Source organism: Grus americana, chromosome 3, assembly GCF_028858705.1.
Source record: "Grus americana isolate bGruAme1 chromosome 3, bGruAme1.mat, whole genome shotgun sequence".
Taxonomy (NCBI): domain Eukaryota; kingdom Metazoa; phylum Chordata; class Aves; order Gruiformes; family Gruidae; genus Grus; species Grus americana.
In genome coordinates this window covers 63,299,301-63,436,967 of record NC_072854.1, presented here as the reverse complement: position 1 = coordinate 63,436,967, position 137,667 = coordinate 63,299,301, and the positions used below count along the sequence as shown (strand labels likewise).

The following is a 137,667-nucleotide window of genomic DNA, read 5'->3' as shown; positions in this document are numbered from 1 at the left end:
TACAATATTCAACTACTGGCTGGGTGACCACTTCAGGTCAAAGATTCAGTCTGCTTTCTCCCTACAGTTTAACAGAACACAGGTTTGGGGCTCAGAAGAGCAGAATTCTTTTCCTCAGCCTGCCAAGTGACCTTCAACAAATCACCCCAGTGGGCCACAATTTCCCTACAAATTAAATAAAGCACAATACTTGTGATTCTTAGAAAAGTACATTCAAAGCAACTGATCAAAGTTCTAGAAATTGTTCAAGTGCCATTACATATGCATGTTAATTTGAATGTACCACCTGGCATGTTAATATTATTAAGCCCATTATTTTTGTGTAAATACATACATGCATTCACCCGATTTCTTAATTTAATGAATACATTAATGTAAGTTACCATGGTTGTCTTCCTGGTAACTTTTTTAAACTCGTGCATGACGCAGATTGGGACTGCTCTTCCCCATCGTTTTTCAAGCAATCTGTATTTCTCGATTTAATCTTCATTTAAGCTAGTTTTCCTCACACAGAGGGAAGGAGTCTAACAGAGAAATACTGGTACATCTAGAACAGGCCATTTAAGATGCTAACCCTTTCACCCATCCCTCTCACGTCCCCACTGGAAGCCTAACAGACTTGGTAAATTGAAACAGGCATGCATTTTTCAACTATTGCTGTGAACAATCCCCCACCTCAGAGCAAATTCCCCCTCCCTGTTGTTAAAGCCAAGGCTCTAGGCTAAATCTGAACATGTCTTCTTCTGTTAACTCTGCAACAAGAAGTTCAGGGAAAGCTAAGGCACAACATGTAAATACTCTGGTGTTCATCAGTGAGTTTACTGGCTCATTCTTTTTAAATTTATTGGATCACAGAACACTCATTATCACAGGATAACTCAGGCTGGAATGGAGCTCAGGAGATTTCTACTCCAACCTCCTGCTCAAAGCAGGATCAGCTGTGACGCCAGACAAGGTTTCTCATGGCTTTGTCTATTCAGGTTATGGAGAACACACAGCCCTACGGGGCAAATTGTTCCAGTGTTTGACTGTCCTCATGGCAAAAAAGTTTCTCCTTACATCCAGTCTGAACCTCTCTTGCTTTAGCTTATACCTGCTGTATTTTGTCCTTCACCACACAGCACTGTGAAAGAGTCTGGCTCCATTTTCTTGATAACTTCTTCATGGCCAGGGCAAGGCTGCTGTCAGGTGTCCCCAAAATGTTCTCTCTTGCAGGCTGAACGAGTCCAGTTCCTTCAGCCTCCCTTTGCAAGGCAAGTGCTCCAGGCTCCTGACCATTTTGGTTATCCTCTGCTGAACTCATTCCAGTTTATCAATGTCTTTCCTAAAAAGGAGGGGCTTGAAACTGGACACAGCCTTCCATGAGTAGAGATCTCATGAGTAATGAGCAAAGGGAGATAGCTCCTTCTTTTGATCCTGCCAGTATAGCCTAGAAAGCTGTTGGTTTTCTTTACTGCCGGGCCATGCTGATGGCTCATGCTCAAGTTCTGCCTCCCAAGACTCCCATGCCCTTTTTTTGCAGAGCCCTTTCAACATCTCTGTCTAGCAGTTCCTAACGTCCAAAGCGGATCTTATGCACATAAAAGCCAAATTCCTGCCAACAACATCAGCTGTGCAACCAGACATTGACCCGCAGAATCTGACTGCTCCTCCCCAAGTCTTTCCTCTGCACTGGCAGGACTCGAGGGAACACCACCTGGGCCTCCAAGCCTTTGACCCTCATTCTCAAAGCCATCCAGTCACTCTTGATATGCTCAAGGTCCATCCCCTGCCCCCAGACATATTAATGCTGCCAATGTGATTAAGCAGCAAGAGAAATAGTACAAGGGCCAGACAAGCCTTGGCAGCTTCTTTGCAACATGCTGGATCCAAGTTCCCAGCAAGCAAAAGACCTCCCTAGACAGCAAGTCACATCAGCAAATTGGGCCTTCTGTACCCCCTGAGGGGTGTCCCCCACTACTATCATTCACAACTTCCTCTTGGTGCTAATGCACAGCTCATCAGGTGGCTCTGTTGTTTCCCCATGGATGGCTTTCTCTCCCTTGCCTGCTACCAGCACATTGAATCAGTTCTGCAACTGCAGATCTGCCATCCTCCTCTTGCCAGGAGTCATGAGTTTCCTGCCTTTCCCAGCCTGGGACTTTCTGTTTGCCCCACAACAGACCATGGTCTCAGGCTGCCCTCCCTCTGTGCAGTTACAGGGTCAGGCTCTCGCCTCTGCAGGATCTCTATGAAGATGCTGTCAATGTCTTTTTTATGTTCCCTGACGCTGTGCAGTTTGCCCTCTTGCCCCCGCAGCTCCTTGTCTTGGCAAAACATCTCATCTAGTGCACACTTTCTGCAGACAAGGACACTCTTTTCTCCTGCACCAGCCTTTGAGAGAGGCACCAGGTACTCCTGCAGCCTGAGATCTGGAGAGCTTTATCCTCCCGCTGGAGCCGTGACTTGAGTAGAGGCCTCCGCTGTGCCAGGGATAGTTGCTCCATTCGGTGCTGGGAACTGTGCCCTGTAGTGCAACACTACTGTTGATGAGTCCCACATGGCCTTCAGCAGATTTCTGGCCCCCTTCCATGTGCCTTTCTGAGAAACTGCTGCTTCTGAGAGCTGTGCCCTGGGACCTATGCTCTGGGACTGCTAACACTAGCTGAATGGGTACCTGACCCTCCCTAATCAGGATCAGCCTTTCCCAGCGGTAGAGGCTGGGTCTGAGAATATCAGAAAAGAACTTCACAGAAGATATAGAAGTAAAGCCTAGAGCGGCACAGCAAGCAGTAAGCACTGGCAGCAAACAGGAGCCTGAGAAGCACCCCAGCTCCTCGGCACGTGCCCAGTCCCATGAATTGCCAGTCTGAGTGCCGAGTCCCTCTTCGCAGCTCCTAGTCACTGCATTCCCTAAGGGACACTGCTACTCCAGGATTAGGCCAGCTCCACTGCAGGGTCCCTTCTCATGAGGCTAGAAGCGCACTTCAGCGCTTCCTGACACCAGTTCAGTGGGCTTGTGAACTCAATCCCACTGCCTGCCCTGCCCTCACAGCAGCCAGGAGCCTGGCACAGGCAACAGCCACTCCAGGACGAGACTGTCCCCTCAACCCCACCAGTTGTGTCCCTTCTTGCACGACTACAAGCCTGCCAGAGAGCACTCGTCACTGGTGGAGGCCATCACCACTCACCCATGTCACCTCCACAGCAACTGGAAACCCACCACAGGCATCATCTGCACGTCACTAAGGTCCCTCCCCAAAAGTCTCTTCTCCCAAGACCACAAGACTGCCCAAATGCCCTCTGAGCAGGGCTCACTTAGCTCATGACCGCGGCTGCCGCCACACACTCCTGCCACTGGCTTTGCCCTCGTAACATCTGAAAGCCCATGAGATTCCTGGAGAAGTCATCTCTTGATTTCTAAGACAGATTAATATTTTCTACTTTCCAACAGCAGTTGGTTTTGAAGAGACTAACGTGGTTTTGCTAGCATCTCGGGCATTTCATACTTAAATCCCTCAGACCCCTTGGGCGGAGAGTATAAGGGTCTAGATATTGCTCATCTTTAATAATTATTTTATTCCAGTACTTAATTTTGGATGCTTCATTCACTGACAAATGCTTTATCTTACTTAAATGAAAAGCGGACAGAAGGTCCCTTAAAATGTCATTTTCCCTTTCTCTGGACTTAAAAAAATCTCAGCCACCCAAAGAAGAAACTATGTTATAAAAGCAGATAAGTTACACATATCAGGTCATGCCGTGTCCTTCAATATGCATGTACTCCTCCCACTGAAATGAAAAGGTTGCATGCACACTCAAGGGTAGGCTTTAGGTTAAAAGACTGATATCCTGTTTAGACTAACACAGGTATCGTCAGAAGTGATAGGGTAAAAATGTGACCAAATATTTTTCTTGTATCTTTTTACAGTGTCCACGTAATTCTCTGGGCAGAAGGGTCAAAACAAAATAAAATTCAACATTTCAAAGCTCTACATAGGCTAATAAAATAAAATAAATGCCAAAACTCATAAGTTGTAACAAACTACTATGAGATGGAGAAAATATTGGTAAGAAAAATATTTCTAATCCAGAATGCTGAATAGATTCTTATAGATGACAATAAGGAAAAAAGACTTCAAATACAAGAAGAATGTGCTTTAAAATAAAATAGAATAATAAACTGAAATTTAATAATAAAGCAAGTAAGGATTGATTAACTAAACTATACCATGTGAAAGGTTATGGAGACTGTGAAGGAGGAAGAGTCTTTGACAGGGGCATGTGCAGTTCTCACTGCTATTGATAGAATTTGTCCATATCTATCAGACACAGTGTGGTTCATTGTATATAGCAGGACTCATAAATAATGAGAAAAGCTCCACAAAAATGAGGAGCAATGATTTACCATTACCATCCCTTCAGCCCTCTGACTTTGCCGGTAGGCATTCCCTTATCCAGTTTACATGGGACTGAAGATCTGTGTGATGAGACTGAACTCATATTCTTCGCATACCGCCAGGAGGTCTGGAGACATGAATTTCCCACCACAGATAAAACTAGTGCCACCACCTCCTCTCAGGTTTCAGAATTAACTGAAGGATTTGCATAAAAAGTGCTTCCTTAAAATGGGATGGTTGTCCCAGACAACAGAAGCAATGAGTATCCACTACCTACTTCTTGCCATTAAAGGACTGAAAACATGAATTTAAATATCCAACAGTTTTGAATACACCATTCTGACATATTGTGTTCAAAACAAAGTATTTCAGGATTTTAGTGGGCTTTTAGTTCTTCACAGATGGGTACCTTCTTGACACTTTGTCCCAATGTGGGATGAAAAATATTTCCAAATCTTGAAAATTTTCACAAGACTGAAATTATGTTTGCCAGCTTGCACTACATAGCACAAAAGCCATTTCAAAGGAAAATGCAACTATTTTATGTAAGTACAGATATTTTAGAACACAAAGGGCTAAAGTAAACCTAAGCTGTTGTTTTTAACAACAAACAAATATTTCTGTAGTTGCAGGGAGTGAGCCCGAGAGGCCTGGACACTGTGTGCATGCACTGAGCTCAGAAGTGCACCAGGATGCAGTGCTTGGAATTGCTCCTGCCTGTGGGCTTGTTGCACAAAGGACAGAAGGAAGGAAGGAAGGAAGGAAGGAAGGAAGGAAGGAAGGAAGGAAGGAAGGAAGGAAGGAAGGAAGGAAGGAGGGAGGGAGGGAGGGAGGGAGGGAGGGAAGGAAGGGAGGGAGGGAGGGAGGGAGGGAGGGAGGAAGGAAGGAAGGAAGGAAGGAAGGAAGGAAGGAAGGAAGGAAGGAAGGAAGGAAGGAGCTCTGTGACGGCCCCTGATGTCTTACATCTCCAAAGTCGCTCTCATGCAAAGCTAAAACCTTTACCCCACAGCTTACAAGAGGTTTCTCAAAACCTGAGTGAATGGGTAAAAAATCTTGGTTTTCCATCGAAGCTGAGCTACTTGTTTAGTTTAGGGAGTTATAGTTGCTTATTAAGTCAATCTGAAAGAATTCACTGTAAAACTAGAAAATGGCAGCCTTGTAATGCATCACACTATTAACCTTTTAGGATGATTTTGTCAAGAAGCAAGTTACATGTGTAATAATACATTTGTGCTGATAAAGGTCACTATGTTAACAGAGACATGAAGTGAGTAATATAGTATCATGGAATTTCAGTGCAATCCACCAAGTTTTCCTAGTTTGTGACTTGTAAAGTTCCTTAGTAAGTCAGCATATTAGCATTAGTACTAGAAGAGGTCATTTGATACTGCTGCCATGTCTGGTTATTAAAGGCACATTACAAAATATTAATGACCAGCTTTTGCATTCATGTAGTGAAATTGCTTCTGCATTTAGCACTACATAGAAGATGACAATAACTTACTAAAAAAAGAGAAAGTAACCTTAGTAACTGGTTTTAAAGTGATTTGATCTATTCAGGATTCTGAAAGTGTAGCAGAACAGCTTATCTGCAGGCGACAAAATATGAGGCAAAATACTTTATGGTGTCATTTTCCCTTCCAAAATCATTGGAAATAAGAAGTACTAATAATTAAAAATTCAAATTCAAGTATCACTGTAACTGTTTTTTTTCAGTTCCTAAGTTACAATTGTATCATCACTATGGACAGAAAGTCATGACTAATCTTGTGGTTCTTGCAAGCATCAGTCGACACAAAAGATGACCTTCAATTGTTCTTCTGCACCAGTATTTTTCCTATTAGCAACTCAGAGTAAGCTACATAGCTTAGTCCTATGTGTACGTAGCTAAAATTTAGCACCTGGTTGTCAAATTTGAGAATGAAATTTTGCAGAAAAGCAACTTAGCAACTGATCATGACAATAAAATACGGAGCAAGTATTAACAGCATGCATCCTTTTCTGCTTCTGTTTACTTTAAATGGGCAATATTATAGCTCAGTTAACAAAAATGTACTCCAGCTAACCTATGGAGGTATGAAATAATTTTGCTTTATTGGCAGTATTTGAAATGAGACTTCTATTGTATTTTGGAAATGCTAAGAGTTACTCTAACTTTCCTCGCAGTTCCTTGAGAACAAGAAATCCCAAAAACTACATGAAATTTTCTCTGAAAGTCAGATTTAGGACATAGCCAAAGACATTTCTCGCAGTAAAACTCAGGGTTAAAAAGCCATTACTGCCAGATCCTGTAAGGCCTGCAAGGCTGGGCAGAAGGCTGGGCCTGGCAAGTGGGCTTTGGGTCACAGTTCATCTGGCATGGCGTATGGGTTGTTGGCCTGCAGCTAAGGCCAGGGTTCGGGTCTGATTGATTGTGTCAGGTTTTGAATTAAGGACAGTAGGGACTGAAGACCTATGTTTATCCTGAAAATTGCAAGGACTGTGGTGCTGACATAAGCAGCAGCAATGAAAGAGTCACGACAGATTATTGGGCATCTGGTGGTCACTGGGCTGTAGCTGGCTGAGCTGAGTGTTACACTTAGGATTTAAGGCAGGAGAGCTCTAAGAGCTTGCTTTGCTGCTGCACTGCGTCAGGTTAAGAGATGTAGTGTAAGAGCCAACAGTGGCAAGAGTCAGTGGGGCCAGCTTAGCGTTGCATCGGAGTCATTTGGCAACGATTATACCTGGTTTGAATTGCGTTTAAGGTTACGGCTTGGTAGAGCACAGGTTGGAAGTTGGTTTTAATGATGGATCCTTTACGGCCTAGGGTGAGAGCTGATGCTGGGAATGTTGGAAACACTGAGTTGTTTATGGAAGCTCCTAGGGGAATGTGGATCCCGCGGTTATGGTCGATTCTCATACTGGAGTTTAAGTTTAAACAGCATTGTGCACTGGGGGCTCATCCCTGGCTTGTTGGGAGATGGCATTTGCCTGCATTCGGGTTGGGAAGTATTGGTGGGTCTTACAGTATAAGCAGTGTTTAATTCTGCAAGCTCTACAGCAGCAGAAAATGGCTAATGCTGGGAGAAACAATGGCTTACGATAGGACAATTATGGACTGCTTAGCTATTATTACATCTAGGGAAAAAAATCTTAAATGATTTGCATAGGAGTCATGACTGACACAAATACTTGGACTGGCAGTGCCAATGTCTTACAAATCTTTTAACTTAAATTTGTTACAAAACACTCAGTAGCTTTGCCATCACTGTCATAATCATCTTCTTCCTACCATCATCCTAGAAAAAACGATTTGCTTCAGGAAATCAGTATTTAACATCTGTAAGAGAATAAGCAAGACCCAAGTTTTCTATGCTAGGGAACTTTGAGTGGCAAAATGGTATGATACATGTTACTTGTATGTAGATTAATTTCTCTACTCAGTGTGTCCAGACATTAACATCCACATCTCTTTAATAATGCCTTTGTTCTTCCAGTATCTAGCACCACCTTAAAAAAGGTGCTTAATGAAGCCAGACAACTGGCTTCTCCCCATTTTTGTAACTTCAGAACATCTGACTGTGCTCATTGCATGAGGGTATTTCAGAGGATAGATAATACTACCTCTGTCACTTGCATCTGTGCAAATGCTAAATATTTTTAGTGGTTTTTAAGTCTCTTTAGCAGTTTTCCCATTTTCTTTTAAGAAAAAAACCTGGAGAGTTGGTCTTTGTGTTTCAGTCAGTAGGACTACAAAGTTGTCCAAATTTGAAGACCATGGGAGCAAATACATCTCTAGTGCATCTTGGGAGACAGAAAACCTATTTATGAAGTTTTTGCAAAATCAAACAATAGATGAACTTGCACCTACTTGATTTACTATTCAGGATGTAAAGTGGAACGCAAAGATGTAAGCAGCTGAACAGTTTTACGATAGGTAATTAGACAGTAATATTAATGTCAACTAATAAGTACTATGCCCACAAGTGTCTCTGGCAAGGAAGTCTACTAAAATACTTAAAAAGAGGTGATTTCTTAACATTTAAACAGGTACATTATTTCATTATACAAGTGTGATAAAGTCCTTTGTGTTTCAATTTGTTGCCAAATGGTAACTCAGAAAGGATTTTTGCTAAAAGAAAAACACCAAAAAAACCCACCCCACCAAAACCCCCAGAAAATGAATTATTTTTTTGCCCTGTTTAAGTAACAAAGGCCTCAAATATGGAATATTATTTTCTCTTTAATGATTCACCACACATTTAACTTAAATATCTAGTTATATAGCAAGACTATTAATAATAAATTTATTAAAGTGTGCCAAGAGTCACAATGTAAATTGAGAATTTCAGCATGAAATTGCAACTTTCTTGAATAAAACTATACAAAGTACCCAACAGGGAATGCGAACTTCAAATATTGGTTGTATTATAGTCAACTACTTCAGTGTGAAATAATTAGATCTACAAAAAGTTAAAAATCCTCAGCAGTTTCTCATAAGTTATGACCTTGCACCTAACCTCCTAAAAAAAAAAAAAAAAAGTGCAAGGTGACAAAACCGATATAAATTTAACAAGTAATTGCAGCAGGCAGGATAGTATTGGATTGATTCATCACTGCTCATTAGTCTTCAGTATCAATTAAGACACGGTCCCATTTCATTTTCAAAGTGTGCAGAAACAAAGTCATTATGACTATTTTTAAGATGGAAATACTTGATCTGGGTGTTAAATGTGCAATGCTTTCCCCAAGTTGCTAGGTTTCCTTATGTTGCCCCAGAAAAAAGGAGGAAAAAACCCCCAAACAACCCAAAACCCAGAAAAAAACACAGAAAATCAGCCAGCTTTCATTACCTTGTAAAATCTCTGCTAGCTTCTCTCTACAGTATTTTCTCTATTTTCTCTCTTTCCCTACAGTACGGTGTAGAAGTCCATCATAAGACACTTTAAAAGAACAAAGTTTCTCTTAAACTCTTATTCAATTTTTCTATTTAGTGCATTTGGAAAGCAGTAAGTGGCAATTAATATGATAATCATGAGAAACAGGAAACATTTATTCAGGAACATACTAAACTTTTGTTCAGAAAAGAATAATGTAGCATTTTATGAGAAGGGCTGGCATTAAAAAAAAAGCTGGATACATATGAAGCAATGTTTTAAATTTATAAAACAGTGGTAATCCTTTTAGTTTGATTGCCACACATGAAAGTTGGAAATAATTATTTAATACAAAAAAGGCATTGTATTTTTGGTTATTTCTCATACAGAATTCTAGGTACACAAGAGAAGCAATGCTGTTTTCTTAACTTAGACTATTGCCTACTCCTTTGAAAAGTAGCACTTTTAAGATTTTTTAGCTTCCATTCAGAGTATAACACTCAGATAGGATCTGTTTGTTTTAAAAGAAAGATAGGTGTGGGGGTTTTTTTGTTTGTTTTTTTTTTTTTACCAGTGCCTCATGCATTTCAGTACTGGATAGAGCTGTACAAAGTTGTCATAAAGTCAAAATAAAACTCTTGGCCTCATTCCCTTGAGAAAAGGAACGTGTAGAAGATCCAAAGTATAGATGAGAACAAAGCTCTACAAACAGTAAATTTGAGCATATCTTATTCAGTTTCTGTCCAAAACTGCAGCAGTTTTAAACAAAAACCACATAAGAAATACTGGGTTTGCATTCTCCTCACCCAAGAGGAAACTTGGTATCTTTATGGTTTAATATTTTTGTGAATGTGTAGCTCAGTTTACATCCCCATGTTTGCATTACATGCCAAAGCTGAAAGCTGAGGCTCCTGCAAAGCAAGCAAAAGAGCTGAAGTTAAAAGCCTTTGTAGGATCCTCACGTGCGGAGGGACAGTGAACTACCCACAAAACGTTCAGGTGAAAACTCCCCTCATCTCCCCAATACCAGGTGGACATTGAAATTAGGACCAAACGAAAATTATTCTTCCTCCCGTTAGTCCGTTCTTGTATCTTTCCATTCCTCAGGGAGGTCCTGAAGTTCTCACAAACAATTTTCAGAGAGTAAAAACACCCACGTAGCTGATTTCTAGACCATTCCTAGCCTCAGAGAAACCTACATGAATACCCTGACTTTTGCTTTCGGAAAGCAATCACTCCTTCCCTGTTTGTGAAAGAAAGTTTCTGTTCTCCAGTCCCTAAAATGCCATCCTTCCCAAGGAAAAGTGAGCAGATTCTTTCCATCAAGCAAGCCATCTCAAGCTCTTTTGTATACGTTATCCAGATCCATAAATGGTCCTTAACTTGATGATTTCACCATAATCACTCTTTTCACCAAGAACATTTTTCAAAGCTTATGGACAGCAGAAGTGGTCCAATATTACAAGAGAAAAAAATTCTTTTTTTATAAAGAACATTTACTGTATTCTGATTTTGGGAGATCTGTCTTTTGTTGAAGGCGTTTGGGTTTTTTTCTCCTCAGTTCTCTTGTCCCTGAAGAATGTACGTAATAGCTCATTAACTTGCCAGCTTTGCCCAAAGTATGAACAGGACAGTCTAAGGCAATCCCTGGACATCAGACCCTCTCTCCCTAGAGACAGACTTTTACTTGTATTCATTAAAAAAGGCTTCTTTCCCCAAATCTGGCACCCAAGTTGCCAGCCAGAGCAGCCATTTCAGTTCACTTGAGATGTTCCCACCAGATTCTTCAGGACTTCCCAATCTCTATAATGGCACGACGCTCCAAAAGGAGTCCAGACCTGCTAATGATGTTCCCAGCCATGGGGGAAATGGAACATCTACTATTTGCCACCAGGAAATCAGATGTAGGACCAGAAAAGCTATAGGAGAAAAGTAAAAATAAGTTTATTTCAATACATTATGAAGACTATTTTACTACATTTAGAGAAAAATACAAAGAGAAATGACAAAAATACACCAAGCGTCCTTTGGCTGCTCTGTCTGGAATGTCTCCGCTCTGCCTAGTTGGCAAAACCAAGACGTGAAACAGGTGGAAAATTTTTGCAGTGGTTAAAAGTGTGACCCAGTTCTTGGAAGAACTGCACCCCCAGGCATGGCCTTCCTGAGTAAGAACTACTATTTGGAGTAGGGGTAAGGAAACCCCCCTGAGTGGAAATATACCCTTGCATATTTCCTGTAAATCTTTAATCTTGGTAGTTATTTTAATAGACATAACAAATTTCAACTTCTCTGCTAATGAAATACAGTTTGTTGCTTAAAAAACAGCCTGTTGCTGGATAGTTCTAGAGAGATTTAACACTTCATTTATCAACAAAGAAACGCACTCTTATACTGGCTTTTCTGTGTTAACTGAGCATGACAGGTAATTTTTTTAGGACTCGTGCACACAATCCCATTTCAGTATGCAATTTTTCTATAATACATACATTTGAGGACTTGTTATTGTATAATATTTGCATGATAATTAACATTGCACTTTTCTATTGGCTCTAGATGTGATTATGAATGAGAAAAATTATGGAGGTAAATGGTTTGCTTGTATTAGGAGCACCTGCATCACAGCTAGTCTTACTTGAAACATGACACTATAGCAAAGAAGAAAATTTCAGCTTCTGCTACAAGAGTTCATGATTCTGTGCATGTCACACCCCTGGGCCCCAAACCAAACTTGCCCCCAAATTCATTCTGATCTTCCCTGTCGCACCTCTGCTGTCTCTAACCTATCAACTTAGTGCATTTCCAACTCCTACACCAAGAGGAAAAAGAAAGATGAAGAAAATTATTCTATCAGTCACAGATTAAGAAAAAAAGCAGAACTCCCTCAAGCAGCTGGACTTTCTTCTTTCTTTCTGGCTTTGAGACCAATGCAGACTCCTGAAGTGGCAAGGAGAAAGCAAGGCTGCCACCATGGGGACGTGCAGGAGAAGCCTGGCTGGGGGCTAAGGGTGCTCTTTCAAGCAGCTTGGGAAGACAGTGGAACGGGAACCACAGTTTTAGCTGAAACCCACCGATTCATGAAATCATTGTGGCAGTCAGTGGTGCGGATAACGGCCAGTTAAACTGTGATCCCTCTCTGGCCTTGGACCAGCGGGAGGTTTGTATGCTCAAGCACAAAGCCTATGAAACACCTGACTAAATGTGAGAATATTGCCAGTGAAATTAGTCTGACACAAGGGCACAAGACATCAATGCCTCTGTCATCCAAGTTGCCTTACATCATAGCTGAGTAAAGCGGGGAAAAAAATGTGTAAGAAAAATAGAAATTCTTTAAAGTCTTTTAATTGGAAAGAGATTAATATGTAAAGATACAATCAAAGCAAAGTTTAAAAGAACAAGGTGTTTTTCAGTGAACAACCCCCCCCTTATTTCTAATATATGTTTACATCTGTTACTAAAATATAAGCAGTGCATTTATTCATAGAATCATAGAATGGTTAGGGTTGGAAGGGACCTTAAAGATCATCTAGTTCCAACCCCCCTGCTGCGGGCAGGGACACCCTCCACTAGACCACATTGCCCAAAGCCTCATCCAACCTGGTCTTAAACACTTCCAGGGAGGGGGCAGCCACAACCTCTCTGGGCAACCTGTTCCAGTGCCTCACCACCCTCACAGTGAAGAACTTCTTCCTAATAGCTAATCTAAATCGACCCTCCTTCAGCTTGAACCCATTACCCCTTGTCCTGTCACTACACTCCCTGATAAACAGTCCCTCACCATCTTTCCTGTAGGCCCCTTCAGGTACTGGTAAGCCGCAATTAGATCTCCCCGGAGCCTTCTCTTCTCCAGGCTGAACAATCCCAACTCTCTCAGCCTGTCCTCACAGGAGAGGTGCTCCAGCCCTCTGATCAGCTTCGTGGTCCTCCTCTGGACTCTCTCCAACAGCTCCATGTGTCTCTTGTACCGGGGCCCCCAGAGCTGGACGCAGTACTCCAGGTGGGGTCTCACAAGAGTAGAGTAGAGGGGCAGGATCACCTCCCTTGACCTGCTGGTCACACCTCTTTTGATGCAGCCCAGGACACGGTTGGCTTTCTGGGCTGCAAGCGCACACTGCTGGCTCATGTTGAGCTTCTCATCAATCAATACCCCCTAGCCCTTCTCCTCAGGGCTGCTTTCAATCCATTCCTCGCCCAGCCTGTAGCTGTGCTTGGGATTGCCCCGACCCACGTGCAGGACCTTGCACTTGGCCTTGTTGAACTTCATGTGGTTCGCACAGGCCCACCTCTGCAGCCTGTCAAGGTCCCTCTGGATGGCAAAAAGATGGATTCAAAAAGAAAAGTTCTGACTTTTTTTTTTTTAAATCAGAGAGAGAAACTTAAGTCGGAAGTAAGCAAATGCTGTCAGCTGCAAACCACTTGAGAGATGATTACGTTCCACAGCATGTGTGGGTCACTGGAACAATGGCACATACTGAGGGACAATTTAGTCCTCTATGGCTGAGAAACACAGTGATATTTTGAGTATGCACTGATCATTTTCCTTAAAGTGCAGAGAGGACTGTGAAATTGAAGTGCCTTATCTTTAGTTATTTAGGGTTGACAGCTAATTCACAAGGAAGATACAAAATTCAATACATTTTTCTATTTTTATGTAAGTGATGTGACAAATTTTCCTTTTCAAGATGCCTCTAAAGGAGATGAGGCCAACTCTCTTACTCTAAAAACAGGGCTTTGTGCAGTTGCAGCGCAGTGGTTACAAGAAGGCGAAGTATGCCTTTGGACTTCATTTTCCAGCAATTCTTACCAGACTGTCTATCACATAGTAAAAATGAGAACAATATTCAGCTACCTTGAAAATATCACAGCATTCAGACTTTTTTTGTGTGAAACACATATTTTCTGACTTTAATTTTACAATTAAGTCTATAATTGTGATTCAGCTATATGTAAAAATTGATGCTTTTTAAGAAGTGAACATGTAAAAGACTGATTTTGTAAAACAAGCAAGAAAGTCTCTCAGTTGACTCAAACCAGCAGAAATCGATCTAAATTATTATTTGCTTCTAACAGGGATCTTGTGTTGCTGAAGTGTATGAAAAAAATTTCCAAATCAGCAACCCACAAATATCATTTGCCAATGTGGCTTCCTATCAGAGGCTGCAATGAAGTGGTTGTTTTTATTCTGTGAAATATGGACTTCTCCCACCAAACAAAGAATTGCACATTAATATAAACCTGGGGTAAAATAATCAAAAGGAGCATACTTGTTAGTGTCAGAAAACAAAACAAAACAGAAAATACGAAGAATTTTTCTTTGATAGATTACTCTTAAATTTCATGATATTTAAGAGCTGAAAGGACCTTTAAATCATCTAATCAACCTATGGAGGTAAGAGGCCATTAGATTTTATCCAGGTACCTGTACATAAATCTTAAAGACTTCAGTAAAATGTTGCCATTCTCAGAAGATTAAGCTGTCTGTCCCAGGCAAAGAGTTTGGCTCTCAGTAGTGACAGATGCTGGCTAAGCCAAGATGAATGGTATAAGCAGGCAAACCATATCAGTAACTGCTGAAGGAATCAAAAGGTCTTGTCAACCTAAGCCAGAGGAAAAAACTCCTTCCCAGTTCCAAAGGTAAGGATTAGTATGAGCCTAGTAACCACCTCAGCCTTGAAAGTACCTCAGCACAGGCACTTATGTCACCTCAACTTTCTTTCTAATGAACACAATTAGTCCTACATCATAACTCTTCTGCAGTTCTGTTTTTATGATCCTTCTTTGGACCATCTCCAGGAACGTCCAAGGCTGGGCAAGGGCAAATATAAAAGGGTAGGGGAAAGATTAAAAGTATTTCTTGGAAATTATCTAACAATCAATTTAGCAGCAGTTCCTCTTAAAAAAAGAAAAAAATAAATAAATCATGGAATGAATAATCACCCCACTACATGACTGAATAACACTCATCATAGTTCTGTTGAAAATAAATTGTGTCAGATCATAGTTTCTTCCTGTGAGAGAGTAACAAGCTTTGTGCATAAGGAAGAGACAACAGATGCCATATATCCATCTTTTCTAGAGGTTTTTGACACAGTCACAGGTATCTCTATCTTGCTTATGCAAATGTTACCTACTCTAGAGGAAATAAGCACATAGATAGTACAAAACTGGAGAAAAACCTATTTAGAAATAGCTATCATTAATTTGCTATCAATAAGGAAGGCCGTATCAATGTGACATTTGCAGGAGTCTGCCCTGGGTCTGATACTATTTAATGCGCCAGTTATTGGACTGGGTTGTATAATAAAGAGGAAGGTTTTTAAACTGTCAGTTACATCAGTCTGTGAAGAACTGCAAGCGTTTTGGACAGGAGGGCCATAATTCAAAGTGATCTTGACAAACAGGAAATAAATCTGAAAAAGGAGACTGCAATTCAGTAAGGGCATGTGCAAGACTTACACATAGAGCGATAGCATGCATACAGGACGGGGAATGCTTAGCTGGCAGCTCTGCTGAACAGGATCTGAAACTATAGGGTTCACAAGCCGTATGTGAGTCAACCATGTCAATGGTCTTAGGGAAAAAGCATGCAGGACTACCATCCAGAAGACTGGTAAAGCTGTTATTTTACCTTTTTCAACACTGAGGCCCTACCTGCAATACTATGTTTAATTCAAGCACATTTTAAAAGAGATTTGGACCAGTTCCAGAGTCTAACAAAGAGCGACAGACATGGCTGAAGTTCTCTAATACACCATCTATGAGGAAAGACTGAAAGCACTGAGATTGTTCAGGCTGGAGAAAAGACTGAGGGGAACAAATAACTGCTCAAATTCTGAAGAATGTTTGACTGATGCAAAGAGGAAGGCAATAAGCTACTCTCTTTGCAGGGAACAGGAGTAATAGGCCTAAATGGCAGCAAAAGGGGCATTATTAGCGGAGATAGAGATGTGACTGTCCCACTCTACTCAGCGCTTGTCAGGTCACACCTGCAGTATTGTGTACAGTTCTGGTCCCCACAATTCAAGAAAGACACGGACAGCCTGGAGACGGTCCAAAGAAGGGCCACAAAGATGATCAAAGGGCAGAAGAACCTGCCCCATGAGGAAAGACTGAAGGAGTTAGGTCTGTTCTCCCTGGAGAAAAGAAGGCTTGGGGGGACCTCATCACAGTATTCCAGTACTTAAAGGGTGGCTACAAAGAGGACAGAGGCTCTCTCTTCACAAGGAGCCACATGGAGAAGACAAGGGGCAATAGGTACAGGTTGCACTGGGAGAGGTTTCATCTCAATATATGAAAGAAATTGTGAAAACAATCAATCACTGGAACAACCTCCCCAGGGATATGGTAGAGTCCCCATCACTGGAGGTTTTCCAGACAGGACTGGGCAGGGTGCTAGACAAACTTAACTAGGCTCCCTTTCAGCTGAAAAGTTGGACCAAATGATCTTTTGAGGTCTTTTCAAACATGGGTTGTTCTATGGTTCTATGACCTTTCTAAGAGCAAGGGTAACAACACATCAGGGCACAGTGGGTGAAGAGGCTGTGGAAACTCCAGCTCTGGAAGATTTTTAAGAAGTCTGCAATGATACGAGTATAGTTTACCTTGCCTTAAAAAGGACAAATACACTGCAAGTCACCTGAGAGTCCTGTATTCTATGATTCTAGGGCAAGTATGTAAAATAGACTTTTCTCTGCACAGCTCATTTGATTAGTATCAGTTGCTGTGACTACTAAAAGGGATAAGTAGAATTAATTCAATCAGCTAGCCCGAGATAGGCAGGTTCTATTGGGTCATAGAAGAATTTAAGTGCGTGCAGTGCAAAAAATTTTAATCCTGCAAGGATCTGTAGGACAGAATCAGAGAAATGATCAAGTGACCAGAGACATGTAAAAGTAGACTAATTGAACCAAGAGGTATAATGCTGAAGTGGAGAATGATGGAAAATTACTGTATCTGACAGGTAGAACCTGACTACATATGATCTTAGGAACAGACTGCTAAAATATAATGACCATAGGCAATAAAAAGTTTGCAAAATCATAAAAACACCTAGCAAGAAACCTTGCCCATCAAAATACCAAAGAGATGAGAGTAGTAAAAGTATCTAGTAAGTATTTCAGGAGTAAATCAGTAACATTGATACTGTTATTTTCCAATACTTTGGTATTAAGCAAAACAGGTTTTCCATTTGACTGATTTATGTACATGCATCTGGTATCTTTGTCCCTGATATGGTCAGGTTGCTATGTCCTTGTTTTACAAGGCTTTTTTGCAGTGACAGGAAACCAGTGGTAAAACACATGGGTATTAAGTTCTATGTCCTGAAGCAAAAGATTTAGCTCTATTCTCTTGCAGCAACAAGAAAGAGTAGCTGCCTTTAGATTACCTAGCTTAACAGACAGAAGATACAGAAAGACCCTAAAAAGAAGCTGTATCAGGCAAGAAAAAAATGATACAAACACAGAAAAAGAAGGCAATATCATATTAAGTACAAATTCTCACCGCATTCCAAGAGCAGACAGAGAAAGCCTGAGAGAAAACCAGAGTGTAGAAGGAAAAGAGAGAGGATCAAGGACAATTCCCAGATTTCTGGTCTCAGAAACAAAACTTAAGAACCAAGTTAACAACTGTATACTGAAATCAGAAACTGGGAAAAGCAAAACTGTTTGCCAGTAACTTCTTTCTAAATGAAGTCAAGTCTGTACTCAGGAGGTAACAGAATCAAGACAGGCATGTAAGTAGGAGTTAGAAAATTTAGAATTGATAAAATGTACATAGAAACAATGGTTAAAACAGATACTCATTATGCATTGTGACAGGGTAAAAATATATTAAAAAAACCTGCCAAGAAGGGATTCTTAAAGATCTCTAGAGATGTGGAGAGAAGGTAGTAGACCTAGCCAACACTGAAAATTGAACAGGTAGGAAAGTATCTTCAGTCAATTCCTGGTTTCTTGCTTGACAGAACAGGCAGAAATGGGAGAACAGAGACTTAGATCTTGTCTCTGTTGAGTATCTGAATGGCAGGGGTTTTTTTAAACTACAAGTATCTTTACAAGTAATTTGTGTTCTTGCTTTGCATATTACTGAAACATCAACTTACACTGACTTCTAAAGCATCTTTATAAACCTCGTATGTAACTTTGACAGAAGGTGCATTTAAGTAAGACAAATTAAAGCTGAAGTTTTTATTTTTGCTGGGCAGATACCAAAATCTGACTACACCACAGCACCAGCACCTCACCCTAATAAAGGCAGAATTGCCTAATAAGTCAATGCCCATCACTGTAAAAATAAACTGCATGTTAGGTTGAACGCAGAAGTTCAGTACAAAACTAAGCTGAGACTTCTCATGTTATTTGGTCCCAGATCGTTTCACCACAAAGGGAAACCCCGTCAAAACTTATCCCATCTTTCTTGGAGTTTGAGTAAATTTTAAAAGTCACTGCAAGATATCTCACTTTTGACTGCTATTTAGACATGCTGAAGCCCAAGCTGCTCTCTACAAAAACCAGCTCCTTCGCATGCATTGGCCAAGTGCAACACAGTCAACTGGATCACCTAGAGTCCAGCTAGAAAGGCAGACTCTTGCACTTCAGTACAAGTCCAAAGTTTTGTTATCCCTTTGCTAATCACAAAATGGTGAAAAAATTTAGTGGCTTTGATAGAAAGTGCAGAAAACAGAAATGCTTTTGATAAATATGGCTTGCAAAATTGCCATGAAGGCAAACAAATTCATATTGTTTTGTTTACCTCTCAGATACCTTCAGTGAAGCTCTAGCAAGGCTTCATAGATTGATTAGAAACAAATAATAAGGATGCACAACAGCATATTTGCAATGGAACTATTACAATATTTCCCAACTTAAAAAATTGCAATTTTTTTGCTGACAAGAAGAGTGATTCTTACTCAAGAAACCACTGGAAGCATGGAAAAAGATGAGCCTTAATAAAATACTGAAGGATAAAATATCCCAGTGAGGTAAACAATAATGATTAAAAAAAAAAGCTTGAAAGCTTTGAAAATAGAGTTATGAAAACCTGCCACAGGACAATGAACTAAAATCTGAGCTGACCTGCTAAAAAAATAAAATCCTTTAAAAGAAAGAAAAGATACTTAAAACATATTGTATAGCTAATAAACAGCAGAAAAGGAAAACAATTTAATAAAAATGAATCCAGAGATGTACTAACCGTACAAGGTAAACAATGGTATTCTGAAAAATTAAAAAACAATAAAGCTGCACTTAGTTGCAGGCAAATTCTAGCTCCAATATGCAATGTTTCCAGAATACTTCAGAAAAATTAGATTTAATAACATGTGCTGTTACACTGCCATCCTGTGGCAAGGTACCTGCAGCTTTCTGTGAACATAATACAGTTTTCCTGATAACTTGCTTTCAAAAAGACATGAGAGCATTCTTGTTCTGAAGACATGAAAACATCAGCAGGGTTTTAACTATACCTCAGGAAATGTTGCTGAAAAAAAAACCCCTATTGAAATCGCAATCAAAATTTTGCTTACAGGGCTCATGACCTCATTGTCTGGAAAGACAATTTGAACCTATGGCTTCTGAAACCTATTTTTCTGGCAGTTAAACAAAATGAGCTTATCTTTTTCTCATGTTATAAAAAATTATCACATTGTTATAAATAGATAATCTAGCATGTTGAACATATTGGTACATAATCAGAGAGATGAGGGAGTGTTGATGTGATCCGCCTATTAACGTCAGCCCATGTACAATGAAAAATATTCATTAAAAATTTAGGAATCCTACATTTCCTATTAATACTAGACCCTAGGATTGTGCTACTTCATAGATCTAACCTTGCTCAAGTCTGTGCATTAATACAACAACTAAGGCTTGAGTTTCTCAAAACATTTCAAAGTCCTATGCTAGAAACATCTTCAAATAGGAAAAAAGTATATTTCTTTAGATGTTTTGCTGAATTTTAATACAAGAATTTTTTGCTCTTGGCCTAAGAGTAAAAGCTGTAGTAAACTGTGAAATAAATCTTCTTAATTACAGAATTTTAGCTTTCAGAAAACCGTCACCCACAATAAGGTAAACAGAAGAAAAAAATTCCATGGCAATAATTGTTTCTCTACTCAAGAAAACACTTCAATTCAAGACAACAACTATGGCTCAACAAAGTCAATGAGGATCCAGAACATTCTTAAACACATGCAAAAGCTCTCTTCTGAGAACAGACTGAGTACATTACATGCATATGTGTCCCTCTGAACTAAAAGCACTAACTTTAGGAATAGGGGGTGAGTCACGGACTGAACTAACATGGAAATCTTTTAATCTCAAAGAGTTGAAGCTCTCTGAGAAAAGGCCACAAATGTACACTGCCAAATAAGCATTTACAGACATTTATACTGCCAATATCTGCACACATAGGGAACACCAGCTTTCCAAAATAGACCTTATTACTTGCTTCCAAAGCATTAGAAATTTGGCATGAGATATACAATAATCCCAGGATGCAGAGCATCTTGCACAATTGGTCTCTAAGTTTATTAAAGAAGTTGGTAATTGACTTTAAAGTCACTTTTGTGATGTCTCTTTTTCTTATCAATATAATTCTTCTATGAGTTCCCCATACATTACTCAAGCTTCACTTTATGTCAAACAGATCATTTGCGCAGAATATCCAGTGACAGAAACTGAATTATATTTGACTATCAAGAGAAAATAGCCCACTGATGAGTTAAACAATTAACTTCTGCTAGAGTATCACTGCATCTCTACAGCTGAGTTGCCCAACCCCAAATCCTGTTTCTATTTTGTACACTCAAGTGACACCTACAGGTTGTCCCCTGCACGTGATAGATTTTACCCTTCTGTTGAGTATTAGGCTCTGACATGAACCTTGATCCATTCTTCATCATTCTGGAATTCCTCCCAGATTTTCAGAATACATCTGATATCTACAACCTGTACGCTACAATATGTCATCATTGTGCATGTCCCTTTCTACTTCCCACCCATAGCAAATGTAAGATAAGTAATGGGAAGCCTTCTATGTACAGGCCCCTGCAACTGAAAAATCAGGTGTACACAGTGAGCACATGCTTTTCAATCCATTGAAAAACTCCATGCATGCATATAACTGTTCTTTTTCAAAAGTCTTGTTTTTCTCCTTCCAGCAGAACAGGATTTGCACACTTGTGTATGCTTTTGGGCAGGATGTGTTGTGTTTATAATACGCTTTCTTTTCTTTGGTCTGTTCCACGGGCCATCAAAGTACAAACAAAACTCATCTTATTATTTTTGGAGCTGTCAAAGTTCCCAGGCCAGATTTCTTAGATGCTGCTCCTGACTTCCATTGCCTTTGCAATAATATGCAAAGTATAAACATTAAAAAAAAAAATTCACTGCCAGGACATGGAACATTTGTGACATCGATGTTGGAATACATATTGCAACATTTTTAGCTGTAGTGAAAGAGTGATTAGTAACCTTAAGCACTGCTTAATATCAGCAGATCATGTTATGCACTATGCAAAGAACATAGGAAGAACTATAAGACATAGGAAGAAACATGGAGGGGCAAAAATCTTTAGATCAGCATGTCAAACTTTGGCTTACAGTAGCTTTGTATCTGGCATATTCTTAACTCCAGAATAGTGATTTTTAACTATGCCAGGCTGAAGGTACCAAATTTAAAATAGATTTATATTCTTGGTTTTATCACAGAATCTATTCTTTATGACTGAGAGCTGCAGTGTTTTCCTTCTGCCTCCTCCCTCAAAAAATCCAACTAAACCAGTGAGCTGAAGAGGTGAGATGGAATTCTCCTCCGACATGGAAAATGGGCCTGACCACTACTTGCTTATAGAACTCAGACTGCAAAAATACCTTGCGTCTTTCATGGGTGTAATGGCCACAGAACTCTTTAAGACGTTCTCATGAAACAAGTATTCCTAGAAACTTGACAGCAGTTTGTACTAGTAATAGGAAAACTTGTTGATGTCTAGTGCCAGGTTTATTTAGGCGGCCTTGGAGCCCATTACTGCTGCTGACATGTCAAATCTTAAGAGAATATCAAACCTGCTTTCTATGTCAATGATTAAAAAGGAATGGGTTTGAATTAACCATGACTGAGCCTCCCAGCTGCCATATGCCACTCACTCTGCCAGGTTCAGCTTTCATCCAAGCCCTGGGGGACTTACATGATCTTACCTTTGAACAGATTTGAAAAGTAAGATCTTTCTTCAGTGTTGCTGTCAGAAAAGCTATCTGACAATAGACCCAACACTTACCCTGCTAAGAATTACAACCCTATATACCCCGGGATTTTACACGGGGGGCACCAACTCCCATCTTAGTCCTGTGAGCCATGAAAGATTCTCATTTAACCCCAATCCTAATCCTCACAGGAAGCATAATTTCAAGACTGGCAGCACTCTTCAGAATGTACCATAAAAGATTAATCAGTTTTCATTTCAACCTGCCTCCCTTTCCACAAGCCTGTTGGTTTGCCGTATCCAGCAATATATTCTACAGTTCCTGCTGTCCCAACTATTGTAAGAACTTTAATCATAACCTAAAAGCTTCACTACAGTGAAGGGAACTCCATCTCCCATTTAAGTAGCTATGAGCCTGCCCCAGAAAGCTTTCTTCCTAAATTACTGGAGTGCAGGGTCCAGCAATACCATTAACTTTACAGTCCCTTCCATCTCAAACATACGCTAACCACAACACGAACGAAACCAAGCAACTCTCAGCTTCTAAAAATCCTGCCTCAAATTCCCCTTGCTTCAGTTGTTATCTGCACTAGCCTCTGAGGATACAGGATTACCTCTTCAGCCCTTACTCTTGAAAAGCCTGTCTAATCCTATTCCCTCACCTGTAAGCAAGTGATTCTATTGTATGGTAGATACACCACATTTACAAAGGAAGGTATTGAAGAGGTTGCATGCTAAACAACTTGCGGAGGTAACATAACACCAGTCAAACAGAGATAACATATCACAATAATCATTAACCAGTATTCTCTTGGGGAACCATTTTGTCATTTTCCCTACATTGAAAGTTGGGGCTCGGACTTGGATTAGAGTTACAGTGTACAAATAGATCTGGGGTTTTTTTCTGACTCCTGCTAGGCTACAGACATAGAGTGTGCTATAATCAGGAATAGTGTCCCTATTAATGATTAGATCAGAATCCATTATAGTTATCCTACCTATACTGAAAATTTGGATAAAGCTTCAACCCTTTGCTGCAACTTGCTGGGACCACACCACTAAAATAAAGGTGGCCTTTGATTAGCATGTTTACCTTATGACTAGCCCTGAGACCATTTTAAGTGTATTGGCCACTGCAAAAGCTAGCACTAGAACTGTCATATAATTATGTTAATTATAAACATAACAAATAATGTCATAATCATACAACTTAGTAAGGGACATGTGGATTTCCGGTTATCTGGTCCAATCACCTGTTCAATGCAAGGCCAACTTCGAAGTGACAACAGGTTGCTCTAGGTTATTATTTAATTGAGTTTTGGGTACTACCAACGCTGGATATATGCAAGAATGCAGATATATTAAGGATAGAAAGCAGCAAAAGAAATGCTGCAGAGCTATCTTTTTTTGTTTAATTGTGCTATGCCAAGGCAACACAGGATACCAGCCTTACAAAAAAAGAAATATCCCTGTCAGTTGAGTGCACGTAAGCATTTGAGAAAGCAGAGGACAGGTAAGTACCAGAAAGAGGTAATAGCATATGTCACGAATGCTTGAAAAACAAGGTTTCAGAACGTGTATTCTTCTGGCAGCCAGTGTAACTCTTGACAGAATTTGAGGGACACTATGCTTGGGAACGTGAATGGCATGATCACAGTATCGCAAGCACTAGCTCACCTGTAGGTTGTACAAACAGCACATGGTCAGCTGAAGGCTAATTTTACCCAACTTCGCTTCTGAAAAGATACGTCCACGTTCATCCAAAACCTGCATTGTCTTCATGTGTTTGAAAGAACTTTGGTATGTGTGATTTTTATTTATTAATTTTTACACAGAAGAAATGAATAGTTCTTCTATCACAGTAATGATGAGGAATTATTCCTAGAGAAAAAAAACACTGCTTAAATTAGCTACCAAATTAGAAAACATGAGTTTCTGCAGTATCTGCACAGCTTCTGGACATCCATTTGTGCTGCCATTTGCTGCTGCTGTTTGTTCCAAACATTTGATAAGACCCTCCTGACTCCAACCGAGGCCATTACCCAGAGACTTTATTCTTCTGCAAGCAACTTTGTTAGTCTGAACTCTAGACAGTTATTCTGTACTTTTGATTATTTTTTAAATGGATGATAAAGTATCCCTGAAGCGCTCCCATTTCTAAAGCTTTTCAGAGTCCCTCTTTTTTACTGAATTCCAATGTCATAAGTTTTTTGTAATCAGCTCATCATCCCTGAGAGAAAAGCAACACTATAAACAGACCTGGAACACAGCAGGAGGTATTGCTGAGCTACTGAGACTTTTCTGTTTCGTAAGACATGTTGCCTGGGTCTAACACCACCTTTGCAACACACATCACTTTCGATCAGTAGGCCTCTCCCGTTTCCCGCGTGCAGTCACTTAAGGGCAGCGGGAGAAGGCGGGCGCAACCCACCCAGCAAACCCCTTCTGCGGGGATGGTTTCTCCGGGGAGCTTTTTCTTGGATCACGTCCCCCCCGAGCTGCGCCAGACACCTGTGGCGGGCCTGGCGGCGGGCAGCACTGCTGCGCCTCTGGGCCCCCCTGACAGGCCGCCGCGAAAGAAGGGCGGCACGGCCAGGAAGCGGCGCCACCAGGCCGGCAGACGCGCGGCAAGAGCGCCCGCGCAGGCAACCCGGGACGCTCGCAGCCGGCTTCCCTCCTTTCACCGCCGGGCCCAGGCGCGGGCCCAGCCCCGCTCCCGCCGCCTCAGGGCGCCAAGGCTGCGCAGAGCCGCCACCTGTCCCGCCAGCCTGAGCCGAGCCAGGGCCGCGCATGCGCACAAGGACGACAGGCACCCGCCGCTCCCGCACGCATTCCTCGTCCCTACGAGACTGCCCCTATTGCGCAGGCGCGGTCCCTCACGCCGCTCGGTCGTATCACGCATGCGCATCACTGCCGCCGCGACTTTCCGGCGGGAAAATACACGAGGGCGCTCTGTCTAAAGCGTCCCGGCGTGAAACGCAGGCCTTGCGGGTTCTTCGTTCCTGCCTCGCCTCACCCCGCTCTCCTGCGCGCATGCGCCACGTACGCTGTTTCCTTGGCAGCCGTGATTGTTTTCGGCAAAACCACCTGCGCGGAGCTGGGGGGGGAAGGGGGAGCACGGGGAGACCACTGGCGGGGGGAGGCAGGGCAGCCATAGCAACCGGCTCGCCGCGGCGCTGCTACGGAAGCGGACGGAGCTAACGTGAGTGGTGCCCTCGCACTGCGGAGGCGCGGCGGGCGTGGGGGGGAGCGGGGCCGCGGGGCCGCGGTCGTTAGGCAGGGCCTGCGCCGCGGGCGGGGAGGCCGCGTGCGGCCGGGGTCTCGCCGGGCGCCGCCGCTCGTCCTAGTGCGCGGTTCCAGAGGCGGGTAGGCTGAGGCACGCCTCCCCGCCGCTGTTCCCTCCCCCGGCTCCCCTTCCCGCGTACCGGCCCTCCCCTCTCCCGCCGCCGGCCCCTTCCCTCCCGCCCGGGGCTGGGGGCTCAGCCGGGGGCTTGGCAGCCGTTACGGAGCGCGCTGTGGTGCGGCCGTTGGCGCGCGCGGCAGCGGCGGTGCCGCGCGCGGGCGGCATCAGGCGCCCGGGGATCGGCCGGTGGCGGGGCCGGGGGGCGGCTGGCAGCCTGCCCTGCCTTGCCGAGGGACCGGGGAGTGCGGGGATGCGCGGGCGGCCTCGCCGCGCTCCGGGAAACGGGAGGAGTTGGGCCTCGCCCCTCGCGTGGCTACTCAGGCTAACGCCGGGGGCTCCGGTACGGGCAAGCGGAACAGGCGGCCTAGGGAGGCCAGCGTGTCTGTCGTCTTCGGGGCTCGGTGCAGCGTGGCGGCATGAAGCGATGCTGCGTGAAGCCGTAATCCCTTGATTAGTTCCCCCCCCGCCTCGGTACGAGCTTTGTAGTTGAGATTACATGGTCAGTTTCTACCCCGCAGCACATGAAGTGTTTCTCTATACCTCACACGTTAAGCCCCAAAGCAGTGATGCCTACCTCGCACGAGGAATGTGCATCTGTACATTAAATGCAGTTAACCCCATCGGTTAGTCCAGTTGTGGCGTGTACTGGGAATGTGCCTTTGTTATTTACCGTTATTTCTCTATGCAGAGCAAAATGCCGCTTTGAAAATTAAAATATTTAGGGTGGTCTCTTGATGAGAACCCATTTTCATAATTATGATCTAAGATAAGGCAGAGACTTAAAATGTAGTAAACAATGAAAATCATCTGTATTTCCGTATAGAAAACTGAAGTTTAGCCATCAGGGCAGACAGACTGTTTTCAACCTCCTCCTGACCAACAAAAGGTGCCAAATCCACTAGGAAAAAACCAGCAATTACTCTATACGTTAGTATTAGAAAACTCTGATGGGTAGCACCAGCTTTTTTAAACATCCTTTAAATTAGCGTGACCAGAAAGTTTTCACAGGCTCATCTAATCTGGTAGAAAGCTACTGCACTTTTAGTAGTGTTTATCTGATATGCAAGTACATAGGTATTTACATGGTAATAATAAAGCTGTTTGTCAGTTTTCTGGACTTAAATGCTGAATTTTTATGAGTAAAACCAGATTGTTTTTTGATGTCACATTTATCATTAGTGGAGAGGAACTGATTCGACTCAGTGTTGTTTTGCTGTATAATTCTGAGTTAAAGCTTCTTCAGATCTTGAAGTAGCACCTACAGATAGCTGAATTAGAACCCTACTAGTAAAATCCAAGATTTCCCACTATGATAACTAATCTCACCTAAAAGATGAGCAGTAAACAAGGCCTGATGTTCTGCTTGTTTTCAGCCACTGAAGACTGCATTCACTTTTTGTGATAAAAGAAAAACAAGGGATTTAGTTCATGAAAATCCTGAAGTGTGCAATTGTATTTTGTCAACTCAGTTTCCTAAATGGTCCTAATTAGGTAGGAAATTTGTCACTTCCCGTTGTGTAGTACAGATTCTGTGTATTCTGCTCCATTATAGTACAGGTTTGATTTTTTTTTTTCCAGTGATCAGTAAAAGTGGGGTTTTGTGAATAGTGGGCTTTGTGGCATGTTTTGCATTGAGAATACCTATATTATGGATGCAGAATATAGCAGCTCAGTGAGTATTGTAAAATATTGTGAAAAGAGCAAAAATTTAATGTAGAATCACATTTATAAATACAGATGGGCTATTAGAGAAGAGCAAATTAGATGATTTTCGGGAAAATATATAGTAATTCTTGGAAGTTTGGGCTTTGTGATTTTGTTTTCCTGGTTATTCCTGATGGCTGGAAAATGCCACTGTTCCAAATATGTATTTTTGTCATTCCTGGATTGCCTTATACTAACTAACATGGAAGAGCTCAAATCTGATCGGGCAAAAATGCATTTTACAAGATTAATCTTAATGAAAACTGAGTTTATTCAGATTGGGACACTGGGGTTGCTGAACTTTGATATACGATTAAATCTTTCCTATTTTAAGGTGAGATTACACTGAGTAAACTCTTGTTGATTAATGATCTATATTTACAGAAGTCTAATAGTTGCTTTAATGCACCATGTTGAAGGTGATGTAATTCTAAATTAGAAATGTCTATAAAATAATAACACTATCATTAGAGGACTTTCCTCTTGTGGCAATAAAATTAAGAGATACAGACTTTTACTGAATAAATAGAGGTGATGCACTCACCAGTGAATTTGGCAAGACTATGCATTTTACAGAGAGTGCTGGCAGATATGAAGTGAGCGTAGCCTTTGGAAAGCTGTTTGTTCCATTATAAGCACAGTTAATTTACCTGTAGTTTTTTGTGGTGTGATTTATTTAACCTTTGACCTTAAATTTATTTCCATACTTGGAACAGGTATTTTGCTGTTGTGTTCTATATTGTCTCTCATATTTTTTGTTTTAAATTTAAGAGCATTTCAGCATTTCATTTGTTGTTTGTAATTAGTTTTTCCGAGGGATGGTTAGAATCACTCAACTAATCATAAGAGACTTTTACATGTTCCTGCAATCTTCAGTGAATGATTAAAGTGATAGAATCTGCTGTATTTTATAAGTATTTTCTAGCCAATTGTGAGTCAACTACTTGAAAAGCAGCACTTAATGACTGTAGTACTTTTAAAATGGTCTTTTGGTATAACTAAGTATACATTGCAAAAGCAGGTTTATTTTTCAATAATATTTTCTGTTTTCATTTTTTGTAAGAAGTGTTATTTTTAACTTATCGTTTTAGTTGTGACAGTAAAGCTTTGCTTTAGGAGTCAAAACATATTTTAGTTAATGAAAATATTGCTGCCTCGTCAGTGACGTGATGAAGCATATTACAGAACAAAGCGGTTTTTTCTTCATATGAACTCCCTTGTCATCATCCTTGCTCGTTTCAAACATCCTTAAATTGTTGGATACTTAGTATAATGCTTTGCTTACTACATGAAATAAACTAGTTACACCTGGCAACTGACTAATCAGCACTTCTATAATCCGAAACCAATGCTAACACTTTGCTTGTTTTTGGGATTTTTTGGGTTTTTGGTTTTTTTTCTTAAGTTTGGTTTGGTTTGGCTAGCCAGTAGACCAAACTACTCTAAGTAACAAATGTGACAGTATGTAGCCTGTGGGGGACAGGGAAGAGGTAAGTAACACTGTGAAAGAGAGATGAGAGGGATCTGAGGGTACAGTAGTGCAGATGCTTGGGGATGTTAAGTGTAGCCTCAGCTCTTGCCTATACTGATGAGATGTGTGTTCCCAGCAGTGATTTTTAGTCTTGAGGTGTGTTTGGCCCACTTTAATGTTATTAAACTCTGTTAGCCCCAAATCAGAGTGGCCACATATGCATACTGTCTATTAATAATAATCCATACTAACTCGTAAACTGTACCCAGGAATTGCTTGGGTGAGTGTTAGGTGGCTTGGACTAAAATGGTGCCAGGAACAATGCGACCATATAGTCTGGCAGTATTTAATGCTATGTCTTAATTTATTAGGATAGATGTAATCTGGGTGTCCAGTGACTGTGAGTTAGTGGTGTCTAACAGGAGGCATTACCTTGTGAGAACTTGGAGCTGTTGCCTGATGGGCGATTATGGAGATAGGTACGATAGTTCATTGCATGGAAGGCTAAGGGGAACATAACACATTCATAGAAAGCTAGGTTTCATTAGTTCCACTGTTTACAAAACAGCTTTTTGTATTCAAGTTTTTTGTAAAACATTCTGAATTTTCTTGATGAAAAGATAAAGCTGTGTAATATTTATATTTGCCCTCAAGCTTTGTTTGGATTATATTTGTAGGCTTTTATCTGCAACCAGGAAGGCCTAACATTTGTTGTTTAGAGAAATGAGTTTCATGTAATTGCTTGTCTGCTTTGCATAAAATACTAATGTTTTATGTAAACATAAATATTTAGAGATTTGTAATAATGTTAGATTTGCTGGCAGGTACTACTCTTTGCATTGAAAGCTATCAGCTGGCTACAACGTGACTTCCTGGATGATGCCATCAGGATAGGAACCTGATTAGAAAGGTTTCAATATAAATGTCTTCATGAGATATTATTATTTAAATAAACTGTAGGGTTTTTTAGAAGACTGGAGAGCTACAGTACTGCAGTATTTGGCTATTGCCCAGAAATATATTAAACTGCTGTAGTGTTGGTTTTCATTTACTCTCAAATAACAAATATCAGATGGATGCTGAGAATCCTGAGCTTGGATGGCAGAGAACTTCTTATAATTTAGACAGAGTCTAGAAATAAATATTTCCCTAGAAGACTTGTACTCATCCTTGATATTTACTAGCATGCATTCAATTGTTGCCTTCAAGTCTCTGGACCAGTTATGCTAATGAAAGTTGTTAATTACTTTAAATAGAATGGTGACTTCTGAGGAAGAAGCAGCTGGTGTGTTGGGCCACTTCTAACTGAGGACTGAAAATGCCAGCAGGTAAGAATACTTTGTGTTTGATTTCCAACAGATATTTTATAGTAAAATGATAACAGTTACTTCTGTCTATAAATTTTTAATGTTTATAACTGATTTTCAAAGTGTTGCTTTTTTTTTTTTAAGACCCCCTAAATTTAAAATTAAAAAAAAAATGTAGTGACAATGGTAAATATGCCATAATGGAGGATTCAGCAGCCTTTTTCAGTGGTGTGCCAGATCGCATTTTTACTTAGCTACAAATTAAGCATCACCTCAGGGGGGGCTAAACCACCTACTTCTTCAAGGGTTGAAATGCTGCTGGTAGCAGTATCATGATTCACAGAAAGGCAGGGATTCTCAGCTCCAGCTGATTTTGGATCCGTGCATGCTCCTGCCTCTTAGAGATCTGTCTCAAGGTGGTGCTCCTCTGGGTTCCAGACTCCTTAAGAACCCAGAGCTGCTGCTTCTCCTGGGGACAGCATGTCACCTCCGTTATTAGTGTGCTACTGTTCATAAACAGCAAGGGCAATAATCTGTCCTCCGCTTTGGCTAGCCCAGGTTTTGTGCTGATCCTGATGGTTGTGCTCTTCAAAATGTGCTTTCTTCAGAAAGCAGAGTAGATGGTGCTGAATTCAGCAACAGTGATAGTCTGGTGTGTTTTTACAGTGTTGCTGAGTTATCCTTGTGTGGTTTATGGTGTCAGTGGAAATAATTCTTGGTAAACTTTCCCTGATAAAATAATTCTTGTCCTTTGCAATTTTTAAAGCATGATTATGCATTTTTTTTTAGCAATGGTGATGATTGAGCTAGTGAATTGTACTAGATTTCTTTTTGCAGTTGAAAGTGAGGCAAAGGCAAAAACCAAAGTCCGCTTTGAGGAAATCTTCAGACGTCATGCTGACCTAACAGACACAAAGAAATCAAAAAAAAAGAAGTTTCACTCTCAGGAGAATATTGTGGTGAGTTTGAACACATGCAAGCTTTGTTTGGTTGCCCTTCTTAATGGAAAAAAACGTCAGGAAAATATATTGTAGAAAGGAGATGTAAGCATTTTAAAAAAATAAAGTATAAAGTATATTTCTGCATGTGTGTGGCTTTTATTTTTTGTTTGTGTACCAGCAATGCGTCCTTGTAATTTGGAGGTATGCCAAAATTATATAGAATATAATACTGGTAAAAAGGAAGTGGCACATGCAGGCGTGCATCCATTTAAAACCTGCCAGTCATGTTTTTCCATTAATATTTTTCAGAAAAGTTTTAAGATTTTCAAATTCAGTATTGACTTTAGTGGGAGTTTGAGTGTTTGACTAGTAGAATTATAGCTGTAAAAGTATTTAATTTTGAGAGTACTAATGTAATATAGGTACATCTGTATTATGTATCTGTGAATTGATAACTGATGAGCATTTATAAAAATATTAGAGATAATCATTAACTTTAGTCCATTTTCTAAAAATTACTAGTATAAGAATAAGAATTTACAAACAATATTAAGCAACATATGAAACTTTTTTTTTTTTCAATTTGATCTCAGTAATGAGCGTATTTCTGCATATGCTGTGCTCAGCTTTGTGTCTGAGTGGTCCTGTGTTTACATGTCTACTTAGGCAGTACGCACGTATAAAGATTTGTTTTAAAGATTTTGGCCTTAGCTTGTGACTTGCAGCTGAGGAATGAGTCTGTCACCCTGACCTTATGGTTAGATGACATTTTTGTTTGTGGCATATCTCATTAAGAGAGCCTCAGAGATTCCTCTAATTTACGGTTCATATTGTAGCTTTTTTCCTGAACAGAAGAATAAATGTTTAATATGAATCCTATATATACTGATTATTGACTTACAATGTTTGGAATTTCAAAAGAAAGCAATTTGCTTAAAAGACAAATGTTCTGGTTTTTTATTTTCCTTCTATTAGGTTTCATATTTTCAGTCTTTTTTCTTAGAATTCTATCCATACCAGATGCTGGAAGTGAATGTTCATTCTTTAATACTCGCTTAAGACAAAGGAGTGGTATCTTATATAATATCAGAATGTTACATGTATTTATTATATATAAGTATATTTGGAATAGTTGTATTAAACTTAGTTATGCTGAAACATAATTTTGTCTTTAGATTGACAATTTGAAGTTGATATTTGTGTGGATTTTTTTTTATTTTACATTCCTTGAAGTATATGGTATCTAGTCAATAATCTATACAAAGAATCAATGTGATATCTAAAATAGAGCATAGAAGAGTTAAAGGGTGGGTGTTTTCCTTTTTTTGCTGGCATATGTGTAAATACAATTCTTCCTTGGTTAAGTTTACTTTTTTGATGAAACATGAGTTTTTAAATCTGCACTTTATAAGTATTTTTAAGCACATGATTGTATGTTCATATGCAACTAGTCATAAATATTTTAAGCTTAATTTGGTTTTAAAATTTGTTTCCATTCCAGAAGTCTCTGATGTAAAACACTAGTGTTTTGGAGTTACCTAGAAACACTTAAAATCACAGTGAACTGAATCAAAAGTTAGTGGTATATACACAAATTGAAAAGTTTTTTTAGGATCCATGTGGAAGCCTAATGTAATGGTTTTGTTGAAGCCATAGATTTTTACCAATCAAAGCACTAAAAAACTAAGAACTTGAGGAGAATGTGCATTGAAACCTAATACGGACCATTTTAAATATTTCCTTAAAGCGTGGCAAAGTTGCAAGAGCTCAGGTTGGTATTTTCCGTGCTGGTTGCATTCAAGTAGAAATTTCTGTAAGAGCTTCAGCAAATAACCAGTCATTTCTTTGTAAGAAATAAACGTGTGTGGGAGGGAAAGAGGAGGTGGATGGAGGAGGTTGGATGGTTTTGTTCCAGTTTTCTTCAGTTTATGTAATTTAACTGTATAGAGTTTCACATAGCTTGAAATAATGTGAAATTTATCAGTGATGGCCATGTTTGTGTCACACGCTTGCCATAAATGGTCTCCCAGGTTTGATCAGAAACAGGTCATGGTTGAGAGCATATTTCCACTGGAAATGTTCCAGTCTGCTTCTTTTTTTTGTCTTTACTGAACCTAGGCTTTCTTAGGTGAATAAAACCTCTTCCATCATAGTCCATTGTTTCCTTGAAACCTGAGTTCTGGAGCTGCAGGAGGTTGCTGTGATGTTAAAAGACAGAAGTGAGGGTAAGGAGACTGCCTGCTTGCCTGCTCTGCTCTGTGTGTCCATTGCCTGGGGAGAAAGGAAGCAGCCTGACTGGAAGAGGAAGAGCTGATGTCGGTAGGGCAGGATGAGTTTGAAGTCACAACTGATAGGAATGAGGGGCTTGTGATGGAGATGGACTTCAGTTGTGGCCAGTGCAAGGTCAGCTTTGTTGTTTGGTAGCCACAGGGGCAATGGGTATGAGGCCAGAAGGCACAGCTGAAAAAGCAAGAAATTGGGACACAGTCAGAAAGTGAATTTGCTAGCACCCCTTCCAGGGCTAACAGTCACCATATTTATTACCAGTTGTGCCTCCTATTACAAGTTGTTAGAATGAGACAAGCTTCAGACCAGGCAATGCTTAGACTATTTTGCCCAGGTAGATTAATCTGTCTAAAGCCAGCATGAAAATTATTGAGTTTATTTGGTTCAATCTAAATTTCATGGTGGAAAGGAGGATGTTTAACTCAGAAAATGTCAGTGAAGTTTTCTTCCAGGTGAGAAGCAAGATCCCTTTATGGAAGCAAGAACTTCTTCCCTAGACTGTAGTCTGACCAGCTTGATATATTGGGATGGGCACGCATCGATAACTAAGGTTTTGTATTCAAGGCAGGACTGCAACAGATTTATCCATTTGAAGCTTTTTACTTCCTGCTTCACTGAGTCCTCTCCTTCCCTTTCTTCATAAAGCCTTGGATGACAGGTTGGAGTCTGGAGTTTCATGAGGGTACAGGTAATAGGAGTCTATCTCCAGGCTTGAAAATTCTTGTATTCTTTTGGGTAATACAGATGTTTTACAGCTTTCTTCTGAGTAATTCAGTACTTTAGGTTCTGTCTTAAATATAAAACACAGCCTGCAGAGCTCTGAGGTTGTAGAATTTTCCCAGGGTCTGTTTGATAGCCCATTTTTTTCCATAAGCTGACAGGCACTGAATAATTGTTGAGATTTCCACTGGGTTTTAGCCCTTTGTTTCTTATATTTAAAACAGGAGAACTGCTAATAGTTGACTCTGTATTTGACCTACGCATTTTCTCAATATTTTCTGTTAAAATTTGGTGAAACTTCTCCAAGCCCATCCTATCTGTAAATTAAAGTTGTTCTAGCTTTGAGCATCTACATTTTGTAGTCTTACATGAGCAATGGCAGTAAAATTGGTTCCCTAGTGCACTAAAATTTTCTTAAACATCCCACCCAACTAGCCAGCATCACAAGTACATTCGTTACCAATTCAGTTGTAAGTAAATGGTCTTTTACAACCACTACGTGTCAGCCCTTCAGTGGGCTGGCAATGTTCATTCCTAATTTTTCAAGATGTGTCTGGATTATGGGAAGAAGTTCAGGTGCTTCTGTAAGTCCGGTTATCTGAGTTTCCAGATACCTTGCCAAAATCACTTGATGAGTTTCCAGGTTCCACTCACGTGTATTTGAGCAGCCTTTTTAAAAAGGAGGATTATTAGGTGTTGTCCCTGCTGTCAGCTCTGGAACACAAACGGCAAGTGATGTGACCTGGGGTTGGCTCATTGTGGTATGAGCCTTGTGTGTTAGCCCCTTGGCTGGTGCCCATCTCTTGCTCCTATCAAGCCAGTAGTGCAAGTAGGTCTGCTCTTAGGGAAGAGTGCTTCCTCTGCCCCGGTGTCCTAAGGTGGCCATGGAGCTGTTTCGGGGAAAGAAAAAAAAAGAAAAAAAAATGCCTTCTCATTTGTTCCGTGCTTTAACTGAGGAGGTCAGGTTCAGGTCAGCAACCCTCTGGAGTTATTCCAGAGACAGGCCTATCCTCTGAGCTGCTTTTCCAGCCTAACTGCTTTTTCTGACTCAGTTCAAATGTGTTTATATATAGACGATTGCTCTTAGTTGATCTCTTTCAGTCCTGCATTTCAAATGGACAATCTATACCAGTATCCCTGCCTCTGCTTGAGACCTAATCTGATGATTTTTGTGGACCTCTTGGATTTTAATTTATCATTTTGTGACTCCCTCCCATCTTTCCTCTCTGGTTAATTACATCGTGTAATTACAACATGTGGGAAAAGTGGCCTGAGTTAAGATTGTAAAGGTTGTGTATCTGAGGAATTTGTTTGAACTGCTGAAGCAGTCTTGTGCTACCTGCAGTATCTCTTAATGTTCCTGGAATTTGCTGTAGTTTGAGATTATGTTTTATTTCATTATGAGGATATTCTGTGGTTTTTTTCCCTTATGAGTAAATTTGCTATAATTAAGTGACTCTGTGCTGCTCCTATTCATGACACATTTGTGGATGTGTGTTTTGGTTTGTAGACATAATAAATAACAAGTTCTAGTAAATATTTCAAGCAAGTTTTTGCAACAGCTAGATTTCTTTGTGGAAATGATTCTTGAATATCAGAGTTATTTTAGAAACTCTTGAGCAGGTCAAACACACAGGCTTTTTGTTTAGGAATTCTCAAAGAATTCTACTTCTTGGGCTTAATGGATTAATGTTCTATCAAAGGCAAAAATCAGCATGACCTTAGCTATTGGTCACTGTTGAGTCTTAACTGCCAGTGTGTTTTAAACTTCATTCCTAATACTCTGCAGTTAAAGCTGTCTGTAGAAAAGCAGATAAGGAAGTGGACAACCTATTAGAAAGCATTGTTTTGTTATTTTAGTTTATACAAAGCTTGCTTTATTTTGTTTTTTTAGTTTATACAAAACTTGTTGCATTTTTTTAATTTCCCTTACTCTATTCTGTATTTCAAATTAGTTATATGAAATCTTCCACATCCTCTTAAATCATTGATTTATGAATAAAGAGGATGTTGCTGGTCTATATAAGCAAGTAAAAGATGAAGGTACAAAGACAGTTTTTTTTCATGATTTGATATTAAGATAATTTAAACTATTTTTAGACATAGGATGCTAAAAATAAAGTTACCTACTGGAAAGATATATGAATGTCTTTAGGTTTTTCTGATGTATTGGATAAGCATACTTGCATGAAATTCTAGATGCTTTCTTTTTTTAACTCCTCCTTTATTAGGACAGTGTTGTTTAACGTGTAGCATTAGTAAGTCTGATTAGTGCATTTTGTAAACTTTGCCTAGTTTCAGACATCAGCTTTTAGTTCCATGTTAAACTTTGTCTTGGTGTATTTTTCTTGTCCCACTGCTTTTATTTGACAACTTTCTTGTACAAATAATAAACTTCCTTGATTTTTTTTTCCCCTCTTCTGTGCTTTTACTCATGTACTTCAAACTTTCCTTTCTTTTTCCTGCCTTTTCTTCAATACTTTCCTTGCTCTCCATGTTCTCTTTTCAAATGTCAGATGTGAATAAAACAAGATGGTGATGAAGGTTTCCAGGTTACATAATTGAGGGCATACAATATGGAGACAGATGACTGAACACTGAATGTTCTCTTCTTTCTAGTCATGCACTGTTAATTCTCGCAGGTGGGCATTAAGTCAGGATCCATCCCCAAAAGCATGATTGCCATTGCAACTTCATTCTCTGTGTTTTCTTCTTGTAATCTTGTACATTTTGGTGATCACTTATTACACGTATTGTCCCTTTTTAAAAATGTATGAGGCAAACATGATTCTGTAACTGGGAGAAGTATCCCAGCTAGAAGGGGAAGATGTCTGTGTTTATTGAGGGAGGAAGATGGTCTTGGCAAAGAAAAGATAGTATGCAGATACTTGGAGAAAAATATTTCTCCAACTTTTTTTTTAAATTTGCTTTCTTGTGTTTTAAAGTCCTTTCTAATGTTTCATGTGGACACTCCAGAGATTTTTATGTAAGACAACAGTAAATGAACCTCACTGACTTTACAGAAGTTCCATCAAGGAACAGAGATCTGTGTGTTGAGCTCCTTACAGAATTAGGCCTTAGTTACTTGCTGTGTTGTTTGCAGTTATCATAGAATAGTTTGGGTTGGAAGACACCTTTAAAGGTCATCTAGTCTAACCTCACTGCAATGAGCAGGGACATCTTCAACTATATGAGGTTGCTCAGAGTCCCATCCAGCCTGGCCTTGAATGTTTCCAGGGATGGAGCATTATAACTTTTAGTAACCAGGAATAGAAACCTGAAGGAGGTTTCTAAAAAACACCAAAAATTGGCAGAAGGAGTGCACAGACATGTGCATTAGCCGAAATTTATCTTAGCTGTTTTTGCTAGACTGGTCATAGATTAACTCTCTGTCATTTTGCTAAGAATAATATGGATTTTTTTTTCATCTTTACACTTTAAAAAAAAAAGTCTTAATGGAAATCTGTTTTTCAGTTTTAGCACTTTGTAATATAATTTCATCATCAAACTTTGGCAAGCAACTTTGAGTAAAAGAGACTGAAAACACCTGAGCCTACATAGTGAAACAAAATTGAGGATGAACTGCCCAAACACAAAATGTTTTTTTCACTGTGAATTTTCTTTTGCCTTTCAATCTGTCACTTGTAAATTTTAAACAAGAAAATAACTAGATCTTTGATTTCATTTTACTCTGTATAATGTTGCGAAAGAAACAACATAATGTACTATGTTTATCCTTAGAACATAATTTTTAGTACAAATATGTTTTATGTTCTTTTCATTTATAGCTTGACACCTTTAGAAGTAATATTGATCTAGCTAAGGAGAGTGTGAATGATGAAGCAATTATAAACAACACATATAATCCTGAAGAAGAGAGTCCCCGATTTTCAAAAAATAAACTGAGAGAGGCGGCCTCAATTGCAGAGAAAATAAACAATGATATTGTTAGCGGAGACGAGAGCAAGCAACCAAAGTCTAACAAGAAGAAAAAGAAATCACTGTTACAAGAACAATTTAATGAGGAGGAAAATTTATATGAAGCTAAATTGGAGAATTTTGAGAAAAAGACTAATGATTTTCCAAAGAAGAAAACAAAAAGTAAATCACAAACAGATGTACCTCATCAAGAAGGTGATAGAAAGATTAAAAATTCCTTGACTGAACCAAGAAATCTGACTGAATTAGAAGAGGAAGAAGAGCTAATTCGAGCCTATCAGCTGCATGTGGCTCAGGATGAGGCAAATGCAATTAAAAAGAAAATAAGAATGAAACTTAAAGAACAGATGCCTGAATTTACCTCCACTTTTCAAAGCCATGAAGTTGTATTGAACAGTGAAGTGGGCAAAAAGAAGAAAAAGAAGAAAGAAAAAGCAGTTTTAAGTGAAGCTGAAACAAGGTACCATGATAAACTGTATACCATGTATCTGTGAATCTTAGGCAAAATGTTTCATTTTGTTTTAATATAGGCAGAATCTTTCTGATAAATTGTACATATTTTTGAACTGATGAACTGGATGATTCTGTTATGAAAAAATATTACCAAATGGTTTTTCAAAATGCTGCCAGGATTAATATTTAACTCACAGATTCTGTTTAACTTTTAAAAAAATATTCCTCCATTACTATCTGATGTTTATTTTCTGTGGAACTCACTCTTAACTAACTTGAGATAATTTTGTGCATGGTTATTTAGTGATGAGTGACGGCCTTGATCCAGCAGAATAGCTCTGTTCACGTGAATGGTTCTGCAATTATTTGGAAATAAGGGGGCAATGAAGGAGGGAAAGAAAAGAAAAAGGCAAGACACTAATGTTGGGAGTGTGTGTTGCATTTTTGAGATACACAGATGATGAGTTCCAGAACTAAAGAGGAAATTTCAAGTGGATTAATAATGGTAATGAACAATTGTATCCATATTATGCAGTAGAATGCAATTGCTGACAGTAATCCATTACATTGCAGTGCAATGTCCCTTTCTGAGCTACAGCATCATCCAGCAGAGGATGGCAATGAAAATCAGGTATTGGAAAGGCTATTGACATCAGAAGGACAGAAGCTGGAGGAAAGCATGGAAAAACAGAAACCTAAAGCAAAGAAGGTTAAAAAGAAAATCGGAAAAGGTCTGCCAACAAAATGGGTGTGCTGCTTTGCTGCTTTATCCAAGTCTTTTTTCTTTTCTTTTCTTTCCTTTTTTTTTTGTGCTGCTGCAGAAATATTTGTCCATAGTAGTAACACAGAAGTGATTGAGGTGTTGAAATTACTTACATTTCTTCAGTTACTTAATTGCAGTTTTGTTCTTACAATTCTGGGGCTAATTTGTAAAGAAATTTATTTGATGTATCAATCTAAAATTTTGAGAATCATTTACTGTAAATAGTTGTGAAATTGATAAATTGTTAAAAATGTTTTTTAGGCTTAATATTATAATTAATATATCACTTTTACAGTGTTTACTTAGATGCATATTCTAATTGTCTTTTTATTATTTTATAATATTTTATCATTTTTATTTACTTTATGCTATAAATGGTGTATCACCACTGTTTTATCCTGATGCTCAATTCAAATACAAGGAATACTTTTTCATGCAATGCAGAGTCAGATTGGAGGGTTCGTTTCCTCAAACATTGTGGAGGCCAAAATAAGAAATTAGTTAAAGAATGGAGATTACAAAAATTGATGAGGAGTAGGTAGTTTGATATCTGTTAAGTATGGTGGTCTCACTGTAACTTGTAAATGAAGAAGTTCTGAAAACAGTGTTTGGTAAATTCAGGGAAAACGCACATGGAGAAAGCATCTGCTTACCTTTTTTTTATGTTTTTCTTAAAACAAACAAGCAAAAAACCCCTACTACAGGCTGTAGTCCAGAGCAAGATATTGAACTGTATGGATTCTAAGTCATTGTGGCACAGAAGAACCTACGTCAATCAAGAGGAAGATCTCTGATTTTAAATAAAAATGTTTATTAATAGGAATAAATTATATTCATTAATATATATTCATGTGTATGTTCATACATGTTTAAATGCTGCAAAACTTTATTACGTAAAGAACATGTTAAATATTATTACTTTACTATTGATTACTAAGTACAGAGCATTTTTACTCCTGTAAACTGTTAACTAGTGGAACTTTGTAACCTCTATTTACTTTGTTCCTATTTCTAGAAGAAAACACAGAAGTTGCTACAGAAAATGACAAGGACATGAAGAATTCCGAAATTTCAACTCAGTCTAAATTTGGTTTTGATGATAAACTTGTGTTGGGAGTTTATATCCATCGGTCCGATCGACTTAAAACTGATCTTCTGGTATCTCATCCTATGGTTAAAATCCATGTTGTTGATCAGAGAAGTGGCTTATACGTCAGGAAAGATCATAGGTGATTTCTAATAAACTGTTTCTATTATCAATGATTACTATAAATATGTAGATTCTTCCCTAGAAATTAAATATGATAATGAAAATAATGGTGAATTTTAAGCTTGTGAGGTCATTCATTAGTTTCTACATCTATGATAATACATATGTATACCTGCAGTAAATTAGGTTGGTATTTTTCTTTTCTTTTCATCACTTTTAAATGCTCTGCACTGCTGTATTGCTCTTGAGGTCCTTGTATTTACAGCACAGTTTATTCTGTATTCTTTTCAGAGAGAAAATTTCCTAAATCTCAAAAATGTGTAGATTGCAAATATATAATTAAATATGTATTGCAAATTGTCCTAAAATTTGAGTGGTTTTAGAAATTATTTTTCTAAAGTCAAACAAATGGTACCTTGTATGTTTCTTTGCTTTCAGCAATTGAAAATACTGTTTTGTTTGAGTTGGTTTCTTTTAAGGCACTATAACAATTGTAACTATTTGGAAATTTTCAAACAGCGAGAGGAAAGTTTCATCTTATTATGAACAAGAACAAATAGAGCATGTTCTTCCTATTATGACACAACCATATGACTTCAGACAGTCTAAATCAACAGTTCCAGAGTGGGAGGAGCAAGTCATATTTAATGAGCGTTTTAGTTATTTTATTCAAAACACTGAAGGAAGCCCTCGGGTAATCCTGTTTTTCGAGGTAAGTTTAAATATTTTTACATCCGTTTTATGCACATTATGATTTTCTGGTTTTCTTCAACCGTATGTATTTGATTCGGGTGTTTTATTTCAGTTATATTGGATTAATAGCATAGCCTTAAGATGCAGAATTAAGTGGAGATACCAAAAGTGGTATTGTTATTGCTAATACTAATAAACATTTTTTTTAATACTGAAAATCCCCTGTTTTGGTAGTAGTAGTGAGGACAAAGCTTTCTTAGTAGATCAACTGTCAGACTTCTGGAAAAGGCTGGTAAGATCGTTCCGGATCAGGAGAGGATGGCACCACGTGTAAAGGATCTCACTTTTCCCCTTTTCAAATTCTTGAAATCTGAAAAGAAGCTTAAGTACCAGAAACTCAAAGATGGAGTTTACCTGTTTGTAGAAACACCTTTTTTCCCTCATACCAATGAGCAAGCTATTGCATTGATTTCTGTTAACATTTTAGACATCTACTTCTCCTGTCCTTCACAAAGTAAATATTAATTCATCCTCCAATACAATTATGTTTAAAAGAAAAATTGTAAGTTGTATATTCCACATGATTTTGAGCTTAAGTATTGCAATATTTGTAAGGCGAGATTCTGTAGTATTAACCTGAAAATGGGAACCTAATACAATAAATATTTTTCCATTCCTTGTTTTTATATTTAAAATAGATTGTATATACAAAATCACCATATTTTTTTTTATGTTCTGTGATACTCATAAGTGAACACATTTATAGAATTAAGAGTCATTAGTTGCTTAACATAAAAGTAATTACCTTTGTATGTGAAGATTCTTCATGGAAATTGTGTTAAGTGTTGGGACCAAAAGTATGACTACACTGAAAGCATGCTGTTCAACTTCAGCATGATTTTTGAAATATCAATTTGAAGAAAGCATGATTCCAAGGGGTTTTTTTATATACCAGATAAATCTCCAGGAGTGGCTAAACATGAGAAGACTCTGGTCACTGACCAGAAAATTGAAGAATCTTGTGGACATAATTGAAAGTGTTCAAAATCAGGTTGGACAGGACTTCGAGCAACCTGATCTAGTGGAAGATGTTCCTGCCCATGGCAGAGGGGTTGGACTAGATGATTTTTGAAGGTCTCTTCCAACCCAAACCATTGTATGACATAAGTGATAAAGCTTGGAAAGGAAAATGTAACTTTTTGACTGCCATTTTCCAGCTAGATTAACATACAGCTGGTCTGGCCTGTCAGATTTGTGATCTGTAAGGTTCGTGAACTATATAGGATTTATGAAAATTACACATGAATGTTTTCCTCCTTTATTGAGACAGACAGGAAGCAAGACCAGACTTCTTTTTTTAAAGCAGGTCATAAATAGTCATCAGGTAAATGCATAAGGATCTGTTATTTCTAATTGCATACTTGTGTGGAAGAAGTACTGTTTTAGTAATTGCTTAAAATTGAAATCTGCTTAATTTAGTGAATTGCATCTAGCATGTTTTCAGCAGTATCTTTAATTATCATGAAGTATATATTCATTAGAAATACATTTATATTCCTACCAATACTTTCAGATCCTTGATTTTCTACGTATGGATGAAGTGAGAGCCAACTCTGATGTACAAATTCAGGAATGTGGTTTCCGAAAAATTTGTTGGGCATTTCTAAAGGTATTGTAAATATTTAAATGAAGAAACAAAATTTATAAATAATTTTACTCAATTATCTCAAAGATATTAACCATACTAAGTGGAATACATTATTAATATTTCCAGGCAGCAGAGCTGGAAAAACAAATCCTTGCTTACTTGGCTGTTCTCTCCTTTCCCTCTTCCTTCAGCCCATAAAATTGACAGTAACAAGCTTGACAGTAAAGAATATATATTTTTTCAAGAAAGCATAGAATGCGTAAGAAATTCTTTTGTTCATAAAACACGGAAGGGGGTTTTCCTTGAGGGTTTTCTGTGTGTTCATGAGACTTGTCTCTGCAAAGAAAATGACAAATCCACTAATTTCTGTACCTCAGCTATTCTGTATTGTAGTAGCATTTTCAGTTGGCCAGTCTTTGAAAATACTCCCTAGCCTAATTATAAAATGCCTGTCATTTTTAGTTGCAGACTTTGAAATGCTGCAGCAATGAGCTACAGGTAATTTAGCCAGCATGTCGTTGCCTTTTTACTCTTTTAGGAGAGACTTCAATGTGCCAATTTGGCCTTTGAGAGCCGACAAGTTTTAATTTGCCTGAGGATTGTTCATTTATACCTACCCCTGTGGATGGTAGATCTTGACAGCCATTGAGCAGTCCACAACATGAGAAATACAGAAGACAACTGACTGCAAGTTTAGAGGAAGGGAGAGGGACCTCCATAGCATTCCATACAGAGTGTCTTCTCAGCTCTGCCCAAGATGAATCTGTTGGAATCAGAGGTCTGGTATCTTGTGTCTGGGTGTATGGTTAGCTGGTGGGAACTGTACATCCAGACATTCAGTATACCCTACTCCTGAACAAAGGGAAGGATGAATTCCATCCCATAAATACAAATAAAATTGCGGCCTGTTCTTCATTCCTACTGCCTCTGTCTGCATTATCCTTTCATCTGTATCAAAGTAGAAATGTCCTGATAAACAGTGGTCAGTGTTAATGGCAGTAGTTACACTTGTTCTTTAGTTCAATAGAGAGAACTCTTGTCTCCTCTGAAGTTGGAAAGGTATACCGCTTTGTTGCGCTTATGCTCTGAGTCAAAGCCTTATGAATGTCCTTTGCTCTAGCGTGCAAAGGGAGCAGATTTGTAAGAGGCTCTTTGTGGATTGACAGTCCTTTGAGATTTGGGTGATTCCAGCAAGTAGTACTTTAAAAAGAAAAGAAAAAACCTCTAGGCTGCCATCTAAGCTTTAATCTTAGTGATTTGATCCTGGGGGTCTTAAATACATGCTTACTTTGTTACCACTTTTAGGGATGGTGTACTTCCCCAATGGGAAGTGGATTTCAGAGTATACTGTAGTTGTTTAAGATATTAGAAATGATCAATGACTTTTATTACTTCTATGTTAATATAACGTATTTTTTCCTCTTTTTAATCACCCTTCCAGCTTGTAGGTGCAAATGGAGTTCGAAACATTGATGGAAAACTCCGTCTGCAATTATATTACCCACCTCCAAGGACCAGGTCACATTCGAATGTTGTTGAGGTTTATGACTGGTGGGAGAAATGTCCTAGAAATCGTTACCCATCAACTTTATATGTAACTGTAAGAGGCATAAAATTACCAGATCATGTAAGTTAAATATATAAAATATAAATATATTTACAAATATGCAGACTTTTCTGTAGGAGCTGGTAACTAGCTAGAGTGTGTGTGTTTGTATGCATGTATATAAAAGCTGTACTTACATGCAGTATATAAAATAGCTAGTATATAACTAGCTATAATAAGAACTTTGCATCTTAAGATATGTATTCCAAACTCAGTCCTTCATAGCCATCTTTGAAAAACAGGTGTACTTTCCCATCTGCAGCTTTGCATATTTTGCTGTTGACAGTCAGAAAACTTTCAGGGTACCTTCCTGAAGATTGATGTTCCTTCTTATTAGGAGAAATACTATTTTACACTCATGCAGGTGTGTAAATTCTGTAAGTGAGAGAAGTAAGGCACTTAACTCTGATTCCCTGCACCCTCAAGCTATAGTGAGTCATATTTTTTTCTCAAATGAAAACTCCTTTAAAGACAGGCTTACATTGATATGTTTTGAGATGTGCATTCAAGATAAATACAGCATTTATTGTTTTACAATGCAGGCACAATACTGTTTATTACATAATTTTTCATACGTATTTACAGTTGTCCTGAGTCTTTCTTCTGCTCACTGTTCTTACTATTAAGGGTGATCTGTGGAAGCCTGGTGAGATGTGGTCCAAAACCAAGCTAATCTCTGGGATTAGTTCATGTGTTTTTTGGGACATTTTTCTGATCTGTGTACTGGAATGACATCTGCAGTTCTTTTGCTCAGTCAGCTGCTGAGACTGTTAGGAATTCTGTGCACTTTGCTTGAGCAGCTGTGCTTCATCTTTCTGGAAGTGTTCTGAGCCTGTCTTCTCCATGGTCTGAATGTTTTCCTGGTATGTTTAGGTGCTATCACTGGTTTACAGGTGTCCCTACTTTACAGTCCTCTGTGAAGCTCAAGCAATGTGATGAATTTGCATAGGCTTCCTGAGCTGTACTTGACTTAGATCCATTGGCTACTGATACAATTTAATTCTTGTTCTGTAAATGCCAGATTTGCCAAGGCTGGGATTGAGCTCCACATAAGAGCCATGGCATGATACAGTTTTCTATACATAGGTTTCTGCTTTCATTTAAGATGTGTTACAGGTCCTGCCTAGTCTTCCTTTTACTCAAAAGGGCCCAGATCCCTTTTTGTCTGGTATTCAGATGTGTGTCTGTAGAGACTTGTCTTAGTGAAATCTAAGCTTGGTGTAACTTGTAGGTAAAGTTCAGTAAGTGTACTTAGAGAAGTTTGGAAAGTATATGCACTTTACCTACAATTAAAATCACAAATGTGGTCAGTCCTCCTTTTTCCTTTGAAACACTTGAACATGGTTTGTTCAATAGACAATGCTTGTAATATCTTTTTGTATCATGAATGGATTTTGTTGCTGAAGGTGGTAGGTTAATGTCACTGGAACTATTTACATGCTGAAATGTTTGAGTTTTTTTTTATACACCACCTTCACTGTGTAGTAATTACTAATTTTCACCATCCTGTATAGTTACTAAAAATGGAAAAGTATCGATTATTTAAAAAATCTTTGATACCATCTGATTGACACAACTTTGGAAGCTCAGATTTACTTTCTGACTTGCTGGTTACTTTAAATGAAATTTTTGCTATGCAGTTTTCATGTACGAAGCTTTTTCCAATCTATTCTTCAGATATAAAAATGTGATGCATTTGAAAAGTACCTTTTAATCTTTTCAGATATTACACTGTTCATTTTTAAAATGTTTTTTCCTGATACTTAGTTTTGTTTGCCTTAAGGTTGCTCCTTCTTTCCGCTCTATGATAGCTGTTCAGCAGGAGCAAAGTAGTACAACACTCTGTGAGCTCCAGAGGGAGGGATCTAAAAAATCATGTGAACCTCTTCCAGAGGAGAAAAAGGAGCCATGTAAATGGACAAGATTGCCTGGACAGGTGAAGTGTTTGGGGTTTTTTTTTGCTTTTTGAAGAAAAATAATTTAAAGATTTACTATCTTTTTATAACTTTATTTTTATGATGTAAGTATTCTGAAGCAAGTCATTCATTAAAGCAAATTAAAAAAATACTAAACAAAATACAAAACATAAGGAACTCTCAGAAATAGTAGAGGATGCTTAGCTTCTTATCAAATAAATTGATTTAGCCATTTTTTCCCAGAACAGTCAGGTATTTCTATCTCCAGAATTCTTTAGGAATTTGAAAGAGTAGGGTAAGGCTATCAGGTAGTGGTAGTAAGACAGGAAACCAGTTCTCAAATTTCAGCTTGATTGGAAATACATTTTCTTGTTTTTTTGTTTTATTCCCTCTGTTAAAGTTATTTTTACAGTATAACAGAATTATGAAGGAACTTTCATTGAAGAACCTTATTAAGAAGGTTCTTGCTGACTTCATCCTAACTCTTAGATCACTGTGGCTAGTGGAAATTAGCAATTGTAAAAAGGAAGTATTTTTGCAACTATATGTAGAATGTCCATGCAATGATTTCATATTTTTCTGTAGAATAGCATTAGTGTGAGTTCATGGTTCTATAATAAAAGATTTGTTAACAAAGAATGTTGATTTTTATTTGATTCTGTACTGTAGTCTTTATACAGATCCTTTCAAAAAGAACACTTAAATACACACAGACTTAATTTTATTTCCCAGTAATGCTTGATAATAATAATAAAATAGTAAAGAATAGACAAGTCTGTTTTTACAATGGAAATTTTCTTACCAAAAATAGCAGGGTACATAAAAGGTGTAATTTCTGTTAACGTTCATTACTTTTCAGAAAGGTGCCATTCTGAAAATAAGCGTGTAATCAAAAAAACAAGAGAAATATGAACCTAAGAATATTTGCCTGCCATCATAGAAATAAAATTTGGCAGCTTATTTATTCTTAGACTAGTCCACGTCCGTATTGAAGAAGTTTAGTAGCAGCAATGATGTATTTTGTGATGTGCTGGCTTGTGAAAAAGTTTCAGTAAGGTTAGCATGATGTGGCATGTTTGTTTGCCAAAGAATGTTAAGGCAGATCTGCTTGTTTAAAAATGAATAATCACTCAAAATTACCATTTCCTTTTTATACATTTAAATTACTGTTTTACCTTTAAAACTAAATTATCTTTTTAAAGAACCACAATATATTTGTGTTTGTCTCCATAGATATAGATGGATGGATGATGTTATTTTTGCAAAATGTTCCACAGAATTATGAATTATTTGATATATGAATTAAATATGAAATGAATTTTATATGTGAATTGTAGCTATATTACCTGTAAATAAAAGAAGTTTGTTCTGAGCTGAATTATTGATTCAGCATTGTAATGTTTTATTTTAGAGAGGGGTTAAAAAGCATAAGAAGGCTTAATTGCATATATAGTTTCTAACAAGATGTGTTTACCTGTATTCTAAAGTGAATAGTGTATATTCAATTATTTCATTAGTAGATCTATTTGTATACTTTTAAATGTATAGGAATCTGTTCGTATTCATTTTTCATTCATAAAGGTAAATCATGTTTAGGTTAAATAATCACATAACTTCTTGGGATATTTTAATTACTCTTAAACTTTGAATTTAGTTCTGGAGAAAAAGCTCTTGGGTGAAAAAGCAGAAATATTTTGGGAGAGAGGAAGAGGTAGTGTAATACCTGTGCAATTTTTTTGCAATGTTTTATCTCCAGTTATGTTTAAAAAAAATCAGGAATGGAAATACAGATGAGGAATGCTAAAGGTGATTTGGTAGACCAAAGGTTTGAGTGCCTGTAGTTAGTCTTACGAGTTCACACTGCAATCATTAAGTTACTAAAAGCTGTGCTTAGATTCCTTAAACAAGCTTGACTTAGTCTAACTCTACAGCTTGTATTATTGATGATAGTCATCATTAAGCATTTCTTAATCTGAATTAAAAATTGAAATAGTTTCCTTTTCTTAGGTTTTTAAAACTTGTTAGTTGTCTGTAATAATGGGGCAGAAACGAATATACAAACTAGATGTGGCCTAAGTTATGCAGCAGAACTGTCTCTGTTTATAAGGTTGCATTTTTCTTTTAAATTCTCTTAAAATCTTAGCAGCTTTTTAAAACTTACACATGACAGGAATTAAGAATGTGTCTTAAGCGTTGTGTAGTTAATATTCATAACTGTAATCCCAGTTCTTACCTGAAAAGCTAGGTTTGCCGCATACCGAACAAGCATCTGTTTTCCCTGCGAGGTGGAGATATGGGCTGTTTCTGTATTCGTTTCTCTCATGATGGGAAAACGCTGGCAGCAGCATGTGCAGGAAGGAATGGCTATCCCATTGTTTGTAAGTTTAAAATGAGTTGGTTTGGTTTTTCTTTCTTATGTAGTTTGAAACTAAAGGGCAAAAGATGCACTTTTAATATTTTTTTTAGAGGTTTTGTTTTATAATTGTGTTTTGTAAATTATTCTATGCATTGAAGAGCATTGAGGAAAACACTCTATCAATAGGGCTGGAACTGGCTTTTCATACATGGTAATGTATAAACAGTTTAATGGTATGAAATAACACTATTTCTGCGCAGAGGTCTAATGGAAATGCTAAATCAATTTGCATAAGGACCATATTTTCTAATAATAAGGCTTTAAGTGAAAAAGCTTTTCTAGCTCCCACCACATGCTTTTTCTATAATTTTTTCCTCCTAACCTGTCATGAAAGTTAGATACCTGGAATGCTGTCATCTCCAGACAGACTGCTGGAGGCTGCTGTCTTCCATGGTCCAGTTCAGTTGGAACTACAAATATTCCTTATTCCTCAAACTTGGGGCTGCTGGTTCACAGTAGCCTCAACTACATAGTTCTTAAGCCCTGCATAAGAACTTTTGAGATTTAGAGAGATCAGTATTTTAAGCGTATACAAAGTAAATGTGTAAATGCAAGGAACAGTAAGTCTAGATTCCTTCATTACACAGCCCCAGAACATGATCTCTGTGTTAATCTATTTCAAAGATTGGTTGGGTAGCTGTCAAAATTGAAAAAAAAAAAAAAAATCCTAATCTGGTTCGAATAATTTAAAGTAGGCTGTTCTTCAGTGTTAAGACATTCATGACATCCCTGGACCACTAGATGGGGGTATATGCTTTCTGTCCATGCATATCTAGCAACTATTTGATCTTGTTTTCCAAAAAAGAGAAGATAAAGAAAATGAGTTGACTTATGCTAGCTAAAACTCAGCCCAAGATTAGACTAAACCTTGCACTAATAATTGCATATAATTATTGTAAATACTTACAAAATCTTTATTTTTCTATATAAACTTCACTAGTATATGAAATTCCTTCTGGAGAGTTCCTGAGAGAATTTTATGGTCATCTTAACATAGTGTATGATCTTTGTTGGTCAAAAGACAATCAATACCTTCTTACTGCATCCTCTGATGGCACTGTCAGGTCAGTATGATGAAGATGTTCTGGCATAAAATAAAGTGGTCCAGTTTCATTTCTTACTAAAAACTGTGTTATAATGTTTTAAATTAAGAATTTATTGCAGTATGACTTACTTTATAATATTATAAAAATCATGATGGATTTAATCACTCTGTATTTCCTATATTAATTTCTAATATATATCAGAGACCAAAGCTTTTCAAAAACTGTAGTGTCTAAATCTACAGTGCAGCAAAAAAACCAAAAGACTTTATATTTCCAGAAGTCACTGAGACAGTTGGAATATTCTGTCTTTGGAGAAATAGCCATATTATGAATGTAGTATTTGCAAATTTGAACACGAGGTAGGAAATTGAAAATTTAAGATTCAAGTTACATGTATAAATTGGCTACACTGTACATATATATGTAATATCTTATTTTCTAGGACACAAAGTTAAATCATTCAACTTAAATTGTTGTAAATGTAATTTGATAGTATTATTTCTGAGACTCTGTACATTTTCCTCTACAATTTAAAAGTGTAATTCAACGCTGTTAATATTAAAATACTAATCTGTTCAAGTTTTAAAAGCAAAACCCTCAAAACTGTAAAAACCCCATGAAAGTATGGCTGTGACACTGCATAATTTTATTATGAGCAACTTCATAGGTTTTCATAGGACATTTTTAGCTCTTCAGATCCGTATCTCTTGTTTCTGTTATGCAACTCAGTAATGCTACAGGCAATTGCATAATTAAAACGCCACAAGAATTGTTAAATGATATATTGTATGTGTGGAACTGTTCTGCTTTTTTTTTTTTTTTTTGCTGTTTATATGTAGGAATAAAAAGACTATTTTGACACCTTTGCCCAGGTTTTTATTTTTTATTTGGAAGTGGATTAAATAATAATTTATGTCGAAGTAAATATCAATTTCAGTCATTTATGTTACCTATAAGAAGGCCCAGCTGTTCCTCAATTCTTGAATTTGTGGCAGCAAGTTGAAACTGTAGTGGTCTGCCTCCTTTTCTGTGTACTGTGCATAGTCACAGTAAGAGTTGTTAGTTCCTGTATTTATTGTCTGTTGCCTTAAGCTCCTTAAAAACCCTCATTTGAGGCAAGGAGTTTCTTCTTTTTCCCTTTCATATTGGGAGCATTTTGCCATTGAAACGTGGTAGAATTGAAGGATGAGGACCAAACGGCACCATTGCTTTAAAGGTATTATCAGTTTATTATCCGGATCATCTCTCGAACTGAGTTCTAAGGCAACTTGAGGGGAAATTTGGGAACTTATGTGAATCCTTCTTTATATAGTGTTTTGTATGTTACCCTGAGCCTTCCCAAGCTGTAGTCCCACATTATTTGTGAGCAGTAAATGAACTTCTTAGAATGGTTTTGCTCTAACAACAAAAAGGTAGGTAGACTCCTTGTAACCTTTGCACATTAAGTTGCAAGTTAATTGCTATACTCTAAGGGATTGCAATTTTTTAATGAACTCACTTCAGAGTAAGCTTAGAATTCTTCAGTAGCCACCAGAAGTAGTTACCCCACCTGGAAGGGTTGCACTGAAATAATTAAATTCCATATTGTAACTAAGCATGCTCTGAAAAGTGCTGCCCACCCGTATTTCATGATCCAGTTACCATTCCATTCTTTATGGACCCATCTTTGGGGAGGGCTCAATAATCAAATGTATAGCATCAAGCAAAAACACTTCCTAAGAAAAATCTTACGGCTATGCGTAGTGAAGGATAGGAAATAGATGAATAGTAAGAACTGAATTTATGTGAAAAAACCATCCTTGAGATCATAATCACTGTGTGGTAGGTAATTGTCTTAATAAAACTTTCAGGGATTTTATTTATATTTAGTGGTCCTAACTGTTCCTTTGTGGGGTTTTTTTTTTTTGTTTGTTTGTTTTTTTTTTTAGAGCGATGCCTCAGAAGGTCTTAATTTGTTTGTAACTTCTGAACAAAAGAAACTTATTCCATTCTATGGCATTCTTTATGTATATTTTTAAATGTGCAAAATATCCATTAAATGAGTAAGTAGTGAGGAATTTACTTTGAAGACAGAGTACTATATAAAGTAGTAAATGCATCTTAATTCTTGTTAGAAAGTACCATATTAAAGGATTAAATATAGGTGGAACAAATTGGTGGGATAAACAGGTGGTGCTAAGTGTTTGCAAGCATTTGCTTCTAGAACCACTAGGACAAAATATGGCATTAGTTATACCTGTGTATGTGATTGCTTTATACAGTAGATATCCTAACATCCTTTGCTTTTAGAATGTGGAAAATAGAAATGCAGGCAGCATCTGCAGTGCGAGTTTTCCCTCATCCTTCATTTGTTTACACTGCAAAGTACCACCCAATTGCTGACTCCTTGGTCGTGACAGGATGTTACGACTCAGTGATTAGAATCTGGAATGCAAATGTGAAAGAAATCAATGGGCAACTGCTACAGGAGCTTGATGGTCACAAAAGTTTCATCAACACACTTTGTTTTGATGCAGAAGGTATGTACTTAGTATTACTTTTTCAAATAGTCATCTTTTCAGTTGAAGACCAACTTGAGTGTTACTAGTTAGCATTTCACATTGCCTCTATGAAATAAAGCAATAATAGAATAGAATAGTTTTAGCTGTGTTTGCTATTAATACATTAGTATGATGCCTTACTTGGATGAACACAAAGGGACACATAAGTCCCTGATATAAATTGAGAGTAATCAGAAAAGGTAAGTGTAGAAAGGACAGGCAAACAAATGTGTAGTGATCAGGCAATGATGACTGGGCAAATTTTTGTCATAGTTTGGTTTCATTGTCCCTATAACTAGGTGCTATTAGTTAGCTAATGTTTTGTACATACTGCAGCAAAAACTGGCAGAACATAAAGCACAGATGCTACTGTTCAGAGATGACAAATGCATCAGGATGCAGGTGGAAAGCCTAGCAGTTAGTGTAGAGAGGTAAGTTGGAAAAAAGGCAGGTTTGGCTAGAATTCTTCTAGGTGGAAGAATTATGTGCGAACTTGAAAGCAGAAGCAGGAAATCTGAAACCGGCTTCTAGAGAACTCTCAGAACTGAACTTCAGAACAGGAGAGTGCATGATCAGAACAGTAGCAAAGACAGGTCCACCATCTTCTCATTCAAAGTTATTGACTCAGTACAAAGATAAAGAAAATGAGGTAGCACTAGTTAGACTGTGAGAATTTTAATGCTAGACTGAAGAAGTGGGAAGGTGATGAACTTTTCAACGTTGAGAGACAACGTGAAAAACTGAGAAAAGGACAGAGATTTGACCATTGTGAATAATGTTAACTGGTAGATTAACAGCTGAAAGTGAGTCAGAGATATACTGACATGTACTAGTTGGAGGGTGTGAAGAGTTGTAGATGGGTGAGTGAATAAGATACTTAGAAGTGTTAGACTTTTTCTGCTATTAGTGATATCATTAGTAATTAGCTGGTTCATTTTTGGAGGTATTCACTGGAGATACTATGAAGAGGAAAGAGTTGCATTTTTATAAAGAATAAGTATTTGTGCTTAATTAAAGAACAACTGTTGGAAACCAGTATTTGTTCTTGTTCAAGATGCTCTCAGTGAATGTATAGGTAAGCATTCAGTTATCGTGTGATGCTCATTGAGCTGTAAATGCTCATTTTTTGCTGGTTCCAGAATATGAGTAAAAATGAAAAAAAGAATATTCAGCACCCCCATATCTAACTTATGAGCTGAATCCAAATTTATGGTATCAATTTATGTCATGCAGTATGAGCAAAATGTATTTGCAGTGAGCCTATGTCCTGGTTTCAGCTGAGAGGGTTAATTTTCTTCGTAGTAGCTAGTATGGGGCTATATTTTGGATTTGTGCTGGAAACAGTGTTGATAATAGAGATGTGTTTGTTAGATAGACCTGTTGTTTTTGAGCAGTGCTCACACAGAGTCAAAGCCTTTTCTGCCTCTCGCATTGCCCTGCCAGTGGGATGGCTGCAGGTGCACAAGAAGTTGGGAGGGGACACAGACAGGATAGCTGACCCAAACTGAAGAAGGGGATATTCCATACCATATGACATCATGCTCAGTTTATAAGGAGCTTGGGGAATAGGAATGCAAGGCGGGGGGGGGCGGCATTGGCGTTCAGAGTGATGGTGTTTGTCTTCCCAAGTAACTGTTATGCGTGACAGAGCCCTGCTTTCCTGGAGATGGCTGAACACCTGGCTGCCCATGGGGAGTGCTGAATGCATTCCTTATTTTGCTTTGCTTGTGTGCATGGCTTTTGCTTTTCCTATTAAACTGTCTCAACACAAGTTTTCTCACTTTTACTCTTCCAATTCTCTCCCCCACCCCGATAGGGGGAGTGAGTGAGCGGCTGTGTGGTCCTCAGCTGCCAGCTGGGGTAAAACCACAACAGCATATCATAGCAAAAGAGAAGGAAGAACCAGTGTTCACCTATTCACAAAAATAATAGAAAAAAGTTGTTTCTTGTTCATACATCCTTTTCTGTATTAGTTCTTTTGTGGAGTATTCTACTTATAAGACTTTATTTCACAGGGCTCCACATGTTCTCAGGAGATAGTTCAGGACTGATAATAGTTTGGGATACATCTGTCAAAGGAAGTTCTCAACACCTGTTTCAACACTGGAGCATTAATAAGGTATACAGGTTTCTTAAACTAGCATTGTAATTTTTATGTGAACTGTTCTAAATCTAGTAATTTTATTTGAATTCAAATTTTTTATGCGTTAACTTTTGTTTAACTGGAAGGTGTATTTTCTTTAAATAACGGTACAAAAGAGCTGATAGAACATGCTGTGATTCACTGACAAATTGTTTTGCAACTTCAATTTTTTGTATGTAAAACATGAAAATTCTTGAGGTTTAATAGCATTGTATCAACAGATAAATGCTAATACATGAGGTTTGTTCTCGAGAGGCAACAATAAATAGACCACAGGCTTTACAGGTCACCTTTGTTCATACCTTAGAGGCCTAATGTTCAGTCAGCATTTCTATCATCAACCATATTTCAGAAATTCAGAGTCACAATAGAATCTGCCTTGTGGTTGTGAAAAGTTGATTGCCTAGGATGTAGTGCCTTAATAGAGGAACAAACTTCTTCCCTAACCAGATAGAATGAAGGGGGCAGAAAAAGAGTAATGTGAGAGAAAAATTAATAATAACATGTAAAAACATGTTTTAAAACCCAAAGTTATATCTTTATTTTCTTTCTTTCTGTAGGAAATAAAAGAAAATGATATTAAAGGAACACCAATAAATCATTTGGAGGTGCATCCAAATGGAAGGCGTTTATTAATCCATGCCAAAGACAGTACCCTGAGAATCATGGATCTCAGAATGTAAGTAGCTTTTTGGTGACAAGTACGTATTTTCTTTTTATTTTAAAATTTATTTGGGGAAATAAATTGCCATAAACTATTAAATGTATAGTTGTGGAGAAGAAAGATGTCCTAATAATCAAGGATAGCAATATTAGGGTTAGGAAATGATTTCAAAACACTGCTGTATTACAGACCTTTCATGTGATGTTGGGTAAGTCTTTTAGAATAGAATATCCAAAAATTACTAGATTACTTGGGATCTTAAGGTGGCATGAAGGAGAAGACGCTAGTCTCATAAAGATTGAATTCACTTTTAAAAATGTAATCTGGGCATGAAAATAACTTTGAAATTATAACATTTATTCGTGTGTTAGTTTCTCATTGTTAAGTCTCTGGAAAGAGTATTTTGATGGTAAAATGGAGAGAAGATTATCATCATAAATGCTGAAAAATGCAGTGATGTACATATTATGGTATATTAAGTAGGCTGTGAGGTATTTTTACCTTAGTTTTTGATTATTTTCTTATTTTTAATAATTATGAATGATTCTTTAATAATAAACTACAATAAAAAACAAGGGAACCACAGAATCACTTGAGCTGTTGAGGCTGGAGAGTGACTAGTCCAATCCCAATAATCAAAGCATGAGAGCATCTTATTCAGGGCTTTGACCAGTTGGATTTTGACTATCTTGAAGGATGGAGAGTCTACAGCTTCTGCGAGCAACATGTTCTAGAGCTCCTTCACCCTCAACATTTTTTTTTTTCTTCTTAATTTTAAATGGAATTTCCTATATTTCAATTTGTATCCATTCCCTCTTGGCCTTTCACTGGGTGAAACTGAGAAGAGTCTCACTCCTATCAGTTACACACATTGATAAGATGCACCTGAACATTCTCATCTGGAAAGTCACGTTAAGATACAAATGCTCGAAGTGATTCATCCGTAACTTCATGGATTCTCTTCCTCCCCTCACCATGCAAAAAATGAAAGGTCCCTGGTGTTCTACATGAAATTACCTGGGAGAAATACCTTTATGCTCTTGTAGCACGAGAAACTACGTGCTTTTAGAACATACTTTTGTACTTACATATAGATAATCTCTCAGGAAATCTCACTCTTAAGTAATATATTGGGTTGAATGTTTGAACTAGCTGAAGACTTTCCAGTCTTATAGTGCATTCTTAATTTATAATTTACAGTAAAAAATTATAATGACCATGCTAGAAGGCTAAACTACCCACTCAGTTGAAGCATGACATTGGTGGATTAACAGAAGGAACCTGCAGTTTTTGAAGCAGATGGTGTTCTTCTATCACCACCATTCCTAAAAAGTTCAGAGTTTTAGTTTGAGAGAGAAAAATGGACATGTATATTAATCTCTAAGAAAGGGTTAATATGGTATGCAATTTCACAATTATTTTAAGCCAGTTTATCCATAGGACACACCGTCTTCTATCTCCCACACCTTTGGCCATGTATTCCTAGCATTTCCTTTTTATCAGCTGTAGAGATCTTTTGATGCAGGGTAAGTCAGATCAGTGAACTGATTCTACTAAAAATCAGCCTACAAATACAAATGATTAATTTTCAGTTTAATCAACTATCTGATCTAACTCATCTGATAGCTGCCCAAACACTAGAGAAGAAATGAAGAAGAGCCTGGGAAAATAAGGGTGGAGAAGACAGCAGCAGGACTGCTGCTTTGACCACAGCCCACAGTTACATTGGCTTCAGTCTATCAATAAACCACGGGGTCAGATACCCAGCAGTGATAATTTTACACGTCAGCATTAACTGTTCATTCCCTGCATGAGAAAAGAGGGGGTGGAGGTCACAGATGAACACAATTCACTTTGATTGACAGCTAGTTGTTCTTAACTTTCCTCTTTCAACTTGCTTTTTTGATCTTTTTGGATAAAGCTGCTGTCCTGTCACTCAGGTATGTGATCAGGGATTTAGTTTTGGTTCAGACCTCTCCTTAGGGTTTCATGTGCAGGTTAGTTTTACATCTTGCAGAGCTCTTTTTCATGACATCTCAGAGATACTATCTTTCTTATTCACACAGCTAAAACTCTTATTTGAGCTAATATGGTATTGCACTGTGATCATTAAAGCATCCTTTTCTCTTGCTTGCCAAATAGAATTGTATCTAAGGTATATTTATGCAAAATATTGTTAAAAATAATTTTCCTGTCATATTAACTGCACTACGCTTCCAGCATACGTCCACCATTTCTGCAGTAACACATTTTAAAAATCACTGTCTTCTGTGTTTGAGGGCTGTCGTGGCCTATTGCCGTTCTTCTTGCCTTGAATTCTGCATTGTACTATTACTGCTGTATTAGTCTCTATTTTGAACTTTCATATCTCTTTCCAAGCTGTATCTCATGTTTGTGATGGCCTGTTACAAGCTGGCTTAGCTTCTTTAAATCCATTTGTAGATTCTCTCTTACTTGATGCCTACTGTTTGACAGTAGTTCATTGGTAGGTCATTATTACTATGCTGACCAGTAGTGTTTCAGTGAAAACTGATTAGGATACCTAAGTTGCAAGATAATATTAAAAATATTAATGCTAATAGTAAATCAACATCGATGTCTGAAATTTGTTGATTCTACTGCTGGTTTTCTATCCAAGGAGACATTAGTCTGAGGAGCTAAAAAGAGCTGCTGGATAAATTTAAGCACTACTGGGATGTAATCAAGCTCAGGAAGCGTAATGAAAACTTTTTTGGCAGAGCTTAGAGTAATAGTGCCAATTTCCCCATTTTTTGCAAAGCCTAGGATCAAGAAAATGCAAATTACGACATCTATATCCATTCTCTAGATCTGAGTATTTCCATTTTCTATTGAAAGACAAGGATGTACACTTTCATCTATAATTTTGTATGCATTATGAAAGCCAGGGAAAAGAAAGGATAAACACTGCACTGCAAAAGGTGAGTGCTTGCATATCTATTTGGGATGCAAGGTGTATTGATTTTTCTGAGGAATAGAGGAAGGGACTGACACATAAAAAGTTAAATTGCCTGTTCTGAAAGCATCTGCTACATTTGCAAACTATTCTTTATCTTTAGCTTGGCTACAAAGAAATACATAGGTGCCACAAATTACAGAGAAAAGATTCACAGCACCTTAACACCATGTGGAACGTTCCTATTTTCTGGAAGTGAAGATGGAAAGGCTTATGTTTGGAACCCAGAAACAGGTAACTAATTATTTTATGGTCTTAAGCCAGGTTGTCAAGGCTGAGATGGAAAGGGTTTTGTCAGCTTTATTGAAACACTTTTGATATGGAATGAAAGTTCAGTAAAATGTTCTTAAATCCTGAAGCCTTTGCTCTACCTTTTAAATAGCTATTATTCATTTCCAAGATTTAATTCTCTAGGGGAAATTAATAGGCAGAGGTAGCATTTGTAATATCCAGCAGGAATGGAGAACCTGAAGCTCAGCTTTTTATGTACTGCAATTCTTTACATGTGGATGAGGGTCTTGGAATGCACAGAAATATTTTAAGTCAAATCAGTCTTTCTGTTGTGTTTTTTGAAATTGGGAATTAGACTTTTGTTGAGAAACACTTAATCTGTTTCCCAGGGTGGTCAGAGACTCAGTATTTTTGGCCTTTGAAATATAAGGTTTCTTCATTGATTATTCCCCAAATCGAGTAGTTTGAAAATAGCTGCCAAAATCTTCCTGGACAAATGCTAAGCAAATGTAAGATAAAGAGTTTGTCATCTTCATTGTACAGTGAAGCAAACGGGACAAAAATCACAGAAGGTAGCAGAATGGTTGGTTTTGATGACATTATATTCTCTCTCTAATTATGATCTAAATACTTTTTAAAAAGGAAAAAGTAAATATTTTAAAACTGGCAGCTAACCAACAGTTCTGTTTTTAATTTCTTTCCATGTTTCCAGCTATATTAGTTTACATCTATGCCACTACATAATTTGTCTGAAAACTTTAAAAAAGAATAAACATAAAAGGAGGGAGGAACTTTGTTATTAGTATGTTTTCACCAGGCTTTGACTCTTCCTTATACACTGTATTGCATTCATAATGCCATCAGCTGAAGAGCTAATTTTATTTATTTTTTAATAATTTTGTGCTCAACTTTCCCTCCTATTGTGAGTATTATATAATTGAAATCCACAACTAAGATAGCTATCTCTGGCAAAATGCAAGCACAAACAAATACTATGGAACGCCACCTTTCCAGAACTTGCTTATCAGGACAAGAGAACTCAGCTAACCTGATGCATCCTCTGGGGTTTCCTGCAGCTGTTGCAACAGCACTAACTTTTCTGACTTACTGAATAATTTAAAAGCATGGAATATTTTTTGTCTTATGCCAGATATTACTTTTCAGTAAGGAAATTGACTGAAGAATATTTATTTATGGTGGCAGTCACTGCACTCTAGTAATACAGGCTTTAACCAACTGTTATTTTGCTGTATCAAATATGCTTCGGTGGTACTAATACACATATTTCACTTCTATAGGAGATCAGGTGGCCATATATTCTGAACTCTCCTTCACGTATCCACTTCGTGATGTTGCCTTTCATCCACATGAACACATGGTGTCTTTTTGTGCCTTTGGTCAAAACCAGCCAATACTTGTATACATTTATGATTATAAAGGTACAGTACAAATTTTCTTGATAGACACTTGTAAATATTTTATTTTTAGAAGTGATTTGCTAGTATTTGTACTTCTTTTGAAGGAAAAAGAAAACAGTCATTTGATGATAATACATATCTTTATCCTGGGAGGTATCAAAACCAAACTGCGTGACCCTGAGCAACCTGCTCTTGGTGACCCTGCTTTGAGCAAGGTCTTTGGCCTTGACCAATCACCAGAGGTCCCTTGCAACCTCAAATTTAAATGTGGTGTTGTATGTCATCCCATGTGATTCTTACAGCAATTTATGATATATAGGCAGCGTCATACAAATATGTAAAAGCCCCCTTTCAGTATCAAGGGGCATCATTGAGCCAGAAAATACTATCATTCTGAAACTTAATGAATAGCTTAATAGAAATCTCAGTAGTTTGTGCTGGCATTACAAAATAATATTGAGGAGCTGTAGAGAAATGAATTGATATGAGAGAGTATAGATTGTTTTAATAAACAGGTATTAGATCTGTGGTGTGATTATGTGAGAGATGTTTATTCCCCATGTTATATTAAAGGAAAGATAGTGATAAATGCTAACTTTGAATTCAGTCTGTCCTTTACAGGCTTTTCTGATAGTTGTCATTTGTGGTTAGCTTTAGCAGTGTCATTGTTTCAAGTAAGAATGTAGTTTCAAATGTCATATTGCATCTAGAAAGTAGATAATGTTAATATGAATTATGCAATAAATTTTGCTTATCTGTAACAGATTTTTATTTGAATTATATTTGCAGTGAACATAGATTTATAAAGCTAATCCTGTCTTTATACATTTGCTTTTTAAATAACATCTAGTAATGAGATTACTCATATGAAATCTCACAGTTTAGGTTATTTGTCTGTTGAACTGGTTGACTTTTACAGGAAAATAAAGTGGAACAATGTTACCATCAGTATTCAGTGCTAAACTTCAACCCAATAAGATATCTGCATTCTAGAGAGCAATGGAAAATTTTTTGGGTGAAGAATTTTTTTAGAACTTTTTTGACTGTTCAGCAGGCAGTGAGTCTTGAAAAAGCTAGTATGGTAGTTTAATATATATATATGTGTGTGTGTATATATTTAGAGGTCGCACACATATCACACTGGTAGTTATCTGACTGCTTAACTAGAGTCACTGGTGACAGCAGGATTTTTGCATAGCTTGTGGTCTTTTCTACATTGTCTGTTACTGACTTTTTGTTCCTTTTTTGGTTAAAAGCACACACTTTGCTTTCAGAAGATAGTCTTGCTGCCTTAGTGTTGAAAGAGTTAATCATATAGTAATACTAATTTTAGTCACTGACACAGTTCTTAAGACTCCAACAGTATGTGTTTTACATACACCAACAGTTTTATGAATATACTGGACAAAACTTTACTGAGGAATTCTTTTAATCTTTGTTGGCTTGAGACCACAGTACAAAAAATTGCAAAAGTCAAACAATTTGTTTAAATGCCAGTGAACACAACTTTTTGATCAAAAGTATCCTAGAGCAAGCTACCTCCTAAAAATGCCTCCTGTGCCTGTATATATGTCTAGCAACTTCTGAAATTTTACTCAAGTATAATAAGCTCACTTGAACTGAAAAAATGTGAAATGTACCTAGTAAAACAGCTGACTAGAGCTCAGCGCAAGCTGTGAGTTTCTTGCCTTTTAAAACATTCCTTTCTCTTTTTTTCCTCCCTAATATTTCTGCATGGAGAACACTATTGTTTATAAGCAATAGAAAAATATCAGTTCTGTGTGAGAGGTTACTGAACACAGATAACAGAAGGGAGATGTGATCATGAAGAGTTAGGGGGAAATAGGGTATTATGGGGAAAATTTCATGTAATTTTCAGGTTTTCCCTATAGCAGTATTAGTACAGGTTCTGATGGTGTTTCACTGAAGACATGGCTGGCAAAATGACAGTGATCATTCAATTATTTTTTTTGCATGGCAATGTAGGGTTCACCTGACACATTAATGTTGGTTATTTCTACAGTTGCACAGCAGGAAGCTGAACTCGTAAAAGATCTCAGTTCATCACTTACTACAGCTGCACTGAGAGGGCCACAGTTCTTTGGCAGTTTTTCTGAAATTCCCATACAAAACAGTTCAGTGATGTCTCCAGCAGATCAGTTTGTCAGTGTTGCAAGAGCATCGATGAGAATGCAGAAGGTGAAACAAAAACTTGATTCTGTTATGGTAAGTCAAATTTAATTAATTTCTGGAAGTATATAGTCTTTCAGCCAAAGTTCATATTCTGGGACTGATATATGTTACAAAACATATATAGTAGTTTTGGGATCTGTTCTTCAGAAATTAATACATCTCTCACCAATGCACCTGTAAGTAGCTCTTTAGAAGAGATTAATTGCATGAAACTAAGTTATTTTTGTTTATCAAGTATTGATGGCAAGGGATGTTTTCTGTCAATGTCCGTTGCTATTCATATGATTTACTCCAAAAGAGGCACAAAGATGATGCAGGAGGCACAACATGATGCACAAATTGAGATATGGGGGGAGGTAAAGGAGTAGACATGAAGGGAAAGACAGGAAGAGGTTTGTGAGGATACGCAAAAGAAAGCATGGGAGTTGGTATGCTTCTGAAGAGACTGCAACCCATGGAGAGGTCCACACTGGACGGATACAATGCCCAAGGGGATTTCAGCTGGTGGAGGACCCACACTAAAGCAGTTGAATGGAGTAAGAAACAAGGAGAGTCAAAAAGAGCAAGCCACTATGCATTAACCCCACTCTCTTGCACCATCCATCGCCTTACCAAAGGAAGTACATAATGGCAAAAGCAAAGAGACTGGAGACTAGGAAGGAGGACATAGGTGTCTGAAGTGAAGTTGAGACAAAGAGGGAGGAGAAGTGTTTTCTTTTTGTTTGTTTGACTATTTGTCTTGTTTCTCGATACCTGAATCAGTAATTAAAGCTTTTGTAATTGTCAATAAGTTTAAGTGAAATTCCCTAACTTGAGACAATTTTGCATGCAACATGAATGCAGAATATTCCTGAATAGCACTGTGCAGTTATAATTACTGTTCACAGTGGCATGAACTGCATTTCAGTTTGTGCTTACTGTTTTTCATTTTTAAGTATTTTTGACTACATACAGATATTTTTTAATGTAGTTTTAGGGTTCGTCTGCATTAATAAGTAGTGAAGCACAAAGGAAGCAGATGAGTAGGTGAAAGCAGTTGTTGCTGCAGATGCTGTAGCTACTCTTATCATGCTTTAGGGGTTTTGCTTTGGATTAGATCTAGTCTGGTTCTGTAGCCTTGACATCCCCATTAGGCCTGTGCTTTGAAACTCTCCAAAAGAAAGCTATCCCACAGTCCTTTGCTTCCCAGTGGACCTTTTCCTTGCTTTATGAAATACCACACTGTAGCTCACATGGACAATGGTAGCATGTTGCTGCTGCCTCCACAATTACATGTGGCCTCACGTAAGGAAGCAAGCCTTGTTTCTGTTTTCTGCTTATTTTGTTCCTGCTCATCTACAAGTGAGCCCTGGTACCTTCAAGTTGTTTATCAGTCAGAGAGAGACACAATATGGAGAGACTGGAGCATGCAACCTTGTGTCTGGGAAGACATTCCAGAAGAAATTACTTTTATTCTTCTGGATGTCTTGTCATCTGAGGAAGACGGGGATAATGAATTTCTGGGAGTCTTTATCATTGCAACTGGATCCATTGTCCTGGATTAGCTGGGGATTCTGGGCTGTGAGAGGCAAATCTGGTTTAGCAGAGCCATGTAGTGTTTCCATGGAATCATGTAGCTAGGTGAAATAGATATGCCTACAATTGTGTTTGAGAGGATAACTTTCAGCTACTGGTATTTTGCAACCCTAGAGTCCCATTACTCGATGACCAATTTGGGGTGAGTAAGTCCACTGTGAGCAGAATCATGATCAAGGTTTTGGACAGCATCCTCCAAACCCTTTACTATGGACCACATATATGGGAGATGTCAGAAAGGTCATCTGAACCTTCTCACAATGTTGGTTTCCAAACAGTACAGGATGGGAGTTGAAAGAGTCCATATCCAGTCTGATGTCTGTCACAGAGCAGCAATGATTATTAAAAACTGAGAGCGCTTCCTTGCAGGGCTTTATGAATCACTGAGATGTTGGGAGGAGATTTCTTTTCATTGAAAGGACTCTTGGTGCTCATCTTTTCAGTGATCCAGCATGAGACTCAGGGGACAGTGATACCTCCTTTCCAAGCAGGGATAGGATCAGTTCTTGCATGTGGGTGCAGTATTGCCTGCCTGCATTATGAGATTTTTGTCAGCCCCAGAGTATAATATATCAACACTAAAACTTAAAATTTCTACTAATTTGTAATTGGGAATTACAATTTTAGATGCATATGCATTTACATGTGTGCAGCTCCCCTTTCCATGTGAAAAATTATACATGTATGTAAGTGCAGGCTTTGCGGGAAGGCTTATTAGAATGCGTACTCGCATAAATGCTTTGCTACAGTGTTTGTCAAAGCAGACCTCATAAAAGTTGCCACTTGGCCGCATATGTGAGAGTGTGCTAGTATGTCTGGGTGCAGACAAGTAAAAACAGAGAGAGGAGTCTTTATTAAGCCACATGTAGGGTGACAGGCTGCTCTGTGATCAGGTTGGAATATGACAATCCAAATAAGAACTCAGGTGCTATCTTGTATGTATTTGTCTGACAGGAAAAATAAAAGTGGAACTGGAAACCTATGTAGGCTTTTTACTGGTCTTTTGGTCTTATTTACATGCCAGTGCCTTGTCACAGACACATAGGGATTACCATGTTGGGACAAGCATGTTGGCAGCATACCTTGTAGACAATAAACCTGGCCTGAGGTCATGCCTGGGTTCGTGTTTTGTGAAACAAAGATGCTGGAACCTCTGAACAGCGGATCTGTGTCTGGGTTCAATGTGTGTGAACTTAATAACAGTTACTAATGGATATAAAATTAACTTGTAAATGCAAAGCTTGGAGGTCTGCAACTTAGATATGTGATTTGAAAATGTAATGTGAATACATTAAAATTTGGTTTAAGCTAGATAGAAATAAAGAATATTCTGATCCTGTATGAGCTTGGGGTTTTTGTGTTGTGATCAGTGCCTCCTTTCCAGGTCCCTTTAGAACCAATGCTTTTTTCTTTTTTTTTTTTTTTTTTTTCTTCTTTGCTACCTAAACAGGAACCTTAATGAATGATAGAGGAAGTTTCTTTTCTTCTCCTCTGCAACATTACCATTCTTGTTAGCCTAGAAAATGTGTAATTAGAACCAAGAGTTGAATACTGGGCTAAAATTTTAGTAATTCACAAAAGCTAGGACACTTTGTTACAAAGGGTCAATATGAATTTTTCTGTGCAACCAGCATGCAGAATTGGCTTCTTTACCACATAGAGAAATTACAGTATAGTGAATCTTGGCAGCAATTATTATTTATCTCTGCCTCATGGAACTAATGCATGTTTCTATTCACAGAAGTTTTTGATAGGAAAACACTTAACCCATCTCTGGTCATTGAAAGAACTCATAAGTGCCTTTCCTTCAGTGTTACAATTTAGGTGTTTAAAACTTCACTTCCATCTAGCAATCAAAATACCTGTTTATAACTTTGCATAACAAGAGGGTGATATATGTTACACAGATATGAGGAGAAGGGCTTCTTTTAAATGTATAATATCCCAGCTCTGAAATTGTGAATTTCAGATGTCAGAACTTTCATGCTATAATTTGAAGGAGGAAAAAACCCTTTGTAACACTTAAGGACAGCATCTATATGTATTCTGTAGTACTAGTTCTGGAAAGAATTATATGTTGGCTGCCTCATCTCTTAATATGGGAATACTTCTAAATTAATTAAAAGTATGTTTGACTTTTCAAGTCTCTGCCATGTATTTGTGAAAAATGTTATAAAAAGGTTATCAAAGTGATTACAAAAATTCTGATACTCAGAGGGTTCTAAGTGCAATATTAGATAAGTAGAATGTAAAAGTGTTCTTTTCTATATACAGAACTACTTACAACTGTTTGAAATTTTTTTGTACTTTGAACATATTTATTGCTATGCTGGAATTCATTAAGGGAGTAGGTGCTGTGAGAGAATCCAGAAGCTTGTACCTCAGACTGCATCAAATGTACTGAACTTTCATCATTAAGCTGTAGGACTATAAAGTATGATCATATATGATGCTTTGGTAGAGTATACATCAAATACTAAACTGTGTAGTCCTTCCAGATGGTTGTCTTTCAGAATTTAGTTGAGATGCAAAATATATCTTGTTGTATGAAAACAGAACAGAATTTTAAGCCACTGCTCTCAGAAAAAACATGCAACCTTTTTAGTGAACACTTAAACATGATACTGATAGTATCTAAGCCATAAGTGGACTAAGCTGGAAACTTGTCCTTTTGTCTGCAGCAAAGACTGAGAGGCAGAGCCAGATGCCAAAGTGGTGTGTACTTTTTATGCTACTTTTGTCGAGTCTTGTGAGAATCTGTCCTGCAGGTCATCTTGGTTTTGGTAGATTCTGAAATACCATGCTTGGCTTCTGGGTTTTAGTGCAGATTGGGAAGAGAACAGTTTTATAGTAACTTACTGTAACTTCTACCTGAAGATGGACAACTGGAGGGTTGTAATATATTAAGTATTGAGGACTCTTGCTAAAACATTGCCAAGTCTGTGAATGTTTTTGGCCAAGTACAAGGCGATGCCCCAGTGTCTCTGCAGGCTGAAATAGCTTTTTCACTTGATCATGCCTGCAGTACAAAATTTTTATCTACAAACTATCAGAGGAGGTACTGATATTCTTTAATCTTTCATATGTGTAAGAAATTTGCAGTATTTTTAAAGCCTCTTTTTCACTAAGTTCATAGAATTGCCTTAAGTTTTTCCAAAAGAAAACTTGCAAATGAATTGGAAGCCAATTTTTTTATACTGTGTACACCATGGTTCAAAAAAAGTATTAAAAAAGGCAAAACCACTTAATTTTATTTCTCATTAAAAACAAAACCGTAGCTGAATAGTTCTTAGGAAACCATAAGTAAGATCCGTTTCAAACTGAATATGAGGAGGATGCTTGCGTGTTTCTACTTACGAAATCCAGGATGAGCCCATATATTCAACACTAATTAGTTCTGGACACTCGTTCTGAAAAATAATATATTAAAATGAGAAGTTTAAACGAGTAACACAAATACAAAGAGCTGTTGAAGAGCTTGCATGTAACAAGATTAAATTGACTAGAGCTCCTCAGCTTTGCAGGTTGTGCAGGTGGAGATGAGTGAGAGGAAAGTTGTGACAAATATATGAAATCATGAATAGTATTGGAAAAAACATTGTTTCTCACATCTGAAGTGGGGACCTGCAGTGAAGTTACATACACAGAGTGCTGTGAAGGCCAGAAGTGTACGTGGGTTCGCAGAGCTTTTGGGCAAATTCACAAAGGAGAGATTCAGCAAAAACTATTGGCCTAATGAACCAGTGTTAATACCAGCTGATGCTCAAGAAGTTCAGAAACTGCTGAGTGATGAAGGTGGAAGGGCCCACAGGAGAAAAATTGCTCTGAACTTATGCATCTTATCTGCTACAGTTTACTGTTGAAAAAATGTGAGGATGGATCTTTGCTCTAACACAGCATAATTATTCTTATGGAGTATATATATACAGTATATATAAAAGTTATACTGACAAGTGTGTGGCACTGTCATGTTATTTATGAGTGGGTTGTGTGGTAATTCTCTGTAAGAGTTACTAATATTTCTTTTCATTATGTCAGATTAGTAAATAATTTTAAAAATCCATTAAAGTTCAGTTCAATTTTAAAATGTTTATTAGGGTTACTTTTTTTCCAGTTTTGCTTTTACAGCAATTTCAAGTCAGAACCATATGGCCCACTGCCTGATAGATTTGGGTTTTAGTTTATTAGTTATCATATTAGTGGAGATGTAGGCAATCATTTTTCTGAGGACCTGTGCAATACATTCCGCTGGAGTGAGGGCTTTTAAATTAAATAGATGCTTTTGCATAGTGCTGTATACTTTTTTGGATTCCTCTTCCAGTATACCTCTTCAGAATGCTAGGAAATGCTTTTCTTACTCTAGGAAATTCTGTTGCAATTAATACTTTAAACATAGCTACTCCCAGCTGCACTTATTAGAGTGTGTTTTATGAGCCATGGTACAACCACTTTTGGATCTGAAATCCTATTACCCTGTGCATTTCATTTACTGGATACAAACTTTTATACACCTTTTTTTCCATTTGCTAAGCAGATACTGTTGAATCATTGTCATTGCATAAAGCGATTGTTGATATGAAATGCCTGAAGTGTTACTAGAAGCTTTGTGTAGGTAAAATAATAACATATGAAAGTTTTGCCAGAATTTTACACTTTATGTCTTCAAGAAATAGTTTGTTATAAAGTAAGGTTTTGGAAATTATAATGAATTTTGTTGTCAATTCATTAAATTTGCCAGTTTTAATTACGTTGCCTGTCTTAGAAAAAGTTGAACATGTAGCTGTTTTTTCTGTGGTTTGTTGGCTGTTTGTTTTTGTGGTGGGTTTTTTTTTTTCCCCTCTGAAAATCTTACAAAGCAGGTCAGATCCTTAAAATCTGTATTTTCCTACATTAGAATATTCTTTGCATAGTAAGATTTTTTTTCTATGAATTCCTCATTTTTAGCAAACATCAGATGAATTTTAAAACAACACAGTCAAAGTAGATGTAAAAGAAAGGAAACTATTGTCTGTATTTTGTAGATGAAGGAACTTTGGCACAGATGTGACATGAGTAGTTTCACAAACACTGATCTGCAGTTGGTTACTCTGCAGTAATTCCTAGTCTTCCCACACTTACCCAGCCAATGAAAGAAAATAAGTAAAATATCTTGCTTTTACTATTAAGTAAAGGTCATTGTCTAGTTAGACAATGTTACCTTAGAAATCATAGAATCATAGAATGGTTTGGGTTGGAAGGGACCTTAAAGATCATCTAGTTCCAACCCCCCTGCTGCAGGCAGGGACACCCTCCACTAGACCACATTGCCCAAAGCCTCATCCAACCTGGTCTTAAACACTTCCAGGGAGGGGGCAGCCACAACCTCTCTGGGCAACCTGTTCCAGTGCCTCACCACCCTCACAGTGAAGAACTTCTTCCTAATAGCTAATCTAAATTGACCCTCCTTCAGCTTGAACCCATTACCCCTTGTCCTGTCACTACACTCCCTGATAAACAGTCCCTCACCATCTTTCCTGTAGGCCCCTTCAGGTACTGGTAAGCCACAATTAGATCTCCCCGGAGCCTTCTCTTCTCCAGGCTGAACAATCCCAACTCTCTCAGCCTGTCCTCACAGGAGAGGTGCTCCAGCCCTCTGATCAGCTTTGTGGCCTCCTCTGGACTCTCTCCAACAGCTCCATGTCTCTCTTGTACTGGGGCCCCCAGAGCTGGACGCAGTACTCCAGGTGGGGTCTCACAAGAGTAGAGTAGAGGGGCAGAATCACCTCCCTTGACCTGCTGGTCACACTTCTTCTGATGCAGCCCAGGACACGGTTGGCTTTCTGGGCTGCAAGCGCACACTGCTGGCTCATGTTGAGCTTCTCATCAATCAATACCCCCAAGTCCTTCTCCTTGGGGCTGCTTTCAATCCATTCCTCGCCCAGCCTATAGCTGTGCTTGGGATTGCACCAACCCATGTGCAGGACCTTGCACTTGGCCTTGTTGAACTTCATGCAGTTCGCACAGGCCCACCTCTGCAGCCTGTCAAGGTCCCTCTGGATGGCATCCCTTCCCTCCAGTGTGTCAACCGCACCACACAGCTTGGTGTCGTCGGCAAACTTGCTGAGGGTGCACTCGATCCCACTATCCATGTCGCCAACAAAAATGTTGAACAGTGCCAGTCCCAGTACCGACCCGTGAGGAACACCACTCGTCACTGTTCTCCACTTGGACATTGAGCCATTGATCACAACTCTTTGAGTGTGACCATCCAGCCAATTCCTTATCCACCGAGTGGTCCATCCATCGAATCCATGTCTCTCCAATTTAGACACAAGGATGTCGTGCAGTACAGTGTCAAATGCCTTGCACAAGTCCAGGTAGATGGCGTCAGTTGCCCTTCCCTTATCCACGGACTCTGTAACCCCATCGTAGAAGGCCACCAAGTTTGTCAGGCACAATTTGCCCTTAGTGAAGCCATGTTGGCTGTCACCAATCACCTCCTTATTTTCCATGTGCCTGAGCATAGTCTCCAGGAGGGTCTGCTCCATAATCTTGCCAGGCACAGAGGTGAGACTGACCAGCCTGTAGTTCCCTGGATATAGGTACAGCATTATAAATACGCCTTCCAGCTTGGCAGCAATGCTGCCTGAGCCTCCTCCACAGTAAGATCTGGTACCAAAACTCTAAAATTCTTCACTAGAGCAGTAGCTAACATGGAGCATAAAAAGACTGAAATGGCTCTTTGTAGTAAGACTATACTTTCAAATTTGTATTGAATTCCCCGAGTATGTAATTTAGTTATATTAAGGACTTTCTCCTCTCTCCAAGCTTCTATTTAGCATGAGCAATTGTTCTCGTTTTGGCAGGGATAGAGTTAATTTTCTTCCTAGCAGCTGGTATAGTGCTGTGGTTTGGATTTAGGATGAGAATAATGTTGATAGCACACTGATGTTTTTAGTTGTTGCCAAGCAGTCAACGACTTTTCAGCTTCTCATACTGCCCAGCCAAGGAGAAGGCGGGGGGTGCCTAAGAAGCTGGGAGGGGGCACAACCAGGACAGCTGATCCAAATTGTCCAAAGGGATATTCAATATGATATGATGTCATGTTCCGTATATAAGGGGGGGGTGGCCTGGGAGGCGGGGTAGCTTGGGGTCTTGCTGAGTATTGACTTCAGGTAGTGAGAAATTGTGCTGTTTATCGCTTGTTTTGTTTGGTTTTTTTACTGTTGTTATTATTATCTTCCCTTGTTTTGTTTTGTTTTGTCCTATTAAATTGTCTTTATCTCAGTCCACTTTTTTTTTTTTTCCCTTTTCCATTTTCAATTCTCTCCCCCATCCCACTGGGAGGAGGTGGAGTGAGCAAACGGTTGTGTGGTTGTTGTAGTTGCCTGCCAGGTTAAACCACAACAGCAATAGATGTAAGGAATTTCTATTTCAAACTATTTTGCTACTATTTTTTATACTTTCAATTATAAAAGTTAATGATGAGTTGTGTACATCTTTTATTGGATACACAGATTCCTGTTATCATAGGGAGTCATTACAAATTTTACTGTGAATATGAAATTTAAATCTGCATGCTCTCAGCCTTTTACTCAAGTGAAGTGACATGTATGAATCTCGTCAGAGTATCAGGGCAGTAATACCTACATAGCAATGGTCTTTAATCAGTGCTGTAAGCACAGGATATCTGTCTTTAATTCTTGCACAATATTTGCAGACATTACTATTTGAATAGAGGTCTAAAGTAGCAATAATAAGCTGCAGTCAGATGTGATGGAAGATTTTGTTCCACTATTGACCTTTTTCAGCATTCTATTTCTCTCAGTGGCTTATGTTTTATATAAAAGATACGTCAGACACAAGAAATGAATGGCATTCATTTTTTAGCATGAAATTGTACCCATCATAATAATTTTACCAGAGGGTAAAATAAGATGGTGTTAAGCATTTATAATGTGTGTGGATTTTACTGATCAGTTCTTTAATTTTATTTCCAGTTTTACAATGTTAGTTTTCTTGCCATAAACATTTGTACACTGTTAAGGAGAAGTTACTGTTAGTTTTCTCCCTGCTGAACAAAGTAAGCAGGGACATCTGAGTAGTACTATGTTTATTCAAATAATATTTTAGAGCAGTGAAATCTAGATTCACTCATGCAGGTAAAAACCAGCAAATTATATCTCCTGCCAGCTGGCTTATTGTCACTAAGGTGTGGAGAAAGCAACTTTTAAGAACTTCTTATGAAAGAAAATACCGTAAATCTGCACTGAGTCAATTTAATAACATTATTGACAACTTTTTTTATTAATGGTTATTGGGGCTGTGATAGTTTCTTGCAACATGTCAGGTGCAGAAAGGAACATTGATCATGACTGAAATGCTGAGATGCTTTAAACTGAGAGTTAAAGAAGGTTATACAAGATTAAAACTCTAATAATGTTTTAATAAAGTTTCACAGATTCCTTTTATTTTTTGTTAGCTGAGGAAAGCAATTTGGTTTTCATTCAGATAAAAGACACAGAAAATAATTTTATATCTTTGCATCCAAAAGTCCTGCTTATTCTGGGGAAATCTGGTCAGGTGGGTTTTTTTTACCTTTCTGTCTTTATGGTTACATTACAGTTAATCTCTGGAATAAGCAAATGAGGGCTTGTCAACATAAGAAATGAGATTACACTTTTTGTTTAAATGCATAATTTTAAAAACAATTTAGTGAAATGCAAGCTTGGTTATACTTTTTTTTTAGAATAATAGGAATGATAATGAAATTTTCACGGAACTGTATCTTTTCTTTTTTAACATGTCTGTAAAAAACAAGCAAACAAAAAATAATGATAATAAAAAAAATCTACCAAAAAAGGTTCTCATATATGATTGAAAAAGCCTAGATTCTAACCAAATACTTGAGGAGGGATGGGGTCTGTGTACTTACATGATTACTTGAAACTCTACTGGTACTGTATTTAGAGTCATGTCCTAATGTCTTTTACCAGCAGGTACAGAGGAAGAGGTTTCTATATGCATTTGACAAGCTTTGAGTCAGAATTATTTCTGGTGTCTGTTTTCCTTAGTGAGAAGAGAAATAAGATTGTAGGACAAGTATCTTTGGGTGTGTTTTGTATGCAACATAGGTTACATCCACTTTTCATTTGCACAAAAAGAGAAATTTTTAAAATTTAACTACTAAAGTAATTAATTTTTTTAATTTTGTTTCCTGGTCATATGTTTTTTGATAGCAAGAATCATAACCAGCTGCAGAAGAGGTCATGGTTTACATAGTAATCTACTTGGCTCTTACTAAGCAAGACAAATCTATTTTTTACTGTTATTAGTGATGACATTGGCCAATTCTGCTAAAATGCGTATATCCAGGCATGTTCTTAACCTGAAATGCCAGTTTTATCCAATCCAATAAAAGTCATAATCTCTGTGCTTAATGGCTGAGTGAGTCTACACAGCCTGTGTATAACTGAGCCTGTATTTAACTGTTTTGTGTCATGTACAAAGAATTAGTATTTCCTTGTGGCTGAAAGACAGATGCTTACTATTCCAAATGTTTATAGTAATCTTAATTTCTTCTTAACTTTTTTTTTTAAAGACAAAAAAAAAAAAAGGAAGAAAGCTTTTGTGGTAAGCCTGTAATTGAAATGCCAGAACGCTCTGGCAGAACTAAGGAATTGGTTATATATAATTACTGTGTGATGAGTCATATGATCTGTAGACAATAGCTATTTCTAAACTGTAGGATCAAGCGCTTTCTAGCTTCAATTTTCATATGTATGCCCTGGTCACTTCTGCACTTCTGGGCTTCAATGCAGAGAAACAGTGGAGCACCCAAGTTATGAGGGAACTATATTGCCGTCTAGATGAGTTTCTGATCTGGATAATCAGTGTAAGAGGACTGTAGGGAGCATCAGGGGAACACACTTGCTTCAGACAAGCAAAGTATGTCTGTAGGTTTTGCCTATATGTAATGGGATGATATTTTATTTTAGCTGTCTGGTTTTCTCATGCAGTTACTGAAGAGGAGAATAGATTAGCCTCTTAAGTGATTGCAGGACACCTACTGCAATAGAATCCCAGCCTTCATTGGAGGAGTCCTAATGCTAGTGTCATAGAAATGATTGCATTTTTGCATAGATGTAAACTTGATTCAAACTTTCATTGCAAATTTAAAAACTGAAGTACTGTACTCCTGCTTTAAGCATTATTACTGATGTATTTTATTCTAGCATTGAGAGAAATAGCAGAATTTGTGTTTTGTTTTTATTTCAAATGCAGTTGTCAGCTTTGAATTCTGCGTAATCATAGTTTAGTAATGCTTTTAAACTAGTTTTAAAAACAGTATCCTAGAGGCCTAAAGTTTCAAAAGGGAAGCCTAAGACTAGAAGAATAAGAGGTAGTATAGAACTGGCCAACTTGATTTGACTTGCAAGTATGTATGGAAATGTCGATTATATTGGTGGGTAAGGTCATCAAATTGCATTCTCAGGAAAAAAGAGAAATTGTTATTGTCAGCTTGTCAAGTCTTGCAGTATTCTGGTTTTTGTCTCATGCAATTCACTTTTAATGTGAAAACTAGTTCCACTGAAAATCTATATTTGCATAATTTGCATAGAGCTATCCTAACACAAAAAAAGAAAATGCAAATCAGTTTCATTAAACTTGGCCAAAATTATGTAGGTATCCTTTTTCTACTAAATGAACGTTACAACTCTTAGTTTTCGTCAATTCGGGATAGTAGTAAACTGTGTCTTTGATAAAGCTGCGGTTTGTGCATGAAGCAAGCGGAGCCTGTTGTGAAAAATAAGTAGATTGATGGTTGGCTATCTTAGTCAACTTTACTCGTTGTAAAAGTATTTAGCAATGCCTTCCCACAGCATGCATTTCAAAAAAAAGATTGCTTCACTCTGTTCTGTAGGTAGTCTTACGTCTGTCTGCTGTAGAGAGTAATTATTCTTCGCAGGACAGTGTACTTCACCTGGAAACAGTTCTGCTGAATCGTTACTCCTCACTTATTAATTGAGTGGTTCTTTCTTCTGTTATAATGTTGTGAGACTTTTTCCTGTTTGGGCCTTTTAGAGATTTAAATAATACCTAAGAGCTAGTGGCAGAAAGGTCATTAAAACACTGATTTTGTGTTTACTTTGGATGGGCAGTCTTTTATAGCTCACCGGCACAGAGCTTCACTGCCATTAAGGGGAGGAATGAATCACTCCTGTAGACTGCTTAAATTTAAAACTTTCTTTTTAATATCACTTTTATAAAAATAGTTTTTTATCTTGTTTTTAAGGACTTGGAGAGGAGGGAAGAGTTGTAAGATAGAACTTATTTTGCATTTTCAAAAGGCCGATTTTCTTAAATCTTCGGGAGCGTCTATTGCATTTGATTTCAAAGCATGCTATTTGGCATGTGTAATGGGAGTATTTGGGTAGTACAGCAGGAAAATAAAGTGAAGTGAATTAAATGCTGTACAGGGATAATTTACATACAGAGTACCATATCTCTCGTATAATTCCTTCAAGCACCGCAATCAAGGCAAGTTTCTCCTGATATTTTTTCCCTCCAGGATGAACGAGGAAAGTGTCTGTTAAGTGCTAGTTTTGAATAGTTTGCTGTGTTTACTTTGATCTCCAAAGGCTGACATATTCAACCTGTCTTAATTCCCTGATATTGTCTGAAAACAACTTTTTGATAGCAAATTTGAAAGAGAATTCCATGAGAATACTTGACTGGAAAACTTAAGTTTGTATCGCTGATGGTGTAGTGTGCGCTCAGCAAGAATTTCATGCAGGGAGGAGATCATCTCATTTGTCTTACTGCAGAAAGGCTCTCCCTAGAGCTAACAGTGGATAAAAGATGATGCAACACTGGAAAGCTGAGCTCGACACCTTTGCAGGTGTATATATAATATATATATAATTGCACATTATATGACTGTGTTTAGGTAAACACATATGTTAATGGCTTTCCACTATATTTGTGTGTATCAGAGAGAACTCTATGTTAATGAAACTTAGTCACTTGCATATGTGAGTGTAAGAAAAGCAGATTGATTTTTGTTGTTGAGAAAAACAGGCCTCTCCGTTCTGCTTACGTTTCACAGCTACTGTTTACTAACAACCTGCTAAATTTGTATACTGCAGTACAATCTAGCTAATTTAATGTGGGGGGTTTTTTTAACATGTTCAACGGTTGATCTGATTTTCTGTGTTGCTTTCTGGTCGATTTTGGAGTACAGTAATAACAATTGCATGTAGTTGCTGAGAGACTATTTGACTAGCTTTTATTATAAACTTCTTTCAGTAGAATTACATCCCTATTACTATACAAAAACCAGATACATGAAGATGAAGATCTAGTGTAGTAATACAGAGATCATAGCAGATATCCTCTATGGCCCAGTCAAGTTACTCGACACATGTTTTTCATGCTGCATTACCTGCATCCCAGTACACCTGCCAACGCCCAAATATTCTGCATTATTGAAACCTGTTGACTTGTTTAATATTTATTAAATGACAGAAATAGTAGTTAATAAATGATATCACTTCTGGAAATAAGCCACTGACTTTGTTTTAGATGTCTCCTTTCTTTAAACAGAATTTACAAGCCAGTGGATTGAAAATTTGCAAAATGTCATTGTTCTGTTTTGGCCCACAACTAAAGGATCTGATTTAGAGTTTACTGAGGCCAAAGGAAGTGCTCCACTGAGTGTGGGCTTTTTAGTGGGATTAAGTGACCATTTGCATTTATTCTAGATTGTGAAATAGGCTTGACTTTTGAAAGGGTCAAGAATGTAAATAGCTCTCAAAATTTTAGCATAGGAATCAATTTTGTTTGAAGAAAGTTACAAATACTTTATTTAAGGTCTCTTTTCCCTCCCCTTTGACTGTATTATCAAGGCAGCCAGTGAAAATAGGTTTAACAAACGGTAAAATTCTCAATCGGATCACATAAAAACCCCTAAGATTGTCATAATGTATCTTTTACATAGGCTGTATTGGATAATATGTCAAGAGTAAAGTTTGGGAAAGGTTTTTGCTTTGTGATAACTGCTTGTATATCAAGAAACTCCATAGCAAACAAAATTTTAACATTATCTTTGTTGCTATGGAAATTAGGACTGCAGATATTTCTTGTTTAGCTTACATAAAGGAGGTGACTGGTGTTTTGGTCTAAGTATGCTTTATTTATTTGCGGCAATCAGGTTTGTGTTAGGACTGATTTAAGAATTTTTTGTCTCTAATATTGAGTAATCTCTTCATAGATGTAGTGTAGTTTCAGTACTCAAAAATGAGAAGTTATGTTTATAAGTTTATAACCATATATAAATGTAATTTTATTTTTATACACTAAGATGCAACGAGATGCCAGTTCAAACAGTTTTATTCCATTGTTTGCACTGCTAGAAAGTTTGTGTCTATATGTAAACATGCAATTGGATTTATAGCTGTGTCAGTAATTTTTCCAAGACTGTGTCTCCAGTTATTCTAAAAAAAACCCAAACCACCCATCATTGAAATTGTTATTTATCGTTGAGTCTTAATTTTTTTCCTGGAATTTAATAGTTATTAACAGTAAGCAAATATTTCTTTTCTAGCTATTGCATCAGTAAGTAACCCAGGAAATTACACTTCACTTTCTGATTTGTCTTTCCTATTGCAGGCGAGCTCAAATCTCTTGCTTCCTGCGCCATCATCACTGTCACCACACTCCATGCTAAGACTGCCAGGCACTCTAAGCACTCCAGTGAATCCTCTGTATTCTTTCACTACTAAAAGTGGTAAGTTTCTTTCTTCATTTCTTCACTCTCTGCAGGGAATGGGTGATGACTTTCATGAGGATTTTTTTCTGCCTATATAAATTTTGCTGTGCAGCTCTTTCAGGGAGTGTCCTGGTTGTTATATGTGATATTGTTTATAAAGTGCAGTGTGATACTGATATATGTTCCCTTGTAATGCGTTTTTTCTTTAAGCCATAGACTTATTTATAAGTGCTGTAAGTTCCTAGTATGAGATTGCTAGCTTTTCTTAACTTAATATTCTGATAATATTTTAATACTTACTGTAGTATGTTAGACACTGCAAAACAGTCGTATTTTTCAAAGCATATGTATGGATATAAGAAAACAGTAATAAGAAAAGCTGTTTACTTAAGAACCATAGTGTTCAGTAGTCTATTTGCAGTTATGTTTAATGTATTTTTAGGGATTTGTTTCTAAAGACGTTTTGTATTGAAAGATTTTGAGAAAAAGGTAAGCAATGAAATTATGCATTTTTGTGATACTTTGCTCATAATATCTTTTGCATTGCTAATCACAATATTTAATAATAAAATTGATAATTTTCACTTTTTTGGGCACCTGTAAAATAAGACTGAAAATTGGAAACTTAGTTTTGAAGTGGATTTTTTTGTTGTTGTTCTATATTGAGGAGAGTAAAAAGAAATCCAGGGGGAGGGTGGAATATATCATAAACTAAAAACAGATAATAGAGATTTATCATAGAATCATAGAATGGTTTGGGTTGTAAGGGACCTCAAAGACCATCTAGTTCCAACCCCCTCCTGCCATGGGCAGGGACACCCTCCACCAGACCGGGTTGCCCAAAGCCCCATCCAACCTGGCCTTAAACACTTCCAGGGATGGGGCATCCACAGCCTCTCTGGGCAACCTGTTCCAGTGCCTCACCACCCTCACCGTAAAGAATTTCTTCCTAATATCTAACCTAAATCTACCCTCCTTCAGCTTAAGGCCATTACCCTTTGTCCTATCACTACATGCCCTTGTAAAAAAGTCCCTTTCCAGCTTTCATTTAAAATGTAGATAGTAAAGATAGGAGTAGTCTCTATAATTATATAGAATTATCTCCTAAGGGCAGACAATTTTCTTCACAAATCAAGTTACGATTACTTTTTCTGAGCGGTGGAGGAAAGAGTCTTTAGCATGGTCTAAAAATTTGACCACTAGTTTCAAGATTGCTTTTAGTCATTAATGCAGATGGCCATACACCAATTAACTTCTGTATTTCCATTTTTCTACCTTAATGAAAGAATTTAGAGCCATAATAATATTCATCCACCACACAGCAGATGCTTATTGTTTCCCGAGTATGTAAATTTCACAGAAACAGTAAAATACATATGCTGTCTTATTTTAAATAATCACAATATGTAAGTGGGCTAATCCTGTAAAGAACACTAACATATACTTTAAGTTGTTTTAAATGGCTATACCTAATATTGCTCAAACCAGTGCATTTTATTGTCTTGAATTTTACTTTATGCAGAAGCACAGATAAATGTGCTGATGGAGACTTCTTAAATAGCATGAAGAAACATAGATATATGTTGTAGCTGTTCATGTGTGCCCCCAATGTAGTTGTTTCCAAAACTGACTAATACTTCAAGATGATCCTCAGGTACAGGATATTATTTATGCAAGGGAAGTATAATAAAGAAGAAGTACATTTTAATGGTCGTTCAACAGTCAATGAAAGCAATGAGAAAATTAAGATTTTTAGGGGAAAAAGACCATAAAAATACTAGTGGACCACAATTGAAATAGATTTTTCTGTAAGAAAATCTTTTAAAATCCTAAATTACTTCTCTGTCAATTTGGAGGCCTCCAAGTTCTTCTACTGAGATAGAGTTGTCTTCAGTGAAACATATGAGAAAGATGTACTAATCTATTTTATCTTTCTCCATTAGTTATAAAGTGTGAAGATAGGTTCTCGTGTTCATAGCTCCTAACTACCAGTTTAATTTTACTTTTGAATTATAGAAAATTTGTACTTAAATCTATTGATTTATGAATTGTGCTGGAAGCGCAAAACCTTTTTTTTTTTTTTTTTTCTCTCCTGTGTTGGTTTCATATACACAATAGATAAGCTTTTCTGTACTTATGTTATTGGGATGTTGCATTGTTAACAACTGCCTGTAATACAGAGATCCTTCATTTCTGTCCAGCAGATGGTTACATATTCCTGGGGGTTACGTTGGCAGTTATTCAGTCTTCTCATTCTCACACTTTACTGTCACCTTTTGCTGTGTGTTTAGGGCTTCTTAAAGCAAAAGGCAGAGTTCCCATTACAGTGAAGTCCCTACAGGCAGCATGTGTAAAGCTCTGTTAGCAATCTTTTTAACCATGTAACTGGTGTACGTGCATGCTGTATTAACTTGATAAGGTTGCAGATGATGTCTTGTGATATGGACAGTATAGTAGCCTGGATACATGCAACACTGTCTTCTTTTAAGAAGACAATTTAATTATCTAGGTCTTGTGTTAGGTAGAAACAGTGGAAAAACGGGGTTTCCAACCTTGTGATTTGTGGGCAGTAGTAGTAATACTGCACGTCTTCCCTGACTTTTAAATCTTTTTGTATCCAGATATATTTGCAGAAATAGCTGTGAATGATTTTGTCATACTTCAAATAAAAGTAAGATTCACTACTGTGCTTTGTAAACCTGCCTGTTCATTTTAACAGATGGTTCTGTATGCTCTCAAACATACAATATGTTTTGGCTTTTCTTCCAGTGCACACTTCCACATGTATATAGACTTTCAGAAAGCCCCAGTCCATGTTCTGCTATTTACCTTCCTCACTTCCCTTAAGATAGTTATCTCATGGTCACTGAGGGAGGACTGCCTTTGTCTCCAACCAGTTCTGCCTTATTCATTCTTAGCATGCTAAGGGGTACAACCCCCTTAGTCAGCCTGTCCAGCATCTGCATGAAAAAGTTGTCCCCAGTGCATTCCAGAAGTCTGAATTGCTTGTAGCCCATGTTTTTGTCTCTTTAGCAGATGTTGAGGTGGTTAAAAACCTCCATAAGAGGCAGAGCCTGTGATTGTGAGGCTTCTTGGTCTGTTTAAGGAAGGTTTTCTCCACTTCCTCTTTTTGATGAGGCAGTCTGTAGCAGATACCCCCTACTATGTCCATATTTTTGGCCTTTCTTCCAATTCTGACCCATACACTCTTGACAAACTTGTCCACTGCTCCATAGCTCTGTGCATTTAAGCCTCTCTTCCCTACAGCACTCTCCATTCTTGTCTTCCCTATCACTCCTTCCTCAAGAGCCTGCGTCCACAGGCTCTCGCAACACTCTGGTTAAATTGTAAGAATTCACTTTATAAATACTTTATGTGAAGGAAAAATTCACGAAACACTGAAAATATGGTTCAATGCCATTTAGCATTCTAATATAGCCCCTTCCCTCAGCAACACTATTTTGTGAAAGCAAACTTGAGTTACTTGGAAACCACTTGGGCTTATGCATCCTTGAATACTTCATGGTGTGATAGCAAAGATGCCTCTTCTTATTTCAGTCTTCCCTCTGTTCTATTTTTAAAGACTTACACTGAGCACTCCTTTCTGATTATTTAATTAATGTTTTAAAAAGGTGAACTGTTACCTTTATGAAGTGACTCCATATAGAGTGAAACAATCTGCTAGTGATCTGCATGCTCAGCTGTTGTAAGTTCTAGTTTTAAACTGATGTATTTCCATATCAGATCCTTCCTTGTCTCCTTAGAGAATTTGTTCAGTTATGTTTTTTTATCCCTGATCTTGAGTTTTACATGTGATGCTTAGATAACCTAACTTACTTTGTTCTAAATCAGAGTCATGGAGTGGTTTGGGTTGGAAGGGACCTTAAAGACCATCTAGTTCCATCCCCCCCTGCCATGGGCAGGGACACCCTCCACTAGACCACGTTGCCCAGAGCCCCATCCAACCTGGCCTTGAACACTTCCAGGGATGGGGCGGCCACAGCTTCTTTGGGCAACCTGTTCCAGTGCCTCACCACCCTCACAGTAAAGAATTTCTTCCTAATATCTAATCTAAATCTACCCTCTTTTAGCTTAAACCCATTACCCTTTGTCCTATCACTACATGCCCTTGTAAAAAGTCCCTCTCCAGCTTTTAATTTAAATTAAATAATTAATTGTGTAATCATCAAATAGAGAGTTTCAGCACCTTTCTCAAGCACAGAATGTTCTTTATATGAGATGAGTAAAGACAATATCACAATATCATTGAGGTGGGAAGGCACCTCTGGAGACTGTGTAGCCCGACTGTCCTGCTCAAAGCAGGTTCATCTAGAGCAGGGTGCTCAGGACCATGTCCAGCTGGGTTTTAAATGTCTCTAAGGATGGAGACTCCACAACATCTCTAGACAACCTGTTCCAATGTTTGACCATTCTCACAGTAAAGGGTTTTTTTCTTATGTTTAATTGGTATTTTGTGTATTTCAGTCTGCATTGGTGCATGGGATTATTCCTCCCTGAATGCAGGACTCTGCATTTCCTTTTGTTGAACTTTGTGAGGTTCTTGTTGGCCCATTTCTGCAGCATGTCCCTCTGATGTATCAGCCACTCCTCCCAGTTTTTTATCATATGCAAACTTGCTGAGGATGCACTCAGTCCCATCATCCAGGTCATTAGTGGAGATGTTAAGCAGTGTGGGCCCCAGTATCAACCCCTGGAGTGCATCACTAGTGACTGGTGTCCCATTAGATTTCATACAAGTTGTTACAAACCTCTGTTCCCTGCAGCTCAGCCCATTTTCGGTCTGCTGCGCTGTCTGCTTGCACAGTTCATCTTTCATCAGTTTGACTGTGAGAATGTTGTGGGAGACAGTGTTGAAAGTGCGGCTAAATTCAAGGTTAACAACATCCCATCTACTGCTTTCCCATCAATGTTATAAGTTGCTGTGCAAGATATATATTTAAAGTTTTGTCAAGAGTATGGTTAGAATTACTAGAAAAAAGTAATTCATTTTGACAATTAATGAAGTAGGTACCACAAAGCAGATACAAGAGATGGAGGAACTTGTTTCTTATGCATTATGTATAAAGCACTTCATTAGAGAGATTTCTTGAAATTTAGCAAAATTAAGTTAAATTTAAGAAAACATATTGTGTGCCTTCCTCTCACAAAGATCACGTTAAATTTGAGAGGAAGGCATGTAACTTAGGTTTTCTTACTGCGCATTCTGATAGCCTGTCAGTTGGAATTTTTCATCAAGAGTGTAACTCATTTTGCCATATCGGGCGGGTTTTTTGTGTCTGCAGCTGTGCTGATAGCTATTGCAGTTGTTTGAAAAGTTTGCTACGTGTCTGTCTTTGGAGAAGGTCATCCCCTTTGAGTTTTACTTTTGTAATTTGGATTCATGAAGTCTTATGGCTGGTCCTATTATTCTGTTATTTGCTCTAAAATTTCTTTATGCTGTATATATATCAGATAATTTTATTGTTACTTGATTATTGTTTAGTACACGTTAGGAAATCTGTCCCTAAAAGTATGTAATGCTTAAGCTTGCTGAACTTCTTTTCTTTCTTTTTGGTAATAAGAAAATTTGTCCAAGACCTTTGATAGTCAGAACTGACGTTTTGCCTTCCTTGTGCTGTATAGCTCTGCTTATGCTCATGCTTCAGTGCTAATTTTATCATACCCATCCTGTAGTACTACTCTGCAGCACTGCACTGTAGCATTATCCAGGACTTTGTCTTAGAAGTTCCTATTTTTTCCTTGTCATGTTTTCATCTTTGTACCATCTTCCAGGATAACCCATTTCCTAGTTTTTATTTTTAAAGAAATAAGGAAGTAGCAAAAGCTCCAGCTATCAATTACCCATTCTCTGAGAGACCTGAAAACCCCTCTGGTTTTGTTTGCCTTCCCTCCTTAAGACTGTGAGCATCTTTGGATGGTGAAATCACTTTCCTATACTTTCAGACACTGTTTTGCAGATCCGTGGCATACCATGAAAGAAATGGCCCACATTTTTAGACTTTATTCAACAGTGACTCCTCAGTCACTCCCACTGCGTTCAGGGCATGTTTTCTAAAATAAGTTTTAGGTTTCAAGTAATTGTAATTAGCAGTGACCCTAACTGTTAACTATGTGGGAGATAGAAGCTCAACTATAAATATGGCACAGATCTTTTCACTAAAATTTTGACTTCAATAAAACCAGTTAATTAAACTTGCCCTTAAAAATTAATTACGTATGTGCTAGAAACGTGATGGTTCTTGTATCTTTAAAAAATGTCAAAAACAAAAAACACAATGCTTTGGCAGGGTTGAGAACAATTGGAAATTTTCTCTCCATTAACACAACTGACAGTCAAAGGTGTTTTCCACCTATATAAAATGAAAGCTTCAAAGCACTTTTTCTCACTTTCTGAAGATATTAACAAAGCTGACTTTGCATTTAAGTTCTCTGTTATATTTGATAGACTATTCAAACCTTTTTTCAGTCTCAAGTAAACAGTAAAATAGGTTTCTACATCAAAGATATAAAAATATTTATGCATCAGCTAAATGCTCTTAAAATAGTGTTTTGATTCTTGGTTTTTTAGAAGCAGAAAAAGGAGGTACATGGAGTAGCAAAACTCACGTTTTTGTAGAGATACTGCAGAAACACTGTCAAAAGTTACATCCTCATATGTATGTTGGTATCATTGATTACTTTTTTCCCAATATTTCATACTTTGTCCCCAACTCTATAACATCTGTCTTCAGTATTACCGTATTCCTGGAGGACTTTAATGGTTTTGTTTGGTTTTTTTGAGGGTATTTATCTTGCTTCTGACATAGTTTTGTGTCACTTAAGGAAGAATGTGTGTAGAAAGCTAGTTCAGTGTGGGCTTACTCTTTTCATCTCTTTTTACCCCTAACAGTTTCTCATAAGACTCATGCAAGCTGTCATTGAAAATGTCTCAAATGAACAATTGAAGTTTTACAGAATAGCTCAGTTTTCTAATTTGAGAATAAACAGTAATAAAATATCCTGAAGAGACTGAAGAGATATTAAAAAAGATGACAGAGTATATATTAATTGAAGGTTGTGTGCTATATAGTCCAAGTACAACATGAAATACAATATTTGTAGTATATCTCTGGCTATGTTTGGGTACAGGTTGATGGCATTTTCAAAGAGGACTGAAAGAGCCGATTGACAGAGAGAAGGTGACTGGGAGAAAGCATGTGGTACAACCACCAGCCTTGCCGGGTTTCCCACGCTGCTGTGCTGAAGTTAGATAATGCTGACCTTGGGAGACCATTTTTGTTTAGTGGGAGTGCCAGTAGGAGTGCCAGTTGGAGAAATCTGTTTACTGGGATCCAATCCATGCAGGCAAATTGAGTGGCACACAGATCACTAAATTTGTACTTTTTTTTTTGATCCTAACATATTACTGTAAATATTGTATTTCATCAAATATTAAAATAGGAGTGAAATCTCTTCCTATTCATTTTTTAAGAGAAATAGCTTAAGTCTGTGTAAAAAAACTTTTTGTGGAAAATATAAACATAAGAAAAGAACTTTCAGGTTTTTGTCTTGAAAGAATCTGTGTATATCCATTCCCTGTTAAACTGTAATGTGTGTTGCCTCATTAGCTCACCCAACAGCTTCATTTAGATTTGCTGAGATGGGGAAAGCAATTAAGTCTGCAGGGCTGCACAGATCAGAGCTATGGAAATGGTGTAACAATTTGCCATAATGTCTAAGTCACTTTGAGGTATTTCTTTTTAGCCCTGCATCTTCTTAAAAGTGGGGCAGGAGCATATTGTGGTGACGAGTACCAAATACACACCTAAGAGTGGTTCAGTACCCATGCTATTAGTTGAAAGTGATTTGAGTGTAATACAAGCTGCTAGGAGGAATGGGTGATGATGAAAACTGATTTTCATTACTTTTGTACATGAGAACGTCCTTGTGAGATTATTAAACGTTAGCTACTTCTCTTTTGTAAGCAGTCTTTCAAGTTCATTAGTATCGGTGAGTTCTCTGGGCTTTTTTTTTTGTGCTATTGATTAAGAAAATAATGAAGTGACATTATGAAGCCTGCGCAAAAGGTTTTTAATAGTGTTTTCCCCAGCGGCCTGATACGTTTATCTTTTCCTATTTATCCTTACTACTACAGAGGGAGAAACTCAAGTTTCCTGTTCACCACAGGATAGATATAACGGCCTCCATGTGATGAGGCGGTCCAGTGGGGGAAGTATCCTTGACTGGTACTCTGCTACCAATTGTCTTTACGTCTTAGAACCTGTAGAAATACAGAACACTATTAATATGTCCTGTAGAAGTGCTGCCAAAATACAAAGTGGTCTAAGAATACATGAGAAGAAATGCTTGCAGGATGGTTAGCTTCCTACAAGCTACAATCTGCTTATAGTAGATTCTCTCATGTATTTGAAAAGGGTGAATGTGCATTAAGATGAAAGAAATATGTGCCCAATTCTTGTGTCTTACTTCTCAGTTATGTTTCGATGCTTTTATGCAATTTGCTGTTTTCCTGCTCTGTCATATATCTGAAGAACTAATCCTGCCTGACACATTTTTCAGAAATTCAACCTTTTAAAAATTTTCAAGAAAATTATTCTCATATTTTTATGGGGATGGATTTTTTTTTTGAAATGCAGCTTTTTCATTTAATTTTGTAATTGGACAGTGGTTCTAAAAATTTGAAATTTTTGCCTATAATTTTCTCTTGCATTCCTAAATGTAGAAATATTAATTACTTTTTTGTTATTATAACAGGTATCTAATTGCAACTTTTCAGTATTCTCACATTTTGCTGCAATTTGTAGAACTCAATTGCTTCTAACTTTGATTGCATCAAGTATGTATGTTTTCCTTCATTTAGAAACTGAATTACTTACACCCCACCACCCCCCAGTTTGGATAACAATAACATTTGAAATCTGTTACGAGGAAGTGCAGAAAACTAGCACTTTTTAAGATAATAAACTTGGGTTATTTTAGTCCCTATTTTTTGAGTATATTATTCCAGGTTTTTATTTTCTCTTGTTAACCAAAGATAATACCTTTACATTCATTATAAGGCTTTATTTTAACTATAAAGCACTGCATAGACACAGAGAAATTATGATAACACATTAAGTTTTATGTCCAATTACCAGAATTTATCTTTATTTTTCAAAAGAGGGTAAGAAAACTGAGTAGAGACAAAGTACCATCTAAACACCACAGATCAGATCTTCAGCAAGTGTGAACTGACTTAACTACACTGAAGTTAGGTAAAAATATTTTTACCAAAAGCAGAAGAACATTAGGTCTAAAATGTTTTTTATATATGTCTGTGTGTTAATTTGAATGGGAACTCCCCTGGGGAAAATGGTCATTCATTTTAAGATATTTGTATCTTTCTCTTTTACTTAGGGGAAAATTAGAAGAGAGAAGGGAGACAAAAAAAACCCCAAAAGACATTATTATTGTTGTTGTTGTTATTATTATTATTATTATATCATAGCAGAATGGAAGAACTGAAAAATTCAACTTAATATTTTTCTCAAAGTTGATTTTCTTTCAAAACAATAGAAACATCCATCACAAGGTTTTTTGGTTGGTTTTTTTTTATGCCTCTCTGGTTCTTTTATAAGCTATTTTGCTATACCATTTACATTGTGAAGGCAAGGCACTTGAATATTGTGTCTCAGTTTCTTCAGTGTAAATAGGTAATGGAGGCTTGGTTGTCACCTGCAGCCAACCTTTGCATGTACTTCCCTGATCTTATTCCTTCTGCTACGTCACTAGAGCTATCTCTGGGATGTTCCACCTTGCAGCTGACTTTGGCAGTAAATAAAAGTTAAGGGTACAAGGACACAGCTGAGCCCTCACCGTGGCTTATAGGTAGCTCAGGCGATTCTGCAGGGGAAAGAACTTCCTCAGAGCTCTGTGGCCCTACTGTGCCGCCAACATCAGTTACCAATGTCAGAGTTTCGGCTCAAGGCACAAATACAGGACCTTGTTTTTAAGGTAGAAGAACTGAGTGTTTACATTTATAAAATGAATAGTAAAAATGAATTTTTAATTTGAAAACAAAAGGTGTATAAATAGATCCATCTAACCACAAAAATGTTCCAACAGAATAGTAAAGACATAGAGACAAAACCATTAACATTAATGACAATTTAGTTCTTCTATTTGAAAAGGTTGGTTATGCAGTTTCCTCTATCTGATTGATAAGATGTTATAAATGTCAGAAGAGTTTGTATTTTCTAGCTAAACTTGCTAGAATTGTTTATACTGAGATCAAAGATACACATGTTCCTTTATTATATGTTCTTTTTCATGTTTCTTCTAGGCAAGTTAATTAAAATATTTCACTAAAAATTACACTGAATACAGAGCACAATAACAGCAATCTTTGAAGATTCCAAAAGAACACCATTTATATTTACTTGAAATTGGTGTATGTTAGGGTAATTACTGCTGTGCCTTCAGGGTAAAGGAAGTACTCTCAGCCAAATTATACAAGGGTGTGGATTAAATGAAGCATTACTCTCTGTTTGGCAGCAGTGGATATAGATTGCAAAATCAGGGTGTGACGTAGCACTGTGGAAAGACTCTGCCAAAAGTGATTTGGCCTGAGTGTGCCCTTACTTTCTCAATTATGTGGATCCTAAACCAACCAAATCTAATTAATTCCTAACTAGAGAGGTCCTGTTAACTGTTTTCAGTCTGAGCTTGTCTGTACTTTCAAATAGAGCTTGTCTGTAATTTTTGAGCTATTGAGCCACAAGACGGCAAGTGTTGGCAAAGTGCATGCTCAAGTGCAGTTCTAGCTGGTTTCAAAGGTGGAAACAGTTCTTCTGCCCAAGGACTGTGCAGTAGAGTATCAATACTCTGTCCAGCAGAAAGTTTGGGTCAGCATGGATGCTGTCTGTACAGCAATAAGCATGAGTGAATAAGATGAGCAAATTGATACCTCCCTGTATTGCTCCAATCCTCCTGTTCCTATCGTTCCCAGAGGAGCTGGGAGGACTGTGTAAAAGACCCAGTAGCGGCCATGGTGCACATGAAGGAGGCATCTCCCTCTCCCAAGAGGAGACCTAGGTCCTTTGACTTCATGCCTGGTTTTGACCAGGTATGTTAAAAAAAAAAAAATTAAAAATTCCATATTTTTAAGATACATTATCCATCCTTCTTATAGTATGCATACTTTTACAACTATTTTAAAAACCCTTTGCTAATTTTGTAGATAGCTGTTTCACAGATAAAAATCTAAACTTTCATGGATTTGTACGCTGCTGCTGTTACCCTCATTGCTGAAGTACCAAGTTCAGTGAGAGCAAGCTTCCCTCACATGATTCATTGTACTAATATAATGCCTTTTAAATTAACTTTGGGTATCTGTGGTCCATATTATGCTCCGCAATAGACTGAGGTACCAATATAGCTTGATACTGATCGTGTTGGTCCTATAGAAACTAATGATAGAGGATGGTGTCTTGGGAAAGCATTAAGAAAGCAGAAGGCACATACAGAGAAGTGAAAGCCTCTGTGGGTGTGTAACTTACATATTGCTATTGTCACACAACCTAGTGACTCGGTATTATTTACAGACCTGGCCTCAATGTGCTGCTTCGATCGATCCAGATGAAATGAGAGCTTCACTAGAGCCTGCCTTCTCACTGTTAGCTTGCTTTCTTGCTCACTGGAGGTTGTAAGGAACAGTGACTTATTGCTTGTCAGCTTCAAATGAGGTGGTAGAATTGCCTTACGAGTTTTAAGGAGTAGAGTTTTATTTGGTGTTTTCCGCAACCTTATGGCACACTCCAGTGAAGGAACAGATTGCACAGGTTCCTTCCTCATCTTTTTTCCCCTTACAAGTAGGGCTCAGTCTCTTCAGTTTTTATTTCCTTGACTAGAGAAAAAAGCTCCAAATGACACATAGGCAAATTAAAAAAACTCTTTAGTTTTTCCTGCTCACCTGACCCCAGGCTTGGCTCTCTTGTGCTGGGCAGTCCTTCTGTAGAAGGACTCAGACTGTATAACAGATAGTATTTGAAACTGTGTATCTCTTCTGAAGATTGATTCTAGCATATCTCATGCCAATATGCTTCTAGATATCACATCCCCTTTTCCTATCCTGTCAATATCTCCTGTTTTCAGTAGAGGGCCACTGTCTCTACTTCAACTATGCTTATGCTTATGTCTATGCTTATGGTGCCTCATTGATTGTTTTGGGGTTTTTTTCCAGATTAACTGAAGGGTGTTCCAGTGAGGTGTGTTGATATAGGTCTTTCTGGAATCCATTCAGAGCCTGACTGGTCAAAGGAAGCAGACTGCTGCAGCTAATATGCCAAAGAATACAATACAGAAAATTGGAGCTTAATAATATGTTGAACATCTTTTGGTGTGATAAATTGCCTAGTAGCAGAAAATGTTTTGAGAATTCTTTCACCAAACTTCTGGTTGTCACTATCTACCAGTAGAACATAAGAGACAATTCCCCCTAGACTTTTTTTTTTTCTAGCAAGGACCGTAACTGCTAAGATTCAGTTTGTACACTGTCATTTTCTACTGTGTTCAGGTAAAGATCATAAATAGGCTCTGTTTTCTTACTCCTTGCATCTTTGAATTTTTGATTTTGGATAACCACATTTAAGCAGAGTTTGCCTCTAATAAAAAAGGATGATCTTGTCCTTGAAGTTGTTTTTTTTTAGGCTGTCTTGCTTCAGCGTAGGTATCAGTAAGGTCTGTTACCTCTGCTTGTTCAGGAGAATATGTTGTAGCTGAGCTCTTGGTAACTCCTGTATGGTGTACACTAGTTGAAGAACTTCTCTTGTGAGCCAGGTACAAGCTAAAACTGAGTTGGTATTTATCTCCTTTAAGGACACCAAGTAACACTCTTGGAATTTTTCATTTTAGAAATATATTCAGAACTTGTGTTTTGAACTATATATTGATTAATTAGTGGTAACATTTCATCTTTTGTGACCAGCAGTTCAATCTAACAATATGTTCAGCCCAATTACATTTGCTTCAGATTTGGCTGCTGCTCTGTAAAAAGCAGATACAGGAGAAGAAAGGTAATTGTGCTACTGGAAAATCTGGAGTGCAGTGCCCACTTAGTACATACCTTGATAACAGTACTTTACTGGAAAGTTGCTTCCCTTGTGCTAAAGAGCATAAAGGACACATCCATCTTTTTTTTTTTTTTTTTTTTTTCCTACATGTAAAGGATCTTCAGCAATTGAAATTGTGGTTTGGATTAAGAATCTTCCTGCAAATCAGCTTTTCTTACCAAAACAAATTATTTTCAGGGTAAGTTCTGGGAATCCCTCAAAGAGAACAAGGTGTGTCCAGGGTTGTCTGTATCACCAGTGCTTGAGTTAATAATTTGACACATGCGAATGTGCAAAAACCATCTAGGAGGATGTAACAAACAAGCGTGTGCTTTTATGTGAACAAGGCTATTAAGGCATATGTTTTGAGAGTCTCAAACTTCTAAAGTGTTACTGCGTGTTCTGTGTTTTGTACAGTTGTTTGGTCCTTTTGAAGAACCACTGTTTGTGTAGCAGTTAGCAATTAAGTCAGTTTTAAAGAAACCTAGATATCTTTCACAATGCATAATGTACAGAAATGTGTTACTTTCATAATAAGCTATGGAGAAGAATTTCCTGTCCTTGAATATTCGGACCTCAGTAATGCCCCTTCTCTTACTGATGAGTATGAAAACTTTGGAGTTGCTGCTTTTGCGTGGATTTTGGGTTATTGGAGATGCAGTATGAGCATAGTCGGTAGCGTTTTTAGCTGCTGCTGTTAGTCGAACCAGAGAGGATGGGTTATGTAATTAAGCTTATATGTTAAAGTACTGCAGTTTTTATCAGTTTGGCACTACCTGTGTGATGATGTGAAAAAAGCTCTCATGTTGTTACAGTAACTACTTAATCAAATTGTATTTCATGATACTATAGAAAATATTTAGTGAAATGGTATTTCTGTATTCATACTGAACTTCATTCTCATCAATATTTTTGTTTACATCTTTAGACTTGCTGTGCCAATACTCGTTTGTAAAATTCCCGTACAAATAAGATACAAATTCACTCATTAGGACTGTAACTTTTACTTGTTGGCTTGATGCTGAGATAGTGTAAAGTCTTACTTTCTTCTAATACCAGTTGCAGTGATTTGGGTTGCTGATTGGACCTTGGAGAGAAGTCTGTTCTCTCCAGGATATCAGTTCTCAAAGTATGGTCTTAGCCCAAAGCTGGGCACAGTCCCTCTTTATGAACCTGCCTGTCTTGGTTTTCTGTCTTTTACCTCTCCTCAGATCAGGTACCACTTTGTAAATGAAAGGGAGTATTGCCTCCTAATGATGTTCTTTGCAAACAGTTTTCTTTCCATGAGTATTTTTTGCATACCTTTCACCAAAGACCCAAGGAAAAATCTGTCTAGAACAGATTGCTGTCTAGAACAGATCAGCTCTTTGTCAAGAGCTAATTCAAGCTTTCTACCTGGGTCTCCTGTACTTGAAGGCAGCCAAGTCATCATTTTTACTTTCTCCAAAGTAGCATAACATTTGTTATCTACATATTTGTATAACCAGTGTAACTTCTGCTAGAGTACTTGCTACACTCTCAGCCTTCAGCCGCCGTGCAATAATGATGCTTTCTAAAAAGCATTCTAAAAATCTACTGCTGTAAAAGTACTAGCGGGTTACTGTTACATTCTAGAAAACTCTGTGGACCTTATAGGTGAAGAAGACTGAAAAATCAACATCATTGAATCTGTGCCCAACTGGATTTGCAATGTGTTGCTTTAATGTTGGACTTAACTTTTCAGTGTATTTTTCTCTGTAATGGATAATACCAATATTAGTGTCAAGTGCTTTGTCATATATTATTGTCGTGGTGTAACCAGTAACTAAGCACCACGCAGCTGCTCGCTTGCCCACCCCCAAGGGGACAGCGGGAAGAATGGAAAAAAAAACCTCGTAGGTTGAGGTAAAGACAGTTTAATAGGATAACAAAGGAAGAAAATAATAACAACACTAATACAAGTGATGCACAAATGCAATTGCTCACCACATGTGAAAGGAGAGGGGAAAAAAACCCAAAAACCAGTGCCCAGCCTGTTTCCGAGCAACGATCCTGCAGATCATGCTGTTCTATGGTAGGGAATATCCCTCTGGCCACCCCTGGGTCAGCTGTCCCGGCTTCTTCTGCACCGGCAGGGCGTGGGGACCTGAAAAGTCCTTGACTTAGTGTAGACACTACAACTACCTAGCAACAACTAAAAGCATCAGTGTGTTATCATCATTGTTGTCATACTAAATCCAGAACACAGCACTATATACCAGCTACTAGAAAGAAAATTAACTCTATCTCAGCTGAAACCAGGACAATTATTTACAAGGAAGTGTATTCCAATTTTGTTACCAAAGTTGCTACAGGCCATTATTTTATTTCCATATACAGTTGGAAACAAATTAGAAGAGACTTAATTATTCATACATGTTCTAATCACTGATATGTAGAAAAACTCTTCTTAGAGTAGTTTGTTCACAAATTGTCTGAAAACTCGAAAGTGTGCATGCACGAAAACTCACATGTGGTAGGTTGGTTTCACCACACACAGGTTCTCATGAAATATCTGACCAATCTAGTTCCTGAACTACAAAATGGAAAGTAAACTTGGGAATATATTTTAAAGACATAGCCTTCTATTTCTGAAAATACAATAATCACTGTATCTGCTATGAACTTTTTTCCTTACTCTTCTGATTTTAGACCATATTAAAATTCTTATGTAATTCTTTCCTGATTTAATGTCTGCCAATGGTCCTGCACTTTTCAGGTTTAGTAATGTATTAATTGTTTGGCAATGTCATGGAATTTCTGGTAATATTTTATCAAAATTAATATTCAGTACTGGCTGAAAGTGCTAATTTAATGGAGAAAGTAGGCTAGGTACAAACTAGGGGCTATTTTGGTCGTGATGAAGACCTGAAATATCAAGCTTACTTTTTTTCCCAGCATTTTGCATCTGATGTTGCTGATACTATTTTTCCTTGAATGCAAATGTTAGAAAAAATGCTATGTATGTTCTTCAAGCAGTTACAACATATCTTTTTCTTCTTTTTTTTCTTCCTCAGTCAAGACTTTATTTGACATTGTGAGGCTACTGGGTAATATAGAAACTCAGTAGTTCATGCAGTAACTGGCTATTTTTTCTTAACTGAGAAGACTTTGCATTGCAAAAACATCAGTGGCTGATTTTGAAAAGTATTTGTGGTATTCTATGCGTATTTTCTAACTTACAGGTTTCCATTTGTAGAGCAACAGGCTAATTTGGTTTAAGTAACTAGGTAACTAGCCATTGCTGAATTTCAGTTGTGGGAGGAACTATGCAAAGTAAATTACTTTGTTTTCCTTCCTTGCATAATATTCATTCTTTGTCTTTTGTGCCTAGTCAAGTATGGGTTTTAAAGACATGAGTAGACCTCCTGAGGTCAGTAGATACTTGACTTCAAGAGTTACAGATAGAGTCAAATTCTATTTGGCTGTATTACATAGAAATTAACTGCATTAATAAATAGAATTTAACTGTACTACATATTTTTAGGAAATAGATAAGCATAAATACTTAAGAGCTCCATTTCCTCTGATTCAGGGAGGATAAGTTAATGTAGAAGCAAAAATACTACCAACCCCAAAAGCGAATGTTGCAATTTCAGTGTTGGGCATCCACAACTCTAAGGGACTGCAGTTTCTATATTTCATGAAATAGATTTTGATAGAGTAAGACCACAAGCTTTATTTAATATAATACAAAGTAAGGTGGGTTTTTTTCAAATTTAATTTAGTTAGTTTGCTTTTAAACAGTTCTGGTGAGCTTAGCAAAACTAATAATGACTTTCTCAAGATATCTGCAGCACGAGAAGAAAAATAACTCTTATTAATACAAAGTATGTGTCATAGTCTGCATTTTCCTTACATCTTTTTTATCTGCTATCTAGAACTTGTAAATAATATTGCCGATCTGATTTCAGAATGCTGATGATATCTGTGCAGGCTTATTGATGTTTGCTGTAGAGTCACTTTCTGTTGTCTACATTGTAGAAACAGCTGGATACTATAACCCCTGCTCATTTTCAGTTGTATCTACTGCTATTATGATGTTACGTTAGAGGTTGTCATAAATTAGCACGTTCCTGATTAGCATGAATTCAATAAATGTTCTTTACTTCAAAAGAATGCTTGGGACACGTGCTACTACTTGCATTGTTTATATATGGTACTGTAGAAACTTAACATTTGGAAGAAAAATGTAAGATGATGATTTGATAAGATTACTCAGAAGTAATTAGGTGGGTGTGTAGGCTACTAAATGTATTTGATTTTAATCTCTAATTAAAAAGTTGGATTTTTTAATTGTTTTGTGATGCAATAGTTTTTACTTCATTATACCTTTTGTAAATAGGGGCCAGATTCTGCCTGTTCATTGTGCCTAAGTATAGGATAAATGTATTGGTATGAAACAGTATTCTCCTCAAAGCGAGTGACAGACTATCTCCAGAGTTCCTTCTGGAGGACTGTTCTAAGTTTCAGAGCAAAGACACGTTTGTGCCCTTGTACACCTTGAACCAGGAATGAAAATTATGGCTAACCCTGAATGAATATCTCTATGCATTCTTTTGGCTGATGATAGATACAATTATGTTGTGGGATATGGCACTGCCAGAAGCATAGTGTTTTTTCGTGTTAGTGCTCTCTGATTCTGAGGTCTCTTATATGAGGATTGGAATTAGTGGATGTTAGAGTTAAAGTATCTTCTGTGGATCTACAGGTGTGAATTCAAGCCTTACTCCATTCCACTGCTCCGCTGTTACTTAGCGCTGCTGGTAAGGGCGTACTTGGTTATTTGGGTTGGGAAATCAGAGACAACCAGATGCAGTAGCTACAGATAACTGTACCAGTCTGTGGATAAGAAAGTTACTGTATTTAAGCACACTAGACCAGTTGTCTTTCTCAGTTTAGGAAGAATGTGACTGACTCATTGTTTGAGAAGCCAGAGTTCCTCTCGTACCTGGAAGCTGGGGCATCTACTGGAAAATCACGTGCTGGTGTGAAAGAAGCTGCAGCAATATTTGTGGAGCTGCGTGATGCTGAGTTGTGTAACTCCCTAGAGTTACTTTTCTAGATAACTGGTTTTAATATCAGCGTTTAGTAAACAGTTAAAAAGGTAAATACTACATACTTTTTTATTGAAAGCTTATCCTTCTGTGCAGACTTTTCTGTCTAGTCTAGTATAGTATTTTGAATGGCAACCACAGCCTGGTCTATTGACATAAATTCCCAAGTTTCTTTTATTGTGTTTGTTTACAAGTTTTCATTGTGTTAATGGGGACAAAAAGAAGCTATGCTTTTCCATCAGCACAGCTCTGTTTTGGCTTAATTGTTGGGGGTGGGGGTTGGGGTTTTGTTTTGTTTTGGGGTTTTTTGGTCATTTCTGTCTAGCTCAATCTCTAAGTGGAGAAGTGACATCTGTCAGCAGTAGAGCTAAGGCTTCTCTCATTTCTGTAAGTGTATATAGCAGGAAAACAGCTCTCAGACTGCTAAAATAAACTGAAGTTTCTCTATATAACTTATAGAAAGTAAGGACAGGATTTTATTTGTCCTTTAGATTTTTTGGTTTGGTTTGAAGTGGATAGATTTAGGTTAACAAATTGGAACCCCATTTAGAAAATGAGAACAACATTGAGGAGATAGTTCAGTCTATTTCAGATGCTCTGATAGAAGAAAAATGTGGGGAAAAGACAAGGAGAGTACTAGTAACAGCATGGGCTCACCTGACGTTGAGTAGACTTCAGTGAGTGCAGAATACATTGCAAGATCTTATGAGTGTTTGTTGAAGTCCTTTGCATTCAGTAGTGATGCCATCACAGCGCTTTTGTATATACAGTTAAACGTAGCATGTGAGAACTGTCTGTTTTGAGAACATACATTTTAAGTGGCTTGCAAGATACGGGCTCTCAGGAGAATTAACCATTTCCTTTGGTGTCACATTAGTTACAAAGAGAACACTATTTTAGAAAGAATGCTAAAAATACTCTCTTCCTTGTCTCACTTTGAACTGCTTTTTGTTTTCTTGCCCTACAGCTTCAGCCAAATGTATTCCAAAGTAGTTGTAAAAACTATGATACAGATTAAACTTCATTGAAACAGTTTTCAATACACTGTGGTCCTATCCATTCTCCTTTTCAATTTGGAGTATGTTCAAAATTGCAGGTGCTAGACTGAGTTACGTACAGCAGAATTTGAAGTGGGGTTTCGCCTACAGCATTGGATGTTTGTAAAACATCTGTTTTGCTGGTAAAACAAAAGGGTACATATGTGTAAGTGGGTTGCATCCATTCCTTTAATTTTATGTGAACTGCATCTGAAAATGTTTGCAATGGGTTTTGAAAGTATTCGTGATCCTGTGTTTAAGGAAAACAGGTTATTATCCAATATATAAACAATCTTTTTATTTAATGAATTCTGTTTGATCTATTAAAACATAATGGTTGTGAGGATAAAGCCTCTGAGGGAAGATGAATATATATTTAGATCATAACAAAATTATCTGCTTTTTCTTATAATATACCTAGCTCGAAAAATAAAATTAGGGAAAGAACTGAGTAATACTGCTCTGAAAGCTTTTACTTTTTTAAAAAACTCAAAACTTTCTTTTGAAGCCTAAAGTAGAGATTATACTGCATACTAAAAGATCTTTTAGTCACAAAGGTCATACTTTTGAATAGGTGACTGTGCTGAAAACATCATTCTGTTTACTGGGAACAGTTTTAAAGCCACAAAAGACTAGTAGGGAAAGGACTGAGCTGATATACACACATTCATCTCGTATCTGAGCTAATTTTTTTTTTTCCAGTGCTTGTTGTTTATTTGGGTGTACTTTAACTATGCCATGTTGCAAGAGGCCACAATATAAATTGTAAGAATGTCTGTAATAAGACATACCACTTCCTAGAGGCATAGTTTATTTTCATGTCTTTCAGCAGTTGTTTGTGGGGTTTTTAGACATTAATAATTAGTATAAACTTAAAAGTAAAACTCAAAAATAGAATAATGTGCAACTGGAGTAGGTGAGAGGTTTTTTTCCCTCTCTCTGTATGCTTTAGAGGGGTTCGTTGCAGAAATGTCTGAATATTAACTTTTTTTTCAGTTTTCTTATTTATTTGGTCATTGGTGTTCTGTGATTTTTTTCTGAGGATTTTCTGGAATAAACTTCAGGATGATTTCATTAACTGTAGATTCCATGAGACTGAATTCCTTGGAGATTGATGATGCACAAATACCTTTATTAATTAACGGAATTAATTTATCAAGAACATTTCACGGAGGCAGAAAAAGCCTTCTTTTGAAAAGTTAATTAACACACAAATTCTGTAATGAATTTTCTCTCAGCTGCTCTTAAAAGAGGAATTTTTCACATAAACATTTAATATTAAGTGATCGTAGACATTCCAGTAGGATAATAGTGGAATTATGTGACCCCCTAGAAGGACTTTCTTCCCTGTTGTAGCTCTTTTACTATTAATTTAAAACAAATATAATAGCTAAAGATGCTGTTATTTAATGGGAAATGTTATTAATATATGATATTTTGGGGCTTGTTGCTGTTATATAAATTTCTGTATAAGTCGAATCTGTTTGGAACAATCTCATCTACTTGTGTATTTCAGCCCAACTACGTAGAATTTGATCAGTTCACACTAATGTGCTTATCTGGAGCAGAGGGTAATTTTTCAGTGAAAGCATGCAATAAAACTGGGAACTTCATAGTACAGACGTGTTTTGGACAGGAGGATAACTGCTTGGTTTCTGACCTCTTCTTTTCTCTTTAGTGGCAATTGTACTGAAGAGAATATTTTGCCAGAAATGACTCAGGGGAGCTACAGATAGCCTTTCAGTTCACTCATCAAATTGTACAGGAAACTAACACCATTTCAGACTCCCTCTCAAGGCAGACAGCTACATTGTTTTTCAAAAGATACCAATTCTTTGGCAGGCATTTACCTAAATCAGCGCGTGCTTGGACTCAAAAATAATCATAGCGAGAGGATTATGTGGACCTTAAAGAAGAGCTGTCCTGCTGTTAAATTGTGTCAGTGTGGAAATTCTGATCATTTGAGAAAAATTAATAGTGTCTATAATTTTGAGACATCCAACATCGCGTTTAGACTTTAGCAGTAGGTTCTTCTAGAAATAAATTATTCTTCTCATGTAAAATTCCATATAAAGGAGACCACTGAAGAATCCATGCAGGGTAATAGGGAATACAGTAGTTCAAATGTTAATACATTCATAGGGAAGATTAGCTTCTGAAGACATACAGGGTTTTGAAGGTGAAGACAGGAAATGTTGTTAAGAAAAAGGATTGTTGGAGAGTTCAAGTAAACCCTCTGAATCAAAAAAATGCTTCTCCATTTCTGATTCTGAAGCATCCTTAAGATAAGACAGTCTGGATTAACCTGGGTGTTGGGGTTTTTTTCAGGATTGACTTTACAAGGGATTTAATGACCTTCATATAAGCTCAGGCTAAGTGAGAGTCCCAACAGGTCACAGTGTCCTGTAAACTTCATTTTTTGGGAGAAGTGAAAATGTCCTTCTGCAGTCCTGACCTCAATTTCAACACCTCACTATAGTAGTTGAAAAGTTTGCACAGCCTTGATCAGAGATAACCAAAGCAAGTGTTGCCGAGGCTGTCAGGCACACCTGCTTGGTGTCATTGACGTGCTTCATCAAGCATGGAACCACGTCAAGCCAATAGCTGTGTAAAATTGCTTTAAAAATCTGCTGCATCGTTTGAGAAAGAAGGGATGGATATTCCCTTGCTTGCTGAATGGAACTTGTTTTGTGAATGAGGAAAATTTGAGCAGTTCTTTTTGGTTTGTTTTTTTTTCAGTTTGACTGTTCTGAATGTAGGAGCTACTAAAGGAATGCTTGATAATTGAAAACAACTAACAGATAACAGTAAAGACTAGTTTGGGGTAACCAGTAGGTAGGATCAATATGAACAAACAGCATTGGTTCTGTGGCACATAGAATATTTGGACCCAAGTGTACTGTGGTCTATTTAGTGTTTACACATCAAGCGAAGTAATAATTTCCTGCTTGCTTCAGAAGAAGGCTCTAGTCACGGAAAACACCAAGTCAAAACCAGTGCCAGCTGCTAGAATTCAGTACAGCACTCCCTGTAACTGTGAGTTATACGTCTGTCTCTTTCCTATGCTTGCGGCAGAACAGGTCTCCACTGCCCTTTATTCAGGCTTAGCTGGGGGTATCTTTCTAACTATAAAGTTTTCATCTCACAAGCAGCTAAATATAGAGACTACATAGGAATACTCACATACGTAAACACATAGTTCAGAAGTACTTGGAGATAATAAATCTTTTCCTTATGAGAATGAGAAAGTCAATGACATTACTGATAAAAATACAGATTTTTTTTTTTAATTAAAGTTTGAAGATTTTTCCAAACAAGCACTGTTTTTCATCATGTATTTTATACAGCTTTTAACTTAGAATAAGTTTGTGTGAAATGGCACAACACTACAATGCTCAAATTGAAAATCCTATGGTAGAATACATAACTGTCTAAAAAAAATTATTTTGTATCATGCAGACATTGGGTTTGAGTTTGTTATGTTTTTTTTAATCAAAGAGTTGATACGACACTTGTAATGCAATAGTATAACCATATGTAGTATTGTATCTGTAGCAGCTTGTTTTGTAATTGTATGAGTATGTAGATAACAATAGGGGTAATATGCCAACCGTATCCTGGGGTGCATCAAGCACGGCATTGCTAGCCGGTCTAGGGGAGTGATTGTCCCACTCTACACTGCGCTGGTGCGGCCTCATCTCTAGTACTGCATGCAGTTTTGGGCGCCACAGTACCAAAAGGACATAAAACTATTGGAGAGTGTCCAAAGGAGGGCAACAAAGATGGTGAAGGGTCTAGAGGGGAAGACATGTGAGGAGAGGCTGAAGTCCCTTGGTTTGTTCAGCCTAGAGAAGAGGAGACTGAGGGGAGGCCTCATCGCGGCCTACAGCTTCCTCACGAGGGGGAGCGAAGGGGCAGGCGCTGATCTCCTCCCTCTGGTGACCAGTGACAGAACCCGAGGGAATGGTGTGAAGCTGCGACGGGGGAGGTTTAGGTTGGGTATCAGGAAAAGGTTCTTCACCGAGAGGGTGGTCAGGCACTGGAACAGGCTCCCTAGGGAAGTGGTCACAGCCCCGAGCTTGACCGAGTTCAAGAAGCGTCTGGACAACGCGCTCAGTCATATGCTCTGATTTGGCTGGTCCTGTGTGGAGCCAGGAGTTGGACTCGATGATCCTCATGGGTCCCTTCCAACTCAGAATATCCTGTGATCCTATGAATATCCCTACTGATTTTTGGTGCTAGTGCTGAACAAATGTTTTAGCAAATAGCTTATTTTTTAAAAAGCTAAGCTTCCGGTCTACCATCTCTCAGTATAGGTTGAATTCAGAAAACTGTTTCTATTCTCATCTCTTTCCTCTTCTGAAAAGAGATGGGAAAAAGTAATAAAAATCAAAGTAAGCCTTTCAAAACTAAGTATTTCAGAATTTATACAAGCTTTTTTGAAATTATTAAGATCACAAGAATTGTAATTCATACAGAAAATTGAAAAATCAATTATTGCATTTACTTAGGATTTCTCACAAGTATAAAATTATTCACGTGCGGAAGACCTGCAGGAGCATGGTTTAACTATGACTGTTTGAGCTTGCAGCTTTTCTTATATTTAGAAATATTTAGATATCTTAATCATTAAACATTTATGAGTAAGTCTCCTGTGAAAGTCTAAACCACTAGGCTTTAGAAAGCGTACTGTAGGTGGAGTTGTGCAAGCTTCCTTGTGGAGCTGTGCCAGTACTGCTGAATCTGAAAAGTCCTCTTTATCCAGATACTGGACTCCTGAAGAGTAGGCTTTTAGAGTGGCAAATGAAAATGAGTTTTCAGAACTTTTTCTTCTTTGAAAACAAAACTTGTTTCAAATCTAGCATCTCACAGAGAAAATCCAGTGAGCTTAACTCTGTGTTGTCTGGCATCTCTATGCTTGACAAACTGTTCTCCAGCAAAGGAGTAGCGTATTTCACTGTCGTATGCAACAATTTTCAGATTTTTGTATCATTTCTTTTTAAGATGTTTTCTTAAGTATACAGCTGAGGAGACCAATAACAAAAAAGATAAATCCATAGATGATGAAAGGATTTTCCTGAGCTTAGTAGTTAACATAATAGTTTGAAAAGAAACGAATTTACAAGTACTTGTTCAAATGCACTATGTAGAGAGTGAATAAAATAAACAGCAAGATGTGTTGTGATAGGAACTCAGATGATCAAAGGGGACTACTCAATAGACATAGTTATTCTTTCAGATAAAATAAGGAAGTAATTCCTTTGAGAGTTTTTGTGATCATTTCTGTTGGAAAACTTTGTATGCATTACTCAGAAATTCAATGAAGAGAAAAGCAATACAGCCTAGATAATAGTGTCAGCTTTGAGCACGAGGTGGCATGTGGACATAGCTTGAGCTATTTCTCCAAGTCATTTGAATGGAAATATTGGATTAGTTAACCTTATGTCAGGTCTGTTAGTTAAATAAACCCTCCAACTGTTCCTGACTGAAGGATGCATAGTTGTGACTGAAAGATGCTGCTGCTTTTCATTAGAATTTTGTCAAACATATCCTGCTAACATAATGATTTTAAAATAAAATGGTTTATTCGATGGAAAAGGATAACAAGCAGAAAATTCACAGCCTTTTCTTTTCACAGGGTGTTTCAGCCCAGTAGGAAATCCTCTTAGCCGAACACTATTGGGTAGACTACAGACGGTAAGGAATTCTATCTTTGCATTTTTTTTTAAATCGATGTTTAACTATAAAATGTCATTATTCACAAGTTCTCATTGTAGAGAGAGGTTTTTTTTTTTTTTTTTTTAATCCTGTCTTTATTCACAAAAGAGGTATCTTCAAGCAAATTGTCTACGTGGGCAAATAAGCTTTTTCTGCCAGCTAGTAGCAAGATCAGATATCTGCAAATTAAAAGCTTTCTATTTTTTCATGATTTACTTTTTGTTGTTTAGAAATAAATAAGCTAAAGTCACAGTCCTGTGTTTTTGATTATGACTAAGAATACAGACATTGATAAAGTAGGGGGATAAAGCTGGGACAGTAACTTGAAATTGAATCCTGTTTGCAGCACCATGTTTTCATTGTTTACTCATTCTTCACCTTTGTAACAAGTGAAATCACAGCTATCCTCTGTTTATTTAATTGTTTATCTGTTAAATATTGATTGGAAACTTCTAGTAATTATATTTGCTGCTTGCTTTATTTCTGGTTCCTGATCACCATAGTAAAAATCTGACAGAATCTGTAAATGCCATTAATTCCAACTATACACTTAATAAACCTGGATTAAACACAAAACATATGGAGAGACTAGTGAAGGAAGAACAAGTAGTGCTTCTGAACACTGAACATATGTGTGGCTCTAGAAGGCTGGGCCTGTTGTACCGGAGATGTTAATCCTCCTGCACCCATGAATGGAATGCCACGATTTAATATTCTTTCTTAATTGCACGTTAATTGTAATTTTTCAGAGAAATGTTCAGAGAACATAAATTAACTTGGATCATTTATAGCTGTTTTACAGATTGGATTTGGGGTTTTGGTTTGGGTCAGTTTAGTGTTGGGGTCTTTTTGTGGGTTTTGGGTTTGGTTTTGGTTTTTTTTTGGACCTACCTTATTCAGCAGAATATGTTAATAGAGTTGTGGAAGGCTCATAAGATACATAAGATTCACCAAGAAATTTTGAAAGTATGGTTTTAACATTGCTCCTTTGTTAGTGGCTAAATGGTTCTTGTTTTCACATTTTCAGGTTTTTTAGCCATCAATATGTAATTTTTAGGAAAAAGTATAAATTGTTCAATCACTATTTTAGTGTTCTCCATCACAGCAAGCTCTATAAACATTTACAGGAACAACTGTTTTGAAAAATACTAAATAGCAGGTAATTTAAAACATTTTTTTTCTGAGAGGGTTAAATTAAGGTTTTGAATATTTTTGTTACTTTTTCTGTTATAAATGCAGTAATATATATAAGTGCAGGTAAACCGAGTAATTTATATCAAGAAAGTAGCATATGTACAAATGATGAAATAATTTAGCTTTTGAATAATTTCAGGAGCTGGAGTATTTCACATGCTTCTGAATTGATCTTTTTTCCCTTTTTTCCTTTTTTTTTTTTTTATTTATCCCTGTAGGCTTTACAGCAGCAGCTGTGTTTGGATTTCTGTTTTCTGTTTGTACATTGCAGGTTTCAATAAAGTGCAGGCTGGCACAGTTTTGGTTTTTTACCTCTAGGCAGATTATAGATTCCCATGCTCATTAAATATTGAAGGGCTGTAATCAAATAAGGATTGTAGTCATCTGAAGCCTAAGGACGTAACTTTACAGTGTCTACAGACAGATTCATTAAGACCAAAAAAGAGTACATATTCTTAGCAATTAATACTTTTAGAATCATTTTAATTTAGCTGTTAATACTGTCCTTGTACTTCTGTTTCCTGTAAACTGAATTTGTACAGTTAGGTGTCCCAAGCTAGGAGTGTACTGACAATTAATTGGACTAGAGAACAAGAACAGAAATATGACAATGCTAACAATATTCAATTGTTTTATGCTAAGTCTCAGCTTATTTAGTGTATCATTTAAAACGTCAGTTACTGAGGTAGAGAGGTGCATGACATCCTTAGGGAAGGAGAGGATTAAGTAAATTTCTAACTGTTGGGTTTATAAGGAAAAATTAAAACAATGGGGCAACTGTAAAAGCTCAGATTGATTCTGTAAAATTTTTAAATGTTTTAAATATTATCTCATTTTTAAGCCAGTCATGGGTTTTTTGAGCACTATAAGGTCATTTCATATTTTTTATTTAAAAAACCAACCCCCTTAAAAAAACCTAGAAAACAAACAAAAAAACCAAACAACAACAAAACCCCCGAAAGGTAACAGTCTCAGAACCTAAGTTATTACACATTGAGGCACAGATTTACCAAACGGAAAAGAGAAGCTTTAACCCTCATTCCCTGTGTCTTTCCTGGAGTGTTTGCACAAGCAACACTCCCGGTTTCTCTTCCATTCTGGCAGATAGGAGGTGTAGGGAGGTGGAGTGGAGAGAAGCCGTGGCACTGGGCAGCATCCAAGAAACAGACGTTTGTCCTTCTTCATGTCACCTGAGTCTGTCACTCTTGATGGGAAAAGGAGGGCAGGTGGCTTTGACCCTGTATGCCCACATGTTGAGGTTCACCCTGGTATGTGTAGTGTCTGCCTAAGACTAATACTTCGAAAAGCTTATTTTCCCAGTGTAGTTATTAAGAGTTAATGACTAGTTAGAAGTGGGACTTAATCTGTATGTTTATTCTGTTACAATGAAGAATTTGTTTACATATAGGGAAGAAGCATATAAAACCACCAGTAAACTTTAAATGTTTTCTGTGTTTTTTCCTTAAAACTTTGGTATTGTGGTATTGGAAATATATTTGTTCACTAGTAGAAATGAAATGCTGAATTTTTTATAGAAAAGGCAGTAATAACGTATCACTTGTTCTTACTCAGTATTGCTTCTCCTAAGGGAGTATGTGCTATCAAATGCCTAAATCCTGTTGGCCACTAAACATCTGCATGAATAAAAGCAAAACCTCCATTACCACAATCACTGAAGCTGCCCAATTAAGAAGTAGTCTTAAACAGTTTAATTAGTGCCATTATCAGGAATCAGTGACACTTGATACAGCAACTTATTTCAGTTTACACTTGCTTGCAATGCTCTTTTTTGTATTAGCATACTAAAACATTTTTTGTTTGGTTTTGTGTTAGAAAGGTCACGGCTATCTAAGTGGGTTAGTTGTGGATAACCAGCGTGATATTCTGGGGTCTAGAAATCTGCATCAACTGCTGGATCTATTTATCTTCTTCTGAGGACGTTCCTTATGCTGAAAGCTCCCAACAACTTTGTTCAACCAAAATCAGTGTGGCACGGTGGGCTTTTTCAGCAAGCGTTTTCTTCCTGTTTCTCACAGACGGTCTGCCTCCCAAAAAGACCAACTCCTCAGAACATAACTATAGCCCCATATCTGCTCTGATGCAAGAAAAGTATTAACTAGTTTCCATCTTGCATTAAAAAAGGAGATGTTAATACTGTATTAAGAACTATATATTTATATGTTTCTGTATGTCTGCTGCTTTTTTGGAAGCCTGAAAACATGGCTTAATCTTGTGACGCAACACACACAAAAAAAAAAAATTTGCTGGGAGTGTAACTGGTAGTTGGCACTACTAGAGAAATCGCATGGCAGGCCAGGGGCAGCTCTGCTGCCTTGCAGGAGCCACATTTGTGGTAGGTAGACATGGTGATTCCCTCTGGAGGTAGGGTGTGTGTGCAGCCCCTGACGTGCTCGGTGTATCTCTTTAAGAGGCAACTCTTTGGATTGTTGTTCTTTAAAAATTTAACACGGTGTCTGAGAACATTCAGCATAGTCTCAGGATGACTCATGGATTTTAGCTTGTTATTTCCAAACAGCTCACTTTCTTCAAGCTCTTCTTACGTTGAGTGTTTGAGAGCACACAAATACTTTATTAAAAAGAGAGAGAGACAGATTGAGACACAATAATGGGGCAATATGAGTACCTGAAGTAGATACCCAAATAATACTGCTAATAATTCTGATGAATCATTTTTGAGCAACAGGAGGCACTCCCATCCCACAGGCTAAGCACATTGCCTGCACAGTTCTCTTAACCTTGAGAATGGAAAATGAGAATTAGCTGAAACCTGTAAGGTAGTGCTAACTAGCAGTAGACCACTGAACAAGCCACATACTCTGAACTGCAGCTCCATCGGTCTTTGTTCAAAATTTGTTTATCAAATCAGGCAGTTACACATGTATTATATCCCCCCCCGTGTATGTACATAATTATTCAGAACTCTTTAGGTGGTAGGCCTAGATGCTTTGATATATGATGAGAGCTGAGTGCAACTGTTCGCTTTTATACTGTGTTCATCTGTACGTACTGCGTGTGTCTAACTACTGTGGCAATACTGAAACAATCTGGAGACTGGATGGAACCTTTCTGTTCAGGAGCATCAGTGATTTCTTTCCCTTATGGGATAATCCTAGCTAAGTTAGGAAAACAATGTTGAGGGCAAAAATCTCTGTTCTGGAGAATGCCATTTATTCTGCTGAGGTTTGCAGTAATGATGTTCCTTGGATCACTCTAACAAAAAAAATAAAAATTAAAAAAAACCCCAGAAAATAAAAGGAGCAATACATTTTAGATATATGTTTTAAAAAAGCAATAGAAGAGAAAAAAGTTCATGCAAAAGACAGTTAAAAGAGAGGCTGTAAAATATGAAAAAGGTGAAGAATGTTGGATAGAAATTCTCAAATGTTAATGTTGTTTATAATGTGGTACAATCTGTTATGGGTGGAAATATTTACTTCACAAAGCTCACATTTGATTCTTCTAAAATATTTTAATTGCTGTGTAATATTTCTATTCTGTATTGTAGTTCATATCCTTTGATGCACACAAAATCTAGGGGAAACTGGTTTCCCCTTTCAAAATAAGCCATTGAAAAAATTATGTAACTCCAGCAAAGGACTTCCATCTCTTCCTTGGTTCTAATTTGTTGTTCCTCTGCTAACTTTCATAATTTTTCTGTTTTAAATCTTCTTTCGACTGAAGAATTCTATTGTTTGACAGAAACCCAATTTTGTAGGTACAGGCACATCCTAATTGTTGCATTATGTACCTGCTATTCCTTTGACTTTATTGGAAGTCTAAAGAGTAAGTGATAAAGACAGAACAATTAGAATTAAATGGAAAGTACTGGTTATTAAAACCAACCTGAAATTCTCCATTATATGAAAGTGACATCTTTTGCATACTGGTTCAGAGGTAAAGTTCACTGCAACAACTTCTTAAACATCTACTGTGGTGTTTGCAATGCAAATAAGCTGAGACTGCATAGGCTTCAATCCTCTGTCTTCCCCCATGTTGTCTTTAGTGTAGTGTACATACTTGAAAAACTTAATTTCTTGTTCTAAATATCTACATGGCCAATATTACTCAGTGTTGCTTAACATCACTTCTGCTTTTTCTTTTATAAAAAAGTATTTTATTGCAGATAATTCTTACTCAAAATTATAGTTTATCAAAATACTTCATATTAAAGTTTTAAAATAATTTCTGCTTCTAGAATGATGACCACCTGGCTGCACTGGGGGGGAGAGGAGGAAGCAGTTGTCCACTCGAGCAAGAGACAGTAAGTATAGTGTAATTTTTTGCAGTATATTGTATACCTGTTACATTGTATCTGTGCTTTTGAAAGCACATGCTTCTTTTTAGCGTGATCCCAAGGATTCTTTTTGCTACGCCGGATTTTGTAATTCTCACAAACATGTTCATAACCTCCATAACCACGTTACTGCTGGTTTTATATCACTCTTGAAAAATCATTTTGTAAAATTTTGATGAATATAGATTTTTTTTTCCCTTGAGCCTGGACCCAGACAGAATTTTACCACGTCTGAATGTCACACCAGAAGAAATTCCATTGCTTTAGGCATATTTGTGAGAGATTTACATACTACTTTGGTCCTGGGGTGCATTTCCTGTATCCCCTTATGCTCATTTTCTGATCATCTGTCTCCAGAGCATATAATGGCAATTTCCACATTTATTTTAAAGTATCAGGCTTGCTCAACCAATTGTATTACAGGACACATTGGTATTTTAATTTTTTATTTCTGGGAGACAGAGAGAGAGACTTGCTTGATTGGTTTGAACTGTTTGTTGGCAGTGTTTTCACGTTACTAAATTTTTGTGATTCTTTTCCAAAACCCAAAACATTTACACTAGAACTATCTTACAAAAGACACTGCAGATAGAAGCATTTGTTGCTCTGCCTTTCATTGTTTTTCATGCTGCCAAGTAATTAGTATTACATTCCTTTTTTCTTTTTTTTTTTTTTACCTTAAGTGACCTCATGATTTTTCATAGTGCTATCACTAAGGAACTGTTGCCACTTAAGTGGGGACTGTTAGAGCACCCCTTACTTTACATGATCATGCAAGCTTCCAGTTCTTTATTATATATCTATGTAGTGTGTTTTAGTTTGGTTCTAGTCTGAAGTTCATATTTTTATATTTGAACATCACCTGTAATTACTGTACTAGCTTTCCTAACACAGGGAGGAGAGTTATGATAAAGGATGATATTTCATTGTTTAGCTTCTCTATGTAAGTTCAGGATTACTGAATGCATAGTTAGATAAATTTCCCGTCTACTGAGAACTATGCTGATGGTAGTTCTTTGCTGACCAGCTCACAAATCACCACATAGAATTTACAATAGTAGAATAATTTCCATCTTTTCCCATTCATAACTGATTTAATCTGTTTAATTGGTGATGTGGAAGTACGAAAATACACGACATTGGCTATAGTTTTACACACGTAACTCATAAGTGATCTTACTCAAAATAGAAATAGAAATATAAAAAGCACTGCACAGTTCAGCAGTCTTAGGATTTAAATGCATGCATGAGTAATAAAAAAATGAAGTTTTTTCTCCAAATCCCTATCTTCATAATAACTTTGCTGTTTCCTTCAATCCCCTATAACCTCCTATCAGTCCTAATGATCCCTGTTTCTGACCTCTTACAATTTTGTAGAGGAATCTGAGGTGAAGATTATATGTAGGGAAGCAGTGTTCTTTGTGTAAAATAGGTCATAACTTTGCTCTTCGCTTCTGATGAGGGAAGTGAGCAATTCCCTTATTCTTTCAGTTCACTTGTTTTCAGTCTTTTCTGCTCTGAATTCGTCAGGATGGGGTTTTGTTCATAAGGCATAGGAAATAAATAAGAAATTATACTTGATATTTTCATATTCAGGCTTCTGGTCATGTATTCTATCTAGTATGCATGGCGCTGACCATTATTAGTACTTTTCTCCAGAAGAGTGTAGATGGTACTGTATTTCCCTGGCAAATGGATTTATTATGTGAAATGGAATATAAACATATTTTTGGCAGATATTTGTAAAATTGTATATGCAAATCCTTATTTCTAAACAAAAGAAAAGAAAAAGTGGAGTGATCAAAGCAAAACTTTGCAATGACATTTTTGTACTAAATTTTTCCTTCGGTAAAACTGTCGTACTGTTGAAGTATTTATTCGAACACATATGCTTCATGAGCACACACAGAATGGGATCTGAAGGTGGTGTAACAATTCTGAGAAAGTAAATGTATGAAGTGGTTTTTTTTTTCCTTTTGCTTCACAAGTAAATTGCTTATAAAACTAACAGCTGCTGTTTTGAAGCTAATCTTAGTGAATTGAATGTTCTTAACCATTTCTACAATCCCACAGTCCTTTATCTTGCCTCTCCTGCTGCTTTCCCACCACCCCTGATCCCATTAGCAAAACTTGAGACAGCCTCAGCTTTTACCAAAGTGCAGCTTTGGTTTCAGCTGCCTTTCTGCAAGAGGAAGTGAATGTTGCGCTTTTTTCTCTGTGGCATGGTTGTGATAAAGCTGTGGTGCTCTTATCTCTCTTTTAGGTAGTGGCTCTTTATGACTACACAGCGCATCGATCAGATGAGCTAACCATCCATCGCAGTGACATTATCCAAGTGTTATACAAAGATAATGATAACTGGTGGTTTGGCAGCCTAGCAAATGGACAGCAAGGCTATTTTCCAGCTAATTATGTGGCTGGTGAAAGTAAGTTTACTGCTGTCTTCCTGGTATACCGGTGTGGGTTTAACTGATGGTCCAAGATTTTACCATGCTGTACTGCTTATTCTTCTGAAGATACAAATTTATGCAGCATGCAGATGGCATAATGATGACTTATTGTGATGCAGAAATTATATAAGGTTAGCTAACCACTTAGCAAGTTGGCATACCTGACTTACAAAGATACTGGCACGGAGTTAAACATTCCAGCTTATATAGTACTGGCTTAATTATCAGTCAACTGGATCAATTCTTCGTCTCTTCTTACATATGTTCACCTGGTTCATGGCTTACCTTGGCGACATTTTAGGACACATCAAAGCATTTTACAGACATCTTAGGTTTTTCTTAGGTAATATCTGTTAGATCTAACCACTTACTTTTGTAAAAACTCTCTATTTTCCCCCTACTCTAATGGAGAATGCTCAGTTCCCAAATAGGTGGATTTCGGTATGAAGTTTTAAAAGAACAGTAATGGTTAACTCTCATATCTGAACTTGCTACCGGGTCCTTGTCATTAAAATGGTTTTGATTAAAGTAATACAATAAAATCTAAATGAATCTGAAAAAATAATATAAGCAGCATCCTACTGAGTCAACTGATGTAAAGGTGCTCAGTGTCCTGACAGTTGTTAATATTCAATTTGCGGACATAGCGTGTGGTCGGAGGCTACAAGAAATTCATTTGCCTGCCTAAACTATCAAACTATCAGTTATACTGGTGTTTAGAAATCTTTTAACACAACATTTCTCAAGATGTTTTCCCCCATTTTCTAGTTCCTCCCTGTCTTCAAGTGAAGTCTAGTATTTATGCCTCTTCCCTAAAAAAAACTTGGATATAACACTGTGCTAACTTGATGATGGTAATTAAAGTTAGCTTAACTACTGCTCTTTGCCTTTGTCATCCCCTTGCACATCCTGTGCATTTTCTTGTTCCTTTCTTCCTGCAAAATAAGCCAAAGAGCAGTCTGTAGGAAGACTCTTCAGCGATGGCCTGTTGTTCTAAAAAAAAAAAAAAAAAAAAAAAAAAAAAAGTGGCAGTTGTCCAGCTGTGCAAAAAAACCCTGGTATATAATTTGCTACCTCAGTTGGTGACCCTCTTATTGAATCACAAGATACATTTGTTCAGTATCAGCTGCATTGCTGTCAGTATGGACTTTGTTCTTAGTCATGTAAATGTTTGATTGTTTTTATTTAATATAATTGCCTATACATTTAAATCTAAGCTTGCTAATATAAATAAAAATTAATGGGCGAATTTTGATAAATTCTTGTGCAAAGTCTGGCTTCAAACATTTTTCACCTATTTCAGTTCACATCCTGTTATTGGCTATATCATAATGTCATGATTGTTCACGTAAAATAGATACTTTCATAATTCTTTCATGGCTCTCACAATGGTGAATTATGGATCTTGTTTTCAGAAGAATATGAAGAACAACCTCCAGAATTAGTACCAGATTCTGCTCCTCTCCTACCTGAAGGAATAACAGAAGCAGAGGTAGGCTCACCGACACTACATAAGGTAATAATTTGAGAAGGAAGGATTCTGTAAGTAGTGTTGGACTATGTCCTTTGTGTGCCAGGTGGACTGTATTAATTTTCCATCCTTTTTGGAAAAATGTCTTATGTATAGACCTCATTCCAGGCAAGCAGGTAGATTTTCAGCAGATGTCTAATGTTTGTCTTGTGTGGAACCAGCTGTTCCATCATCTGGCAATTAAATATTCTGCCTACTCTTGCAGCATTGTAATGAGTGGCAAATCTCCTATTGACTCCAAGGTTGACACAAGTATTTCTCAGAGCTACCTGATGTAAATAATGGATGAAGAAACAACACTGATCTGTCAAAACCTGACATACTTTTGGGCACTTGACTGTCTTGGAATGTGCACTGCCCACAGTTTCTTCAAATTTTGTGCCGTGAAACTTCCGTATCTATCAGGTTGCTTAGGAAAAAGCTGTGATGTTTTTCTCTCAAGAGTTTTTTCAGTCTGTGTAATACTATCCTAATTAAAGATATACAGTGTGGTCATAAAGCCTTATTACCAGACCATGAGATACACTGCATCTAAATGTGCTTACTTGTCAATGGATGTTTCTGTTTAAAAGCTGCCGATGGTTCTCTGATGTGAATGACTGCACTCATCCTGTAGGTTTCTCAAGGGGGTGGACTATAGAGACTTTCATAGTTTGGAGGAGTAAAGGAAAGAGCTTTTGTCTTGACTGTATCTAACATCTCTCCACTCCTACCGTATACTTATATTGTGTTGCAATTGCATATGGCATTGTGTTGTTTACGTATCACAGACTATATTTTATGCAGCAGCATTCCTGTGTCTATGACTTTAGTTAGCAGTCAGAATACAGTATGTACAGAAGAACAAAGAAACAGCAGCCAGTTTTTAGTCAAGGAAAAAAATAGGGGTTTGACTTTTTATTTTATTTTTTTTCAGATCTTTAGAGATACTGCTGTGTGCAAAGCAGGCCGAATGACTCTCACTTCTCTAGACAAACACAGATTAGAAACTTTGCATAGCTTATGTTCCCCTTCTGTGAAGTAAGACTGATGCTTGTCTTAAAACATGGGATACTTTGTAAGGGGGGGAAAAAAAGTCATAGAAATTAGTTCAATAACTGTTAAAATTGAAGATTTTTTTTGTTGTTCAAAAATGTATCCTTCAGTGTGCTTTCCACAGCAATTCATTTAGTCAAAGGTACTAACATAACTAATTTAAAAGTGACTTTTGTTCAGATTTCTTTCAAATGACTTGACTTTTCCATGTAGTTTTCTGAAATGTAATCTAATATTTTGCATCTGATTTGAAAGACTCAAAAAGTAGGGTATGTAACTTAGTTATGGGTGGTTTTTTTTCTTTTTTCAGGTGATTTATGTAATCTTTGCTGCATTAATACATATTGCAATGTTCCAGGTTAAAACACTCAAAGCTACTTCTATTAACCTTTTTTTTTAATAGGTGAATAGAGAGAGGTAGCGTTTCATGAATTATTGAGTACAGATTACTCATTTGGCAGTCTTGCTGAAGCCAACTGCTACAAATCGAATTGCTAAGTGTTTTATTTCTAACTATACTTTAAAAATTGAATTAATCACCACACCAAGTAGTAATAATTCATCAGAAGTATCTTTTACGTCTTTGTAGCTGAGAAACTCATAGCCAAACTATTGTCCAAGAAAGACAAGGGTGCATTACTTCCAGATACTCCTGTAAAGGCAGAGTGGAACAAATACAGGAAAAATTACAACATTACTGGAAAGCATGAAGATTTCTTTTATCTGTTGTCTACATTGCTGGAGGCAAGAAAGGTATCCAGAAGGATGTTGCTATACTCACCCAGTTTCACTCATACCCAAATTAGAACAGGGAGAAGTGCTCTGATACTTAGTGTCATTAAAGACTTGATCATTTTTAGCGACATCTTTTTTTCTGTTTTAATCTAGTAGAAATCTAGTTGGTTTACTGGATCAAAAAAATGTTATGTGCTCTAAGTAGCATTTCTAATGTTTATAATCAGTATTTATTATTCAACTCTGTGAGAAGTAACATTTGATTGGTTTTGATAGCTTATATTTTCTTAAGTGTCTACAGTTGACATATTATTTTAACAATAGTTTTTGTTACTTTTTTGTAACACTCAGTTATAGTGACATTTCATCAAAATATTCTTTAGTTTGATTCTAGTGGCACATTGAATTAAATTGACTGTATATTTAATAATTAGTTGGAATTGTGTAGTAAAGTCTATCTAGTACATACAGGTATTCAAAAGATATAATGAATAAAGTGTATAGAAACAGTCCAAACCCAAGCAAATATGCTGCTTTTTATCTTGCACAGCATCCAACGGCACTACAGAATCATAAAGGGTCCAGAGAAAAGTAATGAAACATTTACAAGTCCCGGAAAAAATTATGTGAGAGGATATACTTAGAAGATTAAACTAGCAGAGGATGAGCAGTGAAGAGAATGTATAAAATGATACATAGTGTAGAGAGGTGAATTGGATGCGCTCTTTTTTCTTTTCTTTTTTTTTTTTTCCCCCCTTCCTGCTGTTAAACAAGATCAGGAAACATTAAGCTGGAATGGAGCACATCTAATATTGGTAGAAGAAAATTTTTGCTTATGCCATGCTTAGCTAACCTGGTGAACCTAACTACCACAAGACACTATTAAACTTATGCGCTCAGGGATTATTTTTTTTAATAACGCATTTTAGGCTGAGGTAATGGCTGAGATTCCAAAAGCATCTAAATGACTGGGAAACACAAATCTGGCTGATTATTTTTTTAAATTATTATTTCAAGTTACATAAGCACCATATTAATCACCAAGAAGATAATGAGTTGAATCGAATGATGAATCAAATCTCTCTGTAAGACTTGTGATGCCTTGAAGTATAATGGTTTTACAAAAGCTGCAGAGTGCTGCATAGAAGAAACAAGTTGTCATTCAACTGTTTGTCATAATGAAGGAGAGTTCTACAGCACTTCGGCTTTAGGCAATACCAGATACTTCTGAGACAAAACTGCTAAGACGACCACTGAGGGGGCTGATCGGTTATGGCAGTTCCTGTGTTGCAGCAGTGACACAGCAACTTTTCTTCCTATTACTTTCATTTTTTTTTCAGTATTAGAGCTGTTGGTGAATTGGAAATGCCAGTTTCTTTTACATGGGAAATACGAAAAATCATTATTTTGTAATACCCTATGATATTTTTTTTTTGCTTTGGCAGAAAATTAAGCTGCTTTTTTTTTTTTAGTCCAAAAATATTTATCAAATAATTAAGTTGTTGCTTATGTTGTTACCACAAGCAGGAAAATATAACTGAATTTTTTAGTTATGTTTGGTTTTTTGGTGACAAGTGTGTTTTCCCCAATACTTAGTTATATCCATGTTAGCTATATCTATTGTTCTTTCTGGTTTTTTTGAGGAATACTTAAATATTTAGCTCTGTTAAGACTGCAAAAACACAGGTACTGTGAAAATCATCATAGCAGTTACTTCTGAGATTTTGCTACCATACAAGATTAAATAGGGCACTTAAAATGTAGAAGAATGCTATGGTTTTAATTACTGAGAATATCAGATAGTCTAATGAGAAATAGTTTTCCAACTGCAGATATTATAAATGCATATCTAGCTAATCTTAAGAACTTTATGATGAGTGAATAAAAGGGAATCATTAACATTAAAAGAGGGTGTAATACTCAAGATTCAATATTAATCTTTGCAAATAATAAAAAAAGTTGTAGCTCAAAGAACCTGCTTTCAAAATACTTTCTACCATCAGCTTTGCATTCATAACATAATAATTTTATGCAAACCTTGTTTTCCTGCCTTATGAGTTACTTAACTCCTGAGCCACAAAATTAGGTCATAATCATCTTTAATTACAACATACATCTAAACTGCCAATAGAAATTTCATGGAGTGCAGGTCTCACTGCACCGATGAAGAATCCCAAGAAATAGAGACAGACTTGTCATCTGGCTTCTCCAGTAAATGTGCTATTTTCAGGTTCCTTAAGATGAAGGCAGAAAAGACAGGAATTCAGATAGAGTTCTAATTGAAACCAGAATTTGGGTTTTGCAAAATTTTGGCAAATCAGAGACATTTCAAAGTCAATAGAGTGCCTTTTTTTGGGGGAGGCAGAAATGTTCTGCTGTCTACAAAACCTTGTGGATATTTTTTATAATTTAAGATGACCTACCACTCACTATATAAAATGCATTTAATTGGATTTTGAATGTTTAGTACTCAATTCAAGGCTGAGAATAGTGGGAAGTAGTAATGGACAAAAACAAAACAGAAATTTAAAATTTCATTACAATTGTAAGAAAATATTCTAGTGTATTTATCTTTGAAAAATGATGTTAAAGTGTAAAATAATGGTCATAAGCATGAAAAGAAAAGGGTTACCTTCAAGAACCACATTATTATTGCACATTTGGATAATATACCCAGAGATCATCAAAACTTGATTCCATGTATATTTAAACAAAGTTTGGGATTATCACTGTTCACATAAATAATTCATATTCTCACTCTTCTTTCCCCAGAGTAGGCTGTTGTCAGACTTTGTGGATACTTAGCCTAGTGTGTCTGAAACTAACCTGCAAGGCAATTGATGCCTTTCCCCTAGGCTTGAGCTCTTTCGATGTGGGTGTTTTTGTGGGCTTAAAATTTATTTATTAGATCTAAAAATTTATAAAGCATAGAAAACTTGCTCAAAAATATTTCAAAAAATACTAGCTAGATATTTCTAGTAGTTTCATCAAAAACTTTTGGTTTTTAGTTCATGCTGTTTCTGTTTTCTACTTCAATAATGCTTTTCTTCAGGTTACTGGGGAACACTTCAGTGACTGATTATCTTTTATGAGGAGGAGGGACTAGGAAGATGTGATAATGCTCATAAGGGAAACATGAAAGAATGAATACGATGGAACCCTTGCAGTGAATAGAGCAGAAGACTTTCAACACCTGATGAAGTGTGTTCATTTTGAAGTCGAGAGGTTGCAAACCCACAAAAATGTGATACTCAGTTGAATTACAGTGTATTATAGTGAAGTTTATCATTCCGGCCTTCATTCGTTCCTAGTGTGATTACGTATCTCCCTTTGTAAAGGCATTGACATCTGGGCTGAAAGAAACTATGCTTTTCTAGAATCAGTCTGCAAAGCTGCTGTGTAGTCTTCCACATGAACTGCTGAAGAGGCATTATAGAATAAATACATCTTTGCAAATCCTACTTTCAAAGTAGTAATTACTTTGAATATTCTTGAAGAAATCCTTCTGAAGGAAATGTTACTATGGTACCATCTACTAGGAATGGATCATTTGCCTTAAACATTACCCAATGTTAATGTATTTCAGCTTTTTAGTTGTGTTGTTTCCTATTTTAGGTATTCTGTTTTCCCTTTAAAATGCAGTTTGTACTGTTCAAATTGAATTACTCTGTCTTAAGCATGTGTGGTGCTTCATTATTCATAAGCTGGTAGCTCCTTCTTTTTCAAATCCAAACCCACCTCTGTGGTTCCTAATGCATTCTGTCTCAAAAAATGTTTATGCCTGTGTCCATAGTATTATTTGAGCCATTTAAAGAAAAGGTATCTCATTTATAAGCAAATTAATATCTGTGGGAGAAAGAAAAGATGAAATCACATCCATAATCATTTGCTGTAAGTGACTGGGTCTGTTTAAAGATAGGAAGAATCAGGCTTAGCCACTGAACTGGTCAAGCAGAATCAAAAATACTATTGAGGGGCATTTATATTATTAAGATAGCTTGCTCCTGATAGCTAACTTCTCTCTTCCCCACTGTTTTCTCCTTGGGTCCTCATAACCTCTTTCTGAACAGGATTGAACTATTTTTATGCAAATTTTAATGTAAAACTGTAACCACAGATAAATTCCCAGAGGCCAAGACTTCAAGACTGAAAACAGCTGTTCTAAACCATAGTGCTTCAGTCTGAAATATCTTGTCTCCATTCTTCCTCCTCTTTCTTTTGTTGTCCCTCAAATGGTCATCTAGTTGATTTGGTTTCTGAGATGCAGTATTTGTCAGTGTTGAGCCGTGACTACAGTTTTCACCCATAAGGTTTCCTGCTGGTCTCTCCTAGCCCTGAACAAGCCCAGGATTTTGCAGTTTCAAAGACTAGACAAGGCAAAGTCCTCTCTGCTTGTGGCTCTAGCATTCACGGATAGAGAAGCTACTGGGTGTTGGCTTAGTCCTAAACACTTCAGTGGTTTAGCTGTTTTTTCTGGGGAAAGAGAGAAATTCATGCCAATGTCTCTGTCATATACAGAGCCCCAGTTCGACGAGACAACGCGCAACTAAGTCAATACTGTTAGATATAAGGGTTACCAAATGGTGAATCTGAATAAGCTTGTTCTTCAAAAACACTACAGTGCGAAAAAGAAATCCATGTAACTCCACTAGCAAAGCTGCCTGCTAGTTATTCATTTAACAGGGAAATGTGTGGAGGGGTACAGAATAGCAGGAAAGAAAACGATGAGCGTGGTGTCACAGCATTTCTCCCAAACTTGACTTGTTAGAACAGTTTTGTCAGGAGGCATCAATGTGGTTCTGGGGAGTTAGGTACATTGCTATAATTTTTTTATCCATGGACTGTGTAATAGAAAACAGTACAAACTTAATACTGAGTTTAATGTCCTAAAGACTAGTTTGAAAAGACAGAGTCATGTTCATTCTTGCTGTCTGTAATCCAATGAATAATTAGATCAAGTTCTGTAGAAACATCTTCTATGAGAGAATTCCCCTGTGCAGAGTAGCTATAGAGCAAGTGCATTTACTTTGCATGGCTCGAGTCACCTAAACAGACTGCCTGCACCACTCCATTCTGTCCATCTGCCTCTTAGTCTGTCAGAATACCTCTGCAGACCATCAGTCTTGGAGACAGCTCTGCACAGCCTAGAGGAAAGCACTGCCAAAGATGGAGACTTGGGATGAGGCTTTGTCCCCGGTGTTTCCTTTAGATGTCCTCTGCTTCAGGTTTTGCTATGAATAGTGTTCTGATACATATGATTGTTTCCATGAGTTGCACAGGGATGGTTTAGCGCTTGACTTACTGCTGTGGCTTCTACAGCAGGGATCAGGAACTGAAATGCTTTTGCGTATTTAGCCTTTAATTGTTTTGCCTTGGTTGCTTGTTATGTGGCAGCACTGTGACAATATTATAAAAAAATTGAGGCCAAATTAGCTATAAAGCAAGTCGTCTAGAAAAGGAAAGTATATATTTTATTACAATTTTGATTTTTATGATAGTAAACAAAGCAAAAGAAACTTCTGAAAATCTAAGCTTCTACAGTTGATACCGACTTTGAAAGAGTGGAGAATTAGAATATGAAAACAAAATTGAACACAATTAATGGCACTATACAAGGTTTTTAAAACAGATCATTAAAACCTTCAGTTAAGCAGCTTAATTGAGTGGATACTTTAATCATCTACCTGTAAACCAAGGATAATTTTCTGTGTTTTGATATCTGTACATATGAAAAAATTTAGTCTGTTTTTTATAAGAGAAGTCAGTCTTCTTAGTGGCACTTAAAGGAATTCTACCAGACTATGCTTTGGAAAGGTCCATAATTGATTATAGTATTAATACAATGTAGATGTTCTATTTACTCAGAAAGGAAGGTAAAAAACCCTAGTTCAACATCATTCACATAGGATTTTCAGAAAACAATTTTGTTTTGATTGCAAGCTCATGATTGTGTATTACAAGGAACAACAAGATTATGAATGCTGAAGGAAGTATTAATTACTTAGAATCATTCAATTTACAGAACTCCCTTGTATATTCATATCAGTGGCATTATGTTTCCTTCTTTTGTGTTTACTTTTACCATTGACTTAGTCTCAGGTTTGTTACTGTATTAACAAGGACTTGGTGCATGAAGTAGAAGATTTTTCTTCCTAGCCCTGCCAATGCTACATTATTATGTTCTAATAGGCTGGCTTTTGTCTAAACTAATCCAACAATCTGTGTTATTTCAGCAGACTAATGACTAATGTTTGAACATGGTTGATATGGGCAGTGTGCTTATATGAATTCAATAAGTCAATGGGAGCTTTCTTCTAAGTCAGCAGAAAAATAATATTAAACTAATAAAATACCAGGGAGCAGGACCAAGACAAAAAAGTTCAAATTTTGTTCAACTGCTAGCATTGAGTAGATATTTTTTTAATTAATTCCATTTAGAGTTTAAGAAGGTAATTAAACTGTTCAAGGTCTAAAACTGAGGTTTGGGGGATACGAGTTCTGGTTCCAATGTAGTCTTCATTTGTGTGTACCAAGATGATTTTCATCTATGTCTCACTTTACCCCAAATTAAAATTGGACAATAGTAGTTGACAGGGAAATGTTAAGTTTTATTCATTAGGGCTTAGAAATCTGTGATGGATTAATTCAGTGTCTGAAACCAAAGTATTTTCATTGCATTTTAAAATACTGAAACTAATGCTTAAGTGATAAAAAGAACTGCTGTGAAGCAACCCTCTATTTTCTCTCTAAGTTAAATACAGAGGGACCATGGCACACCTTGCCTGTGAGGTCACGCAAAATGAAATGAATAGTTGGCAGACCTAAGGGTCAGGAACTGTAATGTTTTTCTTCTCTCTTGCTTCCAGAAAGCTCTTGTTGACTTTGTGGTTACTTTTTTAGATGCCGTGGTGTTGTTAGGCACTCCAGCGCTGCTGAATGATACTCCCTTCCTAATACTGCTCGTTTTTAATGGGGGTTTTAGAGACAGTAGTGTCGTGGGTAACTGGCTGTTTCCTGGAGCAATTCAGGCTGATAGCAGAACGTTAACATCTTATTTACAAGCACATGAGTACCTCTGTGCTTGGCAGAACTGGATGGGCTGATCTTTTTAAAACTAAGGCTATGTGAGAAATTCAGAAACAATGTAGTAGGTTTTGCTTTAGGCTGGCTATGAATACAAAAATCAACAGTCTTAAAAAAATCATAAATGGGGGCCAAGTTTTGAGGATTGATTTAGTTTCAAGCCCAGTCTTCTCCTTTACTCCCTGAAAAAAATCTTGATTTTTGGAAAGTGCCAAATCTAATCTCTCCCTCCCTTCTCTGGCATAGGGTTCCAGTATCCCGAGAGAGACTTTTTCTCCAGCTTTCCAGGGCCTTCATAGGAACCAGTACCCTCTCACAATGCCTGTCTGGATATGACTTCTGTTTTTCTTTCATGCATGCCATACCGAACAGGCACTTACAGAACATAGCTGTCCTGTCAACCTGAAGTAGAGGTGCACAACAGTTTTTCAGGGACAGCGTTGTGATACTAGGTCTGAACCTACAGTGTGCTGTGCTGCTTGCCGCAGCTTTTCGCCTTGGTTGTGGTGCTCTGGAGGCCTGAAGTTCCTCACTGGATGTGTAGTGTATGCCTGGCTCCAGATGAGCAAATTTTGGGTGAGACATAAGGCCTATCAGTTGTGTTGGCTTTTGCCCTTTGTGAAAATGAAACTACATGGGTAGTTACCAGATATTTGTGAACAGCCTGGAAGAAAGTAGAAAGAATAATCTGTCCCTGAAAACAGTAAACTCAGGAAAGGCACTCACATTTCCTTACGGGAATTCTTGCAGTATGACACCTGTTAGAGTTAGAAGAGGTTTGTTTATACAGGGAGCAAGTTGCAGAGACACACACTAATTCCATTGGAAATTTGAGATTTTATTTAAACTCTTCCAGGTTTGGTTGGTTGGTTTTAGCCCTGACTTACAAAGTAACCTGGAGTGATTTGAACTGCTTGAGACTGGAACTTGCAGGATTAAAAAATAGACAGGTTTCTCTTGTTCAAACTGTGCAATAAGATGGCTTTTTAGCATTCTGTCTTTACTAATGCAGTAGCAGAAATAACGTAATTCATTACAGATCATGTGTATTTTAAGCTTACTTCAAGTAGATTCATAACCTCTTGTTTCTACCTATACCAGAAAACTGTCTTTTATTTGCAAGTAGTTTTTGTTGGTTTGTTTTTTTCTTTTTTTAAAGCAGGGTACTGTTTCCTTGTTTGTAACCACATAGGAGTTAACATTTTATGGCTGATAGACATTCTTTTTCAAACAAGGTATATTCTCTCCTTATTCAGGAAGCTGGTGGGTTTTCTATGTACATGTGTTGGCCCCATTGTCTGTCTTCTTTTTATCTTCCTGCTTTTTGCTTCTTTTTATTTATTTTTTTTTTTCTTTTACAGATGTCACCAGTCATCAGTAAGTCAGGGGACCTAAAAGTTAGTTTGGAGCGTGACACAGATGGAGACTCACCTGCAACACAGTAAGCAAGAAATACTTAAAACAATGTGCAGTGTTATTTCTACAACTGCTGTTAGAAAACTGTGAGAAATGTTGAAAGGGTTATTTTGTTTTAGCGAGCAAAAGAAAAAGTTAGCTTTAGGATAATAGTTCAAAAATTGCTTCACACCTGAAACAAGAAGGAAATAACAGTTTGTGTATATGTACACACGCACACTCATGCACATACACATGCTCTCTCTCCTGAAAAGAGCAAGGACTGTAACGTACATGAGAATCAAAACTCAGGGATATGGGATTGCCCTGTGGCATGCCTTAGCTGTGTATTAGGCTGTATTGCTCCATCATGGAGATGCCAGTCTGAAGTCATGCTTCATGTCATTGCTATCCCGTCTGGGCAAAGAGCAGTCTTGCAGAGCCTCATTTGCAAGCTTTCAGGGTACTGGGCCATTTATACCTGATCATCAGTGAAAGATGCCATGAGGTAACGTTGGATACTATACCTTGTCAGGGGAGAACTAATTTGAAAGGGAGGAATGTAGACATGTCAGTACTACACAGTGCTGTATTTTTCTTCCACGGACAGGCCATTGTAGGCTTTACTACATTTTTGCTGCATTTTTCCCCAGTGCTTGTGTTTTGTCTGACGTGAAGAGGGCAGTTTTCACTGCATGTTTTAAGATAAGAATGCAAATCTGAGTGATGTCTATTCCTGATTAAAGCTTGAATCTGAAAGTATGTACTTTGCAAGCTCTCCCATGAACTAGTACATAATGAAATGATTCACTTGTCTTTGTAATTATAGCAGTGACTGCATGTACCAAGGTTTTTTGGGGAAAGACTACAAGTTCTTGCCTTATTTTGAGAGCTAGAAGAGAGAAGGATCTTCTGGCATTTCTGATGCTACTAGTTTGAAAGACTGTTCCATGTTTCTCTTTATAGGCTATCTATATAGCTATCTGTATAGTACAGATTAGATAGTAAAACATCTCAGAAACATGACTGCATATTTTTCATGAAAACTCTCACTTCTTTGTACCTGAAACCATGACCTGCAGGGGCAGTGAGAGGACTATAGTTTTCTCATTCACTACAGTGATGTGTCTTGAAATATCCTTAAAAAAATTACACTCATGCAAGAGTTGTGACCTTCGCTGGAAAAGTTTTCTATTGTAGAATCTAAAAGGAACATCAACATGACTTGAGATCTAGTCCAATCTGTACTTAAATAGTCGCTCCACCTAAAACATTCTATTACCTTCCTGTTTTCTGTGAAAATACACTTAATATCCATGTCACATGCTAGTATATAATAGCAATTATGCAGTAAATAAGGTTCATAAGAATCAAGTGAGACGTGATTGCCAAGTACGCACTTTCACTATGGAGAAGTGAAACTGTCAGCACCTGCACAACTCACTATACCTTTCTTTGAGCCCCCAAATGAATGTTTGCCCTTTTGCCTATTAGAACAGTATTCATTACGGCCACAATACCTGCTGTAAAAGAAAATGAATGGCAAGCCCTTGAGACAAGTTTATCTTTCAGAATTTCTGGATGGAAAATACTGTTTTGCAATAGGAAAACAAATTTTATCCAAGATGGTAGTAGATTTTTATCTTAGCCAAGCAGTTAACCTATCTTCTGCAGACTCTAGAAGAAACAGAGAAATGTCCACACAATAGATGCTAAGTGAACTAAGGTTTTTATCTAAGTATCTCGAAAATCTAATACATCATCACATCTGATGTTCAAATAATAAAAAGGTGAAAACTACTTCTCAAAATTTGAGTAGCTTTTATAGTGAAAATCTGCATGGTAGCCTCAGCCTTCAAATATTAATGATTAGGTACTGCTTGTCAGTACAGACATTTTCTCCTTAGATATATTCCCATTGAACAGTTTTGTTGAGCTACACTAGGTAGTGCTCTCTGCATAAATTTACAAGTGATTATGCATCAGACCCAGATGAACACTGAGTTTGGTAGATTGGTACTTATGTTACTGATTAATTATGATTTTGTACCCTGGTTTCCTCATGCAGCAGTACTTCTCAAATTGTTCCAGGAATCCTAACACAGAGGGTCTTAAACTCCAGAACCTTTTCCTTCAGGATGTTCCAGTATGAGAGCTGCAGCAGTTCATGTATTCATGAATACACAATTTAACTTAAAAAAAAAATGTAACTAACTATAAAAATGTACTAACTATAGGCAGATAGTCTTCAGTCCATTAGAAAGGCTGATGTGTAAACATTTTCATCTATAAAATATGATTACATTAGGACAGTATCACCAACAGTAATGCTCTTGCAGCACCCTTTTTGGGGAAACTGCACACATCTCATTACATTCCTTAGTCTTGATTCATTCACTCATGTGTTTCAGCAGCATTCAACATAAGAGATCTGGTCACAAACCTCTTTGTGCTATGCACATTACAAATTTTGAACAAAGACAGTACCTACTCTTGAAAGGTTACAATCAAAGTATTACTACATATTTATAGCTAAATAAAGTTACAGCTTCTTCCAAGAGTTGGGAATTCACGGTAGAAGTGGTGTAACATCTGCCAAATCCCTGGTACCATCTGCAAGACCAGTTGAATTCCCTTGTTAAAGGTACTACCTGGGAAAGATACCGGAGCTTGACTGATGCTTTTGGCACTGTATAAAGTCTGATAAGCATAAATAGACATTAAAGTGATTTCTGATTCTGTAAATCTGTCATAGTTCAGGTAAATTAAAATGCAAAAACTAATCTTAGGCACTTTGCCTGTCTTGTTGAATAAATAAACCAGGAATCACTCTTTAATTGCAAGTATTGTGGTATTTGAGCTTAGGAAAGAAAAAAAAAGTGCAATGGCTTTTATGAGAGGAGGAGACTGGTAATTTGTATTTTTTAATTACATCTGTTGACTATTGATCAAGACTAGCTGATTTTTAAGATCACAAGCAGTTCTTTTCAAAGCAATGCTATGATATGTTAAAAAGTAGACTAGTGGAATGGTCTCGTACTTTGTCTTCATGGTTTTTCTGCCTTTTTTCTGCTGCAGAACGGTAGTTTTTGTCCCTGTTTCAGCATTGTATTCAAGGGGCACAGGCAGACGATTGCTCTAATGCATCAGCTGTGGGTGGAAAAAGCTCTAAATTTGGCTAACTTTGTGTTTCTTTTACTCTTTTTATATCCACCTTCCTCTAGAGGTGCAAAGAAAAAGAAGAAAAGGATACAGAGGAACGAGAGAGAAAATCGGCACAACTTAATGGGTCTTGATACTCCCGTATCATCGGTTACAGCTAATGGTGTTGAAAATGAACCTGCAGCCTGTGGGGTGGAATTGAAGAAGAAGAAGAAGAAGGCAGCAGTGAGAGGCTCAAACTTAAGCACAAATGGAAGGACAAATACTGCCTTCGAGCCTGAATGCTATGATGTATAGTTATACTTTAATTCCAAGTACTGGTGTGCAATTCAGTATACGCACTGAAGGCTGCAACGACGATCTCCCTTCTAGGATTAACAACAAAGAAATTAAAATACTCAAATATGCAAAATGGCACCAGTTGTGACTTAGCAATGGTGTAAGCCCACTTTAGAAGACTTTTGCCCTGGGTTTCTTGAAATCAACAGAACTTGAATGTTCAGCTTCTCACTGGACTGGTAAAATCTGAAACTGTCTTTCATAACTCATGAGAACCCCACTGACAGATACAATGTAAACCAATTTAATATCTGATTACGTTGTAACATAGGCATTTCTACAGACTGTAGATCAATCCATTGGGAGCAGAGAATGAAGTGAAAAAGTGTGATCTAGAGCAAAGCAAGCCCAACCACTACATAAGTTACTAAATTAGCATTTTAAAATGTGTTGTAAGTAAAATAGCGGAGTGTTCAGAATGGTAAAATTCCAAAGGAACGCTGACATTACAGTGTACCTGAAAACATGTGTTTTAAAAATATTTTCCTGACATCAGATATGCACTTGGACTGCATTTTTTGCAGCTCTGAAGCAAGTTGTTGAGTAACTACCTATGCAACTACACTGTCTTCAGTGGGACTACTCATGCTTACCAGTGTAAACAAGTGTTGCACATTCCAGGCAGTTATATTTTTCAGATGAGATTTTCTGCACATAATAAAGATGCATTGCAGTTTTGTCAGGGTTCCTGGCTGCTTTGGCAGCAGTCTTGCCAAATATACTTTCTTTTGTCTGAATGAAATATTTCATATCCAACTGTGCTGTTTGTTTTACTTGTAGTCCTTATTCACTTGTAAGTGTCATTAATCTACTTTTTTACTTGAGTATTATGTTGTGAACTTTTACTAATGACTTCACTAATTATCTACAGAGCTAAATAATTTATGGTTTATATTAAACGAAACACTTTCTATCAGTTAGCGTTGGTATATGTCCAGTTTATTTTTACTCTGCTAGGAAATTCTTCCTCCTCCCCCTCTGAAGCAATAAATAACATAAAATTAGAAAGCCCTTATTTAGTAGACAGGGCACTTGATTCCATTAAAAAAAGAAGTGAGAATAACAGTGTTGGGCACTGATGTGTGAAATGCACCCAGATGCGGAGGACTAGTTGCTATATATTGTAATATCTTCCCTGCACATGTTTTAAAGCCAGAAAAATCTGTAAACTTGTTTCGTTTGAGTAAAGCATGGCAGTAAATACTCTTTTTTTTGATCCACTGGTAATTGTTCTTTGCTAACAGTCCTAGCTTTGCTTTGCCTAGAGCATATGTATGGAGTTCTCCCCTAAATGGGACTTGCGTATGTGTCCTGGAAACTTATTAACATCTCTTTCCCCAGTCAGAGGTGGTGTAAAATTATCTTCGGCCTGGGACTGTCTAATTCTAGTGAGGCTCCTAGCCTCTTATCTCTCTGCTTTGCAATATATTCCAGCCCATCACTCTGTGTGACATGTGGGATTGAAAGATTTTATAAAAGGGAAAAATCTCAACATCCTACATTTCTTACAAGATCCTGGATAACGTTTAAAATAAGGGCAGAGCATGACATCAGGCTCCACGTCAGGGAGAGCTGAGCAGTAGCCAAGATCTGGGAGCTCATTGGAAAGCATTGTAAAATGTTAATTTGGTATTGTGGACAGGGAAGGCAGAAATAACACTTCAGATAAACACCACAGAGAGATGGTAGTTCTAATCAAAGGCACAGCACCTCCTTTCATGCTTGCGAACTAGGGCTCCAATTATGTTCACTGCTCTGAAGCTGAATAGAGCTGCTTTGCCACACTTTCCAAATTGAGAGGAGAGGCAGCAGCAGTGTCTTCCAAGGCACAGTTCCAAATCACAATTAAGCAGAAGGAATCAGATAAGAGCCAAACATGAAAACGCAGGGAGTTGAAAATAAACTTTTCATAATGTTTTCTTGTAATTGCAGTAGCGTTTGGGTTGGTTTTATAATTTTTTTTTCCTTTCTACCGCGTGGTTGGTTAGAGACTCCTATTGCTTTATACCATGCCACTGTGATACTAGAGTTTTCTGCATTCATTTAACAGAAGATGAAAAAAGAGATCTGAAATTAGACTATTTTGTTTAAGTGACCCTTCAGTATTAAAATTAGAACCTTCAGACTAAAATGTCTTAACAAATTATTAACGTGGCAAAGACTTTTTACCCTTAGTTCAGAAATATGGCAGATGCATTCATTTTAAGAAAAACTGCTTTTCTCTTCAGCGTTAGTAGATTCTTTATTCTTCAGACATTGCTGTTGGATTGTAAACTTACAAGAAAGGATAAAACTCTTAAGCCGTTTGGATTGGGGTAATGGTTTAAAAGAATAAGTTTTTAAATTTTACATAAAGCTTATTGTTTCTGCATTAATGCAACCTACGTATTTTTTAAAATCACTTTAAAATTGCGTACATTTCCTGAAAATTGTCCCAAGTATTTAAAGGACTTAAATTTCAGCAGAAGAAAAGAATTCCAGAAGGATTCAGATGGCCTACTGAAAATTTTCCTCCTTTTTTTTTTTTTTAGTTGAAGAACTGCATTAAGTATCCTAAAACATAAGTGCCCTCCAAAATTACTCCCTGAGGCATAAATTAAAATACAAGAGTTATAAAAGTCTATTTGAAGAGTTTTTAGAGGGTGATACAAGTTCATTGCTGGAACAAAGCAGGTAAAACCCTGTTTAAAAAGGGTGAATATTAGATATTTACAACTGCCTGGTGACAAAGGCATAGTAGGTCTGTCATTGTTCTGGTGGTTTTAGGTTTTGTGTGTGTGGTTACAACGTACAGTTCCCATTACATTTTTATGATATGGCAGAGACATTGAGATCAATGCATAAATTAACAAAATAGAAGGGATGGCACATTTTTCCCGTGTTTCCCCATAGCCGTTAGATTGCATTCATTTTTTTTTTCCTTAAAATAATTTGAGGAACAGACATCATAAAACACAATAAGTGTATTTGTAGCATCACTTAATTCAGAAGGCAGTAGGGGATGGATCACACTCTAACAAGGGCTAATGAGAACACAGAGGAACATGACAACTGAAAGTCTCTGTTGACTAGTGAACTAAATCTGCCGGCTGGACCCGATTGTCTGACGGAGAATTGAATGTCAGGATCATTTAGGGTTAACAATGGCCCATTACAAGCAAAAGCAGACAGCTATGAAAAATAGCCGACATGGTAGCCATTCTGCGGGGACCGTGGCTACAAACTTGATAATGAGGCACTTCATTCACTACATCCTTCTGCTCTAATTACTAAGGTGAATAGGAAATACTTCATTTAAGGCGGGAACAGACTAAAGCAAAAACACTTGTTTGGTAAACACAAAGAGTGGTGGGGGTTTTTAATGATCCTTTTCTAGCACATATGAAATTAGTATGTATGCAGTGCAACCTGTTTTATGGATATGGAAATTGGGAGGGGATAGAAGTATTTTCTGAGTAGTGGAGGGAGGCTCGAAAGATTCATGTACAAGTTTGTACTCTGGGGTCTTTCCCTTTGCATTCTGTCCAATGACTATCCAGAATGCTTTGGACAAATTAATTTATGGATGTACACCTGCACTTGTGAAAACATACTGTGTTAGTTCAAGGACTTTTATTGCTTGGAGTATAAAATATGCACATTTGGAACAAAACTGCTGCACGTAAGGAATAGAAACGAGAGGAGGTCTGAGAGAGGGAAATAAGCAACTTGAGAAGAAAACTGCTTCTCTGGGGGAGACTTGCAAGAATGTGGCAATTAGAAATTGGAACTTAAGAAGAAGGAACAGAAGATAGTGAGAAGGCGTGTTATAGCAGAGCTTTGGTGGCTTCACTCATGTTTTTTAGACTTTAGAAATGAAGATATTTAACCCCTTCGCTCTTTAATACATTTAAGTTTTGTGCCATTTACAGGAGCTTTTTGGATGAACTCTTAGAACCCATGAGGAATATTCTCCATATCTGTCTCTCCATAACTCATAACTGAGCACTGTCCTAACTCTGAGGTACAGCCCAGAAAGGTCCACATCATCCGTGGCTTGCACTGCTGTTGGGATAGCTGAAGCCCCGGTTCCCTCATTTCTGGAACAGGTCTTCAGAGGGCACCTTTCTAGGTGCGGTCTGTTGCAATATGTACCTCTGCCTTGATGCGGTCCACTCCAGCATCTTCATCCTGCTCAAACCAGCTAGACCAGAGATGAGGATTTCACACCAAGCATCTAGCTGCTGTTTTCAACATTAAATATGGTATGATCCTTTTCTTACACGTAGATGTGCTCTACCCACAGCGGGCTTGGACAGTTTTGTCCTCTGCTCAGTCTGTTGTGTGCCGGTTGCTTGCTGCCTTCCCCTTCGGAAGGGTCCGTTCTCCAGCAGTGACACGTATACGTAGAGTCTGCGTCCTGCAAAGCTGCTCAGAGTAAACTGGACCCCTATACTCAAAGCTCCAGCAAAGTCAGCAAGGATTAGGCTTTCAGCAGCAGCGTCATGGCTGTAGTTTATACGTTAATGTACACTAACCTTAAAGACCGGAAAAATATTTTCTAGCTTGCACTCACAAATGAAAATGATAGCTCTGCATTTCATCTAAAACTCTAGCCACCTGAGTTTTTGTGAGGACTATGTGAGACCAAATGAATTTGCACTATGTTTGGCTGTGGCAAGCAAGTTTACAAGTCCTCTCTAATGCTCAAATGCAAATATTCAGAAGAAACTGCAGATGCCACTTTTAGCGGATAAATGTTTCCACACCGGTAAAGCAATATCAGTAAAATCTATGCTCTGAGCAGACATCACATTTTTGTTGCACTTATGTCGCCTGCACAGGCAGGGAGTATAATAAACTAGTGTGTAGCAGCTGTAAATTTTCTGAGGATTTATCTAACCACAAATACATCGAAATGGGGAAATAGGGCTATATTAAACTGTGCAAGATGCTGCTGGAACTCAGCCATTTCTGCAACATCCTGTAATTAATTTATTATGACAGGTCTGGCAAACTGAAACACCCAATACACTTGCGACAGACTGTTATGATATAGCTGTTTGAAAACTCTGTAGTCACATAAAATGCAGGTATAGCTGGAACAGAAAAGAAAAAAAAAAAAAGACAGAGCGCCCAATATTGCCGTTATTTCTCTGAATCTAGACATTTTTCCCAGACTCGCATTCACCAACATCATGGGGTGTCCTTAGCACAGGCAGTGCAGGCAGAGGTACTAGCTGGAAAGGAAATTGTTGCAGAATATATTGGCTTATATCCTACTCTTCTGGGAGTCAGAAGGAGAATTAATGAAGTTCTGTGGACATGTTTAACTGAGGAACCTCTTTTCACACATTTTGTGAGTCAGTCCAGGCCCTCAGCCATGTGTTTTGGTGATGAAGTTACTAAGTGGAGCTGAGACACTCAGTGCGGGTTTAACTTTCTTCTTGATCAGTCCATTTTTTTGCTTCTCTGCCCATGTTAAAGACACTTTTTTTTTTTTAATAACAGTGAGAGAGTTCCAATGAAATTGTCTGTGAGTCAAGTACAAATTTCTCGCAAATCGATTTTTTAATGTCTCTTGCTGCTTAGTTCTTACAAAGGTGACTACAGTAGGTCCTCCCCAAAATTCAACGGCTTATCCTAAATTTGTTGCCTCGGCTCTCAGTTAAAATGAAGAAATACTGAATTTCATCTTTTTCTGGGGATACCTTCAGTCCTGAATACCCTGCTATTAATCCACAGCTCAATATAACCAATTCAGCACTGCACAACTGCATAATTTGAAGAAAAGTTCTCTTTCTCCCCTCCCAAATTTTGACAAGTAGAAGGGGTTGCTTTGCTTCCTTGCTTGCACTGCTTGTTTTGATGTGCACCAGTTGAGCCTTTGTGTATCCACTGCCGCAGGTGAGCGGTGCAGAGTAAATGCAATTAGTTATCATCACCAAGTGTTACTCACTTGGCAGTGTTTTTTTGTTATGGACTGTACTTGTTCCCTGAGTTCCACTTCGACATTTTTATTTTGCCATTGCATCATCAGCCATTTTTTCTATGTGTGTCATCGGGATTTTGACACCTTTGTATAGAGACTGTATAAAGCAACTTAATTTTACGGTCTGAATTAATTTTAGCGCTTAATGGGGATATACATTCATGAGTGTAGTAGCGACATCAGCCCGGGGCTCATTAAAATAAATGCCAAGCTCTAGCAGCCTGCATAAGCCTATAACAAGCTTATATGGGGGTGGTTAATCCCCATTGTGATTTGGTATAATGTCATAATGAGAAAGTGACATCGGGGAAGGGGCAGGCGGGGCAGTAAATGTGCTCTGCAGTGTGGCCAAGGGCTCCTGCCATCCCTCCTGCGTAACCAACAGCATGACGGGAGCTCATCAGGTCCGAGTTACAACTGAGGGTGACTAGAAACGGCACGGACGTGTGCAGGCAGACAGAAGGTGTGGAGCAACACGTGGTCCTCCGCTGCCTTGCTGCCCAACAAAGGGTACGGCCTTGCAGGTCCCATTCACCGAGGGAAGCATCCCAGAATCTCGACTCCTGATTTAGACCCCAAAGCTGCTGATTTGTTGCCTGCATCCAAAGGTTTGGATGAGAACCTGGTGGGCTGCCCCGAGGGCAGGCCAGTAGGCAGCGAGGGATGCTCCCCAGAGAGGGGGGCACCCATGGCACACTCCTCAGACGGGGGGGCACGCAGGGCACACTCCCCAGAGCGGGGGGCTGCAGTTTGGCACTGAGCAGGGCAGGGCTCAGGCTTCCTGCCTCCCAGGGACAGGCTCCGGGGAAGGGGGAGTGGAAGCTCTAGACGGTGCTTTTTACCACATGCTTGGGTGAAGCAGTAGCTACAGATGGGTTTTTTTTTCTTGCTGTTCTTTTAGTCAGGGTTAGGGTTTCTCTCTGAAAGTGGAAAAAACCCTCAATGGCAGCTCATCGAGTTCAGCGTCTCTGGCATTTTGCCCTTTCTATTCTTTGGCAACAAAATATTGTAGGTTTTCAGGTCACATTTGCAAACCTGGGCACCTGACTCTTGCTGAGACCCACTTGAGGCAGTGGTTTTTACATCAGCTTCGTAGGCGAAGAGGTACAGGCTTGGCTGCCTCTAGTTAGGTCCCCAAGTAGCCTGAATTTGTATTCAGAAAAGCTGCCTGGTAATTCCCAGGTGTTGGTTGTTGGTTAGGTTCTGTGTTGAAGGACAGGGACCCACGTAGACATGGTCTAAGGTACAATTTCGCGATTGGTTTGTGCTATCATCTAGCAACAGCTTGATTCAGTTTGGTTCATCAGGAAAGCAAATATTTTTGACAATCCTTAGCATTTGCTGGTGTTTTTTCATGTCAGTGAAACAGGAGGCAATACAGGACTAGTAATGCTGACGGTCAGGTGATACCACTACCAACAAAGATTTCTCCTGAGCCATGAAAAACTGGGAGGTTTGGAGGAGAAAGACTCAAGTCACTGTCTGCCTAAGTATATTTAGACTGGGCCTGCCACCAAAGTCGATAAACCTAATGTTTAGTTCAGATTGCTTATTCTAGGAACAAGTGTTGTATGGAGGGGAAAGAGTGACTAGTTCAGCACATTGGGGTTGACACACCGGCCAAACACTGTCAAGGTTTGGTCTTTTTGTAGGCTGAGGTTGCTTCACTGAGTCATTTGAACTCCACCAGTTTCCCACGCTAAAACAGCAGCGCTGTAACATCTGTGAATGTTTTGGGGTATCTTTTTTTTTTTTTTTTTTCTGGTTTTGTTCCTTTTTTGAATGTGTGGTGATACATATTGGAAACTTATCTCTGTATCATCGAAGAAACCTGTTCCTAATTCGTGTGAACTGTTGGTATCCTTTTCTGGAACAGGGATGTCTTTTCCTAGAGCTAGAAGCAGCTAAGTTTAGATACCTAATTTCTTAGGACCTGACAATGGACCAGCATAGCTTCCAAATTTGAAGACACGCGTATTTGTGCCTGAAACTGTATCTGAACGGTGGTTAACCTCACTTGCAGATTTCCCTTGTGACTTGGAGCATCTTGGCATGAATACATCTTGCAGGGTCAGGTTGAATCCTGCGAGTTGAGCAAGAATTTAGTGAAAAAGAGACAAAGAGAATTTGCTTGTCATTAGAATCTGTGCAAAGGCAGTGGAGAAGTGCTTGAGCAGTGTGCTGATAGTCTCTTCACCACACGGTGCAGCAGCGTGGAAAACAGGCCCTGCTATACACGGATTTGTAAGCAGTGGCAAATGTCACACGAGATTAAGGGCTCCTGGAAGAACATGCAATTTGTGGTGCTGCTCCCATTCTGCCTCCCAGCCGCCCTCAGTTCCCCGCTGGCCTCCTGCCTCCTCTGTAAAAGTCCAGCTGAAATGGAGAAATGGGATGGGTGGCAGCGCGCCAGATGCCCTGGCATCAAACAGCACTTATCTCTCTGATGGACACCCTGCCATCCTTCCCCAGGGTGACTCATTTCTTCATGCACTCGTGCCTCGTGTAACTCAAAGAACTTATTCACTCCTGGTCAAATTTGTGCAAATATTGATATAGCTGCCTTGTTTTGTACCGGCCTTTTTGAAGGTTGGCTTTTTTTCTTTTTTTCAGGTTGGTCGGCAGGTTAGTTGCCACTATCATTATAACTTTCTTTGACTAGAAAGGTGTGAGTAGAGCTGGTTTTTGCTGCTTCTGTCCTAGGGTGCTGAAGTATCTGCTCTAGGGTGGAAAGCACTTGGCCATGTTAAATTTAAAGCTGTGATATGGAATCTTATTACTGTCTGAAAACCAAGAAAACAATTTGTCAAAAGACGTCAAAGTGATTATTTGTGTCCATTTTGTTGGGTTTCATTTACATCTGGTTTTGTGACTTTTAACTGAAATCAGATTAATTAACTTTAACCTGAAACTCTTGTCTAAATACTCAATGACCTAATTCATTATTCTAAGTTATGATTTATCAATATTATTTAATAAAAAAATACCAGTAGTGATTTTACAATAATTTTGAAAAAAATAGTAATTACATTGTCACAGGAAATGTTGACGATATTGGCAGTTTTTCACAGAGAAATTCTGTACTTATATCAAGATAATTTTTTAGGAAAAAATCTTTGTTTGAAAAACACTCATGTTGAATACTTGAGTGAATTTGCTCCTTTGGCAGCATAACTGGTCTAAGTGAATAAGACTGCATATTAAGTGTGACAAATTTTGATTTTCGTAAGATTTTTGATAGTCTCATATGATATTTTTTATAAACAAACGGGGGGAAATATTGTCTAGATGAAACTATCATGAGGAGTTGATGCATAACTAATTAAAAAAGAAAAGCTGCATTCAGAAAAGAGTTGCCCAAGTTTAGTTACCGTACCAGGGAGATATTGCAAGTGAGGTCCCTGAGGTCAGTTCTCTGTCACTTCTATTCACTATTTCCATTAATGAGTTGGACGATGTGGTAGTATTTATAAAACTTGTGCGTGACACCGGGAGTTTGCTAGCTCTTTTCAGGACACAATCAGAATTAAAAATTATTCTGGAAAATGGAAGTAATGGTGCAAATCAGTAAAATAGCAGCCAGTAAGATTAGTGCAAAGTAGAGGAAGAAGGAACCAAAGGCAAAAAATATAAGATGCCTTTTCAGTTTTATTGAAAAAAAAAGTTAAAGGCGATAGGTTCAAACACGAACTAAATGAATCAACAACAAACTATGTCTGTTTGAAAAAGAAAAGTCATGTGAGTGTTAATATGAGCAGGGATGAAATGCATAAGATCAGAAGATGATTATTTCTTTCCGAATTGTGCTGGTGAAGCTCCAGCAGGAATACTTTGCTCTAGTTTTGGGCACTGCGTACTGAAACCTGCAGACGAACTGAAGAGGGTCCAGGGAACAGCAGTGGGGGTGGCAAGAGATTTAGAAACCTATGAGGAATGTGCAAGGAATTGGATTTGTTAGTGTAGAAACGAGATAAAGAATGGGAGACACGATAGGAGTGCTTAGCCGTGCACAGGCTTTTACAGAACACAAGAGGTTAGGCAGCCCTGTTTGATAGGATCTATGTCCGTGTGATTTTGTTACAAAGCATGTCTATTATTTTCTCTGTCTCTTTTGTGGACAAGCTTTTATCTGACAGCAGTGTGACAGAGCAAAAAGAAGTATTTCTGGGGCCATTTAAATGAGATGGTCATATATATTTTCTTTCTCCGTGTTATGCGTACTATTGTTAGTTGCCTTTTCCTTCCTCTGAGATAGCATCCATAAGACCCACTAGATCAGTGTTAGTGCTTAACAACCGTTCTTTAAGAAAAAAATGACAGTGAAAGTGTTTTATTCATTATCTCCTCAGTCATAAATCTCTAACTGGAGCAAAAATCCTGACCCTGAATCTTTCTCCAGAACTCATGAGCCCATGGCTATTCAGTTTTAATCGTGCTGTTCCGATGATTTATGGCATGGCCTTGGGTAAACTGAACCTCCACCTCAATTTCCCTGTCTTTAGCTGAAGATACTATTTCTCCCGCGGACAGCCTGAGAGCTAATCTGTGCAAGACTGCCTTGACAATGTACTGTCCTCAAGCCCTTGTCTAGCAGAATCTTAAAAGTTTAGCTGTCATGTACCTGTATGACTCAGTAAGTAGTTGGCAAATAGTCCGTATTTACGGTGGGACTTAGTTTTCACGGTTTTTTTTAAAGTACTTCTGTAAACTCAAGTTCTTCAGTCTTATGGCGTGGATAGGCAATTTTGATTGTCTTATATTTGGGGGCTGGCACTATCAGACATGAGATGAAATAGGTCTGAAAAAGGCCTTTGTTTGTAAGGGTGGATTATTCAGCTGTAGCTGGAGACTATAACTTATTACAATACACTCTCCCCTGGCAGCTGAAATAGACTGTAGAGCAAGCCCCACTGGAGCTCCAAAAATCTGGGATGGGAGTCTGGCCAGAAAACCTCAAAGCCTTGAAGTATGTTCCATGGCAAGGAAAGAGAGGTTACTTTTCCCCTCAGGTTTCTTGCATTCATAAGTGATAATTACCATCAAAACAGAGAGAGAAGATAAACGCTGGATAAGCTGGCAAGGAAAGGACCCAAGTTGCTGTCCCCCACAAACAGGAATGCCTGCCTAGCACAGAGGATGGTGTGCTCATTCGACATCCAAACGGAATTGGGTTAAGAAGTAGTTGAGGAGCCCGTGCTTACTTTACAGTACGTGAAATAATAACGCCGCCTCAAAAGATCGGAGGGTCACGCTGCAATTCCAGTGTTCATCTCAATTGTAAGCGCGCCCTCGTTGAGGAATGGAAGTATCTACAGGACTAATAAAAGCTGTAACCACTTAGGCTTTTGAAAAATATGCAGCCTAAAGACTATGATAGGGGAGGAGGGTATTCCTAGCGGGTCCTGACCTACGCACCTTCCATTCATTTATTCACTGAGCAATATGTTTAAACAAAAATAAATGCCGCGGTCCAATTGGAAATGTCTCATTGTTGGAAAACTTGGCCTTTTTTCATGTCCATTTTTCTTCTTTTGTGATCTCGGTCCGTGAATGGTTTGTAATGATCTCACATTTTTTCTCGATGGGGGAATCTTTCTCTGCAATTCAGAATTAACACTATTTCTGTTCAGGAAGTAATGTAGTCAGTGAATGCAACCATTTGGCAGAAAGGAGGGAAATAATAGTCAGGAAATTAGCTACACCACGTTTTGGTTGGGTTATTTTCCCCACCCTTTCCCATTCCCACATCCCGCTGAAAGCACCAGATCTACTCCAAGTATCAGTCTGAGAAATCACTTTTTGCTTGCAAGTAAAATGTATTGGCTCCAGCTGTAATTTAGTTTTATGCTACACAGAGTACATATGGATTTTATGGCATGTACATTGAATAATCCCACCAGCCATTAAAATAATTTGGATTTTGGTGGCAAACAACGGAAGCTGGACATTTCTTCGAAGGGGCCTGCTGATGTACAGCTGAATGCACTCAATCAACATATTTTATTGTCCATAGTGTGCTGCACATTTAGCCCTGAGAAAGCTCCTCTACTGTCTGCTCCAAAATGCTGGAGCAGC

At 37.7% G+C, this 137,667-nt stretch overlaps 1 protein-coding gene across 8 annotated transcripts; it reads left to right on the top strand.

Annotated features, from left to right (window-relative positions):
• Positions 1-25,478: 25,478 nt before the first annotated feature.
• On the top strand, positions 25,479-126,541 carry AHI1 (Abelson helper integration site 1). Of its 8 annotated transcripts, none has more exons than XM_054821176.1 (26): positions 25,683-26,307; positions 30,268-30,339; positions 31,156-31,277; positions 38,054-38,664; positions 39,231-39,388; positions 40,436-40,649; positions 41,150-41,342; positions 42,897-42,992; positions 44,413-44,598; positions 46,361-46,513; positions 48,739-48,871; positions 49,850-49,973; positions 52,245-52,474; positions 54,511-54,614; positions 55,199-55,317; positions 58,380-58,510; positions 59,806-59,946; positions 61,949-62,151; positions 77,344-77,461; positions 102,303-102,361; positions 107,793-107,858; positions 110,155-110,317; positions 111,757-111,857; positions 112,789-112,892; positions 122,087-122,166; positions 125,345-125,484. In XM_054821176.1, the coding sequence occupies exons 2-25, from the start codon at positions 30,330-30,332 to the stop codon at positions 122,118-122,120; spliced, it is 3,573 nt and encodes a 1,190-aa protein (XP_054677151.1). In that variant the 5' UTR covers positions 25,683-26,307; positions 30,268-30,329; the 3' UTR covers positions 122,121-122,166; positions 125,345-125,484. The 8 variants fall into 8 exon arrangements, with proteins under 8 accessions (XP_054677144.1, XP_054677151.1, XP_054677150.1 ...); XM_054821175.1 differs by lacking the exons at positions 122,087-122,166; positions 125,345-125,484 and adding exons at positions 113,554-113,660; positions 116,695-116,833; XM_054821169.1 differs by lacking the exons at positions 25,683-26,307; positions 112,789-112,892 and adding an exon at positions 25,479-25,635 and having other exon boundaries at positions 125,345-126,541.
• The last annotated feature ends 11,126 nt before the right edge of the window (positions 126,542-137,667 follow it).

Coding starts and splice junctions, on each gene's coding strand:
- AHI1 (XM_054821169.1), top strand. Junction 42,993..44,412: donor TTTGTTGGGCATTTCTAAAG/GTATTGTAAATA, acceptor TCACCCTTCCAG/CTTGTAGGTGCAAATGGAGT. Junction 107,859..110,154: donor GTCCACTCGAGCAAGAGACA/GTAAGTATAGTG, acceptor TCTCTCTTTTAG/GTAGTGGCTCTTTATGACTA.